The 144,179-nt window shown below is 37.8% G+C and overlaps 7 protein-coding genes across 9 annotated transcripts; 3 read left to right on the top strand and 4 right to left on the bottom strand.

Moving 5' to 3' along the window:
• Positions 1-24,253: 24,253 nt before the first annotated feature.
• On the top strand, positions 24,254-26,927 carry sub1a (SUB1 regulator of transcription a). The gene is made up of 5 exons (XM_059539363.1): positions 24,254-24,400; positions 24,861-24,930; positions 25,141-25,260; positions 25,374-25,482; positions 26,454-26,927. The coding sequence occupies exons 2-5, from the start codon at positions 24,862-24,864 to the stop codon at positions 26,531-26,533; spliced, it is 378 nt and encodes a 125-aa protein (XP_059395346.1). The 5' UTR covers positions 24,254-24,400; position 24,861; the 3' UTR covers positions 26,534-26,927.
• Positions 26,928-28,506: 1,579 nt separating this feature from the next.
• On the top strand, positions 28,507-40,940 carry pstpip2 (proline-serine-threonine phosphatase interacting protein 2). The gene is made up of 15 exons (XM_059539370.1): positions 28,507-28,729; positions 29,459-29,559; positions 30,967-31,041; positions 31,464-31,498; positions 31,579-31,685; positions 32,897-32,959; positions 33,852-33,950; positions 35,690-35,735; positions 37,923-38,002; positions 38,312-38,410; positions 38,485-38,581; positions 39,731-39,803; positions 39,933-39,967; positions 40,062-40,132; positions 40,295-40,940. Exons 1-14 carry the CDS (start codon positions 28,697-28,699, stop codon positions 40,115-40,117), a joined length of 999 nt encoding a protein of 332 aa, XP_059395353.1. The 5' UTR covers positions 28,507-28,696; the 3' UTR covers positions 40,118-40,132; positions 40,295-40,940.
• Positions 40,941-41,082: 142 nt separating this feature from the next.
• Positions 41,083-46,319, bottom strand: mcidas (multiciliate differentiation and DNA synthesis associated cell cycle protein). 2 transcript variants are annotated; one of them, XM_059539371.1, is made up of 5 exons: positions 46,089-46,319; positions 45,937-46,000; positions 45,619-45,683; positions 43,608-43,718; positions 41,083-42,025 (listed from the first exon to the last, which is right to left on the bottom strand). In XM_059539371.1, the coding sequence occupies exons 1-5, from the start codon at positions 46,125-46,127 to the stop codon at positions 41,378-41,380; spliced, it is 927 nt and encodes a 308-aa protein (XP_059395354.1). In that variant the 5' UTR covers positions 46,128-46,319; the 3' UTR covers positions 41,083-41,377. The 2 variants fall into 2 exon arrangements, with proteins under 2 accessions (XP_059395354.1, XP_059395355.1); XM_059539372.1 differs by having other exon boundaries at positions 45,937-45,997.
• A 1,178-nt stretch (positions 46,320-47,497) lies between these two features.
• Positions 47,498-59,795, bottom strand: dhx29 (DEAH (Asp-Glu-Ala-His) box polypeptide 29). Its single transcript, XM_059539828.1, has 27 exons — positions 59,488-59,795; positions 59,205-59,275; positions 58,886-58,999; positions 58,672-58,801; positions 58,441-58,583; positions 57,495-57,635; positions 57,286-57,412; positions 57,028-57,183; positions 56,016-56,187; positions 55,811-55,931; positions 55,138-55,740; positions 54,869-55,012; positions 54,606-54,782; positions 54,337-54,477; positions 54,104-54,248; positions 53,849-53,969; positions 52,686-52,770; positions 51,195-51,283; positions 50,976-51,104; positions 50,554-50,628; positions 49,820-50,045; positions 49,556-49,692; positions 49,394-49,484; positions 48,296-48,613; positions 48,051-48,182; positions 47,779-47,875; positions 47,498-47,670 (listed from the first exon to the last, which is right to left on the bottom strand). Exons 1-27 carry the CDS (start codon positions 59,618-59,620, stop codon positions 47,615-47,617), a joined length of 4,074 nt encoding a protein of 1,357 aa, XP_059395811.1. The 5' UTR covers positions 59,621-59,795; the 3' UTR covers positions 47,498-47,614.
• Positions 59,796-60,293: 498 nt separating this feature from the next.
• mtrex (Mtr4 exosome RNA helicase) lies at positions 60,294-91,464 on the top strand. The gene is made up of 27 exons (XM_059539825.1): positions 60,294-60,461; positions 65,278-65,415; positions 66,675-66,741; positions 66,816-66,878; positions 66,963-67,075; positions 67,149-67,323; positions 67,407-67,497; positions 68,327-68,451; positions 68,679-68,777; positions 69,104-69,221; positions 69,336-69,467; positions 72,355-72,434; positions 75,610-75,720; positions 76,514-76,615; positions 79,060-79,185; positions 80,601-80,751; positions 81,002-81,174; positions 81,264-81,332; positions 81,656-81,784; positions 82,671-82,781; positions 83,002-83,190; positions 87,139-87,302; positions 87,456-87,561; positions 88,022-88,078; positions 88,613-88,775; positions 90,139-90,243; positions 91,367-91,464. The coding sequence occupies exons 1-27, from the start codon at positions 60,364-60,366 to the stop codon at positions 91,417-91,419; spliced, it is 3,108 nt and encodes a 1,035-aa protein (XP_059395808.1). The 5' UTR covers positions 60,294-60,363; the 3' UTR covers positions 91,420-91,464.
• A 35-nt stretch (positions 91,465-91,499) lies between these two features.
• Positions 91,500-104,899, bottom strand: plpp1a (phospholipid phosphatase 1a). Of its 2 annotated transcripts, none has more exons than XM_059539827.1 (6): positions 104,515-104,899; positions 98,382-98,533; positions 97,054-97,334; positions 94,751-94,808; positions 92,893-93,069; positions 91,500-92,013 (listed from the first exon to the last, which is right to left on the bottom strand). In XM_059539827.1, exons 1-6 carry the CDS (start codon positions 104,570-104,572, stop codon positions 91,894-91,896), a joined length of 846 nt encoding a protein of 281 aa, XP_059395810.1. In that variant the 5' UTR covers positions 104,573-104,899; the 3' UTR covers positions 91,500-91,893. The 2 variants fall into 2 exon arrangements, with proteins under 2 accessions (XP_059395810.1, XP_059395809.1); XM_059539826.1 differs by lacking the exon at positions 98,382-98,533 and adding an exon at positions 101,505-101,659 and having other exon boundaries at positions 104,515-104,898.
• Positions 104,900-107,795: 2,896 nt separating this feature from the next.
• Positions 107,796-133,632, bottom strand: csgalnact1a (chondroitin sulfate N-acetylgalactosaminyltransferase 1a). Its single transcript, XM_059539455.1, has 7 exons — positions 132,374-133,632; positions 126,081-126,297; positions 123,871-123,972; positions 111,527-111,705; positions 110,093-110,187; positions 109,459-109,540; positions 107,796-108,210 (listed from the first exon to the last, which is right to left on the bottom strand). Exons 1-7 carry the CDS (start codon positions 133,149-133,151, stop codon positions 107,921-107,923), a joined length of 1,743 nt encoding a protein of 580 aa, XP_059395438.1. The 5' UTR covers positions 133,152-133,632; the 3' UTR covers positions 107,796-107,920.
• Between the last annotated feature and the right edge of the window lie 10,547 nt (positions 133,633-144,179).

Genomic DNA, 144,179 nt, shown 5'->3' with positions numbered 1-144,179 from the left:
TGTGTGTGTGTGTGTGTGTGTGTGTTAATTGACATAGCTTGAGAAATTAAGCTTGACAAAAAAAATAAATAAATATCGACGGAGATAGTCTAAATTTAGACTAGTCATAGATTAAATAATTAACTTAACACATTAAAAACAAATAACGCTTTTTCAACTATGTTTTTTTTTTTTAAGACTAGCCTAAAAGTAAATAAAAATCGTATAGGTCTACAAAAAATTGACCATATGTTTAAACGGATATAAAGTTTTCACTAATTAAGGACTGATGTCTATTTATTAAAAACTACTTAGTTTAATTATTGTAACGTTTAAGTCTATTTAATGCTGCTATCACGCCTCCTGCCCGGCCCTCTCTAGCGCTGGAGGCGTGGTTTTTTCCGGAGCATTCCCGAGCCTCATTCTAACTGTTCATCGGTGCCGGGAGGTTGTTTTACGGACGCTTCACAACTCTGCCGGAGGATCCTTTTTTTTTTCTTTCGTCTAACAGTCTCGCTTTTTAAAATTGTAGTTAGTGGTAAAGTACTGCGTAGATTTGACAAGTATCTTGTCTGATGTAGGCTATTTTCTTTTAGATCCGCGTAAATGCCTAAGTTACCTATTTTTTTCTTTTGTTTTAACTTTTCACCCGACGTGACAAACGCCTACTTTCTTGGTTTATAACATTGCTTTACGTTCGCTTCTTTTTTTTTTTTTTGAGTCGAGCTAACGTTACCGGAGACGTCATAACACTTTGCTGTGAGATCTTTCTTTTGTTTAACTCTTGTCTGTAAAATTTTAGTTAGTGGTAAAGTACAACATAGTTTTGACAAGTATCTTGTGCTGGTGTTTTAAAAACGGGGTCTGGTGTATTTTATTTTAGATCCGCGTAATGTCTACCATCTTTTTTCTTTTGTTTTAACTTTTCACCCGACGTGACAAACGCCTACTTTCTTGGTTTGTATCGCTGCTTTACATTCATTTCTTTTTTTCAGTTTGAGGTAAGGTACAAATGCTAAAACTCTATTACCTAGTTTTCTTTATTTTCTAACTGGTAACAAAACACCAGTTTTAAATTGTAATGCTACAAGCTCTCACATCTTTTTCACGTATTGCTTAACGAAAACATATCTGATAGTTTTGACTCGTTTGGTTGTATCAGATAAATAACCAGTAACCTAGTTTTATTTCATTTGTAACAACTTTAACAACGTTTTTACACTTTTCCAACTACGAAAACGATCATTACATTGTTTCCATTGCTGCTATGTGTTTATAATCTGTTTCTTGAAATACACTGTTTATTTAAAACCTTAATAAAATCTTCCCTTACACCATTTTCATGATTTCGCCCCCTTTTCAAAGTTTAAAAAAAAAAAGCACATAGCTTCCCACAACTTCTCCCCCCCTCCGAAATTCCTCCTTGGTTCATAAGTTCATATTAAGGTCACTGGAGGGTGTACAGGGAGGGGAGGGGGGTGTACAAACAGGTGTCCAGAACAGATGGCTTTTATGACCCTCATCAATCAAATTTTTGGAGACAAGGTGCCCTGGATCCTCTCTCACCTAGCCATGTATGATGATGAGGGGCCTGCTGCTGCAGGGTCTGACTCTGAAACTGAAATATATGGCTTCAAATGGTTGCTAAAATATCCTTTATTGTCACAATACCTTTTTTTTTAAAAGTGTAGGCTAAGTACAAGATAATTGATGATTATTTGTCTGTTTAAAATAAATGCAGACTAGACTATAGAATCAAAGGGTAAACTAACCGCCAAACTAGACATTCAGTCTTTGAATTATGTTTTAAAATAAGTCATTTTTCAATCATTAAGATGTGCATTATTATACTGAGAACAATCCTGTACTTAATGTAAGAGCGTGTGCGAGCTAATTTGCATAACAATGCGGTAAAATAGGCGCTAACGATCTGTGTTTTCTCGGGTGTTAGATTTTGACAATGGAGGGAAATATACAGTGTTTTCATGTAAACTTCTGACTCTGAGAGTGGGGAGAACTGCAGCAGAAGAGGAGACAAGCGTTTAGGCAGCTGCCTGGAGTGGCAGTGTGTTGAGCTCCGTCTGCTTCTCACTCCCTGTTATTTACATAAGGGATAATGTATAACGTTAGATTACATTATCCTCCGCTTCGTGTCGGGGTCCTGTTCAGCCTGTCGGGGTTGTTATTCGCTATAACGACCGCCTCTCTATACATTATCCCGCTTATTACATGGCTACCCACAAAATAAATAAATAATTAGCACGAATTATTGATTTAAAAAGGAGTTTATTGATTTAAAAACGATTGTATTGCTTCCGCCAAAGAAAATAGTCCGTTCCGCGTCCATAGCAACGCGCTGTTTTTCATGGCAACGGTCTGTTATACTTCGCAGCGGTCTGTTATCAAGAAATAACAGACCGCATTCTACATTGGAATTCAGCCAAGCCATGCAATAATCAGAAACATTGTTTGCTCGCTATGAAGGGTGTGATACTATAAAGTATTGGTATATTATTCATAAATGCAAACATAAATGTATGCTATTCTACCTGGAGTAGATATTTATGTTAAAACAATGTCAATGCTTGATGATGCATTTGGAGCTCACCTCTCTTTTCAAAAAAAATTGTGAGCAACTGCTTGCCCTCATTTGCCCTTCTCTCTTTATTCTGCTTCTCTTTTCGTTTTTGAGCCCCTGATTTTCCTTTCTTAAGGAGAGACATGACTCTTCACGGCTCACTCCAGCTCCTGTCTCATCAACTGATTCAATCACCGCGGGTCCGCAGCAGAAGCACCTGACCTGCGGGTCGTACCATTTGCATTGATTCGAGAGGGGTGTGGGGCCCTGCACAGCATGAAAATGACTTTTTTTATACCAAACCAGCGCCTAACTACAAGTTTAGTTTTGCACAGGAACTTTTTTAGTTGTACATAAATGCTATACAAATGTTAGTGCATGTATATGTATGTATAGAAAACTGGCTTCTAAGGGCCCCCCCCCCTGCCTCGGGCCCTGGGTACTCGGTACCCTTTACCCCCCCAGTCCGACGCCCCTGAGTGTGCCAGCGCTCATGTGATCTCCCTTTTATTTATTACTTGGCTTAATAAAGCTTTGTTTTTTGGTACCCACGTCTCTAGCTCAATTATTTTGTTGAACTGAACCTGTATTGCCTTGATCCACACCTGCAAGTGCGTAGTATTTCCCTGTGTGCAAGTTCTGAGGTGGCATAATCCTCGGTCTCGTGTTATAGTTTCTGTTGCCTATTTCCATGCTGCTACATTCTGGCGTCGTCTGCAGGACTCTACAGTTGAGCAGAGACATGGGTCATTTTGTTGCTTTGGATACTACTTTAAATTGATAGAGTTTTTGTTTACGGTTATTCCCAGGAACAAGACAGCAGCACGAACTCCTGGAAGGGTTCACCTAGCTGTCCTCTTTTCTAACCCCCCCCCCCCCCCCCTCACTTTATCTTATTCATTCCCCTGTTTAGTGGTAAGTGTTTCTGACATCTATGCAAGGGGAGTTGCAAGAACTTAGGGATCTTGTCGCCCATTTGAGGCCTGATAATAAAAGGTTCCGACAGGAACAAGCTCCAGTTGTTGTAGATCCTGGTGTGCCCACTATTGCTCCCAATGGACCTCCTGTTTTGCAGCAACCTACTGGTGCTAGTGCTCAATTATCTGAGAGATTCATTTCTGTGCCCCGAGATAGACAATGCCCAATGTTTAGCGGTAGATCAAGCCTTACCTGTCAGGGATCTAGGAAGGAGAACCCAATTGCAGTGAGATATAACAAGCGTTTATTGACAAAAGACTGATACAAGAGGGTGGTGAAGTGCACAAGATACCACAACGGGAACGCAATAAACAGGAACAGCTAGGGAAGGCCACTGGGTTTCTGGGTTGCTTCAGGAAACAACTGGCAGAATATTTTGGCAACAGAGGGGGCAGCAAGACCAGGCTGATAGAGAAGACCACACAAGGCACCACAGAACAGAGCTCAGGAACTTGTTGACCACAGACTCTGAGACAGACCAAATGCCAGGCATGTAGAACCAGGGCAGGACACATGGGGACAGGTCAGGAACTCGAACACAAGACTAGACAGGACAAAGCTGCACAAAAACACAAATTAAACTCAAGACAAGGAAAAATATAAGCAAATGAACTAATAAAAGGTTAAGAAGCAAAATAAGAAATTACCAATTTAACCAACTCAAAATAATCAAACAAAGCCAAGAATCAAGACTAGAAAAACTAAATAAATATTACAAATAAAAGCAAAAGGCAAGAATGAACAAATTACTAAAACAAGGAGCAAGACAAGAACATGGAATTACAAGGACTGAACAAAACAAGGGCACAAGACCAACCAGACAGGGAGACCCGGACACATATTCAGCCACATCCACAAATAGAGACAGAGGGAGTGAGAATGACCACGGACCAGCAAACACAAAAGGGAAAGGTGCCCTGTAAATAGAGAGAAAAATACATGAGGGACAGGTGAGCACCATTAGACCAACTAGGCTAACAAGAGGGTGTGGTAAACAGGAAACGGGTCGGGGGCTAAGGAAGCACATGGACAAGGAAAACAAGGCCATGTGCTGAAACAAGACATAGAAACAATAAAGAAAAACACAGGACAAACAGTGTCAGTGCAAAACCCTGACATTACCATTAATGAATGGGTAGGGGAGGCCCAAGCCTGCATGCGGGCACATCATTTGTCCATAGTTGACCAAGCTTTCTTTTCTTTTTGATCACCTGGAGGACGAGACCCGAGATAAGATATCGTTCTGATATAGAGAGGGGGGGATCCTGAGAAAATGATTCAGGCATTAAAAGAATTGTATGGGTGTTCCCTGTCTTATGTAGCATTACAGCAGGCCTTTTTCTCCAGGAGACAACATTTGGGAGAGACGTTGTTAGAATTCTCCATTGCATTGCTGGGCCTCCTGGAGAAAGTGAAACAGCAGTCTCATCATGCCATACTGAATGCAGAAGCTTTATTGCATGACCAATTTTTTGAGCACGTTATTGATATTGGCCTTCGTCATGAACTCAAGCAATTGGTCCACCATCAACCTTCCTATACACTTTTAGATGTATGTAGTGAGGCCATGTGTTGGGAATGGGAGGGAATGCCAGGGGGCGCAAGGGGACGAAGTCAATCTGGAGTGTGTCGCATTCAGGGGGGCATGATGAAGCTTGTAGCAGCAACCTGTTCATAGCATTATTCTACTGGTACTGTGCTGTTTGAACCACCTGAGGCGAGGTTACATGCTGGACTGCTGGCTTCCCCTGCACTTGTTCAAGTGACTCAGGGTACAGCCTATATGCCTGTGGTGAATGTGGGTGTTACTGAGGTTGTACTCTACCTGAGGACATCTTTAGGTACCTTGAACGGTGTTTTTGTCATTTGTTTACCTGAAGGCATTAGTGAAGTGAGGCCAGTCACAGCTATGGTAAGTCTTCATACAACTCTGGTAGGTCTCACAGTACAGGAGTAGATTGACTCTGTAGATTTGTCAATTTTTGTCAGGGGAGGAACAAGCTCAGGTTCGGTCCCTACTCCAAAAAATACCACTCTGTGTTTTCAGCTCATGAGGGGGATTTGGGTTGCACTAACCTTCTTTCGCATGATATTCACCTTTTAGATGATAGCCCTGTCAGGCAACGGTACAGGAGGGTCCCGCCCTTTAGAGTACGAGGTGGTGAAGGCACATATTAACCAGCTACTGGAGTCACAGGTGATTAGAGAACGCTGTAGTCCATACGCCTCTCCTATTGCCCTGGTTAAGAAGGACGGATGTGTGTAGACTACCGTCAGTTAAATTCTAAAACCAGGAAGGACGCCTTCCCTTTCCCTAATATTGAGGAATCCCTTGATCCCCTGACTGGGGCCCGCTGGTTCTCCACAATGGATCTGGCCAGTGGGTACAACCGGGTCCCTGTCAAGGAGAATGATCGACCTAAAATGGCTTTCTGCTTTCTACTCCATTTGGTTTGTTTGAGTGGAACCGGATGCCGTTTGGTCTCTGCAATGCTCCCAGCACCTTCCAGTGATTGATGGAAAGGTTGTTTGGTGACCAGCAATGCCAATCTTTGTTGTTGTATCTGGATGACATTGTGGTGTTCTCTTCCTCTGTGTTCCAACATTTAGAACAGCTGGAAGTGGTGCTGGTTCGATTGGGGATTTAAAGCTAAGCTACAGAAGTGTGTTTTTATTTTTTTATTTTTCAATGCGAGGTCAAGTATTTAGGACATGTTGTGTTATCTCAAGGTGTCGCTACAGATCCAAGCAAGGTGGAGGTAGTGACCCAGTGGTGAACCCTAACTAGCGTTTTGGAATTGCACTCATTTCTGGGCTTCGCCAGCTATTACCGCAGATTTGTGGAGGGGTTTGCTAAGTTGGCAGCCCCTCTGCATAAATTGGTTAATGAGCTGGCCGCAAGTCTAAGAAATGTAGGGGACAGAATTTTGGTGATGCCTGGAAGGCACATTGTCAGAGTAGTTTCGAGACACTAAAAGGTAAACTCACCTCAGCCCCTGTTCTTGCTTACGCTGACTTCTCTGTACCTTTCATTTAAGAGGTTTATGCTAGCTATAGTGGCTTAGGGGCCATTCTTTTCCAAGAACAAGGGGGAAAGGTGCGGCCTATTGCCTATGCTAGTCATAGTCTTCCACCCACTGAGCGCAATGTCCAACTATAGCTCCATGAAGTTGCAGTTCTTCGCGCTGAAGTGGGCCATGATGGAGAAGTTTTGTGAGTATTTGCTGGGGCACAAATGTGTAGTCTTTACTGATAATAACTCCCTTAGTCATCTTGTTTCAGCAAAGCTGGGGGCGACTGAACAACGTTGGGCAGCACAACTTGCTGCTTTTGATTTTGAGGTAAAGTATAGGTCAGGGAAAAGTAAGCAAAATGCAGATGCTCTGTCGAGGCGGCACCCACCTGATTTCAGCAGGCTGGAGGGTTGGCTTCGAGGCACTGCAGTCCCCCATGTTGTGCAGCAAACAGAAGGTGTAGATGTGATTCCTCAAGCGCTCAACCACTGAGAAGAACAAGAACTACTGCCGGCCAACACCCAAACATTGGATGTTTTGCTCTAAGGTGCCAGTGTCAATGACCAACCAAAATCTCATTGGTGTGTGTGTGTTCATGAGACATCAGGACACAACTTTGTATAATGACATGGGTATGACACAGGTATTACAAGGAGAGGGTGACTTATGAGGACATAACCCATGTCCCCATTTTTCAAAACGCTTATAAACCATACAGAATAAGTTTTTTTTTTTTTTTTTTTTGAGAAAGTAAAAATGCACAAAGTTTCCTGTTAGGGTTAGGTGTAGGGTTGGTGTAAGGTGATAGAATATACAGTTTGTACAGTATGAAAACCATTAATCCTATGGGATGTCCCCACTTTTCACAAAAACAAATGTGTGTATGTGGGCGCGTGTGTGTGCACCAAGAGTGTGTGATAATTGCAATTTGTGCTTCTTTAGGGGTTGATTCCAGCTGACCATAGCCCTGTAAATCTCTACTCTTTTTGTGTGATCAGCAACAAGCAACCAATGATTGTGCCAGCGCTCATGTGATCTCCTTTTAAATTAATTTATTACTTGGATTAATAAAGCTTTGTATTTTGGTACCCACGTCACTTGCTCAATTATTTTGTGGAACTGAACCTGTATTGCCTTGATCCGCACCTGTGAGTGCGTAGTATTTCCCTGGGTGCAAGTCCTGGGGTGGCGTAGTCCTCGGTCTTGTGTTATAGTTTCTGTTGCCTATTTCCATGCTGCTTAATTCATAACTGAACATTGGTCTTAAGGCTTATTCAGGTCAGGACTTCTGACTTATAAGATATAAAGTTTGGGACAGATTTGACATTGCATGCATGAGTTACAACAACTTCCCATTTCATGGTATTACTAGCATGCTTTAGCACTTAAGTCTTGCTATCATGGTTGAGCATGTTTAGCACTCAATGGATAATTTTAATGTGTTGCTTATAGTCCATAACGGTGTTAAACCACATCAACTCTGGGGACCCACCGGTGGGTCCAATATTGCATATGCCTAATTCTCAAAAAATCTAAATAACAGCTCAAGTGGTTAAACATGTCACTTCCTGCTGCCAGCAGGCGGCACAATAACTACAACTATAATTGAATATGGCCATGTAAATGTGTTCAGCCTAACAATGCTGTTCACTCAAAAAAGAGTCATTGACACAGAGATAAAGATGTATGGACAAACTCTTGAGTAAGTCAAAGTTTTTAAGTTTCTGGGTTTGTGGTTTGATGCCAAATTAACATGGAACAAACCTATTCAAAAGATTGACAATTTGACTCTAAATTTTTTTAGTCATCTAGAAACTGCAATTTTTATTTTAAATGTGAGATGTCTAAGAGGTGTAGAGTGAGGAGTGTAGAGTAGAGCTGCAATGAATAGTATTTATATAGCACTGATAAGATCAGTGTTAGATTATGGAAGTATTCTGAATCAGCAGCTAAACCTGAAGCTGGATGTGATTCAAGCTCAGGATTTGAAGTCTTGTTGTGGTGCTTTTAAAACGACTCCTGTATCTGCTCTTCAGGTTGAAGTGCGTGAAATGTCATTACAAAGCAGCCCAAATGATTTTCATTTTTCACCCCAAAATGAAAATGTTGTTATTAATCACTTACCCCCATGTCATTCCAAACCCATAAAAGCTTCGTTCGTCATCGGAAAACACAATTTCAGATATTTTGGATGAAAACCGGGAGGCTTCTTTTTATCCTTAAATAACAAACCATTTCCCATGAGAGGATCAGGCTTACAAGTAATCTTTGGTGTATCTAACAGAATGCATCATTGCATCATCACACTGAAAAAAACAAACAAAAACAACCAAATTGCATACTTGGCATACATTAGAGTCCCCAACATTAAAGCTCACTCTTTTAAATTATTTTGCAGGATAAATGTGATTCATAACTTTAAAATGCACCTCTACATTTAGGGTTGACAGGCTTTCCAAACAACATGTTAATGGGTTAATTCACCCAAAAATTTAAATTATGTCATAAACGACTCACCTTCATGTCGTTCCAAACCCGTAAGACCTCTGTTCATCTATGAGCGCGTTCACTGCAGTGTAGTGATGCTGCTGACATGTTTCTGGTGTGCCCAATAACAAACAAATAACACATCAGCAGCAGGGCCGGCCCTGACCAATTTGCTGCCCTAGGCAAGATTTTACCTGGCGCCCCATGCATCACAGCCACCCAGACACTGAAGAATGGAGTAATGATGCTGAAAATTCAGCTTTGCATCACAGAAATAAATGATAATTTAAAGTATAAAAAATTGAAAACAAATTATTTTAAATTGTAATAATATATCACAATATTACATTTTTTCTGTATTTTTGATCAAATAAATGCAGGCTTGATGAGCAGAAGAAACTTCTTTCAAAAACATTAAAAATAGTAATGTTTCCAAACTTTTGGCCTGTACTGTATCCCCCCAAAACTGCACAACTGTAGAGTAAAACATTAATAAAAAAGTGATAATAAAAAATGCATCTTAAAACTGACATGATTGTACAAAATCACAGTCTGGGGACTCAGAACTCAGAACAACTGCTAACATTAAGTTTAAGGTCAAAATAACTGCCATGAAATTATAGTATCTTACTCCTATGCAAAAAATTGTTCTTTCACTACATCTCTTTACATCTGTCTTTATCCTCTTCTCTTCTTTTTGGCACTGTATCTATCGCAGACTATGCTCATTTATAAAGTTTCATGTAAATTCGGCCTTCCGTCACAATCAGGAAACTTTCACCGTGTCTAGAACTGGCGCGAGCTGCCAGGCCCGTTTCTACGAGCTGTGTGTTAACAAAAGCAGTGCTGTCTACATTGGATGCGGCGTCGGGCACGCTACACAACAAATTACCAACAACTGATCATGCGCGTGCTCTGTTTCTGACGCACTTCAAGCACTCGATGGGCGGGGAAAGATTGAAGAGCCGGACTTTTTTTTTTTTGCTTTATTTGGTAGTATTTCGAATTAATGGTTTTAAATAGTAACCTATTATAAAAAAAAATATGTAAAAAAAAAAAAAAAAAAAAAAAACACTCGTTCACTGATTCTGGCGCCCCTATGGATGAGTGGCGCCCTTAGCATTTGCCTATACTGCCTATGCCGCGGGCCGGCCCTGATCAGCAGCGTCGTACGTCAACAGTCACAGCAGTCGCGCACACAACATTTGTTATTTTTGGACCAAAATTTATTTTCGATTCTTCAACAAATTCTAACTGACCCTCTGATGTCACATGGACTACTTTGATGATGTTTTTATTACACACAGTTTCAATGGAGGGACAGAAAGCTCTCAGACTAAATCTAAAATATCTTAAACTGTGTTCCGAAGATGAACAATTCATTTCAATTCAATTCAAGTTTATTTGTATAGCGCTTTTCACGATACAAATCATTACAAAGCAACTTTACAGAAAATTACATTTCTACAATATTTAGTAGTAGCTTATAAGTGGTGACTGTCAGTTTGTGCATATGATAGGATTTTTCAGAAAAATGTATGCAAGACGTAGTCAACCAGACGATGAACATTATTAACAGCAATTATTATATGATGCAATCACACTGGTAGCAATATTTGTTAGTTCTGTTTGTTGATTTAGGGTTAGCATCATCTGGGGTCCTCTGAGGGGTCAGCATCATCTCTTCTCAGGTGTTCTGGATCCAGACTGGAGCTTGTGTAAATCCAGTGACAAAACAGAGAGACAAATAGAGACATAATTAGCGTAGCTGCTGTTCCAACAAAGTAAAATTTATTAGTTTAATCCAAGCTAAAGAATAAGAATGCGCATTTGATCAGATGCAACTGCAGGCACAATTAAGGAGATGCATTATTCGAATGCTTGACGAAAGAGATGCGTTTTTAATCTAGATTTAAACAGAGAGAGTGTGTCCGAACCCCAAACATTATCAGGAAGGCTATTCCAGAGTTTGGGAGCCAAATGTGAAAAAGCTCTTCCTCCTTTAGTGGACTTTGCTATCCTAGGAACTACCAAAAGTCCAGCGTTTTGTGACCTTAGGGAGCGTGATGGGTTGTAGCGTGGTAGAAGGCTAGTTAGGTACGCAGGAGCTAGACCATTTAGGGCCTTATAGGTAAGTAATGATAATTTGTAACTGATACGGAACTTAATAGGTAGCCAGTGCAGAGACTGTAAAATTGGGGTAATATGATCATATTTTCTTGACCTGGTAAAGACTCTAGCTGCTGCATTTTGGACTACCTGTAGCTTGTTTATTGAAGATGCAGGACAACCACCTAGAAGTGCATTACAATAGTCCAGTCTAGAGGTCATGAATGCATGAACTAGCTTTTCTGCATCAGAAACAGATAACATGTTTCATAGCTTGGCAATGTTTCTAAGATGGAAGAATGCAGTTTTTGTAACATGGGAAATATGGTTTTCAAAAGACAAGTTGCTGTCTAATATAACACCCAGATTTTTGACTGTAGAAGAAGTAACAGTACATCCGTCTAGTTGCAGATTGTAATCTACAAGATTCTGTGTAGTGTTTTTTGGTCCAATAATTATTATCTCTGTCTTACCCGAATTTAATAGGATAAAATTATTGGTCATCCAATCTTTTACATTTTTAACACACTATGTTAGCTTAGATAATTTATAAGTTTCATCTGATCTAAACCATCTTAGAGCCTGCCCTTGAATACCTGTATAGTTTTGTAATCGATCTATGAGTATGTCATGATCTATGGTGTCGAACGCAGCACTAAGATCAAGTAAAACTAGCTATGAGATGCAGCCTTGATCTGATGCGAGAAGCAGGTCATTTGTAATTTAAACCAGTGTAGTTTCTATGCTATGGTGGGGCCTGAAACCTGACTGAAATTCTTCATACAGATATTTTTTTTTTTTTTGCAGGAAGGAGCTCAATTGAGCAGACAACTTTTTCTAAAATTCTTGACATAAATGGAAGATTTTAAATAGGCCTATAATTTACCAGTTGAAATGAACAGAGGTCTTACAGGTTTGGAACGACATGAGGGTGAGTTATTAATGACATAATAAAATTTTTTGGGTGATCTAACCCTTTAAGTTTGTGGCAAATTGGACATTGTATGCCTGGGTTACAGCAACTTCCTGTGTCATGGTGAAACAGCAAACTTTAGGCTTGTTTGAGATGAACTACCGTAGCCTGCAAATGGCTGGCGAGATCTGCCGCTTGCAGTCAGTGCAGAATTGAAAGAGGAGACATCAAGTCGGAAACTTTCTGTTACCCGTAGTGACACTCTTGCTGTGTTTGCATATCACAGATGAAGTGAATAAAATGCTAAATTTGTCAAATACAAAGATGTTTCAGATATGTTTTTATGAGTAACAGAAACACTTTTTATATACTGCTTAAAGGGGTCATATGATGTGATTTAAATTTTATTTTCTCTTTGGAGTGTTACAAGATCTTGGTGCATAAAGAAGATCTGTAAATTTGCAAAAACTAAAGTCTCAAATCCACAGAGATATTCTTTATCAAAGTTGAGACTCGTCCATACCCCCCTAAAACAGCTCATTTAAACACGCCAGCACATCTCTACGTCACTGTGTGGAAAGATTTGCATAACCCAAATATTTACGCAAAGAAAGAACGAGTAACTTTTATTCTCGCTGATGCTGCCACCGCCATGTTGTGGAAAAGCTGTGTGTTTCGTTGTGAAAGCGAAATAACTTTTTTTTGGCCTTCCAAAAGAGGACACAACTAGAAATCAGTGGTTTAGTTGTATTTACAACACTGTTCCAGAACAGTTCAACCCAAATATTCAGATGTGTGCAATACATTTTATGGAGGCAGGGCCGGCCCAGGGCATAGGCGGTATAGGCAAATGCTAAGGGCGCCACTCATCCATAGGGGCGCCAGAATGAGTGAATGAGTGATTTTTTTTTTTTTTTTACTTTTTTTTTTATAATAGGCTACTATTTAAAAACCATTAATTCGAAATACTACCAAATAAAGCAAAAAAAAAAAAAAAAAAGTCCGGCTCTTCAATCTTCCCCCGCCCATCGAGTGCTTGAAGTGCGTCAGAAACAGAGCGCGCGCACGATCAGTTGTTGGTAATTTATGGCAAGCCAAAAGGGTCAGAATTACGCTATAGATGAATCGCGTTTACATTCAAAACGCCGTTTTTTACGCCATATTATGGCAAGCCAAAAGGGTCAGAATAACGCTATAGATGAATCGCGTTTACATTCAAAACGCCGTTTTTTACGCCGTTTAAAACGGTATCAGCAGCGGCAAATACGCCGTCCTGATGGCAAACGCCGTTAAAAACGCGTGTTAACCGTAAAAAACGCCGTATTTAACGCCGTTTTAGTGTTTGTAAAAAGCGCTGCTTTTTGCGCCGTTTGGCCTGCCACAGGATGCCGTAAAAAACGCCGTTCTGATTGCACAAAAGCGCGCGTTATTTACAGCGTTTTGCTAATAGTATAATGAGCCGCGCCCACTGATTTCTGTAACCAATAAGTTTGAACTGTTCTCGTCCAATCAATGATGACATGACTAAGACCAGACTAGTTTATCTCCGAGTTCGAAGCATTCGGTTGATTGACATCAAGGTGACCAGGAGAAATTTTATTTTGCGTTGTTAACAGAAGCTGAACAATTGTACTTGACAGCTGACAGAAGATTCTGGTGTATTACAGTCAACTTTAGTGAGGTAAGATTGCTTTGTTTCAGGTTATGTAAAACATGGGCGCTGTCCTGCGACCTTTTTGCTCTAACCCCAATTAAACACACCTGATTCAGATAATCAAGCCCTCAACAGCATCCGGGAAACTTCCAGTAAGGTTTATTGCAAGTTGAGCTAAACTCTGCTGGATAGTGACTTTCTAGGACTGAGTTTACACACCCTTGTTTCTGAACCTTAGATTTGTGTGCTTTCTTTAGCCCATTAAGTTGAATGTTCTTATTCTATTCTAAATTATTATATTGATGAACCTTTTTGCATCCTGAAAATTCAGTACATAAAAGTGGCTCCTTTTTTTTTTTTAAAGGCTAGAAACAATGCAAAGAAGCATTGCATGGGTGAGAAGGAGGCTGATCACTTCACCAGAAGCAGACAAGTTACTTGATGATCTCAATGAATCTATAGCAGAGGTACAAGACCATAGGCAGCATGGACAACAAGGTAAGTCATTTCTAAACTGTATCTGTAATATCTTGAACTTTAAAATTCTGGCTTTCTAGTGTCTACCTTTTTTGTCTTTTCTAAAATCTCTCTCTGTCTTCTATACTACATTCTAACTATCCATCTATAATTTCTAATGTCAATTTATCTATTTGCTAAACTGTCTGTTTATCTGTTGTTTCTAAATTATTCCTTTTATCACTTCTAAATTATCGTCTATCTTTTCTAAACCATCATCTGTATTTCTTAATTGGCCACTTTTCTAAAATATCCATCTATCACTTCTATCTATTATTAAACTATCCAAATAGTTATTGTAGAAAACTATTTTCTAAACTATCCATCTATCATTTCTAAACTCTTCTGAAATGGGTTAGCTTTTCTGTCTAAACCCTCTAGCTATAGCTTTCAAACTGTCTGTCTAGCAAGTTCTAAGTATTAATGAGCCCATATTAATTTCTTAACGTTTAGAGAAGATTAAAAAAAGATAGTGAGTGCAATTGATTACATTAGCCATTCTGATGAGGTAGTCTCATCACTTTAAACTTCAAACGATGCGAAGTAAGATTTGGTTTTAAAATTAGCTTTTAATTACTTGTAATGCATGAAAAGTGCACTTAGTTAATGGTTTAAAATTTATTTTTGAGAAGCAATAATACTTTTGTTTGCGTGTTTGTTCCTGGAGGTTCAATTTAAATCACTCTCTGATGTATTCTGAAATAACTGATGTTGACCTTGATGTGATTACCGACGTTGTGGATGGAAATGACAAGCTGGGATCGGAGGCTGTCCGGGTGCAGTTACGGGCAGATGGAATTCGTGTACAAAGACAAGAGTACGGAGGAGCTTGGTTTGAATTAACCCAAGGGTAGCGCCACAACGGGCCATGTCACAAAGACCACACAGAAGGCTGTACAGTGTTACTGGCCCTAACTCCCTGTGGCACCTAGATGGCAACCACAAATTGATAAGGTAGATATCCGTTTCCTCTGCATTGCAAACTTTTTTTTTCTTCTTTACTTTATTTCACTTGGTAACAACACTATTGTGTCTAATTGAATTTGATTAAAGACAAATATGGAAAAAAGTCAAGGTACCAGCACAATAACACAATTACATAAAATATTTATGTAATATTGCACACCCATAGTTTTTATCCATTCAAAGAGATTAACTAAACAAGATTTGTGTATGATGAACCTGTCATAGTTTGTCCCTGGCAAAAAGAAACATCAACTTCATAATTCTGCCCTTTCTAAGGCTAAAGAAAAGTATTTTAGTGGCAGTGTTTTGTGAGTATGGTGTAAACTAAAGAGTTTCTGGAAAAACTCATGCTTTGATTTTGGCTGGTTTTGCAGCAAAAGACAATCAGATGTTAAAGGGATGGTTGACTGAAATGAAATTAGTCACATGTACTCATTCTTAACTTATTTAACATCTGTATGAGTTTTTCTTTGAACAAAAGAATGAATTAAAAAATGCAGGTAGCTTTCATGGTATCCAAAAAAATACTGTGAACTTTTTGAAAGTAAGGCAATTCAATAACTTGCCGCTTGTCTTTTAATGTCATATTTATTTATTTTTCTCTTATGTTTTAGATTGAGAATTGTCATTCACGGTGGTATAGATGGCTACAGTCGTCTTACAGTTTTTCTTTGTGCCTCGAACCACAACAACCGCAGCAGCACAGTAATGAATAGCTTTTTGAATGCTGTGGCCAGGTATGGAGTCAGTGGAGACCAGGACAACTAGAGCCTCAGATACAGATCACCTGTAAAGACCTTGTCTCAGAGGAGCACCAGGACAAGACCACAGGAAACAGATGATTCTTCTGCACAATCTGACTTTGACCAGACGAAACCAGTAGTTCAATTCCAGGCTACAGCAGAGGAGGAGAACTGGCCCCCCAACTGAGCCTGGTTTCTCCCAAGGTTTTTTTCTCCATTCTGTCACCGATGGAGTTTCGGTTCCTTGCCGCTGTCGCCTCTGGCTTGCTTAGTTGGGGTCACTTCATCTACAGCGATATCGTTGACTTGATTGCAAATAAATGCTCAGACACTATTTAACTGAACAGAGATGACATCACTGAATTCAATGAAGAACTGCCTTTAGCTATCATTTTGCATTATTGACACACTGCTTTCCTAATTAATGTTGTTCAGTTGCTTTGACACAATCTTTTTTTTGTTTTTTTTTTTGTTTAAAGCACTATATAAATAAAGGTGACTTGACTTTGAGTGCCTTCTAGGGTCCGAACAGATCATGGAGGAGTAAACAGTGCTGTCTGTGTGATGACCTTGTCTATGTGCTGAGGATCAACAGGCGTTTATCAGCCTTTACTCGACAGTGGAATAACCATGGGCTGAGAACGGAACAACACCAGACACCCATGCAGATTTTTGTTCGGGGCTGCCTGGAACAAAAAGGACAGTGGATCACTGCAATGGAAGAGATCTTTGGCAGAACAGCTGGGCCAACAAATGAAACCATTCTTCAGGCACCGGCAGCAGAATCAAGCTCGCAGGAGTCACCTTCAATATCCATGGCTGAAGTGACTGCAAGCTAGGCACTGAACCCCCAGTTGCTTCTCAGGCGCTGGATATATATAGCTGCCCGCTGCTCTGTGTGTGTGTGTGTGTGTGTTCATTCATGGTGTTTTCACTTCTCACTGCTGTGTGTAAAATAAAAGCATCTGCTAAATTAATGAATTTTTTTTTTTTAATGTTCCATAAGAACATCCATTTTATATAAAATACTAAAGGTATACATAAGCGAATAAAGCCAACATTCCTCAACATCTGTAGTTCTTGTGTTCCTTGGTGCAGGGGCTGGGTAGGTGTATTTAAACCCTTCCATTTCATCTGTTAAACACAAAAATATGAACCGTAATATTTTACTTTTATATATAGTTTGTACTAAAATGAAAATTCCTTAGTGTAATTAAAGTAAAAAATATAAAAAAAGCTTTTTTTTTATTATTATTATTGGGCAGATGCTGTGATAACCAACTTCCCAGCAGCAGCGTTGGACTTGAGGAATGCAGTTGGGAAGCATTCGGTGTGGGCTGGGTGTGGGGACGGCAGAGAGTTTGTGCATACAAGTGTGGGCTGGGTGTGGGGACGGTGGGTAGGGCGTAGGTTCAGTGTGGGCTGGGTGTGGGCACAGTGGGGAGATTGTGCATACAAGTGTGGGCTGGGTGTGGGGACGGTGGGGAGGGCGTAGGTTCAGTGTGGGCTGGGTGTGGGCACAGTGGGGAGATTGTGCATACAAGTGTGGGCTGGGTGTGGGGACGGTGGGGACAGCGTGTATACAGTGTGGGCTGGGTGTGTAAATATATAAATATAAATACATATATACATACATACATACAAGGCTTTTTTCTTTTTTTTTCCTTTCTTTCTTTTTGTGGGCAACCCCAATGGGTATTCAGTATTCGGGAAATCCAGCCCAGATCCACTGCGGGACAAATAACCCGATATAACCCAACCCATCTGCTACCAAATTACGATGTAACCAAGAGCTCAATTTACGTTGGACAGCATAAGAGGTTCAAAGTTAAGTTTTAATCGTATTTCCTGATCTTGTCTAAAATAGGCCTATTTAACTTCGGACTTGAATGGAATGTCACAAATATTAAATAATTAGCCCACTTCACATTTGTGAATAGTATTTAGAGTAGGCCTATGCTTTATTTCTTTCACATGCGTGTGCAGCATTAGTCCCATTTTAGTCTGATATATAGCTTAATTTTCGTTTTTCCCTTCTCCAGACAGAACGAAATAATAATAATAATAATAATAATAATAATTATAATACTACAATCAAATTATCATTTATCTTTATTTCTTTTTGTTTGTATTTAGATTCGTCGTTAAATCAAACTTGAGTCACTCAAATAAAGAAACATTTCTAGCCCAGAGTCGGTATTGTGAAAAATATTACAATACATTTAATATAGTGTATTCTTATAATTTCAGCAGAGTGCAGATGCTCTTTTATGTCAGGACCGCGGCGACAGCAGCATTAGCTTGCTCACATTATGGTAAAGTGGGACACGATTCAGGTAAAGATACCAATCTATAGTCAATAATATATCATAATCAGACTAAAATGGACCTGAAGCTGCCCACGCATGTAAAATAATTATTAATGCATAGTCTAAGTTTATTTGTTTTTACCCACGAAAAAAACCTAGCTTAATTTCATTTTTCCGTTTCTCAAACAAAACGAAATAACAACAACAACAGACAAATAATTATAAAATCAAACCGTTTATCATTTCTCTTTACTACTTTTTTGTAGTCACTTAAATAAATAAAATATTAAAAAAAGATTTTTTTTAAACAGCAGAGAGAAGTGCATGTGGGTGACATAATACAATTGCATGGCAGTGCTGGTATTGTTAGCTAAAACTTTTTAAAGGCTAAAATAAAATAAAATGTAATATACATTATTTAAATAACTAAATTAAATAAGTTCTAAACAAAAAAAAAGAAAGAAAAAAGAGAGCATTTGCAGTATTTGCGACGCAAAATACGCTGTTGTGATTACAAACTCAGTAAAAAACATGCGAAAATGTGTCAATGACGCCGTATTTGACGGCGTTTCGGTGTCCATGAAAAACGCCGTTTTTTACGCCGTTCATGTTGCCATATGACGGCGTAAAAAACGCCGTTATGGTTGTACAGAGCGCGTGTCATTCACGGCATTTTGCTAATAATAAAATGAGCCATGCCCACTGATTCCCACAGCTACGGTTTTCACCCAATCGGGCAATTGCAATGCTGCTCATTAAAACTGCTGGGCTGGTGCCGAATTATTTTATATTTAGCTGTTAATGTTTTATTTTTAGAATGGAATGTAAGCACATGGGTCAGATGTGATCTGCGAGGTCCTGCAAACAAATGGGCAAAATCAGGTAAGAAAATCGCTATACCTTTCAAAAATAGTTAATTTGTAAATGGCTAAAGGACATGTAACCTGCAGAAGATAAATATGTCCGTGTGTATATTTATATTGTATCACAGAAGCTAAAGTTAGAAACTCATCTGATGTGTGATGCTGCTAATTTGTTAATGTCTGTCCTTAGAGACTTTGCATATTTTTCTGATGTGAATGCCATGCTTTAGGCCCATTATATTGTTTATCGTTCAATAGTCTCAAAGATAACATACTCTGTGTTTTTCTTAGTAATCGCAAATGTCACTTAAATGTATAAACCCCTTAATCTTCTACGTCACTGTGACGTCACCGCTCTAGCTGGAGGCAAAACAAAAGACAGAGCTCATAGCAGGTGCGCTAAAAGTTTGAGGTTTTGACTTTAAAATGTCGTCTTGTTGAGTTTTTGGCTGCCAGAATAGAAGGAACCGAACTTTTGTTTCAAAACTAAAATTTTACCGGATCCTGGCAGACATTCCTTCACAGAAATCAAGAAGACCGTTGTGGTTGAATGCAATACGACGTACAGACTTGATGGATATGATCATAAATAATGCTTGTGTTTGCAGTGCACACTTCATATCAGGTAAAATAATCTATGCATATGAAATGGTGTGTTGGTTTTATCTAGTAAATCAGCAAGTTTCTGTTTTATAGGTGAAAGTCGCCAACCTTCAGTACACTAACGTCAGCAAGTTTAAATGTTAAACAAACATACAGCGATAGATGTGTGCGCCATCCTTTGAATGGTCTCTTAAAATAATACACATTGCTAATCCTAGTTAGCCCAGCGATAGGTTACATTAGAAAATAAGCCTTGACAAAATTCCCCATACCACCAAGATTGTTTAAAGCAGTGGTTCTCAAAGTGTGGTACGAGTAGCACTAACGTTAGTTAGTTAGTTAGCTCCTTCTAGTGGTACGCAGAGGAATCACTAAACAAATTAATGTTAATACATTTTAATTTGGTCTTTTGAGTAAAGTTGTTTTTTGGTGTTTCCATTTTAAATACAGTACAGTTTTTGTTTCACTTTTGGTACAACACATTTGAATTTATAAATTTTAATTATTTAACAGTATGTAAACAGTACAGTGTTAATGTTAAAACTGAGTATTTACAACGTTGAAGTGGCTGACAACAATAAATATTCTTATGAGGAATAAAACTGGCTCGTATAAAACTGTGCAGAGCTGTAGCTGAATAGTTAGGCCAACTATGCTGCTGAAATTTTAATGTTGGTCGTTATGGTAGTACTTGGAGAGCCAAATATTTTCTAAAGTTGGTATAAAAGGTTTGAGAACCACTGGTTTAAAGAAATGGTATAAAATGAAATCCTACTTTTTAAGAACTTTTTCAGCAAACATTTTTTTCCCCTTGTAGAGTCATCAAAGATCTAGCTTATTCTTGGCAAATTGGTAAGGAGTTGTTCATCTGCTACATTGCACTGTCACTTCTGGTAGAGATGCATTGACCAATTGTTATAGGTTTTGATTTCACTTTTAATAAAAATTTGATTTTACTTGATTTACAAAATACACTATATATTTAGGATTCTGGGGCTCTAAAACACTGCTTGTGAATAATTTAATATTGCAAACTTTCATCTGAACACATTAAGTGTTTAATGAATAGCTTTGTGCACTTTTTACAACCCCACTGTTACTGAACCGTAAAGTGAAAATATTGTATGTGTTTTGCTTTCAGTTAAAGATATTTAACGAGCTGATATTGAGTATTTAGTAAAGGACCATACAGAAAGCGCACACATGGGAGAGAGAGGAGAGGAATGCATCAGAAAGGACCTAGAGCTGGGACTCTTTCAAGGATCACCCAAAGCACAACCACAAAAACGAGGCTGTTGGTTGTAACACTTTATCACAATTTGAAGAAACCGTTCTAATTAAAATATTAAATGCATTTCATTCAAGGTAGGGTTCTTCCGTACAGAATTAAGGTGACTGTCAAATTTAGGGCCACCTCTGGCTGTCGACAAAAATCAAGACTGGTCTTGGACCACGGATTCTGTTGCAGGTTCCATTCTCAAACAGTTCAGTATTTTCACTGCACAAATGTACGCATCTCTTGTAATGAGACCCATTAGTATAACATGTTTTCACATAAACCATATTTTTTCACCAAAATAAAAGACCAACTTGTTTCAGTCAAAAAAAGTACAGGGGTTTCTAAGTACGTGAGATTGTCTTACAAGTGCAAAATGTGCAGGATTTTTTTTTCTTTTGTATTTGGATGGTTGTTCTACAGGTTTTTAACAATACATCCATGCACAAACACTGCAAGCTAAAGTTTGGGATCATATTCATCAGTTTTATACAGAATATTACCGAAATAAAACTTGTTTAAAATAAAACTAGCATGTGGTAGTTTGAGGTTGATTGTAAAGCCATTGCTGCCAGTTATTTCATTTTATATATATATGTATATTTTTTGTGCTGAGTGCTGAACACGAACCAGCGCTCGGTGAGGTGGGAGTCTGGCACTTTAACAAGCAGGTGATCAACAGGCTCCATAATATGATGTGAAACTATTAAACACTATCTCACTTTAATAGGGGCTTTTTCTCATTTGGAAACATTACTCAAAGCTGTGTCCATTTATTTTCTAATGCAGTAGTAAAAGGTATCTCTGTGGTAAGTTGAATACATAAAATGGGGAAGGTAGGATAGTTGTTGAACATAATCTTAGCAATAAGCCTACATTACACTATGATGAAGAGGTGCAATTTTTTATGTTTAATGTTAGTAGAGATTAAATATCCAAAAAGGAAAGGGGTTTTGTACTTAAATATCCTATTAATTCATTTGGCTAGAATGATCTGTGATCAATTAGTCTGGTCTGTTTTAAGTTACCATTGATTGGGTGAAAACCATTCAAACATACTGGCTGCGGGAATCAGTGGGCGTGGCTCATTATACTATTAGCAAAGCGCCGAGAGTGACGCGTGCTCTGTGCAACCAAAACGGCGTTTTTTACGCCGTCCTATGGCAACATTAAAAGCGTAAAAAACTGCGTTTTTCATGGACACCAAAACGCCGTCAAATACGGCGTCATTGACACATTTTCGCACGTTTTTTTACGGCGTTTGTAATCACAACGGCGTATTTCCCGGCGCAAAAACGGTTTAAAACGCCGTATTTTACGGCGTTTGGCTGTAAACGCGATTCATCTATAGCGTAATTCTGACCCTTTTGGCTTGCCATAATTTTCGCACGTTTTTTACGGCGTTTGTAATCACAACGGCGTATTTCGCGGCGCAAAAACGGTTTAAAACGCCGTATTTTACGGCGTTTGGCTGTAAACGCGATTCATCTATAGCGTAATTCTGACCCTTTTGGCTTGCCATAGTAATTTGTTGTGTAGCGTGCCCGACGCAGCATCCAATGTAGACAGCACTGCTTTTGTTAACACACAGCTCGTAGAAACGGGCCTGGCAGCTCGCGCCAGTTCTAGACACGGTGAAAGTTTCCTGATTGTGACGGAAGGCCGAATTTACATGACACATTATAAATGAGCATAGTCTGCGATAGATACAGTGCCAAAAAGAAGAGAAGAGGATAAAGACAGAGGTAAAGAGATAGTGAAAGAGGTAGTGAAAGAACAATTTACTGCATAGGAGTAAGATACTATAATTTCATGGCAGTTATTTTGACCTTAAACTTAATGTTAGCAGTTGTTCTGAGTTATGAGTCCCCAGACTGTGATTTTGTAATCATGTCAATTTTAAGACGCATTTTTTATTATCACTTTTTTTATTAATGTTTTACTCTACAGTTGTGCAGTTTTGGGGGGATACAGTACAGGCCAAAAGTTTGGAAACATTACTATTTTTAATGTTTTTGAAAGAAGTTTCTTCTGCTCATCAAGCCTGCATTTATTTGATCAAAAATACAGAAAAAAATTTAATATTGTGATATATTATTACAATTTAAAATAATTTGTTTTCAATTTATTATACTTTAAATTATCATTTATTTCTGTGATACAAAGCTGAATCCCAATTTTCAGCATCATTACTCCATTCTTCAGTGTCACATGTGACATCCGGTCTATCACATGATCCTTTAGAAATCATTCTAATATGATGATTCTAATCATTCTAATATGATGAACAGAACTGGAAACAGTTCTGCTGTAGTGTGTGTGTGTGTGTGTGTATATATATATATATATATATATATATATATATATATATATATATATATATATATATATGTATATATATGCTAAATCATGAACACAGTGATAGGGTGAAATGGGCTGCAATGCATGGGGCGCCAGGTAAAATCTTGCCTAGGGCAGCAAATTGGTCAGGGCCGGCCCTGTATGGAGGATGAGGACTGTTTCCTGGGAGATTAGCCAACAATGCCGGTGTCTGTTTCTATAAAATGTGGCAGTTCCAACTTTGCAAGGACAGCCTGGTTTTTTTTGACTCACAGTCTGTAAGTACGAAGTATGGTTACATATTTAACGAATTTGCCACTGATGATTCAAATGCAAGTTCTGAGCAGTGTAGAGTAGTGTTTTGTTGTTTGTCATTTCATCGATTACAAATGCAGACATGGATTTTATTTTTACGCGGCACAATATGCAATGCAACACCGGTTTGGTCTCATTGTTTCCATCACACGTTTGCGGAATAATGCAAAAATGGCAAAAATGAAAATGGCAAAAACTGCACAAAAAATAGCTGACTTCCTGTTGGGTATGGTATGTTGTCCCAGGGTACTTTTTTTGTAGGTATTGGTGTTTTACTACCGAATTTTGTACACATATGTGCAACGCACTGTAGCAGAAGGGGCTCTTAGTTAAAATTTTATAGGTGGTGCTATCGAGTCATTTTGCCACACCCACCTTCTAAAACCCATATCAGATGTACATTTTTGCCAGTTCTGATGTATGTGCCAAATTGTGTGAGTTTTCGAGCATTTTACGGCCTTCAAAAATGTGATTCATTTTGCAGAAGAAGAAACGGAGCTATTTTAATAGGATCCATGCACTGCATTGTTCGAGTTCTAAAAATAAATGTCGCTTCATTACAGCTTCCATAATAGCTGTTTAATTTAAGCGTTGATAATACATGCACAAAACTACACTTCCCATAATCCAGGTCTTCAAGGGCGCTTCCGCAAGCGCGCGCTCTAATCTGCACAGGTTTTGCACAAACGGATGTTCGCGCACATCGGATGAGCTTCTGTTTAACTCTATCAACCCTACGTTTACTTTAAGACATCACGTAAGTCATTTGATACGTGCAACTGTTTATAATACTCGAGCACGACTATAATGTCAGCGGACGTGTTGCAATAACAGATTGTTTCATTGAAAGGAAACTGTTGGCAAATGGCCATCTTGCTGCGCGTTCATACGTTCGCGGCCTTCTTGGTTATAAACGAGCGACGCCATAGATTATTTTCTGTGAAATATATGCAAAACTTTAAAAAAGTCCAAGTGAAAGCATTGCTTCTTTGGAAAATAAATGCATTTTTTTATCTTAAAAGCTTGCATGCTAAAGCATCACTTCACAGCACGAGGATACAACCTTACCTGCTCGTAGATAATGTATATTTTTTGTTCCAAAATTAGTTTTAAGCAAAATAGTCTTAAATATTTTAGTGTAAGTTACATATATGCTTTCCACAACTGTGTTTTGCCTTGGTTTGGTTTTTCATTTAAATGGCAGTCATCCTTTTCAGAATGCCAAAGTCAAAGGAAGTGTTGTCTTCTACCTCAGACAGTGACTCTGACAGTGAAGTTGACACGAAGGTATCGAAATCAATATCCTCACTTTACACTTGTATGCAATTTGAAAGAAAAGCACATCACATCCAAGAGTATTACATATGCAAATTTGGACATTTATTGAAAATAACCACCCATTTTGTGTTGCCAGAACATTAGAAGTACCGTTTTAATGCCAAATCCACAGTTTCTATGTTACTGGCTTTGTGTTTGATGTGACGTTCTGTATTTCAGGCAAAAAGAAAGAGGCAAGCGACTCCAGAAAAGCCATCAAAGAAACAAAAAAGTGGAGAAACCTCAAAAATGTCATCTGCCTCTAAAAGCAGTAGCAGTAAAAATGACAATATGTTCCAGGTGAAGATTGCAATGAAAATGTATATGTTTAGTTTAAATGCAGATTAGCCTCGCACAATTATATAATGTATTATATTATATATATTATATGTATTGTTTTCTTTTTTTTTAAGATCGGAAAGATGAGGTATGTGAGTGTTCGTGATTTCAAGGGAAAAGTGCTGATTGATATCCGGGAATACTGGATAGACCAAGAAGGTGAAATGAAACCAGGCCGGAAAGGTAGGTGCTGGTCTTTGTGGGTTCAGATGTGACAGAAGAAATGGAACCTGGTTGAGATTGTGCTATGCATTTTAAATGTATTTCGGAAACACTTTATTTTAAAGTGTCTGTTACACATGTTGCATATAGTTATTATTATAATAGCAATAAATTCTGCTTAATTACATGCAAGTAACCCCAAACCGAACACAAATCCTAACCCTAACCATATAGTAAGTACATGCAGTTGAATAATATTACTCGGTATTCAAATGCATAATAACAGTGTAACAAGGACATCTAGAAAGAGGAACTAAAGCCGGAAAAAATAAGTAAATTGTGAAATGTATTACACAAATATACAAGCACACACACAATTAACTAGGCATTTTTGGAAATATATAACATTAAATTATAATTTTATATTGAACATGTTTGTCTAACAGTTGTTTCTCAAAACATTGTTACATGGATGATGCCTATATAGGTTTTCCTGTGCTCTACAGGGGAATACACACTCAAACACACACACAATACAGTTTTAAATATAGCCTATATATATATAATCAGTATCTTAATATTGTGTATATTTTCTGATGAATGGATTAAAAAAATAGTTTTGCCCAAAAGGCCATTGCACAATTGCAAAACAGTTTAAAAATGCAAGAAGCAAAAGAAACTGACAAATTAGCCATGTTTGCATACTGTTTTTCACCAGCTGAATGCAAAGAGAAATAATTGTGAATCATTTTCACATGCACCAATATAGCAATGCCTTGTAATAAACATATTTTCATACATACATACACCTGTGTACTAAAGCATTCTGTTTATTTAAAATGGAGTGATGATTTGAACAAATAACTAATTTGGATTGAATTGAATTTAGTAACTAATCCCCAAAACTCAAAATAAAATAAAAAAAGTATTTTGCATATAAGCGGACCAAGTTTTTTTATTTCTCAGAGTTCTGTTTGATGTGTTTATTACAGGTATTTCACTGAACCCAGAGCAGTGGAACCAACTAAAAGAGCAGATAAGTGAGATTGACGACGCTGTGAGGAGGATATAAGACCTGTCCGCAGTTCACTGGCAACCTGGATGCTTTTTTAAAACAGATTCTCGCTCTGCAGTTGTGCTTATGTTGCCCTCCAAAGCCCAAACACAGTATCTACACCTTCTCTGAATCAGCCAAGGAACAGATCACAGTCTAAGAGACCTTGTCGTAAATTTGACAAATGTATAATTGCTATGTTTTGCCTTTTGTAGAGCGGCATGCTTCGCAAAGCCAGTGTGGTGACCAGGACACTTTGTATGAATATTTTAGGTTGGGTCTTATTGAGGTAGTTGTTCATTGTCTTTTTAAATTTGAGATTTTCATGGTTAGGGTTTTCAAAGGGGTTGGCTAAAGAGATGGTGTGAGTTTGTGCCCTTAATTTTTAATAAAGATGATAGACAAAAAATAATGTCTGTTTTATTATTTATTATTATTATTTTGCAAACAACTATTAAGGTAAAAAAAACTGATGATAACAGATACTGTACTATTTGTAAAAAAAAAAAAAACATTAAAGCATTAAATCAAATGTTTGTTTGAAAAAAATTCTGAAGGATCATGTGACACTGAAGACAAATAAAAATTACATCTCAGCAATAAATTAGATTTTAAAATATATTCAAATAGAAAATATAGTAAATTGTCATAATGTTTTGCAATATTGTCAGTTATCAAATAAATGCACATTTGGTGAGCATATTGGCTTGCTAGGTCAGTAAAAACAACAGTAAGAGTTTTAAAAGATGTTACAATTTGCTGCTGGGCTCTTATTTTATTTTTTATTTTTTTGACAACTGTCCATTAGAGCAGGTTATATTATTTTTATTAGATTGTTTTAAATGTGATTATTTGAATATAACTTGATTTAAATAATTTGAATCTAGTTTAGAATCACTGGACCATAGTCCAGAATATGTGGATCACTGCAGCCATCTATTGGTTATTTTGGTTTAAACATAACATTTTTAAAAGAAATGCATTTAATGTTAACTACTAATCCTAACCCTAGTTCATGTAGTATTATTATGTTTTAGGTGATTATACTATTATGTAATTAATTATAATTTGTTAATATACACCCCCCCTCCATTGTATTCAAGTATTTTTAATTAATAGCTGATATTGTGTCTAAGGCTAAAGGCTGGAATACACTAAATGAATACTACATGACTTCTCAACTTTGTGAAAATCTGAAGACATTTTAAAATACGTGGCCATCAAGTACTACCAGACTTAAAAGTTTTTCTATCACAACAAACGTTTGCCTTGTTTCTGGAAAATGTGTGACAATAGAAAGCACTGTGTTCTTAAATTGGCTGTCTGGATGGAATCAGAGTCTGAAACTAAAAAATCTGAGCTTGTGACCATCATAGACTGCAATTTCCTATGAAATCTGTCAACTCAAATCTGCAAACTGGCTGTGACTTGTGACAGCTAGCATCAAATTGTTTAAACTGTGAATCTAATGTTCCAGCTGTGAGTCTGATGTTATGTCAACTTGTCTTTCCAAGGAAGTTTTTGAAATTTTGAGCCACTGATTTAAATGCTGCATTCAATACAACTGATCATAGTATTCTGCTAAATTATCTGGAAAAGGTTTTGAATATTCAGGGGGTTACCCTGCAGGGGTTGGCCTCTTATTTTAAAGACAGAACTTTCTCAGTGACCACTGGGGAATTATCTTCTTTTTTTGGTTCCTGTATTATGCGGTGTGCACCAAAGGTCTATTTTAGGCCCTTTTCTTTTTTACTTTATATGCTTCCTTTGGGTGCCATTTTTAAGATAGGATGTCCTATCACTGCTATGCTGACAAGTAGAGAGTAGAGTGTGTTCACTACTCATTGCTGTGTGTGTATGCACTTGGATGGGATAAATACAGAGCACAAATTCCAAGAATGGGACATTATTTTCCAACTTCATAAAAAATGCAACTTAACAGTTCAGTCTCTAGGTGGTGGAATAGTCCACTAAAGTTTGCGGGTGCGTTTTCTGTTACACAGCAACTTTCGCTCTCTGGACAGGCGTGAAAGATGCGTACTTAGGACCGCAGATCCTTGTTATTTTTATGCTCGATGTGCAGCCGACCATCACGGCTGTGTAAAATCAGTAACAGCGTTATTTCTACCTGACACGGAACTTCACCGTCACTTTCTGAGTGAGCAAACAGCAGCCGACACAATGAGAGAACTGCATTTCAAGGATAATTTTTGGGTAAGGTTTTCGTATTTTGGGGAGGCATATAGTCAATACTTATCGAAAAATAAAGTGGACATGATGTTTATTTGTATAATACTACATGACAACCAACTTGCTTTGATTTAGTATAAGTTTAACAAATAGTTAAGCCTTTTATTTTAAGCTCGCCTGTCACATATCGAAACAGGACTGATTTCCCTTAAGGGAAGTGTGGTCAGCACAAAATGTGTAGCCTTGTCGTCCATTAAACAACCCAAATAATGATTTCTAATAAAATAAAATATATAATAAAATATATTGCTAATAAAAAAGCGCATCTCAGTGTGCTGTCTCGTGCTGAATTGTGTCTGCATGTTATTTGACTGTTGGCAAAGGCAGCCTGAGAACTCCCGAGACCTTATTAGGCAAAGCAGGCAATAAGGTGCAATTTAGTTTTGTTTTCTTAGCTTTTATTTTGGGAGATTTTTCATGATGACTGTGGCTCTGGGTATGATGCTATGTCTGCCCCTCAGACTTATAAATTACAGAGACTGAGCTCTCATGGGTAATGATAGTCAACAGTCCAAACCACCATGTTTCTGAAGGCTACATGAGGAATTGGTGATACAAGTGGCACTTTGTGGATTCCTGGCATGTGCTTTCACATTACGAATAATCTGTGTGAAGTTACTTGATAAAATATTAGCCTATGCGTTTTGTTTATATTTTTGTTCTTTGTTTTTTATTTTTCAATTGTGATATCAGAACATTGAAATCATCAGCACAGCTGGATATGACAGCATCGTCCAGCACTTGAATGATGGCAAGAGGACGTGTAAAGAAATCGAGGATTTCATGAAGGCCAGGTGAGAAGTCACAGTCATTACCACCTAGTTTGACACCTCTAACTCTTGATGTTTTTACATTGGGGTAAACCCTCCTTAGTGCGTTCACATATAACTGAAAGAATGTTACAGTATCCAAAGTTTTTTTATTTTTTAAAGAAAGAGGGGGAAAAATACCTCATAAAGAGCATTGTTGCAAGATTTCCTGTTGTTGATGTGAAAATGATTTACAGTAATAATTTTTCCAAAGCGCCACTGTGTTAAATCAAAGAGTTACAGAAACAAATACTGGAAGTTAAAGTCAACATGAAATTAAAACGGCCATCTTATTTTCATAAAGGGATATTTTAACCAAAATGTAAGCTTTTACTCACCCTTAAGTTGTTCCAAACCTGTGTGAGTTTCTTTCCCATCTGTCGAACATAAAGAAAGATATACTGAAGAATGCTGGTAGCCAAACACATGCTGGTCCCTATTTATTTCAATATGAAAGAACAAAAATGGTATAGAAATCAATAGGGACCAGAAACTGTTGAGTTTCCAGTGTTCCTCTAAATATCATCTTTTGTGTTCAACAGAAGAAAGAAACTCATACAGGAATGAAATAACTTCAGGGTGAGTAAATGATGCCAGAATTAAAATTTTTGGGTGAATTATCCCTTTAATGCATGATTAGCAATGTTTTCAATATATTGTATTGACTTTAAAATTCTTTAACAAATGTGAATTCCCTGACTACAGCTGATGTATGATATGTTTATTAAAATCTTATTATCCTAGCGGACTGGCTGGGTGGGATACATTAACAAACAAATAAGTGTCTTGATAGTGTTATAGAGTTATAGAAAAATGTTGGAGAAATGGTGGTGAAAGCACCAAAATGTGTGGATATATTTACTTAATATAGAAAGTGTGAAACTAAATCTCAATATTCATGCCTTATGAAATTAATTTAAAATTAGATTTAAAGGTGCTCTAAGCGATGCCGGGAGTTGTAACTTCTTGTTGACGTTCAAATTGTTGTCAAACAAAACGGAGGCTAGCTAGACCCTCCCTACTCCTCATCCGTCCACTAATCCCCCAAATCCCACCCCCAAATCTTTCTTGTCGGTTATTGGCTGGAACAGTTTGTTATGTTTTGTGGTGCGGGTGAGCCCAGTTTGTTTTTCTTGTTGTTTGTGGAGCCTGTGGTGTCTAGAGAGACCCCGTTTTTTTTACAGTGTGTTCAGGGGACAAGCAGCTAGCGGATAGTGAGGAGATGTTTGCTGGATGTGACAAAAAATGTTTTGGCCTAAAAAATGTGTGACATCACTTAGAGCACCTTTAATAACAAATACATTTCAGGCAACCAAACCAACAGATTAACTCAGTAATATGTCATTATGTACAAAACATTGATTTAAAATATAAAAACACACTTATTTTCAGAGCCGCGATAGAAGAAAAATATGCCAAGGAGCTGCTGGGTTTGTCCAAGAAAGTGTGTGGACACAGCGAAATGAAGTAAGTAACTATAACCAATGTATAATTATAGTTAATGCAGTTAATATAATGGTTATATTTTTACAAAGTGCAATTTCTCAAAAGGATTGTAAAAGTTAAATTCTTTTATTCGTTTAGACAGATGGTTCTTGATTGAATATGACATGTTATTGTGTTGATCTGGTTGAATATTGATCCCCTTCAAAAAGACCATATTTGAACATTACAGTATTGATATACTGTATGTGATCATTTCAAAGTACAAACCTAAACAGTGTCTGGGTTGGTCACACGTTTGAAGTTGGTTTGTGGTTAGTGCTTTTCCTCTTACTATGGGGTGACGTTTAACTGAGTCCTATACCAGTGACTGATGTCAGCAATTTTACAATGGTTTTATTACACACATTGGATACTCATCAAAGTTTTTGTTTTTCTGTTTTTAGCACCCTGAAACGTTCGCTTGACGTCTTCAAATTACGTAAGTAAATACTGTCTGCAAACCTAATGATTGCAGTTTATTGTTACGTTACTCTACTTTTGTTTAAAATGTGTGTTTAGAAACAGAAAATGTGAGTTTGTCCCATCTGCATTTGGCCCAAACCATGAGGGAGGAAGCAAAGAAATTAGAAGACTTCAGAGAGAAACAGAAAGAAGCCCGGAAGAAGGTAAGGTGTACAAACAGTATTAAATACTTCATTATGTACTGATCAAATTCCAAGTGTGTCTTTCTTCATTACCACTGTCCCCAAATGGAAAGATTCTTCAAACTTTTCATACCTGGAGATAGTTAGCATTCCCATTCATCTCATTGGTAGTTGCTCAGAGCATGCAGGATGTCTTGGAAGTATGTGACTTGAAATCACCCATCTTTGTTTGCTAATGGGTGTTCAGTTCTGGACGCAGATGCGCATTTCCCAAAGACTGTATGAAAACATAGACGTAGTGTCCGTGACGTCACCCATAGGTTTTCGAAGAGCGGTTTTGAAGCCAAAAGTAGGCAAAGCCGGAAATAGCCATCTTAACAGCGTGTCACTGCTTGCCACTCCCGGATAATCGAAAATGGGCAAAAAGGCGGGAGCTGGTTGCTGAAGCCACACCCACCTAGCACAATAATGGTGACAACATCAGCAATCCACCTGTCACTCAATAGGCCTCGTCCCTTAATTATGCAGAACTTTAAGGCTTAATATAATTTAAACTGAGAATTCACCCCCTCACAGTTGTCATGAAGGGCAAAATTAGCTATATATACCAAAATTATTTTTTGCACCAGGCTGTAAACATGTTTTTTATGCTTTAAAAAAAGCAGTCTATGGGATTCACGCCTCAAGCGGCCAGTCGATGAATTACAGTTTAAGTCACTTCCGTATGGGCTTCACGAGAGACAGCGAGAGGTTGCTGCTTGTTATTTGGCTGATGGCACCATAAAATCACATACTGTCTCTAACAACGCACTATTTAAAATATCCTAAGCTGTGACAAAAAATAACTCACAGGGAAGAATATATTTTTTTAAAACCTAAGAGGAAATCTGCACTGGTAAATCATCTACTGTAGTAGAATTAAATATTAGCAATATATTCAGTAGTCACCTCGTCTGCTATTGGTCAAAGAAAAAGGTAGCCCCGCCCCAAACTCACACCATTGGTTGAGCCTGTGTTGCTATGCTGGCTGGTCGGAATTCTCAGAACAAATAGCACAATCTTTTAATAGTGTGAGAGAGTGTTTGCACTATTCATGTGAATCAACTTGCAAATGGCTTGTTATAGAAGTATAGAAGAAAGTATTTTATCAAGGGAAAAATTATACTTAATTTATTACAGAACATAATGATGTTTTATTAAAAATATGAATTGAAAAGTTGTGCTTTTTTCAGGTAGAACAGCATATGGATGCTCTTCATAAGCAGAAGGCCGCTCAATATAAGAAAACGACTGATGTAAGTATAAGAGAGAGAGCAAAGTGTTGTCAGTTTGTATATTGTTGTCAGTGCTGTTGCTATAATAAGTGGTTTAGCTGCCCACTTATCTATGGTACCTTATTTCCTTTTTGGGAAGTATATGTTCTGATTCAGTGGCAGGAGGGAAGTGAATGAGTGCACCTGATTTTTAGCTGCACAAAATGAGAAGTGATCTGTGCTGAATGGCTTTGTTCATTAAAAAGACAGCTTTTCATTCAAGCTAAAATGGAGCATTCTTGAAAGTGGGGAATTCAGGTTGGTTTCCCTTAAGTTTATTAACATCAAGGTGTCACATGATGCATAAGTGTTTACAAGTTCTGAACTGAAACTCTGTAGTCTATGGTAATACCACATGTGATGTTGCATACAACGCTTTCCTAGAAATAAAAAAACCATTTATTTGACATGATAATAATAATAATAATATATATATATATGTTTATATATGTTTATAATCATATATTCATATTTAGAATAATAGGAAAGTCATCAAAATGGTGAAATCATACAAATTTGGACCAAAATGTTTTTATGGAGTTCTTTCCTCTTTTCTCACTATTTGCTTATCCATTTAAATAAATGTGATTAAATATCAGAATGAGATTAATACCTATGAATGAATTATAATTCCTACATTTATGTGTCTTATATTTTTCTGCATTAATCTCAAGATTACAGTGTTTTTGGTATCATGAGAAACGTGTGCACTATTAGTTTGTTGTGTAGTTCTGTGGTAGGGTGATTCTTTTTGCAGTATAATAAAGATGGCACATTATAGCTCACAAAGAATGTAGATTATAGTTAAATTTAGACACAAGTTGTATTGGTCACACTTTAAATGCTAACCGATGTTTTTTTTTTTTTTTTTAAGGCAAAGAAGACTTATGAGCAAAAGTGTCGAGATAAAGAGGAAGCAGAACAGAACATGAACAGAAACGCCACCACTAGCAGTTCCAAGCAGCAAGAAAAGGTACGCAAGTAAAACTGTGCCAGTGCATCTGTTTTTTTTTTGTCCTATATGACCACTGTGAGAATCTTGCTTTCACTTGCATTTTAGTGCATATATAGAAGTCTCTTCTCTGTTCTGGTCTTCCTGCATTTTGCTTTTATCTGCACTTTTTACAGTGTTGTTAGCAAGGTATCTCTGTATTGATGTTCCAAAAGCTGAACTGTTAAATATTAAACTTATATGAGAAATTCAGACTAAATAAAAGTTTCATACTTTTAAAGATTATGGTTTAAAAATTTCCCAATCACATAGATTGATAAAATGTCAGTTCACGAATAGCAGTTGCCAATAACCATTGTATGAAAAAAAAGATACAATGGAAGTCAGTGGCTACTGTCAACTATTTGGTTACCAACATTCTTCAAAATATTTTCTTTTGCTTTTAGCAGATGGAAGAAACTCATACAGAGGGTGATTTTTTTTAGTGAACTATCCCTTTAAGTCGTTGATTTGTGTATGTGTGAGAGAGAAACAGATTAAGTTTGAGTTTGTGTTCAGTAGTGTTCTACTAATGGTAAATTTGTGTTTAACTGCTTCAACAAACTAAAAGTGCTAACTTCTTGCTAGTAGGAAATGTTGACCTTTTTAGTAGGGAAATTAATTGCTAGTTGCAGGGCAGTGTTGACCAGATCTGTATGTTTAGTTGTGTGTGGAAGTGTCTGAAAACAGGAAAAAGACACAGTGACTGCTTTTGGTAGACAATAAAAGGTGACCTGACTTTTGATAATTTGTTATGTTGTAGCCAGAACATTAGTTTAGAATGGTGATTAAACCTGAAATGGAACTTGCTGCGCAATACAGCACACATTCCAGCCAATCAGAATCAAGCATTCTGGAATGATATGAAAGAATCGAGATGTAACTGGCAGTGATGACATCATTGTGATATTTGCAAATTAATTCTGATTCGTATTCCTTTCTTGCATTTGTTTTACCATTTTATATAATGAAATCAAACAAAATGACAGATGGGATATTTCACCCAAAAATGAAAATTCTGTCATTACTCGCTCATCTTCAAGTTGTTCCAAACTAAGGAAGCCAACAGTTTGGTTACCAACATTCTTCAAAATATCTTCTTTTGTGTCAAGCAGAAGAAAGAAACTCATACAGGTTTGGAACAACTTGAGGGTGAGTAAATTATGACACAATTTTCATTCTTCAGTGAACAATCCTTTGAAAATATAATGCCTAAAACTGTAACACTATCTTTTCGCTGCTTTGCAAGCACTCATATGTCCTTCAAGTAATTCAGATCTAGTTCTGTTTTGTGTGTTAGACATGATAGAAACTAATGTTTACCTAGAACACTTCCTTTTATAAATGGAGATAGAAGCAGAGATGAATTCAGGCCTAAATTCCATAGAGCTGCATCTCTTGAGAGGAGGCAAATGAGTTAGTACAGCAAAGCAGCATGCAAAACAAACCATGACTGCTGGGGGATGTACAGCGCTGTAAGTCATTATAAAACATCACAGCGTTTTATAATCAATCGCAGTGTTGGACGTATTTGTAATCCCCTGAGGACAAGACTCTGGAGCTGTTGAAAGGCTATAAAACCTTTGTAGCGAGTGTTTTTAGAGAACAGCTAAAAAAGAGAGAAGGGCCATTTAGCTGTTTGTATTATGTGCTTGTAAGATGTGAATGACTATTCAAAGACATCCTGTTGTATAAATGATGTTTCTCTATTATGCTTCAAGCTGTACGCCAAAACACAGCAAGCCAAGCAGACAGCAGAGGAAGCCGGTAAGAATGTCAGCAAATGCATTAATAATATACTCACTTATAATAATACACTTTAACCAGGGTATATATATGTGTGTATGCAGTTTTTTTTTTACAAATCTAGTTATGTTTATTTGCAAACTTGTCATTAGGCCAATTACACAACCTATACATATAAGAGCATTAAGACAAATGATTGACAGATCTATATATTCATCAGGTGAATTAAAGGGATGGTTCACCCAAAAATGAAAATTTGATGTTTATCTGTTTACCCCCAGGGCATCCAAGATGTAGGTGACTTTGTTTCTTCAGGAGAACACAAACGAAGATTTTTAACTCAAACTGTTGCAGTCTGTCAGTCTTATAATGGAAGTGAATGGTAATTATGGCTTTGAGAGTCAAAAAAACATAAACAGACAAAACCAAATTAATCCCTGAGGCTTGTGATGATACAATGGTGGTAAAGACACAAAATGATTGGTCTGTGCAAATAACTGAACAGTATTTATATAGTTTTTATCTCCGAGTCACCGCAATGTCCGAACTGTCCTGAGTGCATTCTCAACAGCCGGCGCATGACGCAACTTCTTCTTCTTCTTGCTTTACAGAAGATCGCACTTATAAGACTTATAAGTGCATTACTTCCACCTATCTGTCAAATAGACCATTGACACTCTATCTACAATCTCAATTTGGAGTACCAATGGTCCACTTGAGAGGTGGCAGAGTTAAAACAAATATCATAATTTGTGTTCTACTGAGGAAACAAAGTCACCTACATCTTGGATGCCCTGAGGGTAAACAGAAATCAAATTTTCATTTTTGGGTGAACTATCCCTTTAATCAACTAATAATTGGCCATTTTGAAAACTGCTATTAAATCTACAGCGCAAAATTAATAGTTAGATTAGTGTAGTGAATGATTCTTATGAGTCTTATGAGTTGGTTATTTTTAGTAAATCAACAACATACTCTTTAATCAGTTTGATCTGCTTCCCAAATTATTGAGTCAGTTATTTTAAGTGAATCAGCAACACACTGCTGAATCACTGTATTCTGATTCCAAACTGAATTGAGTCTTAAGGCTTGTGTAGTTATGGATTGGTTGTTCATATGTCAATATGTGTAGTACCAGACACACTTTATCAGTTTTGTCAGAAGTATTTTATAAAAATAAATGAATTAATTAAATATGGTTGTTTAGTATTATTGGTATTTTTTAATATATTTTAAGGCCAAATATTGGACTGCATTTGTGTCACTTCTAAAAAGAAAAGTCTATCAGAATATCAAAATGATATAATGAAAGTTCTATAATAAAAAAATAAAAAAAGTATTTTAAATTATTTGTTTTCCCCAAAAAATGATATCCTAAGAAGTAAAATAAAATAAAACAATTAAGGAAGTGGATTCGTTAGCGGAAAAAAATGTTTTAAAGAAATGTATGTAGTTTATATGTCTATGTATTGTTATATTAGTGTATTAAAATGCACATTAATAAGTATCTTTTGCTATTTAGTAAAACAATGTTTTGTTACAATTATGGGTAAGCTGAGAAATAAAATTAATGTATGATTTAAATATCATCAGAAGATATAAAAAAAATTACGATGTGACTATTTATCTGTATTAGGGATGGGACGGTATGAAAATTTAATATCACGATTATAGTGACTAAAATTATCACGATTATCAATATTATCACGGTTTTGTTGAAACGAGATGAAAGTGTTCAAAAATAGTTGATGCTCACACTGAAAACATTTCAGCAAGTTTTATATTTAATAATCAACAAACAACTAATAAAACAAGCAACTCTATGCACTTAATTTAAAGAAAGATTAAATTCTGTGGCATTTCCTTCCTTACAATGAAAAGTGTAGAAGCATAGAAAAGCATAGAAAAGTCACTGACTTTCGCCATTCCTTCTCGAAAAAAAACAAAAAAACATTGTGCGCTGCGCTTGCGTCAGACTGTTGCTGGCTGGACATGATTTAATAGCGAGTTATTAAAACCGCGATAATCAAACACGGTTTTAATGATAATTCATTTTTAAATGATATTACTAACCTTCAGCACATTTTATCACGGTTATCGATAAAACCGGTTATCGTCCCATCCCTAATCTGTATAGACCAGCCATAAACACAACACAGTGCTTCTATTTCTAATTTTAATGTCCTTTTTTTTTCAACTCAATAATAGACAGGATATATAGTCAGAATGTGTCCTTGTTGGGGAAGTTGAGAGAGGAGTGGCTGAACGAGCATGTCAAAGCCTGTGAGGTGAGCTTTACGCCCCACCCTGCATCACACACTCCAACACTGATGACTGCACATCAAAACAGATCGATGACAAATCAAACACGCTCATGTCAGGTCATGTGAAGCCTGCATACCTCTTGGAAGTGGATTGTAAATTGCTTTAGTGTTGATGGTAAAAAAAAAAAAAATCTACTGAATTAAACATAAATTGCCTAAATTAAAACATGCTTCAACAAGTTGTATTATATTTGGTGTTTATTGACTGACTGGTGCACTGAATGAGGAAAGACATTTTTTCTACTTCGACATCTCTGTGCATGTTTGCCACAGATTTTTGAAAAACAGGAAATGGAGAGGATCAGCACCCTGAGAAACGTGGTGTGGACCCATCTCAACCATCTCTCCCAGCAGTGTGTCACCAGCGATGAGGTAAACTGACTGTGCGGCATCAGGTAAGACCCACATGTGGAACCCATCTCACTATGTGTATCTGTGTCACGCAGCTCTATGAGGAAGTGAGGAAGTCACTGGAGCAATGTAACATTCAAGAAGACAACGAGCATTTTATCAACCTCAGAAGAACTGGAGACAAACCACCAGGTACTCTCAGCAGCAGGCTTTCACAACAACACGTTCTCGGGCGACATCCAGTCAGGTCAAATGAAATCCATGCAGCTAATTTTGAATGAGGGTGAAAGATTTCCCAGCGCAGATTTCACATCAAGTTGGTGACATGAATCAATAGTGTTGATCAGCAGAAAGTTGGAAAGTGACTTCTATCTTTTAAAGTATTTAATAATACTTTTAATACTAATAATGCTTTTAATCAGTTTTAAAATTTCAATTTAACTTAAATTAAAATTTTCATTTTAATATAGTTTTAATTAATTTTATCCCATTTTTAAGTATTTTACCACATCAAGTTAAACTAAATTAAAATGTGAAATGTAGCTTTGGCATCTAGCCAAAACAAAACGTTTTAGTATTTTATTCTGTTTAAGTTAAAGTTTTATTTTAAGTAACAATTCTTACAAAATTTTAGTTTCCGTTTTACTTTTAGGGTGTACTCACTAGGGTGTACCGTCTTGTTTGGTTCATGGTTCAATTGAAACAAACTCAGGTTCGTTTCCCCCTTTGGTGCGGATCTTTTTGGCAGGTGTGAATACAGCATTCGCACTCTGGTGCGCACCAAACAACCAAACCGAGACCCAGCTGAAGAGGTGGTCTTGGTTCAGTTCCAAACAAACTCTGGTACGGTTGGGGTTGTTTACGGGCAATCGCACAGTTAGCTGACACTTGCGAAAGCCTGCAATCACTTTCCCATGTGCGCTGTTTTTTTTAAGTTTCACTTTCGCTTTTTTTATGCCTTATCCGTCTTCTGCGCAGTGCCATTGTAAATATGCCATTGTAGGCTCCCATAAGATTATGCTCTCTCCACCGAAACCATCTTGCAGCAAAATCCTTGTTACAACATCGTATATTGTCTGATCTGATGTTCATAAGTGTCTTCATATTGTGTTTGTAGCTGATAAAAGAAAATAAGTAAAAAAAAGAAAGAAAATCATTTCCTGGTGTGAATACATGCTTAGTTAACTATAATAACCCTGTCTTTGTCCTTATCAGAGCTTGATGGTCTGTTGTAAAGAAAAGAAATTGAACATGAACTTTATCCTTGAGTTCCACTGTTTGATGACATTTCATGTTTGGTCGAACTGTCCCATAATGTTTATGAACTCGATCTTTTCTCAGCATCTGTTCTATATGAGAACTTCTACAATAATCAGAGATCAGCTCCCACTCGTTCACTTCCCACGGCTGGCAGGTGAGCCCTCACTCCTCACAGATGGCAGATTTCACAAGTTCCCATTTAATGATTAGGTTTTTTGTGTTCATATGTAAATATGACCATCAGCTTTAATATTACCTTACGTCTTGCTGTGCATTATTTCAGGAGAGCAGCAGCACCTCCACCACCAATTGCAGAAAGTATGAAAATATTATATGCATATAGCAATGAGTTTATACTTCTCTTCTATATGTTTATTCAATTCCCATTTCTTGTTGCATCTTTCATCCTCAGATGATCCTTTATACTCAACTGTAGCAGAACCAGGATACAGCCTAATACGATACTAATAAGATTGTGACTCGGTAAGAATTCTCGCAGGAATGTAACCTTGACGTACAATTTACAAACAGTGTAATATTAATGCTGGACCAAGTAATATACAGTTAATAATGTTGTTTATGAATCCCTGGAATGCTCCCTTGAGGAAATGGTGTTTAAGTTATTCATTCTTTTTTCTTTTTCAGTCTTTGCAAGCCCTTTTGCTGCTCAATAGGAATATTGTGAAGGCATTTGTTGCATTTTTCATCAAGGGTTGAAACGCACATTGATTACCTTCTAATGCTGTTGCCAGCTTCTTCATACCATGTGGTGAGAATATATTGTAGCCTGGCATGAAGTGTTTTCCTGTCTCTGTATGAAATAACATGCAAACACAGTGAGCTTTGACACTATTACATAGTCATAAAAAGTCAAATCCTGAAGGTCTCACTACACTGATAACATCAACAAACAATGTTGTGGAAATATTAGTATTTTATTTACTGTATAGAAGATGTACAATTTTGTACCACTAGTGGCATCAAATAAAATTGCAGTGTGTTTGAACAGCCTTATTGGGCTCAACCAATGGGGTGAGTTTGGAGGTGGGGTTACATGTTTGGTCAACCAATGGAAAAAACAGGAAAGGACCAGTTCTTTTATCGTTATTTTTTAAATTCAGTTTGGTGTAGCTAGTGGTCCAGAAATGACATGCTTCGCTTTTAAATCAGCTTTTTATAAAGACCACAAAAATATAATTTATTTCTAGTGTAAAATTCTACACACTGTCAATACAGAGTCCTGCATCACTGGATCTATTGCTTCAATAAATGTACTGTATATATGATTTGATCTCCTTGTCCTGGGATGAACATTGTGGTATGTCAGCTTTATTCCTCTGTTGAGAAGATAAAAAACTATTTCCAAGATAACTGCAGATTCAGTTGACATTTTTTTTCCTCACAAGGTCACAGGAGCATAGGTCACATTTAAGGTCACATTTGAAACCTTGCAGTGGAAAGTTATTTAAATATCCAATTGGAACTTTATAAATCTAAAGAACCTTTTTCCACTATGAAGAACCTTTTGTGCATTGAAATGTTCCATGGATGTTAAAGGTTCTTCAATGGAATCATTGATTCCAACAAAGAACCTTTAGTTTTGAAAGGTTGACCATTGGTGGCAATTCAAAAGCAGCCTTGCTCAAATAAAGAACTTTGTTGGTCTAAACTGAACTAAGTAGTTTTTTTCACAAATGTAGCTTTTTGAATAATTTGAGTCAAAGACCTTCAATGCCCATTAGGAACCCAAAGGAACCTACAAGATCCACTTGGTGTGTGAGAAGTGAAAGCCTTTCCATTTGGGTAAACCTTGGTCTTTACTGTACTGTGGTCCCTGATTGCAGTCTTAAAGCACACTTTTCCATCATCTCCACTCATGTTAAGATCAGATATGACAGATGGGGTTTGTGTAACCACTCGAAGCCCATGGAAGACCCCAAATATGTTCACCTTTTGAGCGATCAAGCCTCCGGAGGACATCTCAAGGATTTGATTCTGGGTCAGGCCTGAATCTTCTCTTAGTTGCTGTGGAGCCTGTTCATCCTGGTCCAGCTGGGCCTTCAGATGCTCCAAGTCTACTTGTACAAGTTCATTTTCAAGCCTGGGCTGCTTGGAACTGGACGGACAGTTCAAGATGTTGTCTTCAACATCTTCGCAGAGAAGGTCATTCCAGCTGGACCACAGCTGCCTCTTGACCCCTGATGTTGGGCTCTGTTTGTCAGTGGTGCTGGAGTTAGTGAAAGCTAAGGATAATGGATCTGATGGCTCTTCTTCTGTCAGCAGAGAGATCCAGGAGTGTTCAGAAGAATGATCCTCTGTTGGCCTCACAGGAGTGCAGTGTGATACTGAGTCTCTCTGGAATGATGATGTCAGGGCCTAGTAGACAGGAAGTGGAATTGACAAATGGTCATTCGAGGGTGTGACACTGAAAATGTGGAGGTCTTGATGCCCTCTGGCTGCTGAAGTTTCACAGATATATGTGTAATGTAATATCACAGTTTATAAAACAGATGACTTTTGAATGGTCAGTTCAGCACTGTTCACAATTATAATATCAAAGACATGCGAAACCTGCAAATAATTCCCATTTCATCCATAAACTGTTCAATATATACAAATATAAAAATTATTTATTTAATCATATATTTTGTAAAATATGTTATGAAATATTGTTTACAGTGCATTTTACTTCAAAATATGGCTTATTTCAGGGTGAAACAGGAAATTCATTTAGGAAATAGTTGGGAATGGATTGAAATGGTGAAAGTGGATGGGACAAAGACAAACCTTTCTTCATTGGAATAACATGCACAGGTGAAAAGTTAAAAGTTAAATAACTTTTGACTTTATGCTGCATTTTTGCTGAATATATGTTGTGATTTCTAGGCCTGGGATTTTTTTTTCATCATCACTGCAATCTATGGAAGCATTTTCCTGTGATTAATTAAAAAGAAAAAGGTAATTGCGACTTTTTATCTCACATTTGACTTTATTTTAACAATCCTGATTTAATATCTCTCAATTCTTTTTTATAAAATATAAGCTCACAATTATAAGAAAACGTCAGAAAGTAAGTTGTGAGATATACATTTATATTTGCAGGATATAAACTAGCAATTATAAGAATTCAGAAATTTGAGATAAAAAGTCAAAATTACCTCAAAATGATTTTTTCCCTCAGAATTGAATTAAAATTAAATTAAAATTGAATTAAAAGTTTATATCTGAGAAAAAAGTCAGAAGTGTAAAATATAAACTCATATGTCAGATTTTTTTATTGCAATTCTGAGATTGTCGCGTTTTTGACTTATTTTCTCAGACTTTTGTATTAATATTTTTTATTAATTTCATTCATATTTTATTCATTAATTGGGAAGTTATATTTTTTTTATTAATATTCACATAATTGCATGCAAGATATAAACACAGAATTTAGACTTTTTCGCGGAATCTTGCAATACTGACTTTTTTCTTATAATTGTGAATAACAAAGTCCAATTCAAAGAATTGTGAGATAATAATGTCACAATGAGCTTTTTCTATATTTTATTCATGGCTAAAATGAACCAAAAAAAAAAGTCATAATTACAAAATGTAAATTTGGAATTGTAAGAAAAACTTTAAATGAACAAGTTTTTGCAAGTTTATATTTTAAAGAAAAAAGTCAGAAGTGTTAGATATAAATCTCACAAACTTCTGACTTTTCTCTCAGATAAAAATGTGCAAAAAAAGGTAAGTATTGCGAGATATTAACTAAGACTTCCTTGTTGAATCTCATCATACTGAATTCTTAATTGCTACTTTTTTATCTGAGAAAAATATAATTACAAGATTAAATTTAGGATTGCAAAACAAAAGTCAGAATTGTGAGATAAAAAAGTGGCACCTGTACACCGTAATTGTAAGGAATTCTAATGTACTGTATTGTCTTGATTATTTTCTGGAAAAAATCCTTTACATCTATTATTGTGGCATAATTTTCACTCTGTTTAGCCAGATTTCTCAGCTGGGCATTTGTCTCCTTCAGGGCAGATATTTCCTCTTGCTTTCTCCTGAGTGTGGCATGAAGCTGCATAGGGAGAGACACATGATTATTACTCACTAACACACTTAGTGAAGTATGCAAGCACTGGCATGGAGACATGAGATAATGTGATTCATGATGATCTAGTCAAACATGTGCCCTCAAAACAGAATGAGCTCATTCAGACATTCAGTTCGCAATCCTGAACAAGTGAAGAATCATTATCATGCTTATGCATTTTCATAAGAAACCATTGATGACATCAGATGACATGCCGCAGAATCTGAATAGATTGATCAGTTATTTAAATTACAAATATAGGGTCGCACTGACAAACTGTGGTCTGAACAACACTTGCTGAGGCAAGATAATAATTTCTGAGTCACTAAGCAATATAACAAACAAAAAAGAGAAGTGGTCGACAATTATGTCACATAGGACATTTTTATGTAGAAATCAGCAGCTGCAGTTTGCCAATGTTTTTCCAGTTCTCTTAAATGTTTTTAACTTGTTTAATCTCACAGGTTACATCTGTGAATGAGACCTGGATTTTATGAGTTTGTAGTGAAGTCTCTTTGAAAAATTGTCTTTGTTACATTAAATGAAAAAATATTTATTTGGGTATTGTTGAGAAAGTGAGCATGTTCTGATTCTGTAGTTTCCCACTGGTGACCAAGAATAAACCACACTTTAACTTCTTAAAAACTATTTTAGAGAAGCCAAGACGTTTCGTTTTCAGTTGTTTCACTGGCCAGTCCAAGGAGTAAAATAAATGCAGTCACTTATCTGAGGATGATTTGGGAATACATGAGTTTATACTGAAGTGGGGTATTTTGGCTGATTCTTGGACTAGGGGCAATTTTGACTTCAAAAATGGACACGAGAAACCAAATTTCCCTTGATCTTTTCACTAGAAGAGGTCTTTGTATTCTTTATACATCCTGCAAGTTTTATAACTTAAAATGCCCTCATCATCAACTAAAAAGCATTTATGTAATAACCGTCAGAAAACTGTTGTTTGCATAAACTGCCTCCAGAGCAACACATCGACAGATCTTCTCAGAATAGGCCCTTGAGCATGCTAAATGCGAGTGTGGTGTCGTGTCAAAAGCAAATAGAAATTACAGTCATTGCTGCTACAGATGCGCGTTCACTTTGACACAGTCCTCACGCTTGAGTCTGTCATCAGTAGGACAAATGAAGTGAAAGAACATTCGCTTTGATGCACTTGGTTAAAACAGCTCGTTCACGTCTTCATACAGATATCAGAAGGATCCCAGCATGAGCGGATCATGTCTGAAGATTGATCGGAGTATTTTGTTTTGTAAACGAGGCACTGTGTCATGAAGCGTTCACAAAGAAACATTTGTGGAAAGCTGAAGCGGTACTAGACCTGACTGCAGCTGCATCACAAACCGTAAGTAAATGATTTCATAATGCTTTTTTTTTGGAAATGACGGTTTTATTTTGATCATGTTGTCAAAACACTCATGCAGTGGTGAAGAGGTGTTGATACTCTTTCCTTTGTGATAAAATTAGCCAATCATAACAGTTGCTGATTACTGAGAAGCCTTAAAGGACCACCCATTAAAAACAGCCTGTTTCTGAGAGGTTCAGAATGAGGGTTGAAAATAATCATTTTACCACTATTTTGTTTTGGTGTGTGTAAAAAACTTAATTAACATCATAAGTAAACCTCAAGTAAAATTTTAAAATGATTTTTTTTTTTAAACTGTGTGTCATGGCCCCTTTAAATCTATGTTCATCTACATTTATCTCCTGTCTTGGATAAGAGTGGATCAAGGCTTGCACAACTTTCAGTCGAAATTTGGTGTGAATTTTTTTTTTTTTTTGTCAAAAACCTGGGAAACTTGGCCCAACAAGTCATCTCAGTCAATGAATTTATAGTTAAAACAGAAATGAACTGCTTCTGGATTAAACCCACCTGTCTATTCAGCTCTGTGTGGTCTTCATTTGTCCTTAAATGTGTATCAGTGGACTGACACTCATCTGTGGATTAGATACAAAATATAAATTACACTGATTTCAGCGCACTGCAATAATATATATATACTAAAAAGAATACGTTTTTTTTTTACAATAATATAAAAAAATAAATAACAATAATTCACAGGCTATAACAATAATAAAACGTATTACAATGCTAACGTCACTCAAACGTAATGATAGTAACAACACAGTTTTCAAATTCTGTATCTTAATCTACATTTTCATTTTCTCAGGTTCAGAAACCACATCTCACCTGTGTCAAAGTCCAGCAGATCTTCAGCAGATGATTGGTTGGCTGATAGCGCTGCACGCTCCTGCTGAGAGAATGTAATTGTTTAATGTTATTAAATGACCCTCATGCAAATTCCTATGAGTTTTTCATTAATTGTACTATAGCAGCACTACCGTGAGATAAGGCAGCTGAGGATAGCAGCAGCTCTGCATGCTGGAGTGATGATGCTCTGTTGATGTGACCGTTGTCGTCAGGTGCGTCACGTGTGTGGCGACGCGTGCCTCGAGTCCGCGCGCTTCAGAGCGCCACTTCACGCACGGAATCCTCGACGTCAGGATAAAGAACCTGTAGTTTTTGTTTGGAGAACAACTACGCGTTCTGACAGCATTCGTACAATGTCAGAAGAGGATAAAGTTTTAGGATGTACACTTCTTTAAATATTCCTACTGTCTGTAAAATTTTACAGAAATGTTTTTAAACAGTTTTTGGCCTTTTAATTCTATTCTATTCTATTCTATTCTATTAAATTATATATCCTACACAGCCAGTCACCACTAGTGTGATCAAAAAATTAAAATAAGATAAAATTATAATTTGAGAACCCCAGTTATTTTATTACTATACTATTAAAGTATTTATTCAAATGTTAAGTTAAACTTTGTTTATTAAGTCAATAAAATTTGTTACAGGTTGGTGCCGATAGCCTTTAGGGGCCAATGCGCCGTTGCACTACGGGCGTCTCGAGTTCGAATCCCGACTCCTTTCCCGAACCATACATCATTTCATTTTAATAATCTGCTTAACTTTTTAGTACTTCAAATGCAATTATTATAAAATATTTATTTAATTTATTTACCAAAAGAAAATTTTTAAGTTCAAGTTTTTCATCTACTTTCATTTAATTTGATAATTTGATAATTTTAATTTTATACGCTTTATTTCAATTTTTGAAGCATTTTTAGTAGATTTAGTTAACAATAACAGCACTGAAAGATGCTTAACTCTATTCTATTTTATTCTAGTGGTGAATCAACAAAGCAGTGACCACTGAGGAATGTGTGAAGATCTTTCCATGCTGGAAAGAACCATGTTGTTGATGGGTTTGTCAGGAAGTACACTAATGTACTTATTGATTATTCAGTTTTATAGGCTTATAGAACAGACAGACATTCTTAGGAGCCATAAAGCATGTTACTCAATTTCATCTTTAAAAGACTATCCGACTACCATTATTACAATAATACTTAATGCTTTTTATGGCTCTTTTTTTGGTCTGAATAATATGCAGAATATTGCATCTTCAAAGTCCACTATGTCAGACACGTTTCCCAAGTTAACTTTTAATGTCTATAATAATTACGTGTCAGTCTTGAGACGTCAATCTTAAACCAGTTACATAGTTTAAAAGTTAGATTTACAAGACCATAATCTGTTATTGCATTCACTTCTATCAATAACAAACCAATTAAATTATAACCACAAGATTGTTTCTCTGCATTCTTATCGGCATACAGTAAAAAAATACCACCACCACCACCCTGTAAGTCTATTATGATAATGGCTTTAAAGAATACCACAAACGTTTTGTTTGTCTTAAAATACTTTTATTCTGGTTTGGCAATATAATTTACATTCTCACCCCTCAGTGAGGTTCGTCATTATTTCAGTAATTCATAATTGAAAACAAACAGGCACTTCCTCAGAGCATGTTTTCTGACTTGATCAGTTCTGTGATGATTTGAATGGTTTTCTCATCTGAAAAATATAAAAATAAAAGCCATCACATGTGCGTTCTCAACAGAAAGCCTGCACCCTTGTTCTATAAATATATCCAATAAAATACAATATTCAATAACAAGTTACCTTCCAAATTCATTTTGGGGTTGGCCAGTTTCCTCTCCAGGAGGGAGTCGATCAGTTTGCGAAGGTGTTTGAAGATCACGCCAATTCTGACCGGAGCCTGATGGGAAATGAAACAGTGTTAACTGTTATTATTAGAGTTATCTAACACTTTGACAACCATTTTATGATGCATCCCTGCTCTCCCCAATGAAGCGATCAATGCAAATCAGGCAACCAGCCATGCATGGACAATCAATGAGAAACAAGACACGCATACAAAAACATTCCCTCACCTGGAAACAGATCCATCCATCCAGAGAGATGAGTCTCTCCCTGTGCTGCACGTCAATATCACCTCCAAACAGCAGCATTGATAAAGGAGAGATCAACGTAGTGTCTCTTAGAAACACCTTAGTGTACTTCACCTGCAGGCAAGACAAGGAAACAGTGCTAGTATGAATGATCAGGGTAATAGGAGACTTCTTTCAAGAAGTGTCACGAAAGGTCACCGTAATGTATTAAAGCGAGTCCAACACACCTTTTCCTGGAAAAGCAGCCAACCGTGGGTCTGTAGGAAGCGGTTGACTGAGGAGGGGTGAACGTGGGCCTTTCCCTGAGCCGTCTCAGCCACACACACCACCCGCTCCTGAACGTCCAGAGAGGGGGTGCAGAGGATCCGGCCCACGCTGTCATACAGACCCGCAGTCAATACGGCTTTGAGGACAGAGAGGTCCTGAGGCGAGAGCGAGCCAAGGGCTTTGGGTTCAGCGCTGGGCTGAGAGCGAGGAGTTCGGCTGGGCTTGGAGGCAACGAAACCGGCCTGCTCCACCATCCTGATGAGCTCCTGCTTCACATCCTGAGAAAGTTAAAGAGTAAAAGGTTAGGGGTCGGTTTAATGTATTGCCCTAAATATTCAAAAATACATAAAAAAATTCCTACATTCACTTGAACACACCTCGATTTGTGAATTAATTTAATACATTTTCATATTGTTTTGTGACAAAGATAAAAAACAAAAATGATGAGGTGTATTTATGTATCAGTCTGGAGATGATAAAAAAGTTCCATTTGGGGTTTAATATTTTAGTATTTGAAAACCATTTTCTGAATCAGTGTGGTGTTTCCAAAATACAGGAAGACATTCAAAGTAATGCAAAAACAAAAGTGCTGCATGGGGTATAAAGTCTCGGTGCTCTTTGGTTGTGGGATAATAAATCTCTGAAGACAAGAACTCCAAGGCACTCGAATATCTCAGTGAAAAAATTAAAAAGCCTTTATTACATTCTTGGCTTGCTTTTTTAAAAATTGGTGAGAGGTACACCTATACGCATTGCGGCTACATGCCTTCATCAGGGTGTCTGATGACATTTTTTGATAGAACAGGAAGACATTTTTTGATAGAAAAAAAAAATAATAAAAATAATAACACATATTTTAGATATTTTATATATGATTAAAAAAATTATATAAATAGAATATATATATATATATATACATATATATATATATATATATATATATATATATAAAAATCTCAAAAAAATATACTTTTTTTTCTAGTTCTAGCAGATCAGCCGTGCATCCGTCAGATCATGATGACTGTGCTAATATGTCAGGAGCTGTACGAGGACGTCACCTCTATGGTCATGAGAGCGGTGCGGCTCAGGAAGTGTCTCCGGCAGAAAGCCATCTCAGCACGCGTTCCCTCGCTCCGAGAGCTCTTCCACCTGTGAGCATTACAATGATTTCACTTCCTTTCTACACATACAGTGCTGTTCTGTTGAACATGTGTGATTACCCGAGGTAAGCGCTGTAGATGGTCATGTGATCTGAGTTGGCGACTGCTAGAGCAGATTTAGCCAGATTGGCCTCCTCCTTCCTGTTCATAGGAGTCACAAAGGGGGACTTCTCAGACATGGCCGCTGCGATGGTGGCCTGAATGGTAACAACAAACAAAAGATGCTGTTCAATACGTCCTTCAACAATATTCCACAGAAGAAAGAAAGTCTAACACGCTTGGAACAACATGAGGGTAAGAAACGATGCAAGAAGAAATGCTCACAATGGGTTCAAGGCAGCTAAAGATGGCACCAAAGATGAGCATTTTGCCGATCTTGACGTTGACAGGAAGGGCGGCCAAGTGATGTCCGAGTGGTGTGAGGGCGTAGCTATCTTGCTGACAGGCGCCGATCTTCCTCAGCAGACTGACAGCGTTACACACGGCCTGCTGCTGAGGCACATCGAGAGCTCGACACAGGAAATCCTCTGGAGAACCATATTCACACTTCTGTTCACACATAGAGAGAGGTGATACAAGTCGGCGTGTTACTAATGGCAAAGATGATTCACGTGCACTACCTTAGAAGTCTGAGGTCAGACTTTTTTTAATTGACCGCAAATGCTTTAGTAATGTTAGAAAATATTTCTATTTCAAGTGGATGCTGTTCTTTTGAACTTTCTATTCATCCAAAAAAAAAAAATAATGATCAGGATTTTTACACAAATATGAAGCAGCACAAGTGTTTTCAACACTGATGATAATCAGAAGTGTTTCTTGAGCAGGAAATCAGCATGTGTGACCGCAATGATACTGAAAACTCACAGGAATAAATGACATTTTAAAACATAGTCAAATTGAAAACTGATATTTTTAATTGTGATAATATCACGTTTTTTTTTTTTACTGTTTTTGATCAAATTAATACAACCCTGGAGAGGCAGCTCTCAAGAACATTTAAATATCTGATCGACCACAAACTTTAACAGTAGTTTCAAAAGACAAAGTTTGTACTTAACATAATATGAAGGCAAAGCTCCTCCAAAGGCACTCGGAGAATCTCAGGAATGGAGTAGTCAATGAAGCTCTCAAATCTATTGTGGAAAACAGACATGTGTGGTATGGCAGTATATACATTATACATATACAAAACATAAATCAGATTTGTTTATATTAGTTTTACTGTTTTGAGTCTTGTTTTGGCATTTGTCTGGGTTAAATAATATTAAAAGATACAACTTTTAATTTAAATAATGTATGAGGAAAAATTCAAATAAACAAACTATTATTAATGAATGCTTTAGAAGCATCACTGTTTGCTCATGGTAACAAATGAATTTTAATAAATGAAATTTACTCATATTAATACTCCCCCTAAAGTTTCTTTGGCTGGATATTGCCTATGGGCCACAATCTGTAAAGCACCTCAGTGGCATTGTACCTGAATTTGGGGTAAAGGCGGAAACAGAAGCCCCCTCGGACACGTCCTGCCCTCCCCTGCCTCTGCAGAGCGCTGGCTTTACTCACAAACGTCTCCACCAGAGAGCTCATCTGACTGCTTTCATGATACCTGAAAGCAGAAACAGAAGATCAGCGCTAACATTCAAAACCATCAGATCATAGACAGATTACATTTCAGACATGATCTGGCCCAGCTCACCGATTCTCTTTAGTTTTTCCTGTGTCGATGACGAAGACCACGTCAGGAATGGTGACACCAGTCTCAGCGATGTTAGTGGACAGAACGATCTTCAAGAGAATATGAGATTAGTATATATTATATACACGAGTATACACGTACCGTTACACCCCTAATATATGCAATGCAAAATTTTGTTTTCGGAACATTGGTACATTTTCGTGTTTCCAAAAGAACATATTAAGTGGTGGAAGTCTAAGCGTTCAGCGCAAATCCCGCCCTGCAGCTGATTCTAAGACCGGTGACACACTGCTGCGTGGCGTGAGCGTGGCGTTTCTGCTGCGTGTCAGTTGCGTGCTGCATTTTCTGTGTCTTTACAGACCAGAATCGTGCCTGACGCGGCGCTGGCGCACTGCTGCTACTGAAGGAGACATAAAGGGAGACCGCCGACAGACCAGGATCTTGTGTTCACGACAACAATATCTATACTTCATGTTGAGCATAAATATAAAGCCTACTGATAAAGGACAGCGTCAACAGTATTGACGGCAAAATAGACTATGTTTGACACAATATCACTCCGCTGCTGCTGTCGACAAGGCTTATGTTTACAGGGAACAAATTATAACTAATGCAATGTGATGAAAGGTAAGTTTGATTTCTAACATTATTCTATCAACGGACATTTGCATCGATAGTCTAGTGTTATAATTGATTTGCGTTTGGTGCACTGTGGAGTGGGTAAAACGGTTTTTAATGGCTGGCTAACATATACCCATTGACTCGCGCTAGCCTAGCATCGGCTATCTATCCAAATATAAAGACTGGATAATTAAAAAAAAAAAAAATGTCTCCACTAATGAATAACAACCAGGCTGACTTAAAAATGAGGTCCGATGTCAAAAATCCCGAACCACCCCTTTAATTCTGATCGGTCCAACGCAATAACGAAATCTGAGCAGGTCTAAAAACTGAAACTGTTCATGCTGCACTTTACACTTTGGAAAAGTTATATATATTTTTAAAATATGAGCAGGCCTACAAGCTGGGATTGGTAATGCTGCACTGTGATCATAGTTATTTATTTATATTTTTCATTATATTTTATTATATGATATTGGTTTGAGACTGAAAGTATTTTATTTAATGAAGAACTTTGCAGCAGTATTTTATTTCTTATTCTTTTTTTATTTTATATATATTTTATTAAAAAGTATTTTAAAATAAGTGTAAACAAATTGTTAAAAAAAAGTTTATTGTAATAAACAACCTGCAGTTTAATGTTTGCATTTCTTTCCCTTACTGTACCGAAAATGAACCGAACCGTGACTTTAAAACCGAGGTACGTACTGAACCGTGATTTTTGCGTACCGTTACACCCCTAATATATGTATATATATATATATATATATATATATATATATATATATATTACATACTGCAGAAATAAGAGTAGTATGAAGTTTGTTATTCTGAATGGAGCCCTGCTAACACGTGAATGTACTGCAGTACCTTTCTGACTCCAGGAGGGGGCACTGTAAATGCAGAAGACTGGTCCTGAGAGGACAGTGTGGAGTGGAGGGCAACCAGCTTGAATCTAGATGCAAACAGTGTTGAATAATAATTTAAAAAACAATTACTGGTGGGAAAAGCTTTATGCCATATTCAATTTGACAAAAATAATAAAATATGAATTTGTAATGTAAAAAAAAAAAAAAAAAAAAAAAGACAACCAGGTTAAATGGCCTGAATTTCTGTCCCTTAGACCTTCTTCTCTTCTCTGACTACTATCTAAAGTGAATATATAAGAAAATGTTCTCGCTCCCAGGCCATGCAAAATATAGATTGTTTCTTCATCAGAACAGATTTGGAAAAATGTAGCGTTACATCACTTGTTCACCAGTGGATCCTCTGCAGTGAATGGGTGCCGTCAGAATGAGAGTCCAAACAGCTGATAAGAACATCACAGTAATCCACACCACTCCAGTCCATCAGTTACTGTCTTGTAAGCAAAAAGCTGTGTGTTTGTATGAAGGTGTTTTAACTTTAAACAATCACTTTTGACCAAAATACCAGACCATAATCCAAAATAATACTTCCTCCAGTGAAAATGTATATATATATATATATATATATATATATATATATATATATATATATATATATATATATATATATATATATATATGTATATATACATAAACACACATATATATATATATATATATATATATATATATATATATATATATATATATATATATATATATACATATACATATACATATACATATATATATATCATGTTCATGCTCATGTTAATTCAACAAAGTCAAAGCCTTTTGGAAAATCTATTTGTGCCAGCAAACCACAAATACATAAATGTAGAAGGAACCCTGTGATGAATTTGTTTCTTACAAACAAGCATGTTTTCAGGTCACAAGATGTTAACTGATGGACTGGAGTGGTGTGGATAACTTGTGGATTACTGTGATGTTTTTATCAGCTGTTTGCACTCTCAATCTGACGGCACCCATTCACTGCAGAGGATCCACTGGTGAACAAAATTAAACGCTAAATTTCTCCAAATATGTTCTGAAGAAGAAACAAACTCATCTACAGTATATTTTAGATGGCATGAGAGTAAGTTGAACTATTTCTTTCTTTTTTTTAACCTGTCCTTGGAGCTGAACCTCTTGTCGGTGGTCAGTAGATCATACAGCTGTTGAATATGAGCCAGGCCTGGGAGGAAGATCAGAACCGCACCGTCCACATCACGAAACTGAGGCGATGTATCTGAGAAGTAGAATCAGAGATACTTCATTTACTCATTAAAACCATTAACAAGTACACTGCTAATAATAAAGTCTGGGTTCTAGTGAGGTACATATAATGCTTATAATGCTCTATATGTATGTGTGTTATATTACCCAGGTATTCCAGTAGGTCTAATATCAGATCCATATTGATCTTATTGGGATTCATATACTGCAGGACATGTCTCGTGCGCTTGCTGAAGTGATCCAGCTCAGGGCTCAGATCCCAGCCTGGGCCAGAGTCCCTCACGATCAGCTCCTGAACACAGAACAACACAAACATTTACAGGAAAACACCACAGAATAACCTTACGCATGCTAAACAGATAAGGTATTGATGTCCTTACCTGGTGCTGAAGAGTCTTTCCTCCTTTCTGTGTGATGTTGATGCTGACTTCCTCTTCCTCCTCCACAAACTTCTGACTGTACTCCGAGTCCTGCTCCAGAACGTAACCGGTCTCCTCCACGATATCCTCCAGATGAAACACCTGCCACCACAGCGTGTCATTATTACTGCTTATTTAACCATTTATAACACAAAATATGATGCATATATGAAAATTCATCAAAATACTAATGTTAGAGTATGTAGGCATATGTTTAGGTGTAATCTTGCCTCCACAGGGAAGGTTCTGCCAGGTATGGTGACCACAGGACAGCGGTTGAAGTAGTTGGCAAACTTTTGACAGTCGACTGTAGCGCTCATCAAGATCAACCGCAGATCTGAGCGCTTATGAACCACTTCTTTTAGTATGGTGAGGAGGAAGTCTGACTGGACGCTCCGCTCATGAACCTACGATATTAAGATGATTTTGGGGTTAAACGGTGCAGCATGAAGTGTGCCCTGTAGCTATAGTGAAAGAGTTATGTGTGCTTCACCTCGTCCACGATGATGTGTGTGAGGGAGCTGAGGAGCCGGTCCTGCTGTAGTTTGCGCAGCAGGACTCCTGTGGTGCAGTACAGCAGTCGTGTGGCGTCCCCTGAGCGGTTCTCCATTCGGATTTGGTATCCACACAGTGAGCTCTGTAATAAAAAACATTCCAGGATATATTACTATGGTGTCTCTGTCTTGAACTACAATTATGACACTTTAACTGCAGAAATTATATTTAAAAAAAAAACTTTCTTTAATCTCCCTGCGATCTAACCTTGGCTCCCGGTCCGTCCTCGCTCCCCAGCTCCTGTGACACCCTGCTGGCCAGACTCATGGCTGAAATCCTCCTGGGCTGCGTCACCACCACATTGCAAGGCTGCGCGGCCTCCCCGTTAGCCAGGAGCTCCTCCAGGATGAACTGAGGAATCTGTGTGCTCTTCCCGCTTCCCGTCTCCCCAGCGATCACCAGCACACGGTGGCGCCGCAGAGCCTCGAGCACCTGCTGACGGTGCTGGAAGACCGGCAGCTGCTCCCTCTCTGACAGCAGCCTGCGAGCCAGAGCCGAGCTCCGCAGTTTGAGGAGCAGCCTCCGGGACGTCTCCTCCGCCTCCAGGCCTCCTCCGCGCTGGGGCTCGTGGTCCTCCTGTGTGTCCAGGTTCTCCCAGGAGTCCTCCGCTTCGGCGTCCTGAAGACGTTCCTGCGGCTCGGCCTCCGGTTGAAGGGTGTGTTGCTGTTTGAGGCGGGCGAGCAGACGTGCGATGAACTGGTCGCGTGGTTTGTTGATGGCGGAGCGGGTTTGCTCTTCTTCTTTTTGTTCGCTGTCTCGCCATTCAAGCCACACGTCACGGTAGGTGGGCGGCAGAAGCTGATGCACCGACTAATGGAGATCAAAGGAGGGATAAAATGAATGAAATACATGAATGTGAATGTTGTGTTTTGAAACTCACCTGTCCTTTGACTAGGTTATAAAGAGCAAGCGTGGCTCCTAAGTGCTGGGCCTGCATGCCATCCTCAGTCAGAACAGTGGGACAAACCTCCAAAACATCATTAGGCCTCTGGATACGAACTCTGACAGCAATGACACATAACAAGACACTCAAATCTGCATTCAATATACAATTAGAAGTCAGATGCAATGTTTATGCATCATACTTGCATTTCCAGTATCTGCCGACTGCAACTTTCTGGAAGGATGGCTGAGGGCTCTTCGGGAGGTTCTTTCTGCACCAATCAATCAGAAACTGTTTTGGTGACTTGCCAGTCCAGCTCCTTGATGTGTAATCAAAGTTACGAATGTCTTTTGGTTCTTTCTTCTTTTTCTCAGCTTGAGTATCAACAATGACAAATCAGATTGACACAGTTAACAATGACTGTCAAGACATAGAGAAAAACCATTAATGCAGTGCACTACCTAGGCACAATAACAGCATATCACAGCATAAAATACATTATAAAATAAAACAGACATACAACGAATACACAACCATGTAAAATATGATATGAAATAATGATTAAATTTTATGATAAAAAATTAAATGTCATAAAAAAAAACATACACAGCATAAAATAACCAAAATAAATGGGGAAAAAAGTAAAATTGTGTTGCAAAAACATTGCATAAAACAAAATCAAATGTAAAATATCACAATATAACAAAATAAACATAGTATAACAAATCACAAAATAAAACAACAACCACAAAAAATACAATGAAATAACAACAATATAAAGTAACAAAATAAAATACAAATAAAACCCAACACATACAATAAAGTAAAATAACAAAATAGATCTAATACAAAATATAATAAAAAAGTTTTGTTAAATACAAATTTAAAAAAAAAACAAAACATAACAGCATAAAATATAAATAACATAAAAATGGTAAACGTTACAATAATAACAACAAACAAAAAATGAAAAATAAATAAAAGAAAATAAACAAATCATGCAAAATAACAATATACCACAAACAACATTCAAATAAAAAAATAAAATAAGAACAATACAATAACAGCATGAAATAACAACATAAAGAAACAAAGCAACACAAATATCATAAAATAATAATCAACATCATTAAAGAATAAACAAAATTAAATTAAATGTAAACAAAAAAAAAAGTTACATTGTAAATCACACAATGATACAAAAATAATTGTACCTTTTTCTGCTGGCGGGGGGTCTGCTTGCTCGAAAAGGTTGAAGTTGAGGTCCTCCTTGCCTTCAGTGAGTGTAACTGGCTTCTTTTCCTCTTTAGGAGTGTCTTTAACTTTGATAGCCGAGTTAAACATCGGATGACTTTCCAAAGGCTTCATTTCTGTAATGTAAACAAACACTGTTGAGAAACAAATTCATGGCAACACTTTCTCAAGTGCTACAATGAACAAATAACCTGAAAGGTAGAAGACCCTGCAGAGACCTTGCTGAATGACTCTGATGCGATCCTGCGCTGTCCTCTGCCCTGCTTTTTCTTTCTTGGCTTTAGATTCAGCAGCCATCTCCTTCGCATCATACAGCTGAGCGCTCAGCCGCAGGTATCTGTCATTCTGCAGGAAGAGTGTGACAACTTACAGGAAGCTCCAGATATAACAGTGAGGTAATGTGGAGACCAGACTGAGTGAAACTCACAGGATCAAACTCCTCCTCCAGCTCTGGGTTAAACACACGTGAGTCCCTGTTTTCATCTTCTTCACTGCTCTGATCTTCAGACTGTTCAGCGTAGCGCAGTATCCACTCCTTCATACTGTCACCGTTGTCTTTTACAGAACTCTGTCATCAAATAAAAGTTTTTCAGCTTTTTTAAATCCCAAAACATTAAATAAATAGTTCACTCTAAAATTTTAATTTGCTGAAAACTTACACAGTCTTCAGATTTGAAGACTTGTTCACCAGTGGATGCTCTGCAGTGAATGGGTGCCGTCAGAATGAGAGTCCTAACAGCTGATAAAACCATCACAATAATCCACATCATTCCAGTCCATCAGTTAATGTCTTGTGAAGCGAAGAGCCGTGTTTTAAGAAATTCAAACCATTTCTTCAACATAAAAAATGAATTGGCTAGCCATAATATTCCTGTCTCTCATCTGAACCATGAGAGAAATATGCACAGAACAAGCACAAGTGAAATTAGTCCAAAGTTCTTAACAAATATGTTGGTGGAATTTGATGCATGAGGACAACAGAGGATGGACTTATTCACTAGAGGAAGTGTTATTATGGATTATAGATTATGGATGCATATTTTAGCCAGAAGTTAAAACATCTTAATTATCATTTTGTTTCTTACACGCATGCATCTTTTTACTTCACAAGACATTAATTGATGGCCTGGAGTGGATTATTGTAATGTTTTTATCAGCTGTTTGGACTCTCATTCTGACGGCACCCATTCACTGCAGAGGATCCATTAATGAGCAGGTGATGTAATGCTACATTTTTCCAAATCTGTTGAAACAAGAAACAAACTCATCTATATCTGGGACGGCCTGAGGATGGGTAAATTGCCAGGAAATGTTTATTTTTGGGTGTTCTATTCCTTTCAGGGAAATGTGATTCTCATGACACTTTAACACACCTTAGCCTTTGGTTCGTCCTCCTCTTCAGACGCTTCTTTCTTAGTCACAGTTTGTTTCTTGTCCTCTGTAGGAGCCTGGAACTTGGGTCGACCCTTTTGTTTCTCCTCCTGCATCTTTTGGCTGAATCCCTCTGGTAGCTCATCTTTAATTACAGAAAAGCAAAACTCAAAACCAGGGTTTATGTTTTAAGAGCAAGACGTAAGTTTGTGACTACAATCTGAACCTTTTACCGTCTCTGAGATTCAGACAGAGCCAGTCGAGCGCTGAGGTCAGGTCTCCTCCGTACAGCACACTGCTCTTCATGGCTTCCTCGATGTGCTCGGCCTTAAACCGGAACATCTGCAGAGCTGTGTACAGATCCTGACAAACAATACAGATATACATATACATATATATATACAGATATATTTTTTTGCAATTCAAGATGAAACAGAAAAGAATTACCAGCAACTTCTTGGAGGTGAGTCTCCCAGATATAGGTCCTTTATCAGCATGTTCTTGTCTGTATTCATTAATCAACTTGATCACCTTCTTCTCCAGTTCTGATTGGATAACAACCTTCAAACATGCACAAAAAAAAAAAAAAAGCAAAAAAGAAACAATTGTAAGACAAGGCACGGATGCATATTGTCAAAAAAAGATGATGTTGCTCACACAAACATTCAAAATTTGGGGTTGGTAAGATTTTTTTTTTTTTTAAGTTTTAAATGTCTCAAATTGAATCAAGTAAAATCATGTTTGACCTCTTTGTTGTGAGACTTACCTTCAGTATTGATTTATCAGACAAACTAGTGTCAGTCTGTGCATTGGTGATAAGACTATATGTTTTGGGAGCTACAAGAAAGAAAAAAAATCTAATATTAAAGGCATTTGCAGACAGACTGTCAAGACATTAAACATATTATGAAACAATGAAAAAATACTGCATAATAACCTACTGATTACATTACACTGTACATCTGAATTCAAATAAGTGGAAATTGAATTACAATTTTGAATTATATTGTCTCGTTCGATCAATCAAGATTTTTTAAATGAATTCTGACCTCTGGGTTTGTTTTCCTTCGGGGCTGATTTGTCATTATTTGGTTTCTGTAGCTGTTTTCTGCCGGTGGATTCAGCTGCTGCACTGGTCGAGCTCACATTCACAGCAGCTGACTTCTTCTTCTTCCCGCCCATTGCGAAGAAAAGTGTGTGTTACTGAACAATGCACAAAATGACTCAAATTTATATGAACAAAACACGTATAGCTAGAAATCGGTAAAGAAGACGCTGCTGTCAGACAACGATGCCAACTCTATCACAGTGTGTGTGAAGCCTGAAACTATTGAAGCGGTTTTTAAAAAAATCAAAATAAACGTTCAACAGAAACTTCAGAAAACCTCGGATTTTTGGAACTTTGTACACGAGCAATGTTTCGTACAGTGTTTATGTAAATAAAAATGTGTTTATTAATATATACAATTTTGTCCGTCCGTTTAATATTTATTTTGGAAATGACATTATTTTGTTAAGGCGATTTCTTTAACCAAAATGTATGCAAAAATATATATATTTTTAATTATTACAAACTAGTGAACCTATCCGTTCGTCTTGCATATAACATCTAATAAATAATAATAAACCAGAAAGTTTATCTCTTTCTATCTTTTCTTTTTACTAAAAAGACATTATTATGCAAAAAACTGTGGGTTTATTTATCAAAACCTGTCACTTGGGAAGAGTTCAAATAAAACGAATTACTTTTCTAAATTTAAATAACGTCAAATTCCTTAAATTTGATTTTGATTATTTAAAAAAAAAAACGTCTTTTGTTGCGTCTCTTTAACCGTTGCCCACTTCACGCGTATGACCGGTCGTATGTCATTTCCGGCACGCGGCCAGCGCAACGCATTGTGGGTGTTGTGTCTGCTGCTGGAGTCATGGCGGACGCTTTTGGAGACGATTTGTTCAGCGTGTTTGATGAAGAACAGGCCGGTTCAAGCAAAAAAGCCACTCCAAAGTCCACAGCTCAGGCAGGGTATGTGACCGAATGGGATGTACGATTGTTTTACACAACTGATCTCTAGATACTGTGACGTTAGTGTTTGACTGCTCGTGTTGAACACATGTGACGCGCGCGCATGGATAAACTTGCATAGTAACTCTTAAAGTATCAGCCGTTTACACTCATAATACAGCTTTCACCATTTCGTGTTTGAACACTCTCTTGCTGTTATGTTTAATGCAGCTGTTTTACGTAATTACGTTTGTTTGTATTGTCTAATAAAGGAGCTTGGCTCACTAAATCTCTTATACGTGACCCCACTCCACAAAACCAGACGTAAGGGTCAGTTTTTTTTAAATTGAGATCAATGTATCATCTGAAAACTGAATAAATTAAATTTCCATTGATGTGTGGTTTGTTAGGACGATATTTGGCTGAGATGCAACTATTTGAAAATTTGTAATCTGAGCGACCAAAAACAAAAAAATCGTAAAATTGAGAAAATCACCTTTAAAGTTGTCACGATGAAGTCCTTAGCAATGCATATAAAGTTTTAATATACTTAAGATAGGAAATTTGTAAAAAAAAATCTTTATGGGATGAGATTTTTTACTTAATATCCTAAAGATTTTTGGCATAAAAGAAAAATCGATAATTTGGCCCATGCTTTGTATTATTGGCTATTGGTACAAATATACCCCAGCGACTTAAGACTGGATTTGTGCTCCAGGGTTACATATGTTCAAATGTCAATGTCAATGTCACCTTTATTTATATAGCGCTTTAAACAAAATACATTGCGTCAAAGCAACTGAACAACATTCATTAGGAAAACAGTGTCAATAATGCAAAAATGATAGTTAAAGGCAGTTCATCATTGGATTCAGTTATGTCATCTCTGTTCAGTTAAATAGTGTCTGTGCATTTATTTGCAATCAAGTCAACGATATCGCTGTAGATGAAGTGTCCCCAACTAAGCAAGGCAGAGGCGACAGCGGCAAGGAACCGAAACTCCATCGGTGACAGAATGGAGAAAAAAACCTTGGGAGAAACCAGGCTCAGTTGGGGGGGCCAGTTCTCCTCTGACCAGACGAAACCAGTAGTTCAATTCCAGGCTGCAGCAAAGTCAGATTGTGCAGAAGAATCATCTGTTTCCTGTGGTCTTGTCCTGGTGCTCCTCTGAGACAAGGTCTTTTACAGGGGATCTGTATCTGGGGCTCTAGTTGTCCTGGTCTCCGCTGTCTTTCAGGGATGTAGAGGTCCTTTCTAGGTGCTGATCCACCATCTGGTCTGGATACGTACTGGATCCGGGTGACTGCAGTGACCCTCTGATCTGGACACAGACTGGATCTGGTGGCCACGGTGACCTCGGAACAAGAGAGAAACAGACAAATATTAGCGTAGATGCCATTCTTCTAATGATGTAGCAAGTACATAGGTTGTTATGGGAAGTGTTTCCGGTTTCGGTTTACCTAATTAATGCAGCCTAAAAATCCTTTAACGGATTTGGATAATAAAAGCATATTAGTATGTTATGTGTATGCCAGGTTAAAGAGATGGGTCTTTAATCTAGATTTAAACTGCAAGAGTGTGTCTGCCTCCCGAACAATGTTAGGTAGGTTATTCCAGAGTTTGGGCGCCAAATAGGAAAAGGATCTGCCGCCTGCAGTTGATTTTGATATTCTAGGTATTATCAAATTGCCTGAGTTTTGAGAACGTAGCGGACGTAGAGGATTATAATGTAAAAGGAGCTCATTCAAATACTGAGGTGCTAAACCATTCAGGGCTTTATAAGTAATAAGCAATATTTTAAAATCTATGCGATGCTTGATAGGGAGCCAGTGCAGTGTTGACAGGACCGGGCTAATATGGTCATAGTTCCTGGTTCTAGTAAGAACTCTTGCTGCTGCATTTTGGACTAGCTGTAGTTTGTTTACTAAGCGTGCAGAACAACCACCCAATAAAGCATTACAATAATATAACCTTGAGGTCATAAATGCATGGATTAACATTTCTGCATTTGACATTGAGAGCATAGGGCGTAATTTAGATATATTTTTGAGATGGAAAAATGCAGTTTTACAAATGCTAGAAATGTGGCTTTCTAAGGAAAGATTGCGATCAAGTAGCACACCTAGGTTCCTAACTGATGATGAAGAATTGACAGAGCAACCATCAAGTCTTAGACAGTGTTCTAGGTTATTACAAGCAGAGTTTTTAGGTCCTATAATTAACACCTCTGTTTTTTCAGAATTTAGCAGTAAGAAATTACTCGTCATCCAGTTTTTTATATCGACTATGCAATCCATTAGTTTTTCAAATTGGTGTGTTTCACCGGGCTGCGAAGAAATATAGAGCTGAGTATCATCAGCATAACAGTGAAAGCTAACACCATGTTTCCTGATGATATCTCCCAAGGGTAACATATAAAGCGTGAAGAGTAGCGGCCCTAGTACTGAGCCTTGAGGTACTCCATACTGCACTTGTGATCGATAGGATACATCTTCATTCACTGCTACGAACTGATGGCGGTCATATAAGTACGATTTAAACCATGCTAATGCACTTCCACTGATGCCAACAAAGTATTCAAGTCTATGCAAAAGAATGTTGTGGTCAATTGTGTCAAACGCAGCACTAAGATCCAATAAAACTAATAGAGAGATACACCCACGATCAGATGATAAGAGCAGATCATTTGTAACTCTAAGAAGAGCAGTCTCAGTACTATGATACGGTCTAAATCCTGACTGGAAATCCTCACATATACCATTTTTCTCTAAGAATGACAAATGACAACTGCTCAACTGTCAAGAAACTTTAACGTAAATGCACACGTCTATCTATCTGCAGGTGCATCTCAGTAAATTAGAATGTTGTGGAAAAGATCATTTATTTCAGTAATTCAACTCAAATTGTGAAACTCGTGTATTAAATAAATTCAATGCACACAGATTGAAGTAGTTTAAGTCTTTGGTTCTTTTAATTGGGATGATTTTGGTTCCTTTATCTCAACAAATTAGAATATGGTGACATGCCAATCAGCTAATCAACTCAAAACACCTGCAAAGGTTTCCTGAACCTTCAAAAGTGTCTCTCAGTTTGGTTCACTAGGCTACACAATCATGGGGAAGACTTCTGATCTGACAGTGGTCCAGAAGACAATCTTTAACTCCCTTCACAAGTAGTGTAAGCCACAAACATCCATTGCCAAAGAAGCTGGCAATGAGAGAACCACAGCCTTATGAGGATTGTCAAGCAAAATTGATTCAAGAATTTGAGTGAACTTCACAAGGAATGGACTGAGGCTGGGGTCAAGGCATCAAGAGCCACCAAACACAGACGTGTCAAGGAATTTGGCTCCAGTTGTCGTGTTCCTCTTGTTAAGCCACTCCAAACCACAGACAACGTCAGAGGCATCTTACCTGGGCTAAGGATAAGAAGAACTGGACTGTTGCCCAGTGCTCCAAAGTCCTATTTTCTGATGAGAGCAAGTTCTGTATTTCATTTGGAAACCAAGGTCCTAGAGTCTGGAGGAAGAGTGGAGAAGCTCATAGCCCAAGTTGCTTGAAATCCAGTGTTAAGTTTCCACAGTCCGTCATAGGGCTGCACGATGTGTCGTTTAAGCATCGATATCGTACGAATCCACGATAGTCACATCGCAGGATGTGCAATGTAGGCTGTCGTAGTTGATCCCTTATTCATTAACTGTATGGGCCAGCTGCTCTCCGGCCCTTGACGAATGTGATTCGCGGATTAATTGCACAGCTTAACCATCATAGAGTGAAAGTTTTGAGAGAGAGAGAGAGCCCCGGCCGCACGGTCACCGTCTTCAAACAACACGAGCGCTGTCTTGATCTCTCTCCCTCGCGCATATTAATCAATTGACACGATGGTGTCGATGTTTAAATCATTTAAAATGAGAATGTAAGTGTGCTCACCCCATTTTTCTTTGTAATAAAAAATTTGATTAGATTTCATATCGCAATATCGCAGAAAAATAAAATATCGCAATGTCATTTTTTCCCTTTTTTTTCACTTCATTCTTCCTTCTGCTGACCAGCTTTTTGAAGATACTTATTTCATTTTCCAGCAGGATTTGGCACCTGCCCACACTGCCAAAAACACCAAAAGTTGGTTAAATGACCATGGTGTTGGTGTGCTTGACTGGCCAGCAAACTCACCAGACCTGATCCCCAGAGAGAATCATCACAATTAAAAGAACCAAAGACTTTAACTACAATCTGTGTGCATTGAATTTATTTAATACATGAGTTTCACAATTTGAGTTGAATTACTGAAATAAATGATCTTTTACACAACATTCTAATTTACTGAGATGCACCTGCAGATAGATAGACCTGTGCATTTACGTTAAAGTTTCTTGACAGTTGAGCAGTTGTCATTTGAACATATGTAACCCTGGAGCACAAATCCAGTCTTAAGTCGCTGGGGTATATTTGTACCAATAGCCAATAATACAAAGCATGGGTCAAATGATCGATTTTTCTTTTATGCCAAAAATCATTACGATATTAAGTAAAAATCTCATCCCATAAAGATTTTTTTATAAATTTCCTATCTTAAGTATATTAAAACTTGATTTTTTATTCATTATATGCATTGCTAAGGACTTCATCGTGACAACTTTAAAGGTATAACTCTAATTTACTGAGATGCACCTGTGTATGTATATATATATATATATATATATATATAAAATAAATAAATAAATTTACACTATAATAATGCTTGGCAATCCTAGGAGACCACCTAGAATGGTTGTGAAATATTCAGATGAGCACTGTGTGGCTTTGGAGTGAATCTTTGTTGTTTTTCCCTCTAATAGAAAGACTCCTGATAAAGGTGGTAAACAGAAACGCGAACCAGCAGCTGTGTGCAAAAGAGATGCTGACGATGACGGACCAGAAGAGATGGTGCTCGGGAAAAGACAGAAGCTGGAAACGGTGTCAGCTGAGGAGATCAAGTAAGATCAGTGTACTTCTGTTTATGTACTGCTTCTGATAAATGTCTGACAGGCTTCTTAGTGTCAGTGTATATAGTGGTTTTAAGTGACGTGACATTCAGCCAAATATGGTGACCCATTCTCTGAATTCGTGCTCTGCCATTTAACCCATCCAAAGTGCACACACACACACACACACACACACACACACACACTGTGAACACACACCCGGAGCAGTGGGCAGCCATTTATGCTGCGGCGCCCAGGGAGCAGTTGGGGGTTCGATGCCTTGCTCAAGGGCACCCAAGTCGTGGTATTGCCGGCACTAGATTCGAACCCACAACCTTAGGGTTAGGAGTCAAACTCTCTAACCACTAGGCCATGACTTCCCCAAAAAGTTTACAGATTGATCAGCACCAATAGTTGCTTTTTGGACCTGCCAGTTATTGGTGTGAATCAGGGTTCCTCAAATCTTGTCCTGGGGTTTTATTATTATTTATTTATTTATTAAAGTTAATCTCAAACTCTAATCTTACTCCCCTAACTGTGATTTTTCTAGTGATCCTGAAGAACTTGATTAGCTTGCTCAGGGTTGGTAAATCAATTGTGATATTTAGATTTAATTAATTTATTTTTAAATGTAATACATTTGGCACTGGAGGGTTTCACAGTTAAAATGAGAAAAGCCTGTTTTCAGTTTTATAGTTTTTTTTTTTTTTTTTTTTAGTTTTAGAAACTAAAAGAAACATAATAGGTCAAATAAAGTTATAAAATAAAAATAACACTTATTTGTTTGTAGGTGATGAAATGGCCATTTATATTTAGTGTGTATTATTAGATGAAAATGATCATTGCACATTTTCTATATTCTAAAAAAGAAAATTTAAAAAGGGTTTTACAATCCATAAGAAAAGCCTGTTTTCAGTCTTTCAGAGAGAAAAAAAAGAGAAATTCTAATTTAAAAAAAGGTCTTTGTCAGTAGTTGAGGCTAAGTCATATTGTTCATTACAAAACATTTTCGTCATTACTGTATCTTTTGCAAATTATTATTGTGTAATGTTTTAAATGAATTTAGTAGGTGCAGGTGGGTTTTACAATTGTAACATGCTTTTTTTTTTTTTACTTTAAAGTCCACATGAAATCTAAATTAAGTGAATCTTGCTAATCTTAATTGCTAATCATCTGCTATTTTGGTTTTCCAATCTTAATTATTGGTATGGACAAAATCCACTTTTAGTTGAGGTGTAGTAATTCTGATTTGTATCCATGTCATCCTTCAGTCTGTCAGAGCTCATGCCTAAAGTGAAGGCGGAGCAGGTGGAGACTGTGGAGGGCTGCACTCATGAGGTACACACAAACACAGTGGAGAAAACCCCATCTCTGTTGAATGTTCATGTTGTGACCCAGTCTTTCTATCTCAGGTGGTTCTTCCTGCAGACGAGGAATACACTCCACTGAAACCACGCGTTGGAAAAGCAGCTAAGGTAATCTAATAAAGCTCACTGAACATCCTCTGACAACATCGATGATTTGCCTTTGTTTAAACAAGTTTTGCTTTCCTAATGCAGGAGTACCCCTTCATACTCGACCCTTTCCAGCGCGAGGCCATCCTCTGCATCGATAACAACCAGTCTGTGCTTGTGTCGGCCCACACATCGGCAGGAAAGACCGTGTGTGCGGAGTGAGTGTGGTCATCACACTAAAATATTGTCTGTGTGCAGTTCTTTAGATTAAGGGTGTCCTTCTGCACGCAGGTATGCCATCGCTCTGGCTCTCCGAGAAAAGCAGCGAGTGATCTTCACCAGCCCCATCAAAGCTCTGAGCAATCAGAAGTACAGAGAGATGTACGAAGAGTTCCAGGATGTGGGTCTGATGACCGGTGACGTCACCATTAACCCCACAGCTTCCTGCCTGGTCATGACCACCGAGGTGAGACGGCGGCCCGTTATCCGCTGGAACACCAACGACTGGTTCTTTAGTAATTTATGGTTTTGTTGGGGGTTTTCTTTCAGATTTTGAGGAGCATGCTGTACAGAGGGTCAGAGGTTATGAGGGAGGTGGCGTGGGTCATCTTTGATGAGATCCATTACATGAGAGACTCAGGTGGGTTGTATTTAATGCTTAATCAGCGTAAGTTTCATGAAATATTGTTCATTTACACACTGCAGCTACATTTGGCTGTCACTTCACCCTTTAATGCTTAATCCTGTTCTTAGACACACACACACACACACACACACACTTCAGTCATTTATGGAATGACAACCACATTCTACAACTGAAAATCAGATAATAACCACATTTGCAGTAATTCTACAGTGTGTACAGAACTGAATGGAACAACTAGTTGTTAATAATGTACTTAAAGGGATAGTTCACCCAAAATTTCTGGTTCTCTTTAAAAACATATCAGAATTGTCTGTTTTCAGTATATGTGGTGCAAGAAATCACATTGAATCAGTTACGATTTGACTCATTAGCATTGCCAAAAAACAACAACAACAGATAAGATCAAGCCCATAATAAACTTAAATCCAAACATGTTATCCTGGAAAGGCTCCTACTTTATTGACTTTATAAACTGGATTGCTTTATGAGCCAAAAGATGCTTAAAAAGTGTTGCTTCTAATAAATGGCAACCCTTTAAGAGCACACTCTGCCAAGCGCCATGACCGCTCTGATTGTTTGCTGTAATATTACTTTGGTCAATAATAGCAGATACCAAACACTGAAGATGGAAAAACCGTGCTGTGGTTTCAGTGGTGTTCTGTTCTGTACATGCACAAACCTGCAGTTCACGAGATACACCCATATATAAATGCGGCTGTCACTCCTGAATCTTCACAGGGTGTACGTGGCCATTATGATGTGCATATAAGTTTGTTGTATGCTAGCTGTCATTGAGTGTCTTTCTGGGTCACATGACCTGCAGAGCGTGGCGTGGTCTGGGAGGAAACCATCATCCTGCTGCCAGACAACGTGCATCATGTCTTCCTGTCCGCCACCATTCCCAACGCTCGACAGTTTGCCGAGTGGATTTGTCACCTTCACAAACAGGTGGATCATCACTCTTATAAACTCTTAGAACACTAACAGCAGCCTTGAATGCCTTATCAAGAATACTAACCTCCACTTTAGCAGTTCTGACATCCACTTTTTTTAAACCTGAAAGAAATGCTTAATCTGATATAAAAAAATATTGCAGCTAAATGAAAATTTGAAAACAGAAAATAATGAAAATTTGTCAGATGCACATAACAGAAGTTGCGTGTGTTTACTTGCAGCCCTGCCATGTGGTGTACACCGACTACCGCCCCACTCCACTGCAGCACTATGTCTTTCCAGCAGGAGGAGACGGACTCCACCTGGTTGTGGATGAGAACGTGAGTAGCCCAATTACTTTGAAAAGCTGCATTAATAGCTTTATTCTGTCATCAGAGATGAAGGTTAAACACACCCCAGTGATCTCGGAATGGAGTTTGTGTTCTGTTATCTGTCAGGGGTGTAGATTTGGAACTGTTACTTTAAGAGTGGCACATCTAGATGTACTTCAACACAGATTCTGAAAGCTGGAACATCTGTGTGTGTGTGTGTGTGTGTCTGTGTCTGTGTCATAACTTCCAATCCACAATAAGCTGATCAAGTTTTAGAAAATATTCCTAGCATCATTGCAGTTATGTAATCATGTTTTTATGGTGTTTCTTGTCAGGGAGAGTTCAGAGAAGACAATTTTAACACCGCAATGCAGGTCCTGAGGGATGCAGGGGACACGGGAGGCAGCGCTGGGGGCAAATGGGACCCCAAAGGCAGAAAGGGGGGAACCAAAGGTTAGTATTCAATGGTCAACATGTAATCAAAATAACACAATCAGTATTTGTATATTGGTTTACACCAATTTTGATGTATGCGTCTGTCTTGTTTTTTGTTTTTTTCTCTCTTAGGTCCATCCAATGTCTTTAAGATTGTGAAGATGATCATGGAAAGGAACTTCCAGCCGGTGATTATCTTTAGCTTCAGTAAGAAGGAATGTGAGGCCTACGCACTGCAGGTGGCTAAACTGGATTTCAACACAGGTATTAATGATTAATAATTAATAATGCTTCTTGCTAAGACATTTACAATTATGGATATCTTTAATTTTTCAGTCACAGCTGCAAGGACTGATTCTGTGGTTAAACTAATCCTTGGAAAGAGGCAGAAAGTCATTTTTCATCTCTAAAGAAATATTGGCTTGTTTTTTGGGGGTTTTAAAACTAGGTTTATCTCACTCTTATTGCTCAAATATGGGAGCAATGATGATTTATCTCTCCTCTTAATTACAAAGAGATTAAATAAAATACAAATCATGGCCAAAAATGTCCAAAAAAATAAATGAGCTCAGCTTTGGGCTGTTTTTGAAGAATTTTCTCAGTTTTTAAACAGGGAGTTCTTTTTTTAAATATTCATTATGAAACCGGATCGGTTCCAGAGCCAAATGCATGAATGTTGCCCTTCAGAATCAAAGTCTATTGACGTGTCAAGCCTTCCGTTCCCTTTTCAGAGAAACGGACAGCATGCACAACTTTAAACTGTCTTCCCATACGGCTTTGATTTGCAAGACCTAATTGGACTTGGTTTTTAAAGTGACTGATGTGCACACAGAAGTGTTGCATTATTGTGGATATTTAAACATGTCTCGGTTGAGAAATAGCGTGCACAATACTCAAAGTCTTTGGCCTTTTGATGGTGTATGTGTGAGCCCTTCGGACCGCACTAGCAGTCATACGCACAGCTGTTACTGTTTTGCGAGTCTTTGCTTGAGCTAGGGAGAGTGTTTTCATTGGCTCTATCTTAGCACATGTCATCATAAGTGTGACTTTATACAGGCTTTCCAGAACATTTTCTGCATTTCTGGTTTTCCAATCTTTTGGGGAGTTCTTTAAGCAGTGACCACTGCAGAGATATTGTGGTCTCAAGTAATGTTGTGGCCATATTGGTATAGTCCAGTGGTCTCCAACGTGGTGCCCGAGGGCACCTGGTAGCCCGCGTGGAGTCTCTGAGTCGCCCGCCGAGCACGTTCTATAAATAGCCTGAATTGTAATCTTTCGTTTTTTTTATGATAATGGCATAAAATGAGAAAATAACTATTGGTGACATTTCATATACCATTAAAACATAATAAAATAATTCAATAATTTAAAAAAAATAGAATCGGCACGTCTCTCTATCTCTCTCTTTCTGCGTCTCGTGCGCGCACCTCTCTCTCTCTCTCGCTCTTCGTCTCGCGCGCGCGCACCACTCTGTCTCTCTCTCTCGCTCTGCGTCTCGTGCGCGCACCTCTCTTTTTCTCTTTGCATATCGCGCGGCAGAGGAGCAGCGTTTTAATTTAGTTAAACACAGATATTATGTTGCTTTTCTAATTTTACATGCAAGTATGTAAAGTATATCATTCAGTCACTATTTCATATTTATGCCGTTGTTCTTTCTCCCTTTCCCCCCGTGATTTTGTCTATATCGCGAATATAAGACGACCCCCCATTTTTTAGGACAAAATGCCCTTTTTTTAGGACAGAAAAACTACGGCAATTATATATTCAATAGTCATATTTAACAATATTAGTAATATTGTTAAATATGACTATTGAATATATAATTACCATAGTTTTTTTGTCCTAAATATATAGGCTTTTTGTTGTTATACAACAACAAACTGTAATATTATATTACAGTTTGTTGTTGTATTTTTCAAAACTTGAAACTGTGTGTGTGCGTGTGTGTGTGCCTATATCAAACAAGTAGCCCTCAAGACTATTTTATCCCTTCAGGGAGCCCTCACTCACAAAAAGGTTGGAGACCCCTGGTATAGTCAGATGATTTTATTAATCTGTATCATTGGTTCTCAACTGGTTGGGCTGTTTTTTTGTTGATGGAAGAGAAAAAAACAGTGCTAAATGCAAACAATAAAATCACCTAAGCATATGTCATGCATAAAATAGCTAAATAAACTTGGGAGGAGGATAAAGTCCAAATGTCAAGGTGGTCCAACTGGCCTTATCTCAAAAGACCAGTTTACACACTGAACCAAATGTAATGATTATATTGTGAAAATGAATACATCAGTGTTTGGTATCATTCCGATGCTATATTCTTTTGTTAATAGTTAGATTTTTTTATTTTTTTTTTGGCTAAGTTATATTGTTAACTTAAACATACAATTAGATAATTTTATTTAGTAGCTATTTTTGCCCAATAAAAAAATCAGTTTTATTTATTAAAAGTTAAATGAATTAAATTGATTAATGTAGCCTAGGCAACTAGCTGGAATAAAACATTTAAACAATAAAACATTATTTATTATTAATAACCCTGGAATATATGCTTTGTTAAACAAAGTTACACTTATTTAATTGCATAAAATTTGGCAGCTCTTATTGCTGTTGTTTTAATAAACTTCAACGATTTATTTGAAACCCTTTTATTGTTCATTGTTGACGATTTTAACATTGTGTTGGGTCACAATTTGATGACCTAAAGTAAAGCCAGTTGAGAACAGCTCCTCTATATTTAGTTTGTATTTTGCTATGCTGTGAATTTGAATGCTCTGAGCCTACTGGGATCCCACTGCGCCACATGCTGTAGGCAGAAATAGAGATCTTCTAATGCTTCATCACACATTGTTTCTAGACTCCGTTTGGAGCTAGAAAATGGGAGCTCTCCTTTTCCCCAGTACACTTTATGAATATCTTATTTTTCTCAATCTCAGCCTTTACGCTGCTCCCACTATATGTATGTATGTCTATTTATATATATCTGGTTTGTAGAGTGTCTCAAGCAATCATGAAAAGTCCTCTGAGCATCTGTATAAAGCGCACACACACACACACCTACCTTTGTTATACTGGCCGTGTTTCAGAGATCACACACTGAAGTATTCCAGTGTGCATCTGATGTTTAATTTCTAATTTCTCTGTCCAACTCCAGACGATGAGAAGAAACTGGTGGAAGAAGTGTTCAACAACGCCACAGACTGCCTGTCTGATGAAGACAAAAAGCTGCCACAGGTAGACTTCTGTGTTTTGTGCAATGTTGTATTAAGCGGAGTATGTTCATAATAAAATAAGTTTACTAATTTAAGTATCCATCATAAACCGATAACTTGTTTGCCTGAATATTGTTAAAGGGTGCTGTCATTGAGGCACTTCAACAACAACTTGCTAATGGATTACTTAAATTGGCGTTAAGGGAATAGTACAGTTTTTTTACTCACTCTGTCCGTCCAAGATGTGGATGAGTTTGTTTTATCAAGGGAACAGTTTTGGAGAAATGTAGCATTACATCACTTGTTCACCGACCAGTGGATGCTCTGCAGTGAATGGGTGCCTTCAGCATGAGACTCTAAACTGCTGATAAAAACATCACAATAATCCACACCACTCCAGTCATTAGGATGTTTTTAACTTCAAACCATTGCTTCTAGCTAATATGAGTACTCTGTCCATAATAATGCTTTCTCTAGTGAAAAAGTCATCTTGTCTGTATCAGGAGAGGAATAGGCACCGATCAAGCACTGTTTACAAGTGAAAACAGTCCAAAAGTCCAGTACTAAACAAATGTTAATGCATGGCTCTAGACTAACTTCTTGCACTGGTTGCATTGGTCTTCTTGATCTTCGGCCTTGACTAAACCAGCTGGCCACAATCGCTCTAGAATCAAAATCTTCCAGACTTGGCCCCTCTACACCGATTCTGATCAGATCTTCCACGGTGTCTGAATGAAGGGATGCTCTGATGTCTGATCTGAACAGCTAAACAGTCCCTAAACAGCTTATGCTACTGTTTCAGCTATTAAAATAATTTTGTATGTAATAGCAAAGTAATTATATTTAATTTCGTTTTTTTTTTTTTGTTAATTTAGAAAAACAGTTGGAGCGTTGTTTTTTTTTTTTTTTTTTTTTTTTTTAAGTAATGACCAAGCTACCAGCGGCAGACAGTGAGCCTATGTTTGATCAATTTAGCCTTCTCAAATCATCACGACTTGCCTAAAATAAAATCTATAGATCTAAAACCGTTCAAGCATATAACAATGTTTAAACATTAGACCCAGATAAATGTGCGCTATATCCAGTAGTTTGTGCGGAGACACTTCAGGACATGGAGACGCCCGTGTGATCACTTTTTTCACGTTTTTTTTTCCAGTGGATACGCCGTCATTTTTGCTCATAAAGGTAAAATACATAATTCGTAACTACATAAGTCTTTTTTTTATTTGTGTGCATTCACAATATCAACAAAACGTTGTGCTTTTATAAAATAAAGAAAACAAACATGATACGCTTTCTGCCGTCTCGTCTTTAACAGGAGTATAACAATGAACCAAAACTCAGTGAAAACATGCCTCACAGACATGATAAATATATCTTTAAATTACTACTTAATGAAATAAAAAAAAAATCTAACAATGTTTCATTATAATCATAATCCGTAAAGATGCCCTTCTTTCTAAAGCTGTGTCAAATGAGATGACGAGTCAGGATCAGCAACTGCATCAGTCGCTGTAGCACGGTCTCCTGTTGTTTCCACCAGCACAGCAATTGTTTTTCATCACTAATTGATGGATGTCGAAATTATGAAAGTAAGGAAGTCTAAAACAGATGTGAGGCCCTGCCCGCATCTAAACTATGACGTGAAAATTGTCCCGAAGACCAGCTTGAGGGGCGTAAAAAGGTCGGGGCCTGTCGGACTCAGGCTGAAATGCAGGGCTCTAGTGTCTGTTGTTGAACCACAGGGAGACTTCGGAGTCGTTGAGACTTTTTTTTTTTTTTTGAACGGATGGTCGCACCATTGTTCATAGTCGTACCATTGAGAAATTAGGGTGCACTCTAGAACCCTGTAATGGAAGACTTAAGGATTGGTGTGGATTTTTGCAATGCTTTTATCAGCTGTTTGGACTCTGACGGCACCCATTCACTGCAGAGGATCCATTGGTGAGCAAGAGACATAATGCTAAATTGTCATGTGCATAAACTCCTCTACATATTAGATGGCCTAATGGTAAATACTTTTCCCACATATTTCTATATTTTGGGGTCAGCTACATATGTTTAACATATGACACACAAGACATTTGTGTTTAGTTTATGAAATAAGCCAACTTTCCTTTAAAACATTAATTATGCAGTAATAACTTCAAGATTTAGAAAATATCGAAAACCTTTTTTTTATTATTATTATTATTCTGAAAAACATGGTAAAAGTCTTTTAACAGCAGCACAGGGACATTGTGAAATGCAAGTCCTTGTCCAGTGGGATGCACTCTAACCAGCCATATCAACAATTTAAAATTAAATGTTGCCACATTTTTGGGTGACATTTTTTTAATTAAATGGTACTAAATCAAACCAAACTCAGAATTGCTAATCTATTTTCATTTTATTGACTACCCTAAAATGTGTCCCACATTGACCATGTTACGCTTTAAAGATGTTAAGTCTCCCATTTTTAACATCCAATACTTTTTTTAAATGCAAGTTTTTCTGTTTTAGCAAAATATTCAGTTAATCTTGTAAGCTGTTGGTAATTGAAGGTCTGCCACACAGACCACAGTAAAGTCAGGCAGTGAGTGTTAAACCTATTTGAGGTGACTGGGTGTTTTAGCAAATCCCAAAATGGTTTCAAGAGGCTCGTAAAACTTTCCACTCTCTCTTCGGGTCCTCCTGTTACTCCTACACCATATTTCCTCCGCTTCTACATCTCAACAGTGTTGTCATCCATTTCCACATTGCAGGACCGCAGTATTTGGCTAGTACTCGTGTAGTAGAGGTGCTGATCTCAGTTCAGATGGTGTTCATGGATGAACCGATTTTCCATCAGAACTCCTGCTGTTGGAGGATGAGTGATTGCAGAACTAGTTCAGAGAACTAGTTCAGATATGCTGTTTGTGTAAAGGTTGCCTTTACGAGGAATGGACCATCCTTCAACTTGGCCCTTGTCTGTTTTTGCTCTCAATGACATATTTCTGCGAGCTTATTCTGAGCTCCTTATATTGCTGACCCAGATTTGCCTTTGTGGATATTTTCACTTCCCTGACACAAAAATGATAGATTTGAATTTATTCTATGTTGTTTTGGAAAAGTATTATACAATATATGAACATTTTTGCTTAAATAACATTACTTTTTGGCATTTGACCTGGAGGAGTCCTGAAGCTGTGCGTTTATTTGGGATTGTTTCTCAACAGGTGGAGCATGTTCTGCCGTTGCTGAAGAGAGGAATTGGTATTCATCATGGCGGCCTGCTCCCGATCCTGAAAGAGACCATTGAGATCCTGTTCTCTGAGGGACTGATAAAGGTGAGATCCTTCAAGCGACTGGAAGCACCTTTTGTGTAATGTTGGATGAACCCTTCTGCCTTGACTGAACATTGAGTCATTCATAACTGACAACCTTTTTCAAGTTTTGCTTTGTTTTGATTGATGTCAGTTTTGTTTTCTTTATTGTTTGGCGTTTTTTGTTTTTGTTTGATATGTTTTTTAACATTCACTTTCGTTTGGTTTTTATTTTTGTTTGGTTTTTGTTTTGTTTATTTGGTTTTGTTCTTTTATTTACTCACCCTCTTGTTTTTCTTGTGTGAAATTCTCTCATGGAACACAAATAAGAATTGTCTATGTTCCAAGTCTTCTGATGGCATACGTTAGCTTTGCATGAAAATAAATTTATTATTTACTCTGCAGAAGCTCCAAGAAAAATGCATTTTTAATGTTGTTTGATGGCAAATATCATTAGGATCTTGCATATTTTGTGTCCAGACATCATTGACATCAAAGTTATACAAGTTAATTAATTTGAATATTCAATATTCCCACACAAAATGATTGCATGACTTCAGATATCCATTGTATCAACTAATATTACTTGTGTATTTAAATACATTTTGGTTGAGTTTGCAGCAAAAATAACATTTAGGTCACTGACCACTCAAGAGCTGCCAGGTTATTCTTCAAACTTTGTTTCGTGTTTCATGGAAGAAAGTCATATAGGTTTGATCTTTAGCACAAAAGTTTTTTTTTGTGAACTGCCACTTTAAGACACCTCACTAATATCTTTGCCAAAGTTTTCATCATCTTTCTCTCTGTTGTTCTTTAGGCCTTGTTTGCAACAGAAACGTTTGCCATGGGAATCAACATGCCTGCAAGAACAGTGCTCTTCACCAGTGCACGCAAATTTGACGGCAAAGACTTCCGCTGGGTAAATCACAAACGTTATCCTCTGTCCTGCTTCTCATAGTAATTGCTAATCAAATTTCCAAATGCGTTTCCTTGCCTCTTCGTCCATCGTTGAACAGAGAGGACATGGGGTCAAACAACAAGCTGCCACGTATTGTTTGCGTGAGTGTGAGGCAATGACTGAAGCTGTTGTGAATAAAAGGGGCCCTTGGCAGAGAGCGAGTGAGCGGTGGAAGCTGCCATCTAAAACGTTTTGTAAGGAACATCTGGTATCCATGAGTCTGCCAGAAAACGCACGCTCAAGGTTTTGGCTAACCGATCGCAGGCACTGAACCCCTCTCTGGGACGTTTAGCAGTCAGTAGAAGAAAAAACTGATCTGGGGTCAGCGGCGGGTTGCTGTAATATAGCGGGAGAACGTTAGGAGGGGTTATCAGGCAAAAACAATATTTGTAAAACGAGTGGGCTGATATGTTACATTGTTTGAGGCTTGTGCCAGGTTGTGATTTATCAGAGCCGTACCAGTTAGGAACTTTCAGATGGAAAACCTTATCGTTTGGGCAACTGCAGATGTTTCCCCAGAACAAAATCTACTAACAACCACATCTTGTGGTGATTTTACCACCATTAGGCACGTCAACTTCTTGATCAATGGAAAACATAAAAATCTATGGAGTCGGAGACCAATTTCGATGCTGAAGTATATACACTGATGTTCAAAAGTTTAGGGTCAGTAAGAATTAAAAAAGAAAGCAGTTAACACTTTAGTATTGGGTCCAATTCTCACTGTTCACTAGTTGCTTATTAGCATGCCAGGTTTTGGCTGTTTATACTTGTAAAGCACATTCTACATCCCTAACCCTACCTGATACATAAACTTAACAACTACCTTACTGACTATTAATAAGCAGGAAATTAGGAGGCAAAAGTCGCAGTTAATGGTTTGCTAATAGCTAGAATTGGACCTTAAAATAAAGTGTGACCAGAAAGAATGTTTTAAATTCATCAGAAGTGACAGTAAAGACGTTTTTAATGATACCAGTAATTTCTAGTTCAAATATATGCCTTTCTTTTGAACTTTATATTCATGAGTCAACAAAAGGGTATCACATGCCGCGTTTCCACCGAAATTACCCGGAACATTTGAACCAGGAACTTTTTTCCCCCCAGACCTGTTGCTTTCTGCGTTTCCACCGTGGTGTAAAGTACCGGGAAGATTGGGCAAATAGACTGGTGACGTAGGTCTGCACGCGTTTCTCAATACAAAGTACATTGATTTTGGATGTGCATCCTCAGTAGTTCAGACTTTGTGCATTCGACTCTGGAGTGTGATGTCCAAGACGAGGCATATCCGGTTAATCTGCAAACAGCACCGTACTTGATAACATCAGTCAGCTCGCCTTGACTACTGCAATTTTCCTCTCTGTATATTTACAATAAAACGAAATAGGATCTCAAATACCATTCCCTCTTTTCGTTTTCATTTAAACATAATAACAGCTGCAGAAATGTACTTATTTCAGGGATATGTGTATATACAGCCATTACAATGAAATATATATTCAAAATATTTTGAAAATGATCCGAATAAATGGTGGTTGAACTCAACTAATGCTGCGTGAACTCAACCAATCAGCATGTTTAGCGCCCAAGTCCCGCCCCCGAAAGTTCCGGAACTTTGAAAAAGTACCACCTCGCCAGCAGGGACTTTCTGAGGGGCATTTTTTTTACCCTGAACTTTTAGTTCCTGGTTCCTGCGGTGGAAACACACGGAGTACCAGGCCAAAGTCCCTAGTTCCTGGGTAAAGTTCCTGCGGTGGAAACGCGGCAACAGTTTCCACAAAAATATTAAGCAGCACTGTAACCTTTCTCAACATTGAAAATAAGAAATGTTTCTTGAGCTCCAAAAACATGAAGGATCATGTGACACTGAAAACTGGACAACTATTTCTCTCTTACTCTTTTACAGTATTTTCATTCAGTCAATTCATCAATTTCGTTCCCTGGTGATTTTACAGTTTCATAGCCATATTTCATTAACTACCAGACATTAATAAAATGGAACAAAACAAAGTAAATAACCAATAACAAAAATAAGGTTATTTAAATAATCTAATGAATGTGATGCAGCACACTTTTGGGATTCTTCTTTTACCGTTGGTTAATTGTAAAACAAAATGTATTATAAACTGCATATATTGCCTTGTTCAGTATAATTTTAAAGATTTTTGTAGTATATATTCAAAAACAGAATTTACTGTAAAATTATGCATACTGTACTATTAAATACAAAAAAATTAAATCTGTATGTCGTAAGTTATCTTTAACCAATAACATGTTTTTGCTGGGGTTTTTTCACATTCTTTGTCTAAGTGTTTTTTTTTTTTTTTTCAAGTGCTCATTTTATTGCTTTTTAAAATTTATTTTATTTTTTTTGCCAAATGTTCTTTTTCAACCCTCCACATTAGATCACCTCTGGAGAGTATATCCAGATGTCAGGACGTGCTGGCAGAAGAGGAATGGACGAGAGGGGAATAGTCATTTTCATGGTGGATGAGAAGATGAGCCCAGCAGTGGGCAAACAGTTACTGAAGGTAACGCTCCAAAATGAACACGATGACTGATTTAGTTTTTGGGTGAACGGTTCCTTTAAGCAGTTCAGACACAGAAACACTGATCCTAAACCCCTTATCCCCACTCTAAGCTTTGGCACCCTCTCTTACACTCTTTAACATGATGTCCACAAGCGATTTCGGTCTCCAGGATTCGTCCCTGCAGACTCCCGATCCCCCTCTGAAGCATCCCATCTCTGCTTGGGGTCTATTAAAGTATTGCTCAATGCCTTCCTGACTTTCATCAAGGTTCTGCTGTAAAGTTTCCAAGAGAATACTAGGAAGGCCATGACATTAATCGACTGGCACGCCTGTAGTACCTTCTCAATTTTCTCTAAGTCTTGCTCTTTGTTGCAAAACCTGTTGATTAATAGACGGAGCTGTGTGCTTTTCTTACTCTTCGTGTGGTCAGTAGATTTTTAGATGCATTTTAAAAAGGCTTCAGTGGTTGATTGTATATTATATTCTACATGTGTTGTGGAATTTTTTTTAGAGATGTTTGCACAAGCTTGAAGCTTTTTATTCGCAATATGTACCGTATTTTCCGGACTATAAAATTAATCAAATTTAATTTGACATGAACCGAGAGAAATGAACCAATAGAAAACATTACTGTCTACAGCCGCAAGAGGGCGCTCTATGCTGCTCAGTGCTCCTGTAGTCTACACTGAAAACATTGAGCGCCCTCTCGCGGCTGGAGACGGTAATGTTTTCTCTTGGTGCTTGGTTCTAAATAAATGCGACTTATAGTCCAGTGCGACTTATAATCCGAAAAATATGGTACATAATATGAAGATAAAATATTGCAATTGTTTTAGTGAGGTTTAAATTTTGCCATTAAGACATTTTAATAGCAGTAAGATGTTTTAATAGCATCTGATACTTTCGTATTAAAACGTAATTAAAATCTGTGAAGCAGTTCAAACTGTTTCAGGGAGTCGATTCAAAATTCTGATTCACCTGTTCATTTGTGTCTTAACGTGAAATGTTCATGAATAGTTTTGAATGTAATTTTTCATGCGTCGATGAAGTGTAAAACTTTCTAAAAGAGCTTTTTATTATATCATTTGTACACTAAATGAATAAAAATTATTAAATTAATCTGATGTTAAATACATACCATGAGTATTATTTTTTTTTTTTGAGTTTTTTTTTTTTTTCAATTAAACATTTTAAATCTATTATAAACATTGGCAGTTCAGATGAAATTGATTTCTTTGAGGGAAAAAAACATCTAAGCAATTTATTAGAACAAATGCATACATTTGAAGAAACTTTTAACCATTTGACGGTATTCGATAGTTGCAGAAAATATTTTACCTCGTCTTCCTCATCTGGATTGTGTTGGATTCATGTCATATTGAAGATTTATTCAGTAGCATCTTTTATTCTTGTAGGGTTCTGCGGATCCTCTGAACAGTGCGTTCCACCTGACCTACAACATGGTGCTGAATCTGCTGCGTGTGGAGGAGATCAACCCAGAGTACATGCTGGAGAAATCCTTCTACCAGTTCCAGCACTACAGAGCGGTGCCTGGTGTTGTGGAGAGTAAGAACTGCTGTGGTTCAAAGCAATGTTTCTCATAGAGCAAATTCTGTAACTGTTGTTCATTTACCATTGTAAAAGAGCAGCAGGAAACATTAATCAAAATATTTTCTTATGTGTTTCATAGAAAAGTTCAAATTCAGTTAAAACTGGCGTTTGCTTGCACACGTGACCAGTAATTGGGTTGTCACAGCTTTCAGAACTACATGGATGTTATTTATATCATTCTTATCTTAATTTGTGATTCCCGCAGAGATGAAAAAGCTGGAGGAGGAGTATAATGCAATACGAATCCCTAATGAAGAGAGCGTGGTGACCTACTACAAGATCCGTCAGCAGCTGGCCAAACTGGGCAAAGAAATTGAGGAGTTCATTCACAAACCTAGATACTGCCTGCCCTTCCTGCAGCCGGGCAGACTGGTCCGGGTACATGTCCAGCAGCGCTTTCTGTGCTAACACATACAGTTACAGTTCGTTTTCTTGGTTTGTTGAGACATTGGTTTCTTGATTTCCAGGTGAAAAAAGAAGATCTGGATTTCGGTTGGGGTATAGTCGTCAATTTCCAAAAGAAGACAAACGTCAAGGTATCACCAGATGCTCTTTGTGCTTAAAGTGCCCAACTCAGTGGTAAAAAATTGAGGAATCAAATTTTACTTCATCTTATGTTTCTATTCCATTGTGACTTGCAGAACTCAAGATTTCCAAGTGGAAATGTTTTTTTTTATGAAACTTAACTGCAAATATGACTCATTCTGGACCTCTGTAGGTTTCTGACATCAGTCATGATGAGATGAATACATCAGCACTTGGTTTTTAACTTGCCGGCAGCAAACAAAAACCTGAACTACTTCATTTGTAAAGTGGACATTTTGTGATTGGATTGTTATATTATAAATGTGTGTTGTAGGCTGCGGTTGGGGATGCTGAGCCATTATTTGTGGTGGAGGTTCTGCTCCACTGCAGCAAAGACAGCTTGAAGAACGCAGCCACGGAGGCAGCCAAACCAGTAGGCCCAGGAGAAAAAGGCGAGATGCAGGTGAGAGAGAGACACTGGGAATTTGATAGCGAACATGACCCAGAAATGCCACACCAGCCTAGATTTGCATGTATGTAGAAACACTTTTTACCTCAACCATGTACAGGAAGCCACCAAAACAAACTGAGAACAGAGGCCAGAGCTAGAAGACATGCAACCCGAATGTTAATGTTTTATTTGTGTCTTAATACAGCGTTCACTATTAACTTGCTGCCACACATACCAGAGATGTATTAAGAAAATCTAAAGTCCATGAAACTGTATTTTGCAGTATTGGATATGTGATTCATTTTCAATTTAACGTCATTAAACAGTAAACAGTCTCATTTTATTATCATGTAGTATTGTAGTAATTAATGTTCTGTGAATTAGTTTTAATTTTCAAATTGTACTTCAAAAAACATTTTTCAAAGGTTTTTCCATTTATTTGAGCTTTTTTTAGTTAACAATCAATATTACAAACAGTCTGTTTTGTGGAATATAAGGGCCTTCCCCCACCAGCGTGTTTTTTTGAATTGGCTGGAGCTCAAAATACTGGTGTTTATTGCATTTTTTACAGCATAATCTACTAGAGAAACTTGTCTGTGTCACAAAGCATAAAAAGTGCAGTGTTTTTGTCATTGTTTTCCTTTTTTGACCTCTTTCGTCGAGCGTTAAGTGATTTAGCTGGAGCTCCAGAGGCTTGAGGCTGGATGACTTTAGCTGATGGCTCTTGTTTTTCTTGTAAACTCTGCTTTATGTCGACGCCGGTCCTGCTAAATGCGTTTAGATTGCCCCTTCAGCTTCTCGCTGTGGTTTTGGTCATATATGGCCATGACGTTAAGTTCTTCATGAAGAGGCAGCCAAAAGAGTTTCGTCCAATCAGAACCATTTGTTTGTCATTCAGGTTGTTCCTGTGATTCTTCATCTCATCACCTCCATTAGCTCTGTGCGCCTCTACATTCCTAAAGACCTGCGGCCGTATGACAACCGACAGAGCATGCTCAAATCCATACAGGTCAGCACACACACACACACACACACACACACAATGGGTAGACCTGAAAAAAAAATGGAAAAAACTGCCTTTTTTAAATTATTTTTATTTAAAGATTTTTTTAGTCAGTTACGTACATTAAAATGTATATTGGTCTAACTACTGGAAGGTGTTGAATGTAATGTTTGAATTAGTAATTTTTAAAGAAAAGCACATGAATGCTGCTGTTTGTGGTTTCCAGGAGGTGCAGAAACGTTTCCCAGATGGCGTTCCTCTGCTAGATCCCATAGACGACATGGGCATCAAGGATCCAGCGCTGAAGAAGGTCATTCAGAAGGTGGAGGCGTTCGAGCACAGGATGTACACGCACCCCCTGCACAGCGACCCCAACCTGGAGGCCGTTTACACTCTGTGTGAGAAGAAAGCACTGGTGAGTCCACTATAATGAGTGAATGTGCAGAAGTCATGGTGTGAGTGATATAAATGTCATTTATTTTCATAGATGCAACCTTTTACTGGTCAGCTGAGCTCAGGAGTCGCAAATGTCAATTAAAGAATGTCTCTATTGTTTAAGGCGCACCAGAAGGGGTGGATGCCATTTCCTTGCGGCTGAAATGTTGAAGGTCCACCAGAACTAAACAAAAGCAGGAAATTGACATTAGTGCAGGGTGAATAGGCGCTCAAATCAGATCACAAACAATCATGTGGCCCTATAATCGCTTACATTGTGCAGGGGCATTAAGGGGATAAGTGTTTTTGTTTTAATAGGTTCCCTGCAGGAGCTGTGCATGTTATGGAATGAAATGGTCAGATGCATTATGGGGACCTGGGATATCCCTCAAACCACATTAGACCTTTGATTAGATCAACCCTGTCTTATAAAGATCTACAGGGAGTAACCCCAGAACTAAACCTTCATAGCAGCCAAGAAATCCTGAAACTTTCCTAACACCAGCTAGATTGGAAAATATAAAATGTTTATATAAATGTATATAATGCATATGCAAACACATTGTATTTAAATATATATTTTATATATACATTTTATTATTTATGTTATTAATGCAATGCTTATCTTTTAATTATTAAATATTCTAAAATTGTGCTATATTTACTGTATAAATGTAAATTAATATATTTAAAAATATATGTACAATATTTTAAAATAAAATATTTAAAACATTTGGATATTTAAAATTTGCTTTAGATTTAAAATATTTAATGCCTGAATCATAATATAACAAAATATTTATAATTAAATGTGCACGATCTTGATTTTTCATGGCCGATACCGATTTCCGATTTTTTTTAAAAAAAATTGTGTGCATAAACAAGATGTTTATTTGGTATTTAATAGGCCAAACTGGTTTTGGCTATTGAAAACAATAACTGTAACCATCTTAAATTAACAGCAGTAACTGCACAGTAAGTAGTCTACATTCAATACAAACATATATGGTACAGACATCAGCCTTTAGATTTTGTTTTTTAATGGGGTTGAAACTACATAGAACTGGCCTTAAATTAAAAGATTAACCGTGACCATGTGAAATTAAAGGCAATAACTGCATAGTTCTACAATCCAAACAACACAATCAACACACATTCAGCATCAGTAATTCAGTATATGTTTTAGTTTTTAAATTTGGTTTTAAATTTAAAACCAGTGAGACTAAATAAAGGTATGCTATATAAATATTATTCCAAAAAGTTAAAATCGAATAATGTTGGTGCAAATAAAAAAAAGATTCAAAGTGTTTCATTCAGACAATAAAAAAAAAAGGTAATGATTCACATCTATATTTTTTTACTTGAGCCGATATAACTATTGTCTCAAGTTAAAAAATATAGATGTGATAATTACCCTAGATATTTTTTAATTGGATGAATGAAACACTTTTTTCAGTGTGCTACAACAGGTGATTTTAAAATCAAATTCAGTCGATATAATTTTAAGGTAAAATAAAAATAATTATCCTATACAGAACCGACGTTTACTTCTGGCTTTTCAAACATGTATGCAAGTTCTACTTTACAAAAAAAAAAAAATCAGTTTTGTCACAGTTTAGTCCGTTTCCTTTTTTCATCCAACACGTGAGAAGTTGAGCTGAACATCCCTTCACTCTCTCCGCCTGTCCAGGGCACGAACAGGTAAAGTACACTCGCACAGCATCAGTAAGCAGGAAAGGGACTCTTATTTTGTGCAGTCGGCAATTTGCTTCCTGCTATCTGTGCTTCAGACTAGTGGTGGGCGATACTGCAAATACTACCAAATACATATAGGGTCAGTATCGCCGATACCAATACGATACTTTTTACTTAAAAAAAAAAAAAAAAAACTTGTGTAGGGGAGTGCAGTAGGTCTATGTCATTATTTCTGAGGTGGATGAATGATCAATTATTTAGCCAATGTTTTTTATTAATGTATTGAAGTCCACACAATTATTAGTTATTAGGCACTGTAGAATGAATTCTTTACAGCCTTTTAAAATAAAAAAAATAAAGAATAAAAAAAATCTCTCCCTTTTTTCTGGTTTTAAAAGCAAATGAAATAGTGCACACAATTATTACTGAAGAACAAACAAAGAACAAATATACCTGTGCAATTACATTCCCTGAGCCCCCCTTCTGGACTTCAATGTGCTATCAGTTTCGCTCTGTCTGTTCGCTGCTCCTCGGCGCGTTGTGTCAGTGAGTCACGTGACGACACAACAACGAATCACAGGAGAGCAGCAGGGGGGGGGGGGGGGGGGAGTAACAAAGTGGGCCAGGATGTGAAAGCAGCGTTTGCTCAGGATTGTAGAGGTAGAAGACACGAGCAAGGTATAATGAACGTAGATGAGAGATATTTAAATTAATATATCGATTCAATTACAATTGTATCGATCCGATACCAATACCAGTGTTGGCATCGATACTATCGATATTTAGATCGATCTGCCCACCCCTACTTCAGACGTGTAGCTCTGCGCTTACAGTGCTGATCAGTAGCCCGTGTCCTGCGCACAGATTTCGAAATACTTCCACACAACTGTCATGATAGCGAATGATTACAATGTAGCCTGTGCACACGGGCGCACTTCCAGAAAAATCGGCTGAAAAAAGACCAAAAACCGGCCGATTGCCGATCGTGTATTTTAAGCAAAATCCGGTCGGTTCCGATTTATGGCCGGTCACCGGTGCATTCCTAAAATGTAACAATTTAAAAAACAATTGTCACCTATTGTAAAACAAAATGTTTTTGATATGAATGCATTTGAGTCTCGTCTAGGATAGGGAAATATTAAGTGGTACAATTGTTCATTGAGCTCATGCCCTAGTTGTAGGCATGAATGTAGGTCATAGCATTTAGACGACACATTAGCAATACACAAAACAGCTTTATTATTGAATGCTGAAGTATGTATTGTTGATTGTTGGATGTGGTGTCTGGAGGAGTGAGAGATTCTTGCCCTTTTTGCTTGAAAACAGTTCAGCTCTTCTCAGTGTCCTGTTTTCAGTCTGTGTCTGAATCACTTTAGAAAGATCTCGGATAAACCTTAAAGTGGATAATGGCATTAGAGCCACTCAGACAGCGAGTCTTTTATTGGTGAACCAGCTGCAGTGTAGTGGGCAAACACCATTAAACCTTACGGTCTCACTGATATTAGCTGAAATACTACAATTTGATGTAAATAATACTAAAATAACTCTAAATACTAATGACAAATGTGTCAAGTGTTTTTGAAATCAAGACCCACTTCCTGCTCGTCGTCATCATCTCCATAAAAACCCAACAGTATTTCTGATGTTGAACAGTAAAGACTTTTTTCTTTTAAAGAAAGAGCAGTGATTGCACATGAATCCACTCCAAATGACGGAAAAGATAATGAATGATCTTGAGTAAAATCCCTATTCTGCAGTCCCCAGAAATGCATTGAATGAAGTCACAGAAATGCATTGAATGAAGTCACACTCTCCGTTATTCCTAAGTTAGACTAATTTTTGCCCATGTTTTGTGCACTTGAGGCAGATGGTGGCGCTGTCTCTACCCTGGCTTGGTTTGGTGTTGTAACAGTGTGAAGTCAGTGCGTTAAAACATTATGCGTCAGCCATGTTTTCTATGTGATGCTTTCATCAAGTTCGTTGTCGAGTTACACGCAAAAGATTTAACCTTACACGTTCAAGTGCATGTTTACAGATGTGGTTTGTTTGTGGAAACCTTTAAGGGTGTAAGTGTGTGACAGGTGTGTTGTGACTGTGAGAAGTGCTGTTTAGTTTCTTCCTGGAACATGCGTTTTTGAAATGTATATTTAGGTAACGTTTCTGATGTGTGAAATCACACATTTAAAACAGGAAGTGTGTCTTTTCTCACTGTCAGTGTGCTTGTCTGTTTTAGATTGCGGGCGACATTAAAGCGGCAAAGCGCGAGCTAAAGAAAGCACGTACCGTGCTGCAGATGGACGAGCTGAAGTGCAGGAAGCGTGTGCTGCGGCGCCTGGGATTCGCCACTTCCTCTGATGTCATCGAGATGAAAGGCCGTGTGGCCTGTGAGATCAGCAGGTTGGGTACCAAGAGAACCAAAATAAGCACTGTTGTCGTTCAGTTTTATGTTGTTCACGAGTCTAGTTAAAAGACACGCATTAAAAGCAGCTGTTATTTTCAACACTCGGGCTCGTTTCTAAACCCTCCTGTGGTGTTCTTGTGTGTTTACAGTGCAGATGAGCTGCTGCTGACAGAGATGGTGTTTAACGGGCTGTTCAACGACCTGACGGCGGAGCAGGCCACCGCGCTCCTCAGCTGCTTTGTCTTCCAGGAAAACGTAAGGCCAAAATGTCCTCATCCACATGCTGAAATGTGGTCGGGATGTAACACGAGAGAAGTCAATGGGTTATGACAGTTATGGGCCCAAATAACCTGCTGTGTTTGGCTTGAAATGGTCATGAATGCAGGGAATGAGGTTATTTAAAGGCCCAGCTTCTATTTGAGACAGCTTGTGAAGATTTTGCCATGTTCACTGAATAATACATGCAAATTAAAAACCGATTGATTTGGACAATCCTGATCTCAATGAAATTAGACCCTTTGTTTTCTTATGTCACTTTCACTTCACATTTTTAACAGTTATTTGACATCATCCATCAGTCCTTGCTCACAACTGCCTCTCACTTGAAGCCTGGCAGATCTTTACGCATGGTTTAGAAAAATAAAGTGAATATCTTGTGTGTTCAATCCAGTGTCCCTTCATTCCCTTGTTTTAATTAGCTTCTCTCCATCCACAGGCTAACGAGATGCCCAAACTGACGGAGCAGCTGGCCGGACCGCTTCGACAGATGCAGGTACTGTGTTTGGGAGATAGGGACTTGGTCAGCCACCCTGAAATTCTTCACATTACAGGATCACTATCACACGCACTATTTACTAAATAACACTTAGACTCCCGACACTGTTTGCGTTCATGGATTAATCTGATCGGTCGGTCTTGTCCTCAAAGAAATGGTTCGTAACAGTTTGACAGTTTTTACTATGTGTGAAGTGTTTGTGTGTGGGCACATGTAGATCAGTTTGATGGCCTCGTTTCACAGCTTCAGCTGCTGTGACTGTAAACTGTTTATGGTTGTTTAAAGCGCTGCTAAAAAAGCATAAAACTAAGCAGATGTAGTCCACTCTAAAAATACAGTTGTCACTTACTGAGCCTGTGAAGTACAAAAGCAGAAGTTCTGCAGAATGTCCCAGGGGCTCTTTTCTTAATCTTGTTCTCCATATGTTTTTTGCAAAATGTCACCTCCATCATAAGCTCTCTAAGCATCTAGAATCTTGCCTTTACGGATGCCATATCATCGTGAATGACTCGCGCACTGCTGTGGTTGTAGGAATGTGCCAAGCGTATTGCTAAGGTGTCCGCAGAGGCCAAGCTGGACGTGAATGAGGACACTTACCTGAACCAGTTCCGCCCGCACCTGATGGATGTGGTCTACACCTGGGCCAACGGCTCCTCCTTCTCTCAGATATGCAAAATGACAGACGTGTTTGAAGGTACTAGTTTATTCGTAACACATCTCGCAACAAATGTATCTATCAAATAGTTACAATATTTTTGTGATTTTAATAGAAGCCAGTTGCGTTTCTTGTACACCGAAAGTAAATTTTATTATTTTCACGAGTAGAATAGATACAAAGTCAATGTAAAGACATGAATAAATGTGAATTGGTGCCAAGCAATACAAATTATGTGAATTGGGTGACGTGATTTCTACGTGTGATATGCCTCAAACATGTCTTCTGCTCACAATTTCTGCTCATTTGTTTGCAAAAACAAATCGGTGAAGAGTTTGACACATCTGGCTGTATCAGAAAATGGAGTGCATTATGCGAGGGTTTCATTCACGCAAGTGACATGAAAAACATCCTGCGAGTAATCTAGAGCACGGATGATGCAAATATTAATTCGCTTTTTGTGTATGCACACCGTTAGACCATTGGTTCTCATGAGCATTCACAATTCTTCACTTTATCTACAATGTTGTTGTAGATGCAGCCTATGCATGTAACTTTTTTGTCTTTATTTAAAATTAAGATTTTGAAATTGTAATTTAATAGATTCTATGTGGTCCATGTTATGGCTCCTCTGATTGTGGAGGGAAAAAAAAAATCACAATTAATGCACTTGTTTATATGACAGATGGATGATTGGATTTTTTTCCTGTATTGCCCAGCCCTAAATCCCAACGATGGCTCATACTTAATTCTACTATAAAAAAAAATACCATTTTCATATCATCTTGTTGATATAGTTTGTGAAACTATCAGGAATCAGTGATGTTGTATTTGGTTCTGACTTGGTACAACACGGGGCATGTTGTGAAATAAAAGGAATTAAAATGTATTTTCAGCACATCTTCTCCCAGAAGCCTCTGCTCTGAGATTTGGCCATGTCTGAGGCATGACGTGAGTTTTGAAACGCAGATCTCATGTCTTGTCAAGAAAATCCCCCCATCTGTCCGTGCTCCAGCTCCTGAGTGAGATTTTGGCTGCGTTCATGTGCATTAGCAAACAGCAGAACACTTGTAGTGATAAACTGCAGTGAGGGAGAGATGTTACATGAATAATTTCACCTCCAACTGAATTGGGCTGCATTTCACAAAAGCATCGTAAGCCTAAGTTGATCGTAGCTCCATTGGTTTCAATGGGTTTACAATGTACGCAGCCCTGCTCTCAATAGATATCTTAGCACATCATGCCAGCACATGCCAAGAAAAGTTTCATAGATATAAACATGGCTAATACAACTGGACATTGCAACTACGGGTTACAAGCACTGAAAATGACCGTATGTGGTTGGTATGTAGTAAGTGCGAGGAGGACTAACTCTCTCTCTCTCTCTCTTTCTCTTTCTCAGGCAGTATTATCCGCTGCATGCGCAGATTGGAGGAGCTCTTGAGGCAGATGTGCCAGGCAGCCAAGGCCATTGGAAACACAGAGCTGGAGAATAAGTTTGCCACGGGTAAGACCTGCTCTAGACTCGTGGTGTGACTCATTGAGCTAAATAGATCCACGTGCACAGAGTATCCAGTTTATTTTGGGCACCGTCTTGGAAAGATTTAATTATTGATCACATTCTGAGAACCTGTGGACGTGAGATACAAGATAACAAACTAATGCAAGATCATCTCAATATTGCTGTTCAGTATTTCCACTTTAATTTACAAGAGAGGTTTTTTATTTTATTTTATTTTAACTTGAGCTGTCATGTTCAGTAAGAAGTTATGAAAGTGTGTATTCTTGAGCATGCTGAATATTGGCTAACAGACCTCCATTCTCAAGGGGGCGCTAGAGTTTCCTCTAAATGTCGGTTTCGTTAAACCAGATGTGGTGTTTAGATGGCTAGCTATGAACATGCAATTCAGCTAAATTGCTCTTTCATTGCCAATTTAAAGCGAAAAACATTTTGCGCTTGGCTCCTTCATACTCTTTGATTTGTCGCCAGACATGAGTTTTTTATAAAGAATCAAGGCATGAAATGAAGCTTGTGGATCTAGAAGAATCAGCATTCATGGGTTCCCTCAGTACAGTACACATCCTGCACGAAAGCTCCTCACGGGAACAACATAGTAGACTCTTTAGCATGTTGCTTAGCTAATAACATTAAAATATGTTGATCAAAATTGATTCCAATAGGTATGGTTGTTGACTTGCAGCTAATCCGCACAGTATTCGATTAGCTAACAAACACATCAAAATCATCTAATATGAATGGGTGTTAGCATTTTGCTTAGCTAATTATACAGTATTTGATTAGCTTACAAATACTTTGGTTAAAATAGGTTTCCAATAAAGTTGGATGTTAGCATGCTGTTAAACTACTTATGAAGTATTTGGGTCAAAATTTAAAGAGATGAATATTAGCATGTTGTTACACAGTATTTGGTCAGCTAACAAATATATGGATCAAATTATTACAATTGAGTTAGATGTTCACGTATTGCTAAGCTAATTACGCAGCTTTGTTTTAAACCACACTTCCTGACACTGCTTTTCCCAATTTTGTTTTTTTCTACTTCTGTCGGTATTTTGAAGGTGATTGGGTTTTATTTTGAAACTCAAACACGTTTTCTTGTTTTTTGCAGGTATAACGAAGATTAAGAGGGATATCGTGTTTGCTGCCAGTCTTTATCTGTGAATCCAGAGGGTTATATTTCTGTTTGCTATTGTTTTTTTTTGTTTTTTTTTCATTTTGCATCAAAACAGTGAAGGACAGAATTTACATGAAACCGTTTTATTAGTGTTTGTCAACGAGCATAATGGGTTTTTGTTTCCATCATAAAAGCGCAACATAATGTACATAATTTTAACAATTTTAATAAAAAAAAAAATGTATAGTGATTCTTTTTCATACAGATTAAAAAAAGGTTTTTCTTTTGTGGCTTAATAGAGGTACACTTATTAGTTTTTGGAGAGATACACAGGAAGCTGTGATAGCAGCAGAAGCAGTCCAGCCAAGGCAACGTGGGACAGTGTCCATAGAGAAATTCCCAGAAGAGAGCGTCTGGAGAATATAAAGCAAGGTTACATTCACAGGTTTCCACCCTAGTGGTCTGCCCTCGTAGTGGGTGCACACTGAAACCCCTTCCCATCAACAGAGGTTCATCGTAGCTTAGTTTGGGTTTTCATAATGATTTCCGTTCGTAGGTGTCTCTTGTAATGTGGTGTGTGGGATCTCTGCCTCCTTCTGTGGTTCGACTTTCTTTTTGAAGAAATCCGACACAAAGAAAACCTGTGGGGCGTGAGAGGAGGGGATATGATTGAGCTTTACAGTCAGAGTGTTTAGTGCTCATACTGTACAACAGAAACTGTCACGCAAACCCCTACTTGCGTTGAAATACCATTGACTGAAACTGATATAAAAAATGGAAAACAAAAACAATAATAAAAACAAATTTAATTGTAAGGTAATGTAAACTATTAATGAATACCATAATCTTACAATTATATAATTAAATTGTCTTTGTCTATATTTATATAGATAGTTCTTGTTACTTTATTTCAATTTTAGTTTTTTGTACTTAGTTAATCTTAAAGAAAATGGGAAAAAATTTACTGAAATAACTTAAAAATATTATTTTAATTATAAAGAGAAACCTGATGAACACTAGTATTTAAGAAAAAAAAACCGAAAATAATATTGGTTCTGTTATTCCATAAAGATCAGTCATATGGGAGTGACACAAGGAAGTAATGACATGTAAAGCATGTTTCCACCGCAGGAACTTTCCCCAGGAACTAGGGACTTTTGGGGTGGTCCACTGCAGGAACCAGGATCTAAATAAAGTTCCAGGTAAAAATGTGCCACTCAAAGTCCAAACTACTGAGGACACAAGTCCCAAATTTGCATATGATTTTTTTTTCTCTGAAATTACCCGGAACAATTGTACCAGGAACAATTACATTCTTGCCTGAAATACTTTTAAAACTTTATTTCATGACACAATATCTGAATGAATGGTCAATCAGCATGTTTAGAGCCTAATGGTTAGACCACGATGGAAACACAGACAGGAACATTGTTCCAGGTAATTTTAATGGAAAAATGACTTTTTGGGTGAACTTCCTTTTAAGTGAGCAGAAATCATCTGTTTTTGATCGTGTCACTCACCACTAGTAAAGCCACGATGGCTCCTTGTATGAGTCCTGCGAGTACATCACTCCAGTGGTGTTTGTAGTCTGAGACACGGGACAGTCCCGTATAGATGGAGGCAGCGATCAGGAAGAACTGGAGCGTGGGGCGAAGAAGCCGTGCCCATTCAGCTTGCATTCTCGCTTGAAGATAAAGCTATGAGAAAGGAAAAGATCGTTTTTTTTTTGTGAACGAGATTTAAGACGCACTGCCTGCTGAACTGGTACAGCGTGGGTCTTCTCTGATCCTCATGTGACGACCTAACTAACATGCGGTCATGTTGTGTTTTTGTGTTACTACAGTTCCCATGCTACCTAATTCTTCCTCTGTTTACCACATGGAAATTTTTTTCATGTTATCTCCTGCCTGAGGCAATGTACCAGACGTGTACAGGCTTCCTTTCACAGAAACCAACCGAAGTTATTTTAGTCAACACTACACTGGGCCTCAGAGAAATGTGAATTATGCTTAAATATTAATCATTATGCTATCACCTTACAGGTCTTGTTGTCAAAATCATTACTCATTCAAAGGTTTGAAGGAGTGATCCGAGTAGAACGATAGTTTCCAACTAGGAATCAATGTGGGCAAAACAAGATCTGTTTAACTTCCACTACATGTAGACGTGTGCTTGTGTAACTGTATGAAACCCTAAAATCAAAGGTTTGGAAACTCTGTAAACACAAACAAAGAATTACTTTGACAAGCTGATGGGAAGAAATCCTATCGCTCAACCCCACACTGGGCAAAGATTCCCAGAAATCACTGTTAATACCTAAAAATACCCCCTCCAAAAAGTGCACACAAGCTCAAGAATCATTTCTAGGTTATTTCTGGTTGCTTGTAATCTTATCTGAATTTAAACAGTCTATTTCAGGATTAAGAGTCAAACACTTTTGATAGGGAAGCAGTTTAAAAAGAATTAATTCAATGTTGTCTTGAGTTTCACTGAACATTGACCCCAGGTCTGATGTGTTTATTTCATGGTTCACATGTGCTGTGAACTTAAGCCACATGTCCTTAAAACACTCATGATAAGATTACGCCGCTGAATCAATACACCCCAGCCTGACAGATAATGGGTATTTTCCAATGGAAAAATCAAAGCAAAGCGTATAGATCTACAAACATTTATCCTATTTCCTAGTCACTCAGTAACAATGATGGTATTTAATGCACCAGTTTGGGCCTGGTTTTCTTGTTGGGTTTTGTAATGCTGATTGAAGTTAAATTATTACCTGATTAACCAAGAACATAATTTATTCATTCAGTGTGAAAATACCTTGTGAATATACATTTAGGAAAAAACTTTAAATCAAGATAAAAATGTTATTTACTCACCCTCATGTCCTTCCAAAACTACTTTTTCATTTTTTCTTCCTCTATATAACAGAAGAATCAGTTCTTCAAAACATCAACCGTTTGTTCATAAAAGTCAACAGGGTCCAAACCAGCATTGGTCTTTTTGGTCGCACTTTATTTTAAGGTCCCGTTATTGCTACTAACAAACTATTAACTATGACTTTTGTCTCGATAAACTCCCAATTTGCTGCTTAATAATAGTAAGGTAGTAGGGATATATAATATGGTCATATAGAACATGTGCTTTATAAGTACTAATAACCAATATTTTAATAATAGGCATGCAAATAAGCAGCTAGTTAATAGTGAGAATTGGTCCCTGTACTAAATTGTTACCGTCTTCTATGTTCCACAGAGGAAAGCAAGTCATACAGGTTTGGAATCACATGAGGGGGAGTAAAATGATGACAATAATATATTTCTGGTGGACTATCCTCTTAACATATGGGTTAAAACATAAATAAAACACACTTACTGCCAGGAACAGCATACAGTACATGGAGAATGAGGAGTGTCCAGAGTAAAACGAGAGTCTGCAACAAAAACAATCGAAGAATCAATGTGGGCAACTCAGAAGGGCTGTTTAATTACCTACTACATGTAGGCATGTGCTTATGCAACACTATGAAGCCTTTAGTTAAAGCTGACATTTGTTTTGCTAATCTGTAAACACAAACTAAGAATTGCTTTGACAAACTGGTGTGATGGAATCCTAACATTGAACCCCTCGCTAGGCGAAGTTTGAAATGTCCCATTTGCTCCCAGTAAACACACTCTTTAAAAAGCACATACACACCCTTTTCCGGGTGATAAAGGCAAGCTCGGGGGAAACACGAGCTGACCGGCGGGGGTCGGGGCAGGGGAAGTGCGGAAAGCGTCAAAGAGGGAGGGTGGTCTGGTTATCCGGTAGGCTTTTGTGTGTTCCTGTTTACTTAAACTTAGGCCACTTGTCGACTAGGAGCATCCGCCTAGTGACTGATGCCAAATAAAACTTGAATCATTCAAGCTGCAAAACTGCCATACAACCACTGCAAACATGCTCATTTCATATCAATCTACTTAAAAACAGAGTTTAACCAGATCTGGCCAGTGTGCAAGTTATAATGAGGCCAGATCTTAATGTTCTTGTTTGCTGATTGAATTACAGACCCAGTCATGAGACGAGAGACAAAGCAGAGCTAAAGCCGATCATCTGCGAGGTGGAGAAACTAAAATAACGCATTGCAGACTGCATATCTGTAAGTAGCTGAGGATAAAACTGAACGAAAGTGCAACACGGACTCAAAGAACTGAAGAGCTGCTTCAGATTTTTTAATCATTTATACCTAGTCCTGGATAACTCTCTCACCCTTTAACATGCAAATACACTTGCTTGCCTATCAAGAAGACTTTGCTGAGGAGAACACTCTTGTGTGAAAGGTGATCTGGGTTATTCTGGGCTCAGACCTTCTACTGCTCTTTATTTGCTCTATAAATGGCCTCGTCTCCTAGGTAAACACTCGACCGACACAAAAGAGGTGCTCTTCCGAGAGAGAGAGATGGGAACCACACCTATGTTGAACGAGAGCATTCTGAGAGGGCCTGGGATACTGCTGGCCTTGAGTCTGGCCCAAGAACCCAAACAGAAAGCTTGCGTGCTCTGAAATGGCTAACCGCAGGATTAGAGACCACTACAGCGTGTGAACTACAGATTTCCACCAAGAGCCTGGGTGGCCAACAATGTGGACAACTGACCTCAAAAGGAGTTCATGGTAAAGACACTGGAAAAGCCCTTCATTTCAATGTAAATGAGGGAGTTTCTTTTCAGTGCAATGCCAGATCTAAAGTACTCGTGGAACATATGAAGTCACAGTAGAACTAGTGCTGCTTATTGGACACCTTCATGTAAATCCTCAGAACTACATCTAATTCCTAGTCCCTTTGCTCATCTTCAGAACACAAATTAATATATTTTTGATGAAATCTGAGAGCTTTCTGACCCTGCATACACAACAATGCAACTGCCGCACTTCAAGGTCTGGAGAGGTAGTAAGGACATCATTAAAATAATCCATGTGACATCAGTCTCTCAACAGTAAATTTATGAAGCTATGAGAATATTTTTTGTGTGCAAAAAAAAAACAGAAATGGCTTTTTTCATCCATTTCTTCTCTCGTAGATTCATAAAGTTATTGTTGAACCACTTTGTCACATGAACGATGTCCTTACAGTGTTCCTGGGCCTTGAACGTGGTACAGCAAAAATCTAAAATATCTTCATTTGTGTTCTGAAGATAAACAAAGGTCTTACAGGTTTGGAACGACAGTGAGTAATTAATGACAAGAATTTAAATCTTTGTGTGAACTACCGCTTTAAGGTAACGAGTAACTACTAGTGACCTATAAGGGAGTGTTACCAAAGTTCCTTTAAGCTAATTCATGTCACTTGGTGGTCATCTTTGAAATATCTCTCGAGCATATGAGTGCAGTTTTGACTAGGGAAACATCAAATTCTCCTAAACTTTTCGCCAAGCTTACGATTAAATTCAGATTTGAAATCACCAATGAAATCTTACAACTTAATCATAAATATTGTTCATTTTGCTCAAATAGGATTAAAAAAAGCTTATTTTTCAGGCTAGAATGCGCAGTCCTAAAGCCTTTGTTAACACGCTGACTTCACTGATTAGCGATTGGCTCTTTCATTTCGTGATAGAGCGGCTACGTGTTGCATGTTTCCCCATTTAAAACTATACAAGTGACACGTCTTGGGTATTCTATATTGTTTGGTGTTACCTACCTTCCCTCGTTGACCTTGGTTAAATCTCCAGTGCAGTTGAAGTCCTCAATGTAAGCCCCTCCTGTGCAGTTGATCTTCGTCCAGTCCGGTTTGCACACATCCAGGAAGTGTGGCCGCAGCCGGCCGATGGAATACTTGGCAATGTCAGTGAGTGATTGGCTCATGGCGGCACCAAACACGAAGGTGCCAAGGGCCTTATAGATACAGGCCACATAACTGTTGCAGAAAGACTTTGATTTGACGTGGTTTAGATGGACTGAAAGGCACTCCCCTATGATCATCTGATGGAAGAGGAAGCAAAAAAACATTTACTTTTCTTTATTCTGATGAGGTGGTCAAAACATTTGTTACAATGTGTTAATTGTTTTGATTATAATAATTTAGGATTGTTTCTGAATCTAATAAGGATGTCCAACACGTACAAGAATAGAAGACAAGATCAAACAGTAGCACTTGACAATGCAGCCATCACAAGAATTTCCTTGAAATGTCCTTAACATCACAGTGACCCATGTTTGGATTAAAAGCTATGTTTTACTTGAGTGTTTTGGTGCTGTTGTTTTGTCCTTCTCAAGACCAGTACAACTTACTGAATGGACTGTCCCTTAAATCTCAATTGTCATAATATGGTGTCTACAAATGACTACAGTCTAGTGACTGCAATACTGCTTGCTCAACGATCAGGTATAGAGCTTGGGTAATGTATATTAAGTTGATACAATTCTGTTTACTTGCTTTACTTTTAGCTCACATGGGTGACTGTGAGGTTATATAGATGTCTGTGTGTGTGTATATAGGAAACGTTTTACATATTGGAAAAGCTCATTTTAAACAAACTGATGTTTCTAATACCCTTGAAAGGACAGTGCTGGATTGAATATGCTATCATAAAATATAAAAAAAGCCTGCTTTAAAGAAACAGTTATGGGATGTAACCACAGAGAGAAACTCCTACTCTAGTCTAAATGTCTCACCACAAGACTGTCTGTGGTATATGGGCTTTCATGAGAAAATATATGTGGGTAGAAGACCAGAAGACATCCTTTCCACTCTATTGGTTGCCTTGTCTCTTCAACCTGTACCATAAAAGTAGCCATTATGACTATGTACTCCAAGTTTTCAATTGGCGCACCATCCCTTTAAGCATCTATCTACTGAATCTCCTTTGAACTGTGGTTAGATCTCAAAGTCCTGTTTCTCAAGCTGGCATGAGAACAGACGTACTGAGCAGAGAAGCACACAACACACATTACAGGCATAGTGAGAGGAGGGGAGAGATACAGGAAGTGGGTGTGAGCTGCCAGTGTAACAAACAGACGGGCACTTACAGTAAGCACAGTGATAGGAATCATTACTCCTCCTAATAACGGATAAGAAATGGTGTCTTCTTTATATGGGTAGTTGATAGAGTCATCGTTACAGAAAAATCCTCGTTTGAATGATGTGTGTTGTATTGTGAGTATTGCAAATGGGAGTCCAACTAGCAAAAAAGCAGTGAGAGAAACAAAAGAAAAACAGAGGTTAACAAAGTGCCTCGCACCCTATTCTCTCCAATTCAAGTAAAGGCTGTTCTCCTCTGGGAGGTGCTCGAACAGAAAGAAAAGCTGTGAGTTAGAGAGACATTCAATTTTCTACTTTAACACAATGAACAAAGGGTTAGCAAGTAGGTGGTGTGGCAGCCAAGGTTGAATTTTGCTAAAAGTTGCACTTTGTTTTTAAAGTAATGTAGGATATTGTTGTTAAAGTGTGTTTTATTGCTTTGTTTTTTTTTATCCAGTTATTTGGAACGTGTCATATAAAGCTCAGATGATTGAACAGCACACTAATGGTGATGAGTAGATCTTGTCTGAACATCTACATTTAGCAGATGGTGTGAAATCCTCATTTTTCTTTGTCTTTCAAGCCCTGTTCACAACTGACAGCAATGTTATGCAGATACGGTTTTCCATAACTTTTTCCGTATGGTTTCGCATCATTTTATTATATGACTGTATCATATAGAACACTGTAAACACTCACAGTAACATTAACTTTTCCAGAAACTCTACTATCTTCCATTGCTAGTCGCCGCATTTGCTGAACACTTTGGTCAGTGTGAACAAGGCTTTAGAGGCTTGAACAAGGCTTTTTTATTTTTCACACCATTATGTTATAAAAGAGCTCTTAAATCCTGCTCCACCACAGTTAAAAACATTAAAGTGGCAACATAAACATCAAAAAGGTGCAAGAAGGGTAACTGTGGTTAGACACCACCAGCAAAAACTTTACAAGCCTGTCGGAGACATGAAGGTTACTCAAGCGTGGAAGCAAAGCATGTGGTAGGGATTAAGACGTTTACCCAACATGCAGTGAATATGGTCTGCTGAGATGTTTGTGTGCGTGTAAAGTCCATGAACCGCTCAATCCGCTAAGAGCTAATATCAGTCATGTGGATCAGTGCAGGTTAACTAGCGCCAACTGAAGTCTCCTAAAATTACACCGTATCTTCTCCGGTGAAAGCTGCACTGTCATGCTCTGTGATGTGCTGGCTGCACGTATGGGATTTCGGAGTCATTAGGAACATCGGTGTAACTTTATAGGCCGTTTAGATCATCGCTTGCATGCTGCCTGGACTGGACAGGCAAGTGGAAGCTAAGGGTTGCTTAGAGGTCCAACCCAAACCTTGCAATATGGGAGGTTTGAGGTTTTCTCAAGCTTGTGGATAATGGGAGAGAAGTCAAACAGGGTTATTCATGGAAAGGATTGCTGAAACTTTTGGAGATGTTTTAGAGGAAAAAGTATGCCATCTGTATTGCTCCAGAAGATATCAACTATCCACTAGGATCACATTCCAGATGGATCGCAATATCCTAGATATTTCTTCCATCAGGTCTAGAATTTAATCTTAAAACGGTTTTGATACAAATATTTATGTAGTTAATTATGAAGTAAGCATGGCACTTGAACATGGGTACTTGAGATATGACCAAACGGTGATCCTTCCTAAACATATTCAGGAAGTTTCTGTGGTTTGGTTGGTAAATCCATGAACCCTCTCTTGATGAAAACCAGTTGCTTTTAAAAAGGGGCGTTTAAATACATTCCCAGCCCAAAATACATCAAATCGGAGCTAATCTAAAACAGCTACTTTAAGGCTATTTCTTGTACTTGGTGGACATCCTTGGCTAAGAAGTTATTGAAAAACAACATGCCCAGAGTACCCCTACACAAAGAAACAATGGATGAAAATGAGCTGCCGAAAAGTTTCTATCCCAACACTGTCTGCACTAAACACAAGTAGTGCATCAGAATACACCACAACTAAATTGTAGTCTACACTGGAAGTGTCTTTTGCCACACCTTCAGTTGAAAGACTGTTTCTAATTTTGACATGCCACATTCTTCTGATACTTCTGCTTGATCTTTGGTTTCTGGCCGGTCATCCTTTGTTTTTAACTGTATGCATATGTATTGTAGCATGACAACAGCTTTAACAAATTCTCAAGAAATGCATTCTGCTAATGTTTTTAATGTTATTTCTGGTAACATTGGGCCTTATTTATTGCACAAATGCAGAACGAATTTCTTAAATATGTAAAAATGTAGTTTTCAATTAAATAGGACAACTTAAGTAAAAAATTTGGCCAGATACGCATGTGATACACATATTACTTTCATGTTATGGCTGATAACCAATATTTACCATATATATATATATATATATTTACCATATATATATATATATATATATATATATATATATATATATATGAACATGAATTTAGGCATCATAATATTCCAAACGTACAGGATAAAAATTTATATTCCTTGGATTCAACCACTTGATTCATATGGATTTGTTTTACGTTGCCTTTATGACCTTTTTAGAAGTTTTGGTCACCTGGACTTTCAATAGAGGAACAGAAACCTTTTAGGTTTCAATAAGAAAAAAAAACATTTCTTAATTTATGTTTCAAAAATTAACCAAAGTCTTATAGGTTTAGAAGGACATGAGGTTGAGGGGGAACTATCCCTTTAAGTGCAATATTATTTTACTACCACAAAATTACCCATACAAGGAATTTAATTTTACTGTTACTGAAGTGTCACATAGATGCTTGCAGCTACAGCACTTCCAGCGTAGACACGTCAAGCAAAAGAGGTCTCTTCCAACGTAGACACAATGTTAAATGTCCAAATGCGATCCCAGATGAAGCTGCTTTCAATCCACCTAATAAAGCCAATGTTGAAATTGCATTTTGCACCTCTTCAGTGGTCAGGAGTCATGTTGAAACAGCTGCTCTATGGTGTCTATTTGTCTGTTTGTTCATTCTAAATGTGACTGCAACAGCCCATTAAAATCTCAAGATGAATTGCCAAATATCCTTTGAAACAAGCTTCAGCGCAGACTACAGATTTGTGAGGGAAGACGCTGGGCATGTCTTGTGTGGTTGTTATCTGGGATTACTTACAATACAAATTGGAAGTGTGAAGCCCATTGTGTAGAGCACAGTAGAGGTGACTGTGCTGGAGTGGAAGGGATAGCTGATGCTCTCATCATTACAGAAAAAGCCCCGCTGATACGGTTTGATTTTAACCAGGTTAAATGCTGCAAGCGGGAGGCCAGCTGTAGGTGAAGAAGGGTTAACAATGGGTAAACAATTTGATAAAGGGTCCACCAACCAATCAAATGCAAGGGCTGGTTTCCAGTGTTGATGAACGGCTGCTGCCACCTAAGAGATAAAGATTACATAACGGCTGTGCATTTATAATGACAAAGACTGTTCAGCGAGCACACCTGACAGGTGCTGCCATAGATTGTGACTTTGAATATCTGTTATTTTAAAGTGCCATATGTAAAGTTGATAGTGTCTGATGACCGTTGAACAAAAGGTCAATGACCTATAACAGTGTCCACAATAATGAATACCTAAAGGATAAAAATAAAAAACAGTTCTTAGAAATGCACACAGTATGTTTATGTTGGTTTCATGCGGTTTTTAAAAATAAGTTTACATTCAATAACTTGTGGCGTACTCATCAGATAAAATGTCATAAAACCATTTAAATGTTATACAAAAACATAAAATCAAGAAAAATCTAACATTTTCTTTAAATATCATGAATTAAACCATAAATATTACTTTTGAGTCGCACCACATGACATTTTGCATCCTGAACTAACCTAAATTATAGGCTAATTTAATAAACGTACAGAACTTGACATTTATGGGGGTCTCTATGATGTCATTTCCTGTCTAGTTTTTCTTTTTCTGCATGTTTCTACATGGTCGCACCACATGACAGTGATTTTGGTGAACAAAGGTTTTTCAAATATTAAAAAGCAGTGAAGCGGTTTTGTTAAAAGCATCCTAAAAAAAGATTAGAGTATTATTAATTATTATGCATTTTGTAAATTACGGTATCAAAACAGTTGCATCACCCTGACCAATTATCAATAATTGATAGGACTTAAGAAATTAGCACCACCTTATCATCAATCTCCCAACATCAAGGGCTAAATGAATCATGCTTCAAACACTTCATTACACTTACTATCTTCCTTTCTTAGTGCACTCATTCCAGACGCACTACTTTTGTCACATACAGTCTCCTAAATTTTAGCTGACACTAATGTGTCTTTGTCTATCCCATACTGCACTAATGTGACCTGACGGTGTAAAGTCTAACATGAGAGCTTGTATGTAAACTCTGAATCCTCTGAAGCCTCAGCCTATTGTTGCAGCTGTTGCAAAGCATTATTGGAAAACAACACAAACCCTCATTCATAGAGCCTGAGGCTCTTCTCCCAGGAAAAGACTGTGGCTCTGTTACTGATGCTAAGTGCATGTGACATACGCACACGTATAGATAAAGCTGGCTGCTCAAGCTGAAAGAAGGAAGAGCTGGGCTGAGGCGACGCTGACTTGCTCTTTGCTCCAATGAAGCTCCATTGTAATTAAAATGCCAAACCAAACATTATTAGGAAAGCCTCTGGGCTGTCAGTATGGCTCTACTCTTCTGTGTATTCCCATAGTCGGTGTTTAAGTGATACCAGTGGTATGTAAATATGCATTTGCGAATGAAAATCAAGGAAGGCACCTGATATATGAGTATCTGCTTGACAGTCATAATTGTGAGCCACTTCTCAATATGATCAGTATGTGTTATAAGTTACCAATACTACCACAATACAAACTCTAGTTCGGATATTATACTTCATTACACTTAAAATACTTCCAAAAATACTGAATCTTTCCTCCATCTTGGCACATTTATCAAAGAACAAGAACAAATAGCCTTCATATGAAAGTGACTCATGGATACTTTGTGGAAAGTCCAATCTGTTTGTTCCCTGTGTAAAAACATGAAATTATTAAAAACGTTCCTCCAGTGCATGGAAAATTCCAAGATAAATACAGATCAAAACTTACATCATAAACGCTGTAGGACTGAGCAGGGATTATTAGAGAATAACTAGATTCGGCTTATAATCGTTAATTAAATCACACGGTTCCCACATAATTTGACCAAAGAGTTTCCAAGACTTGTTCAGTCATTTGTGAATTTTTGGATAAGGATTTGAAATAATAACAACATCTTCACAGGAATAAATCACATTATCATGCATTATAATGGAGAGTGGGGCAAGTTTTCACATTGGGATATTTGCAAGAAAGTTGTCATATGTATATGTCAGAAATTCATACAACGGAGTATAATATCTGTTAGTTAAACGATTACATGATCGTTTTAAATGTTACCTTTTTAGGTTTCAGGTTACATTGTGACAACATACCCCATATAGTGTGACAACATTAGATCTGCTGTTGGGGCATGTTGTCACAGCAGGTGTGTTCAATGAATCTTTATAATAGACAATCATTTTGTAAACTAAGACTTTAATGCATGTTGTTATACAGAAACGGATGTTATAAATATTAAATAAAATATGTACTGGGGTTAAAAATGGTAACAAGTAGCCCCACCTACTACATACGTGTGTGTGTGTGTGTATTAAAGTAAAGTACATGGGGTTTAAAATAAGCTGTAATTTTTTTAAGTGATATTCAGTGATGTTTCACGTGTATTCCTTTATACCCGGAGTCATTATTATGCATAATAAACTCTGCATTAAAGGTAACGCCCTGATATCATGGAAACTCTGATAGATCGTGTAGATGAAGGCAAGCACGCACTATGACGCACACTATGGGTGTATGTGGTTTATATGTCAGTACCATTGTTACAATGTTGAATCCCATGCAATTAAATAACGTGCATTGCTACATGCATCTAAAACAACTGACACGTCTTTAATATATTTATATATCAGTATACTGCATCATTATATCTTATCTGTACAACACATAATAGCGCCAACGTTTTGAATTATTCTCACTTCGCTATAAGACTTGAGACAATGTATCCATATCAATTCAGGAAATACAAGCAAGACTACGTTATTAAAACAGTGCTTACCGAGTATTAGGCACGCGACGTCAAGCAATATAAAGGGGATTCCTCTGGTTTCAAACATGGTGTCAGTGTCCCTCTGTGGGTCGGTTATGGAGATAAAGGCTTAATTTAAGGCTTCCTCAGTGTAAACAGACCTCTAGGGTTAGTGCTCTACTGATCTGCAGCGACGCGCACCAACGCGAGCGCAAACACTCTTAATAACATTGACTGCGCAATGGCGACTAATAATCAGCCGGAGAGGAGGCACAGCGAGCCGTTTGGTTGACGTTCCTTAGATAAGATCACCATTTCAATGCATGAGGTTAAGAATAAACAATGACGAGCCGGCGGTGCGATTAAATAGCCGCGAGAGTCTTTGGACTCCACACTACTGCGCTGTCTGTCACGCTGTTCAACGTCTCTCGGTCTAAGCCACGCCCCCACACGCCTATACCATTACATCTATATCATTCATGACTAGGCAATGACTGCCTGAGAAAAAAAATAATTTCAACACACACACACACACACATATATATTCATTTATTGTAACAGTTTTTAATATTAATTAGAGACAGAAGCTGGTGAGAAATATAAATAGTGAGTAGTAAGATCTAATATTTACAATAAAGTATGTAAAAATTAATAATGTAATAATTTAATAACAGAAATATACAAGAAATAAATATGAGCAGTGTTTTATTGGAAAAGTAGTGCTTTATATTTAGGGAAAAAATGCTAATCATTGATACTCAAATGTCATTCATAACTCAATTTGAGTGTCCTATCAATATTGTGCAGCTTTATCATGACTTTTATCATGATGTAAATCTATCTTTACTTTGTTGAGCCATTTTGTTGTTCCTCACAATGTCATATGAAATCAGTAAAAAAATATATATTAAATTAGTTAAATTAAATTAAATCAGTAAAAAAAAAATTTTTATGTAAAAAAAAAGTGTATTGTTAAAAATGTTCAAAAATCACAGTACATATGACAAGCCAAATAGATGTCAGGACGACTTATATTAATGCTATACTGCCATCTAGTGGTTCAGTCTGGACATATCATTTTCATTCATAGTCGATGGTGTTTTAGTAAATAATGACGTCTGAAAATAATTTTTTTTCCCTTCGTTTTATTTTGCTTTGTCCTAAAAAATTACAAATAAAATCTAAATTACTTTTCATTTACAATAAATCAGAGAGAATTAGTTCCAAAACAAAACATTTAAAGAATACATAACATACAAGCATTGGGGTTTGGGGGTGAGGTTTAAAAAAAATAAAATAAAAAATATTGTCCCCCAATAAATAATTATATTAAACTATTCTGCACAGCACTAGGAGAAAAACAGAGTGCTTTGCACCCCGAAGTCTTATATACCTGACAGGCTTGTATTCTGCCTGAACTTCAGTCAAATTAGGCTAAATTTGAAGATTATAAATTGTGCACAAATAAAAGTATTTGGAAGGGTCACTTAAATAAAGCCTCTTACAAATACTGATAATTTTCAGCACTCTCGATACTCTTTTTCCAAACAAAATTCTTTGTTATATAAAACATCACAATTCTTTGTCTCTTTAGAGTCTAAATTAGAATGTGATTTTCTTAACTTTGATGTGTTGTCATATCGCAGTCCCCCTGTAAAACCATCAAGTCAAACTGACAGACAGCATCACAAGGTGGCGCCACAACATTAATAATTCAAGGGGAATCAAATGAATCGCAGTTCTTTGAACCACTCGTCACATAAATCTAGATTCATGCATTAAGGCCTCAATCATCTTCTCGCTCATCGATCCACAACTAAGAAACGACGTACCCATGACATACATTAATAGCAATAAGGCATTTTCACTCTTGTATTCTAAAAAAACAAACACAGAAAAAAGCTGACACAAAGTCTCGTCTAAATGTGATTTGTAGCAGTAAGTATAGTACAGAACACTTTCTGAAAGACTGCAGGTTATCAATGTGAAGTGCATTACAGACTCATCATGTGCTGCATCTCTATAATACTGTGATCATATTGTATCATGCACAAGAGACTTGAAGGTCTTTCCTGCGCACCCACACATGACTATCTCGTCTTGAGGGAATGTGTGTGTGCTGCTCTGTTCCTGGTTATCTCAGTGTTTGGGTTTGTATTTGTGCGTGAATCAGTTTGAGGCAGTGCTGTATAATGTCTTCACTTCCCCTCTCATGCATAACAGACATGAACTCGGTCATCATTTACTCGCCCGAGTGTCATGCCAAACCAAATTACTTTCTCTCCTCTGTGAAACATAAAAGGAGAACTTCTGAAGAATGCACAGGATGCTTTTTTCCATGCGAAAAGAAATCTCTTATGCTTACTGAGGCTGAATTTGTTAATCAAAAATACAGCAAAAAGGGTAATAATCTGATATATTATTACAATTCAGAATATGTTTTAAAATGTATTTATTCCTGTAACACAAAGCTGTATTCTCAGCATCATTACTCCAGTCTTCAGTGTCACATGGTCCTTCAGAATTCATTCTAATATGCTGATTTGGTTCTCAGTTATTGTCAATTATTATTAGTGCTCAGTTATTAATAAAGATTCTTATTAGTGTCTATGCTAACACCTTTTCTGCTGCTTCATATTTTTGTGGAAGCCCTGATACATTTTCTTCAGGACTTTTTGATGAATAAAAAGTTCAATGGACGGCATTTATTTGAAATATAAATCTTTTGAAACATTTTTGAAACATGTATTTTTTAATCAAACAAATGGGCACTTGGTAAGCACAAGAGACTTCTTTGGAAAACAGTATCAGATTTATTTCAAAAACATTTGGATGGCAGTGTCCTGTCCTTATTTTTATACTATATTCCAGCACTTCTAAACCAATACAACTGAAACGGAGTCGAAATCACACATCAGTCTGATTCACGAACGAATCATTCAGACTGGTTCTGTGATGCGATTCACTAAAAAGATTCAATTCTTCAGAACGTTTCTCATCATCAACGATTAATCACATCCAAAATAGTTTAGGTTTTTGTCTATTTAATGTATAATATGTGTGTGTATTGCATATAATATTATGTCTATATATATACACAAACATGCACGTATATATATTTAAGAGAAATATGTTCAATATTTTCAATATTTATCAATATTTTCAATATATATGAGTGTATTTATTTATACATGCATAATCAATATACACAGCACACACACATATATTATGTAAACAAAAGCTCTTCTTTTGAATGCGATTAATCGCGATTACTCATTTGACAACACTACTTTTGAATTTTTGTAAAAACAGTGAAAAAACCACCAGAGCTCTGCTTCCACAGAACAAACTACGTCAAATGTCACAAAGCTTCATCAGTGTTTTATTTTTGTGCCACCTGTCCCTTTAAGAGCACATAAAGAAGAGGTCACATCCATCAAGGATTTTTAGCTCCGCTCCGCTGCTTCTGTTTGCGGAGGTGTGCCTCGATCTCGTGTCTGAAGAGCAGCATCCCCAGCTGGCCGTGCGAGGCCTCGTTCATGGCTTTGGACTGCATGCACATCTTGTACTGGTCCGGAGGCAGTTCGTCAGCGCAGTGCTTCTCATGCCACAGGTGGAAGAGACCTCGTGACGGGGCACGCACCACCAGCAGGTTACTGTGGAGGTACTTCCTGTACAGGTGGACGTCCTCGCCGCCCCAGCCCTTGATGTCCACATCGAAACCACCTGTAAGAGGAGGAGACCGTCAAAATGTGGGGAATGACCGTCAACATCATGTCATTTCATGGATTAACTCACGCAGCACAGAGGTGGAGCTCAAGCATTTAATGCCATTCTTTCTCAAGATACTGAAATCGTTTTGTTCCCATTGACTTCCATGATAATTTCTAAAGTCACAGGAGTTTGAGTAAATGATGACAGATTTAAATTTTTTTGGGGGGTGAGAATGTTTTGTGTATCTAGCACCAGATCATGCAAAAATAGTTTCAAATTTGACCACTGTGTTGTTAATGTTGCCAGCTGTAATAATATAATAATAATTCATCTGCAGGAAGAAACTGTTCTTTCTTTGTTTACATGCATGTCCTGTTGTTGTTAAAGAGAAGCTTGAACTTTCCTCAGGACAAACAGCTGCTCCTGTGCTCCTGATCCTGTCTGGATATTTGTTCATTTTATATTTCACTGATCAAAAGTGACAGTAAAGAGTCAAATCTATTTAATATGAATGATATTTCCTCAAAAAAGTATCACTATTACCACTAAAATATGAAGCAGCGCAACTGTTTTCAAAATTGATGATAATAATCAGCATATTAGAATGATTTCTGAAAGATCATGTGACTCATGATCATGAGCTTTATATCATAGGAATTAAAACAGAAATCAGTTATTTTAAATTGCAACAACATTCACAATATAAGGATTTTTTTATTATCTTTGAGCAAATAAATGCAGAATTTGTGAGCATAAGAGACTCCTTTGAAAACATAAATCTTACTGATGCTTACATGATGTAGCTTATGTATTTGTTTAGTTGTGCGTATAAATGAAGTATTGCCTTCCTTAATGGAGCATTTGGATTTTTGCCTTCTGTCTGTTGAGACGTCTGTTCATGTGTTTCCTGAAGTGCATATACTCTACTAAACATCATTATCTATATCAGCTAAAACTGTTGTATCACGTGATGTCACACATGTCTAGACAGGAGGACGGTGAAGTCGTGGGAACCGCTTGATTCCCACAGGTGGGACCTGTTCTCTTCTCATTGCATCTCTGCGTAAGTGTTTCAAGTGCTTTTTACATACAAAATGACCTTACATTTGGGTATAGGTCAAATTCTAGACAGTAACAACTTTGTCCTTTATTTCTAAAATACTTGTGCTTGCAACAGCTGCTCTTAATTACATTCATTTGATCAGCCGTATAAATGAATTTATTTCACGTCAGTCAACAGCTGCTTCATAGGACGATTACCTATATTGATGAAATCGGATCTGTATTGGCAGGTCATTCCAAAGCCAAAGTCCCTCCAAAAGCCGGTGTCTTTCTTAATGATCTGTAAAAGAATGAATCGTGAAGTACACAGAAATACTCTTATATAGTCGTCTGCTGCTGTCTGCGGTCTCATTCACAGTCCAAAATGAACACTTGCCAAGCACCAAATGTGTGTGAAATTGCTTTTGGAGAGTAAATAAAACTGCCAGTAACTACATAATAAACTGATGTGATAAAAACCCTTCAAATTAGTGCAACTATCATTAATGAAAACCTAAATAAATCATTATCTGAAAGGATAAAAACTGACACAACTGGAAAAACTGCATTTTTTTCCATATAACTATTGTAGTCATGTAAGAAGTATTACAGTAAGAAAGAAATTTAGCGAGTAAGAAATATTTCAGCTAATAGATTTTCTCAGTTCAATCAGCATGAGCAAGTGTGGCAAATGTCATTTTGGCCCCTGGTCTCATGTCAGCTTTCTGCATTATCAGTACATTTAATCAGGCTCTTTATCATCTACACGCTCAGAATATCAATGCCAAACGAGCGTGATGACTGTGTTCCATCACAACGCATCAATCCATCAGTATTTTAAGAGTTGCATTACCAGCTGCTGTTCCACAGGGGGGATGTGATCGCGACTGCCGTAAATCACAGCTGGGTTGTACTGGCTGAAGAGGACGGGGTAAAACACTTTCTTTCCTAAAACAGAGTCAGATCACACAGCTGCTTATGATACATATCATTAAATGGTCTTTCAAAAGTTTGGAGTGGTCAGATTTTTTTTATGATTTTGATGTTCACCAAAGCTGCATTTATTTGATCGAAAACACAGGAAAAACAGTAATATTGTGAAATATTATTACTATTTAAAATAGCTATTTAAATGTTTGAATAGAGCTGTCAAATTAATCTTGTGAGATTAATTATGGAAAAAATAAACATTAAAACTACGAAAGCATTGCAGTTTTGGTTACATAATTAGAGTATTAATTATTATTTAGTTTTTTATTCATTTCAATATTTTTTTTTTTAATTCAACCCGATAATGTCCATTTAAAACGTATTAAATGCATTCCTGGCACCTCTTTACGTCTATGTAAATATACATTAATGCATTTTTTTTTTTTTTTTACACTGAAGCCTAAAAAGTTTATGTGTAATAAATTCAATGCTGAATCTAAATATTTCTTTCTAATGCTACTTTTTATTATGTCTATTCAATGCTTTTCTCATTTAAAACAACAATGACTTTCTGGAGGGGTCATTTCTAAGCCAAAATTTAAGTCTGACTTATTCTATTAATTAACCAGAAAACTACATTGACTAAAAACTGTAATCACTTGACAGCCCTAGTTTTAAAATGTAATTTATTCCTGTGATGTAAAGCTGAATTTTCAGCATCGTTACTCCAGTTTACAGTGTCACATGATCCTTCAGAAATCATTCTTATTTTAAACGATAAAAAATTATACATGCCATTAATGTCACTTTTGATCAGTTTAATGCACTCTTGCTGAATAAAAGTATTAATTTCCTTAAAAACTATTCTTAATGAACCCCAACTTTTGAATAGTAGCATATACAACACATTTTCATTTAAGCCACGTTTAATCATTTATATGACAGGACTCATTTATTTTAAATAATGCTAGCACAGGTGCACTATTCAAGCAAAATATTTCACAATAAGAATATAGACTAGAGTATTTGATCACTAAACCACATGCTTGTCAGTTGCTGCTGATCATGCTGATAGATGAGTGTGAATCTCTTCACCTGTGGTTAGTCTATTAGGCCACACTTGGAGAAGTGATTCATACATCAGCTAAATACCATGACAACAGCTGAATAAATCCATGCAGAAGTCGTTGGGATAAAGGAAGTTATTTCCGAGAGTAGCTCTAGCTGCATTTGAGTCAGAAGCCAATTGGTTCAATATATTGTTTCTAATGCAAAGCCATTTTTTAGTACCCAAATTGCCAGATTGACTCAGCTCTGTAAGTATTGTATATATATAGATATTCCTCTCTGCTCTCACCAGGCTGGGCATTCAGACGGCATGTGTTCAGGAAGTCGGCTGTGAAGAAGATGTCCACGTCACAGAAGAAGAGCAGCACGTTTCCTCCCTTCCAAGCACGAGCGCCCACATCCAGCCCTCGACCCCGAGAAAACTCCTCGTTCAGCTGAATCAGAGTGAAGTTACGGAAGTTCAGCTCCCTGAGAGCAGACACATGAACATCACACAACGTTCTCATCGATAACCATCAAGAACAGAACAATTATTACTCCTCAACCACGTCTCTGTGATATAGCTGCCACCGGTATCATAATGTAGAAAAAAAACATTAAATAGTAAATGAAATGAAAAAAGGGTTATGCATAATACAATGTGTAATAAATAAAAAAAACTGACAGAACACCTGTAAAAACAATACAGAAAATGCCTTCATATTACCAGAACAATGGGCCGTATTTCTACTGACTTTTCTTAGACTACATTGCCACAAAAACTGAGCAGCAGTAAATATACAAATCCACCGTTTTATGGAAAAACAGAAGCGTAAGATTTGCTGTGATTGATGGCGGGTGCAGATTTTACAGCGTGACCCGCATCATTTCTCACTGATAGAGAAAATAACAGGCATCCTCAGACAGAGCTGCGTGTTTGTGACTATGAATACAATCAGCCACACACACACACACACACACACACACACACACACACAAAGATGATTAAAGTGTAATGTGCTGGGCTGGAGCCAAGCTGACATATAAAAGCATGATGCCACCACACACAGTGCAGATAATACCTGCTATTAAAGCCATACAGCTGTTTTAGCAGGAACAGGAAGAGCTACTTCCTTTATATTATTGAATCATGAACAATGCAGCACCCACACCATCAAACACTCTAGTTTACAATAGAGAGATGTTCCATAAATCAAGGTGGTTGCTGTGTGTTTACATATATATATATATATATATATATATATAGAGAGAGAGAGAGAGAGAGAGAGAGAGAGAGAGAGAGAGAGAGAGAGAGAGAGAGAGAGCAGATAGGATAGACAAAAATGGTAGTAATATGAAATCCTGGAGCAACAAGCATTTAGAAAACACTAGAAAAATGCTTGTAAAGCATCTGTCACGTGACTGCCCCGCTGCTCTTATTGGCCAAATACAAAATATAGGCCAGCATGTCTGAGAGAAATAAAAAAACACCTACTTTCTGTGACCAAGATTCATAACCCATGAAAACATTGCTCCAACCAATGGGAGTTGTTTTACAATGAATAAATACATACAAAAGCAGACATTGTTAACATACCCAGCCAAAAAAATGTTCAAAAGCCACTGGTCGGGGCAGATTTAGGGCAGTTACAAATAGTAGGCAAACAAGATTTGATTTAAGTCACATTAACGGAACAGCTTTGGAATAGAGCCTGAGGCGTTTCAGCATGCATGCATGTGATATACAGTTTGCCATCAGCCAGAACAACATTCCAAATATTTCTTTCTGTGATACTGACTTGTTTTCAAAGACTGGCAACTGTCTAGGATACTTTTCATTCCAACAGTCGAGTTATTGCATTTTTCCATTTCACTTCAGCATGCAAAACCACACAGAGAAATTGCTTATAAATACTTTTACAATAATATTCATGAAAATAAAGAAAACTCTTTGAATGAGAAGGTGTGTCCAAACTTTTGGTCTGTACTGTATGTATATATATATATATATATATATATATACACACACACACACACACAAACACACACACACACACACACACACACATTACATACATACAGACATACACATATATATAATTTTACGAACTTTGCATGTCCCCATATGACCCCAAAGATGGGTTTCGTTATATTATGCTAAATTCTGGAGACAAATTTTTCCCCAAAATATTCGTTACTGGAATGTCTGATCAGTTCAATGTGTTGTTTAATGGTGGATATTTAATAATGAGCACTTAGACTGCTAAATTTATGCATAGTGTCATCATCAATATTCACGTCAACCAGGTTTGTATAATGCAGTGTTACTTACACTCCTCTCTTCCCCTTCTCAAATGAACACAAATTATTAATGTGTATCGATTCACTTTGCCCGGCAGATACGGATATCACATCTAACTACTTTGCTCTGTGAGGACTGATGTTGATCGTCTTGCAGTGAAGGATCTCAGGATTCTTAAAGGAACAGTCCACACAAAACTGAAAATTCTTCATGGGAACAGATAGCATTGCATCACTTGGTCATCAATGGATCCTCTGCTGTGAATGAGAGTCCAAACAGCTGATAAAAACATCACAATAATCTGCGACACTCCAGTCCATCAATTAATGTCTTGTGAAGTGAAAAACAATGTTTGTAAGAAACAAATTCATAAAGATGTTTTTATCTTCTGGCTAAAATTCTCAGTCTATAATCCATCCATTTGTTTGGACTCTCATTCTGATGGCACCCATTCACTGCAGTGGATCCATTTGTGAGCAAGTGATATGATGCTAAATTTATCCAAATATGTTCTGATGAAGAAAAAAACTCATCTACATCTTTGATGACCTGAGGGTGAGAAAATCTTCAGCTAATTTTCTTTTTTGGGTGAACTACTCCTTTATTAGTAATTGTTTGTGTGTAGCTTCAAAAGAACAAACATAACATCGTTAGTTATTCATTTATATAGTTTGTCATTTAATAATTTATTCAAGTCAGTTTTTTTCTATTTTCATATTTAATTTACTTTCCTTGCTATTGCGATGCTTGCTATTGTTGTTTAATCTCACAACTGTGTGGTTTATTTGTCTTCACAAGTTTCAATTCCATTTCAAGGTTTTTAATGTCACAGGACAATGTGAAGCAATAATTTTCCTTCGCTTTCGGTTTGGTATAATAACACTTGAATTTGTGCGGGTCAGACAAAGTAAAGGACATAGATTATTCAATAACCCTGCACATTTTTATCACCACTTCATCTCCTGCTTCCTGCTGTGTCATGGTGTCCTCTGTTAACTTCTGAGAACATGACAACATTAAAAAGTGTTTTAAGATCATATACGCAGAAGTTATTAAGTAGTAATACTTGATAGTTGATTATAATTGATTAACGCCACAGTGCAGAAAGCTGAAAAGGCTAAAGTAGTTTTTATAGCATTCTGAAAGATTTTGATTCAACATCAATAGAGGTGTATACAGTAACATCTAGCAGAGATGTTTGAACACACATAAATCCTAAAACCATTCAAGAGCTGCGATTCTTTTTGGAGATTTCGCAGCTGTAAACAATTAGCTATAATTTGTTAAAAGAGCTGTTAATGACTGGACTCTTGAGGCTGGAATAGTTTTTAAGGAACTGAAACAGCTAGCACTTGCTTTATCAGACTACTGGAAAAATCTTTCACAAGACATCTGTGTTAACTCAAGAACATGGAGATCAAAATACATAACTGCGAAGGGTTTTCATTTATGCTTGCAATACAATTTTATAACTCTTTCTAAAAGTAAAGGTTATTTCAGGATGTTTCAGTTATATTATAATTTTAATTAGCAAAGGATACTGCTCTCTTTAAGGTTAAAATACTTGGCTAAAGACACACTTTACAGGTCAGGAATGTCAGGAAGCCTTAGACTTCAGGAACAGTGATGCCAATTTCATTGCACAGAACTACTACAATCATCAGGCGTACTTGAAAGAGTTAATCATACTTTGAAATCCAATTGGTAAAATATGTAATGACAAGATTAACATGGGTAGTTGCACTTCCATTAGCTCTGTGCATAATTGTCACGGTTCATGAATGCACCGTCTCCTGCTCGTCTCATGTTTCATCATCTGATCAGCGGCAGCTGCAGCTCATTCCACCAGCCTACTTAATGCCCCGTCTTTCGTCTCTTGTTTGTCAGATCGTTGTTAGAGGTCCTGCGTGCTTCTTGTCTGTGTTCAACCAGCTCTGCTTCATTGTGTCTTGTTCCTGTTCGGTCGCTTTTGGATTTACCAGTCATCACGCGGATTCCTCACCAGCACACTCAATCACCTCCTCACCTGTCTGTGCTGCCATTGAGGTCCCCCACCCACCATCATCGAGCCTGATGATACTTCTCTTAATAAACATCAATTACTCGCAACTGCTTCCTGTCCTTACTTCTGCCGTGACATAACGATCTGAACACCCATGGAAGCAGCGAGTAACCCATCAACGGCATTGGAAGAGTTCCTCAGTGCCAGTGCTCGAAGGATGGACTCCCAGGAAGGGAATCTTAACGACACTGGTCGCGCTGTTCAGGTTTTGGTGGCGCAGGTGTCCGAGCTCACCCAGCAACTACAGCTTCTACGAGCTCCCACTGCGCCGCTCACACCACCCGTTCCTCCCACATCACCGGAGACCCCCTCCCAGCCGGAACCACGCCTCGCCATTCCGGAGACCTACTCGGGTGAGCCGAATTTCTGTAGAGCTTTTTTAACACGATGCAATATGCATTTCTCTCTTCAACCCAGGACTTTCTCCAACGAACAAGCCAAGGTGGCATTTGTGTTAACCCTGCTCACTGGGAGGGCGGCATTATGGGGAACGGCGGTGTGGGAGAATCAAGATCCATGCTGTGCCTCGTTCCAGACACTCTCTGCCGAGATGAAATGGGTTTTTGATCGGGCCGTGGCCGGGAGAGAGGCGGCTAAAATGCTAGCTGAATTACGTCAGGGAGAGAGATCCGTTTCAGACTTTTCCATCGAGTTCCGCACCCTGGCGGTGGATCGACGATGGAACGAGGAGGCGCAGTGGGAAATGTTCCTGCATGGGCTGGCTGACCGCGTCCAGAAGGAGATCTACGCCCTGGACCTTCCGACCTCACTCAATGGACTCATTGAGCTGGCACTGAGGGTAGATGCACGACTGACACGAGTGGATCGACGGAATCTACCCAATTCCACACCGAGAGCTCAGACAGACGTTTGAGTCAGCGGCGGGGACGTGGCCAGCCCCTCCTACGATCACGAGCCCATGCAGGTAGGGCGAGCTCGGCTTTCCTGGGAGGAGAAGGAGAGGCGGAGGTCCCTGGGTCTGTGCCTCTACTGCGGGGGGGGGGGGGGGGGGGGGGGGGGGCGGGCGGTCATCACGCCTACATCTGTCCGGTAAAAGGCCAAGCCCGGTAGTAAGTATGAGGCTACTATCGGGTGGGATCTCCGCCGGGAAGACTAAGATGGTCAGCACAGACTCACGACTGTCGAGCACTTCTTGACTCTGAGGCTGAAGATAACTTCATGGACAATGCACTAGCACGCAGACTTCAGATTCCCTCAGACCCCTCACGCACCACATCACGGTTCACGCCCTCAATGGACAGAGACTGCCGGTCATTTCACACATCACATCAGGCAACCACTCAGAAACCATCTCCTTCTACATCCTTGACTCTCCTCTTGCACCCATAGTACTCAGTCACCCCTGGCTCCTCCTGCACAACCCCAAAATAGACTGGCAATTAAATTCCATCCTGGCCTGGAGTAACAAGTGTCATGAGTCTTGTCTAGTGTCTGCTTGTCCGTCTGTTTCTATGTCTGTTTTTCAGGAAGAGGCACTGGATTTGTCTAACGTGCCCGCGGAGTACCTCCACCTGAAGGAAGTGTTCAGTAAGTCTCGTGCTGCTTCTCTTCCTCCGTATCGTCCCTATGACTGTGCCATAGATTTACTTTCAGGTAAGTCTCTGCCTAAATGCAAATTATATTCACTTTCTGTCCCAGAAAGGGAGGCTATGGAGAAATATATTTCTGATTCTCTAGCTTTGAAGTTCATCTGCCCTTCCTCTTCTCCAGCGGGGGCGGGGTTCTTTTTTGTGGGGAAGAAAGACGGATCGCTGTGACCTTGTATTGATTACCGGGGACTGAACAACATCACGGTAAAGAATACTTACCCTTTGCCGTTGATGTCTTCAGACTTCGAGTGGTTACAGGGAGCATCGATTTTCACGAAATTGGACTTACGTAATGCTTATCATTTGATCCGTATCAGGGAGGGGGATGAATGTAAGACCGCTTTTAACACCCCCAAGGGGGCATTTTGAATACTTGGTCATGCCCTTTGGGCTGTCCAACTCCCCAGCGGTCTTCCAGGCATTCGTCAACGACGTGCTGCGAGATATGATCGACCAATTCATATATGTCTACCTGAACGACATATAGATTTTTTCCTCTTCTCTCCAGGAACATGTGCAGCACGTTTGACGAGTGGTTCAGAGGTTGCTAGAGAATGGGCTTTTTGTCAAGGCGGAGAAATGCGCGTTTCATGCACAGTCTCTTCCGTTTCTTGGGTATATCGTGTCGACTGAGGGAATACGCATGGATCCCGAGAAGGTTAAGGCTGTGGTAGAGTGGCCAAGTCCAGATTCCCATAAGGCCCTACAGAGGTTTCTGGGGTTCGCCAACTTCTACCGGCGTTTTATTCGCAACTTCAGCCAACTAGCCGCACCTCTGACCGCCTTGACCTCCTCCAAAACTACGTTCAGGTGGTCAGACACAGCCGAGGCTGTGTTTGCCAAACTGAAGAGCTGCTTCGTTTCAGCCCCTATCCTGATCATCCCTGATCCATCACGTCAGTTTGTGGTGGAGGTCAACGCGTCGGAGGTGGGGGTAGGTGCGGTGTTATCCCAACGTTCTCCCTCAGACGACAAGGTGCACCCATGCGCATTTTTTTCATATCGATTATCCCCTGCTGAACGCAATTATGATATTAGTAACCGAGAATTGTTGGCAGTCAAGATGGCATTGGAGGAATGGCGCCACTGGTTAGAAGGCTCGGGGGTTCCTTTTATAGTATGGACCGACCACAAGAATTTAGAATATATTAGTACTGCCAAAAGGTTGAACTCTAGGCAGGCTCGGTGGGCACTTTTTTTTGGACGTTTTCACTTTACTCTCTTGTACCCGCCCGGGTTCCAAGAACATCAAACTCGATTCTTTGTCGCGTATTTTTGACCGTTCCGAACGCCCGTCTACTCCCGAGTGTATTTTACCCAAGACATTAGTGGTCTCCACACTCACATGGGAGATCGAATCGAAGGTCAAGACGGCCTTAGAAGGGGTAACGCCTCTGCCCGGGTGCCCACCAAATCGATTATTTGTGCCGGAGGGATTACAGTCCAACGTCATCCAGTGGGGGCATCACTCTAATGTAGCTTGTCATCCAGGAGTTAACCGTACTAAATTCTTAGTCAAGCAACGATTCTGGTGGCCACTTATGGCTCGCGACATTCACAGTTTTGTTTTGGCTTGCTCGGTTTGTGCCACTGGTAAGACTTCCAATCGACCCCCTGATGGGTTACTTCAACCGCTGTCGGTCCCTTCGAGACCCTGGTCCCACATCGCACTAGATTTTATTACCGCCCTCCCGCCCTCCCAGGGCAACACGGTAGTCTTGACCGTGGTGGACCGGTTCTCGAAGGTGGCCCACTTTATTCCCTTGCCCAAATTACCCTCAGCCAAGGACACAGCGTTGACCGTCGTAGATCACGTCTTTCGTTTACATGGCCTCCCGACAGACGTGGTCTCCGACAGGGGACCCCAATTTGTGTCCAAATTTTGGCGTGAATTCTGTAGATTACTGGGAGCGACTGTAAATCTGTCCTCAGGGTTTCATCCCCAGAGCAATGGTAAAACCGAGAGAGCCAACCAAGGTTTGGAAAGGGTGTTGCGATGTTTGGTTTCCAAGAATCCTTCCTCCTGGAGCCAACAACTGTCAATTGTGGAGTACGCCCACAATACGTTACCAATATCAGCTACGGGCCTATCTCCGTTTGAGTGTAGTGTAGGTTACCAGCCACCTATTTTTCCCAGTCTGGAATCCGAAGTCGCGGTCCCCTCCGTTCATGCCTTTGTCCAGAGGTGTCACCGCACTTGGACTAGAGCCCGCAAGACTCTACTCCAAGTGGGGGCATGCACCAAGGCTAAAGCCGATCGCTTAAAGCTAGGCTAGGCCTCCCGTATACGTCGTGGGTCAAAAAGTGTGGCTTTCTACCAAGAACATTCCTCTCTGGTCCGTCTCTAATAAATTGGCTCCCAAATTTATTGGCCCGTTCACTGTCACCAAGATCATTAGTCCGGTGGCAGTCCGCCTCAAACTTCCTCCAGCGTACAGGAGAATTCATCCCGCCTTTCATGTATCCAAAATAAAGCCTGTATTTCATTCCCCGATTAATCCGCCTGCCCCGGTCCCCCCCACCGCCGCGACTCGTAGATGGGGAACCCACGTATTCGGTCAATCGTATTCTGGACTCTAGACGGAGGGGACGCAGATTTCAGTACTTGGTGGACTGGGAGGGTTACGGTCCGGAGGAGAGAAGTTGGGTGCCTGCTAGAGACATCCTGGATCACTCTCTTATCGATGATTACAATCGACAGGTAAGAGAGTCTGGGGACGCCAGGAGGCGTCTTTAGGAGGAGGGGTACTGTCACGGTTCATGAATGCACCGTCTCCTGCTCTTACGTCATGTTGATTGTTTCATGTGGGTGTTACCGCTGATCATCTGATCAGCGGCAGCTGCAGCTCATTCCATCAGCCTACTTAATGCCCTGTCTTTCGTCTCTTGTTTGTCAGATCGTTGTTCGAGGTCCTCCGTGCTTCTTGTCTGTGTTCCACCAGCTCTGCTTCATTGTGTCTTGTTCCTGTTCGGTCGCTTTTGGATTTACCAGTCATCACGCGGATTCCTCACCACCACCAGAGCACTCAATCACCTCCTCACCTGTCTGTGCTGCCATTGAGGTCCCTGCGTCACCCACCATCATCAAGCCTGACGATACTACTCTTATTAAACATCAATTACTCGCAACTGCTTCCTGTCCTTACTTCTGCCGTGACAATAATATCAGTTCATGAACTAAAAGCTGGACTGAAGGTTATTCAGTGTCATCATGCAGGATCTGGCTTAGGACGATGTGCATTTAAAGCCCTGGATAAAATGTTCATGTCTAGAATAACATATTGATTTGTGGATATTCTAAAAGTTAATTACAGCTGCATTCAGTATCAAAACACCAATAGCTTTAGTCAATCAAGAGATATAAATACTTAGAAACTTGGAGACAAGAACATTTTGTGGCTATTAAAGGATTGTCTGATACCATTACACTATAAAGCTTTAAGGTAATTAACCTAAAAATTCATGCCATATAATAATGCATATTAAGTCAGAGAATTATTATTATTATTTTTATTTTTTTGTAGCACCCTATATGGGCATAATTAGATAAAAATGTCCTGCTGTTCCAGTGTGTACCAAGAAGAAATAAACTCATCTACATCTTGCATTCCCTGAGAGTGAGTAAACCATGCAAATCAATGAAATTAATTTTCAAGTAGAAATAATGCATGCAGCACAACTGCACCTTTTACAGTTTGCAGTGATTAAGAGACATTCACACTGTTACTGATGCTGGTAATTTGAGGCAACAAAAGCGAAAGGTGACTCTTGATGTGTTATGGTTGAGATCGTTTGGCTACAGTATGTGACAAAGTCAAGCTCAACTTGATGCAAATGAATAGTCAGCCAATGCAGCATAAAGTTTCAGCAACTGTCAGATACAGCAGGCGAGTGTGTGCCAGATGATGTTAATAGCAACTGTGAGCAATTTTCCTCTTAATGATTTTTCTCTGCCCACTTACAGGGACATAAATCAAAAAGATTATGTGTGGAAAATTGTGTCAAAACTTGTGGGCATTCCAAGTGGGTTTGATACATGGATTCATGATCATTCATCTTGTTTATGATATGATGCATAATCTACTGCAGCAATACATTTATAAATGCTTTTCCCTTTAGAATGTTAATTTTTACTTGCAAGAAACTGATTTATTGACAAAACAAAAAGACATTTCATTTTTAACTAGCAAACTGAATATGCTGGTCAGATGTTGGACAGCTATCGCTAGCTGCACGGCTCACCATTAGAAATACTCAGTATGGATGAAAAAAAGTCAAAGTCAAAGAGGTTCCCTTTGCTCATTTTCATGTAGTTCTACATTAGAAATTAGCTATGCTTTGAGTCGCTGGAAGACAAATCGTCGACCCAAACCATCTTTTGTTGCAGACTGCCTGAAGCTGTCTTTCAAAATCTTCTCATTGTCTTCCATATTAATGATTCGTTTGACCCTGAGGAAATTCCCCGTTTCAATTGCACTGAAACATCCCCACAGCATTACACTTCCACCTCCATGTTTCACTCTGGAGATGGAGCTCCTATTCCTTCTTACTCCAAACACAAGCAACATCTCTACAGCCAAAGAGCTCTAGTTCTGTCGCATCTGACCAAAGGACACGTTTCTAGTATACATCGTTTTTCTCCAGGTTGTCCTTCAAACTTCAGTCTAGCCAGTCAAACAGATAATTTCTTAAGAGTGCTAATAATATTGACCTTAGCTATTTTTTTTTAATAATTATTTCATACCAGGCAAATTGAAATAAATAAAGCTTTCTCCAGTTGAAAAATATAACAAGAAATACTGTGTTAAAACTTGCTCTGTTAAGTGTTTAAAATGATTATGCAATAATTTAGAACTTAAGTAGAACTTAACTCGAAACTCGAGTTGTATTTAAGGTAAATTCCTTTAAGAAATGAAGATTTTCAAGCATTCGGGAGTCGGGACCGTTGGGAAATTACAAACAATTAGCTCTAGACATTCAGGAGAGAGCTGGAATGAATAATCAGGAAATTGTGGCGAATCCACTTAGGCTGAAGTACAAAAAGAATTAAGCTCCCTTGATTTCTGCTCCACAGAGAAGCCAATGAATTCCCACAGAAGGAACAAGAGCTGTGCTGATTATTGGCCCTCCCCTATCCTGAGAGCTACAAGGCCAAGATTGCTTTCCCATTTCTCCAGCAAATCCTCTCCAGAAGTGTCCCTCTGTGTGGGAAAAACCTGCTCAGGGAAGATAGATCTGAAAAGCTCTGTGTCCAGTCGCATGCGAATGTTTCTGCATAAAGAGGAAAGCCATTCTCTTCCTGTGAATTGAGAGATATGTTATCCGCTGCAATGCAGCGAGGTTTCCAGCATGATCCTGGCTGGTTTCCAGGCAATCTACTGCTCCGCTGATTTCATCTGCCTCCGAGCCGCATCTGAAGTGACCTGTTATTTTCACACTGGCTGGAGGTCAGAGTCACTGCAGTCTAACAGTGCAGATTCACTGACCTCCAATCAGTAATCATGAGAGCGCAGCTGTGTGCCAGTGGTACTGATAATGACCAAGAGTCACACAATATGTCTGCATAGATTTAAATATGTCTTATATATATATTTCTATATACATTTTTATTTTTATGTTATTTTTAGTCAATTACTAGTTATCATAAGTACTAATTCATATTATTTGAAATCTAAAATTAAATTGGAAATATAATATAATATAATATAATATATTGTGTTATTGTTTTTTAAATATCCATTAATACATATGCACATTTTTATACTTTCTATATATTTATGTTTATTATAATTATATATACATACTCACATTTATGCTTTTTATATTTTTATTTTATTTATTATTATTATTATTATTATTAGTGTATTATTAGTTATTGTAAGTAATATTTCATATTATTTTTATCTAATAGAATAGAATAATTTACTGTTGTATATATATATATATATATATATATATGTATACACACACACACACACATACATACATATATGTATATATTATATATACATTTGTATACCTTCTATTTATTTTTTTCTATTATTAATTAATTATTATAAGTTTATAATTAGTTTAACCAGCAGTTATTAACATCGTGTATAAAATTCATTAAATTACTGGACTGTATAAAAGCAATATTACACTTGCTACTTTACATTTATTTTAATTACTTATTAAATGCAATATGTTTAACATCTCTTTATTTATATATTTATTTCAATATATATTACATATATTTAATATCACTCACAAATGTATGCATGCATCTCATTAGAAATTCAAGTTGCCTCTGTGCATTTGATTATAACCCAGTATATCACCATCATCTTTTATTAATACAGCTTGTTCAGCATTTTAATATCTTCATGAAGATGAGCATTTTAAGTTTGCTTGATCTATAAATTAAAGGAATTATTTATGCTGGTTAAAACTGGTTTCTTTCTGTGTAGACTCTCTGGTAGCAGAGTGTGATCGGTTTGAAGACCCACAGTTCAGACAAAACCCATAATGCACTGGGAAAGAGATTACTGGAAGGAACTTATGACACCCTTCGGGTTCCTTTTTATTTAACTGTCATCACCTCAACCTTATCTCTTCCTATATTTGGGTACACACACTTCCGCACACACACACACACACACACACACACACACACACACACACATATTAATGTGCCATACCTCGATGTGTTCTCCAAGGTTCCCTTGACCTCATTCATTTGGTCCTTTCCAAAGTATACCACGGTAAGGTGCACCCGGCCATCCTGCTTCACACACACCTCTCTGTAGACACACGCACACACACACACTTGGGTCAGCAACCTCCACTGCACCAACTCAAAAGAAACATTTTACTGTCTGATAAAGAGAACAAATAGAATGCAAAATAGATAGATTTTCCCTTAAAATTTCCAAGGCACTCATTAAAATAATTCATTAACCATAACTAAGACATTATTACTCAACATAATCAAAATAGTTTGCATCACTGCAACAAAAAACTGCAAAGAATTGTGGGTTGAGTGGGCATCATAAAACTACAGGGCAGCATAATTATGACCATTATAAATCCATGAAAACATCGCAATAAGAAACAGTGGAACAAAATAAAGCAAAACTGAGTCTGAAGCATGAGATGCCTGTGGCAGATTTGGACAGGATATGTTCACCCTACAGATCACTGCGAGCGTAACACAAAGACTGCAGCTCGAGTGTGAAATTCCTGATCTGAAGCAGCCACATTCTGATAGAAGTGTGGCAAATGTTTGAGCTGATGCTGAACAAGATGTGTGTCTTTTTATGTCCAAGACACAATAAAGACACGGCTGGTCAGACTTCAGAGACGCTGCGACTAACATGGTGAATTTTGCTGCTCAGTGGCAGCCTAGCGGGTCAGATTTGGTTTAATTGGACTTCTTCCTGCCATTTTACTGATAATATAAGTTTAGAAAGAAATTTTAGACGCCTCTCTTGACACCTTTTTGATATGGCATATCAAATATTCACTCTCCAATACAAACTGATTTAAACTGTAATCATTTCTATCATGACTGAGCCACAAAAGTGCATGAAAAAGTGCAAAAACTAAATGCTGTGTTTGTTTTGAGAACACAAACATAATCTATATGCTGCACTATCATGTACACGCCACAACAGATCAGTTTGATGGCTCTGCTGGCACTGAGCTCATTCTGTATGTGAACGTAACCCTCTCCTGCCTCTGAAACGAGAATGAGGTCAAAGTGTTCACTTAACATCTAATATAAAGCTCTTTAAACACTGCTCGGAGGTACTAATTAAAACACTGAAATTAGATGTAAAAAAGGATGTAGAGGTTAAAGAAAAATAACTTAGAATGAATGACTGATGTAGAGGACAAGGACTTTGTGAAAAAAGTTTTAACTAAGAGGGTACAAAAAAGGTCCCAAAAACATTTTAAATAACTACATTTTTGTTTTTGTTTTTTTTTGCAAATTTGCTATTACTAAAAGTTTAAATAGAGTTTAAAATCCTGACTTATGTGATTTTGTTATTGTCTAGCAAAAAACTTTAAATAAACATTCAAATTAAATATACAAAATATACAATAAACTACACACATTGGGGATTAAAAATAAATCTCTGTATTACAAATAAAATAAAATAAAATAAAATAACATTTCTTCCATGTAGACTTTAGAGTGTTTTAAACGTTTTATAATTTTTGTAATGAGGCACATCGTGTGGTAACAGGTATTCATGCAAAATGCAAACTTCTGTATAAAAATGAACTAAATATAAATTTGATAAACAAAGATGACAATTGCAGTATAATTTGAATTGACTCCGATGACTAAAATTATAGCTGCTGAAAATTCAGCTTTATCACCGAAAGAAAAAATACATTTTGAAATATTATTAAAAGAGAACAGTCATTTTAAATTATAATAATATTTCACAATATTATTGTTTTGACTGCATTTTTGATCAAATAAATGCAAGCTTTTGATGGGCAAATACTGTGATATCCAATATATTACAATAACCAATACTGATATTTTCATGAAAATTGTATAAACCATTTCTACTAAAACTGAGCACATGAAAAAATGAAACGCTGTGTTTGTGTCAAGTGTACACAGTTCAAACTCTAAACTTTACGTAAAGTTCAATACCAGTCAATAGCATTAGGCTTCTGAAAGTAACTAATGAAACATATCTATTGGTTCTTCTCACAGTGTGCATTCTGTGCCTTGAATGTTTTAAAACTACTGGATACCAAAGTGTGCCTTATTTATGGAAAGTGCCGGGAAGATAGACTGCTAAAATTGTGAAAAAGAAAGAAAATACGAGTGCAGAGACCGATAAACAACAGATAATAACAGAGAGCGAGAGAATGACAGTGGAGTCACCTGAAGTTGTGCATGAACTGTCTGAATTTGTCGGCTCTCTGGGACAGAGGCAGCACAATGTTAATGGCCATGTTGGCCGTCTCCACCAGCTCACTTTTCACTTTCATGAGGGGGCCGAAGGGGCGGAAGAGGAGCAGCCGGCGAAACTCCTGCTTCTGCTCTCCACGGAAGGTCATCTCGTACAGCGTGCCCTTGTCCTTCTCAGTGCGCGCTATTCCTGCCGTGAAGAGAAGACATTGAGAAAGTGAAGAAAAAAAACCATTTCACCAAACCCCCACATGCAGTCGCACGCAAGCAAAGTCAAATTTCAAAGAAATCTGCAGCTCAAGGACAAATACTACCAAGATAAACACACAAAGACACAAGCGTGAAGGAAGACACCAAGTCTACAAATGCAGACACTCAAAAGCCTGTCAAAAACCCAGAGGAAGGAAAGGTTTTATTGCTCAGTGGTTCATGAGATGTGGGGTTCTCAGTTTGTATCAAGTTTTGTCTTCAGATGCTGTCAAAGATCTTGTATATGGGCCACTCTACAGAATTGGTGCAAAGTCAGGGTTGGAAACATCTTTTACACAAATTTTGTATGTATGCAAATTGTATAATATCCAAGGTAGACATTTCTAGTTACTGTGAAGTTAATTCTCATATTGTATTTACAGAAAGTTTTGGAATATTTTTCATATTTTATTAAAAAGTTTTTAGAGGTAAATCTATAACAATTACAATTTTAACAATATTTCAAGTGTGATGTATAAGATTTGTTGTACAGTATTTTGAATCCAGTTTTCTTTCTAAAAGGCATAAAGCTGTTCATACAGATTTCAAAGTTCGGGATTAATCCATTTAAATTTGCACTGAACCTAACACTATCATAACATCTTAGTTGAAAACATCCCATGTTTCGGTCGTGACTGGACATTTTCGGTAGTGACAGTAATGTTTTGGTAGTGACCAAATCACATTACAGAATTTTAACTGGCATACTAAAACACTACTTTAAATACTAAAATACAACAAAACTGTACAACTGTACAAAAATGTTGCTTATTTCCCCAAAAAAGGATTATGTGTTCCAATTTGTCACTACCGAAATAATGAGTGACAATTTTAGATAATTTTGAACATAGCTCAAAAATGCTAATTAGCATACAGTTAGCTAGCACAGTTCTGAAAAGTGGTACACTTATAAAAACTAAATGTTATGGAATAACTCCCCAAAAACTGTTTAATTGTGCTTTAGTTTAGTTGAAATCAGGCTTAGTCAATGGACTAAAATGTACACGGTTTCGGTAGTGACATGAAAATGCGGGATACATTTTATTTTTTACATAAAGCTTCTTGTTTTACAAAGAATATATATATATATATATTTTTTCAATAGTTCAAGTTTAAGTTCAAAAGTGATCAAGTTAATGTGAACATTACAGCTCACATCATTTGGTTTTGTACATTTTGATGAGAAATGTCTGAGTTTCATTTCAGATCTCTGACTTTTGATTGTAAACCAATTTAAGGACAGTGTTAAACATTGTTGGGTCCTGAAAGAAAACATGGGTCTTATCCACTAATAATTGAGTGGATTTTTTCATATTTGTATGTTTCTCATGAATATTTACAACCTAATTCATAACATGTCTATGAACATGCATTTGCTATTAACCTCATTCTAATGTTAATGAATGAGTGACTGTGTGTTTCCCAAATGAGTGACTGTGTGCTTGAGGTTAGTCATTTGCATAAAACACACCCAAACCATCTCCATGTAAGGGCTTTCTTAGCAATCTTTCAACACTTTCAGCAAACATACAACTCTCTCTAAAATCAGGCTTTTTCCTGAAAGCACTAAATCTGCATTTGTTAAAGGGGTATTTCGCAGCTCAACATTTTATCAACATGATTATAAGGCCACCCAAAGTTTGTGATTTTTGCATTCATAAAAACATTTCACTCACTAATTTGTACATACAAATGCTTATCAGATGAGACCCACTGTGGCTAATTTATTCTTCTCTTCATTGTCTAAGAAAGAGATATTAATGAGATACAATTAGTTATTTTTCTTTCCCATTACAATATATTAAAATTCATCATTTATAAGCATCACATAAAACCAAATGTTGGCATTAAGAGTAGAAGTAGAACTAGTGATACTAGAACTACTGGTGGAATAAAACCTGTCACAGGAGTTCTTTTAAACATCATGGTTAGGGCTTCACAAAACTGATAATTATGATTATTTAAAAAATATATATAACTGTGATTATTGGTCATAACTGTTTTAATGTCTTTTTAACATTTCATCAGAATTATTGAACTTTCACGTAAGCAAAAGCAAGAGAAAATCAACTCATTTCCCTGATTTACTATATTTATCATATACAGTAACATACTCTCTGAGAACATATAAAACCTTAAGAAGCTTCTCTCAAAAGCTAAAGCAGTGAAATTCCTGATATTCGTTGCAATAATAATTCCAAATTATGTTAACCAATGCAAGATTATGAAATTATTAAAGGAAAAAAACAGGATAAATAACCAGAAGGCCAATATCACAAATAATAATGCTTAATTAATCGAGAGAAGCAGAACTTGTGATCACAGTTGAATACAATTAAAAGTGCAGCCCTAATCTTGGTTGCAATGGACTGAATGGAGAGCATATGGAGATGTTCGTTGAAGTATCCTGCTTGTCATTGCAAAGCCTGCAATGAAAAGTCAGATTTGAGTTTGAACTCACGCATTTCTCATCTAATTCTCAAATGATCTGAGCAATGATGAGACATGATAAGGAATTATGATAAGGGATTTTTTAGGAGCACCAGGTCATCTGAGGCTTGGATAACATCCCTGGTTATAACTTACACTAAAAGCATCTGGAAGATGGTCATGCATGAAGATGGTAAAAAACAGGATTTCACTCAGTACTTTCATGCTTCTAAAAGGCCCAAATCTCTTTACTGTACAGCATCAAATGTGCATTGTTCAGGTCCCATATCAGGGTTTTTACTGGTGCTATAAAAGGCACAAAGACTCTTACTATAAAGGGCAATACAGGTTTGTACGAAACATTCCCAATTGCCTAAGGGTCGATCGTGTCAAGAAAAACATACTTCACAGCTTCATACTTCATTAGCTTTGGTAGCACAGTGCGGAAACACTGCATTATGATCTTTACTGGGAAATATGTCTATCTAATTTCTAATACATTTGTGGAAACGTTGCTATGGTGTTCTAAACAGTGTTTACACTGTTTCTGAACGTGTCCAAATCCCTAACACTAAGCAGAAACAGTAGTGATGCTTGCCTTCACAAACTGGCAAACTGAAATAAATCTCACGTCCAGCATTTCCATCCCACACATAAAATGCATTTATGGGAAAAGCAGGGCCATTAGGGAAGCCATCTGAATCAATACAAGCTACTAAAGGCAAAGACATCAAAGTGTAACCCGCAGGCTCGACTCCACCTCACTGAAAAACTAGCTACGGTAATTAAGAAGAAACAGTTCTTCGCACAACAAAATCATATGCTACTGAACACGGTACACGGGTAACATTTTGGCATGAACTGTGATCTTTTTTCCTCTCTAAATTGGATTGTGTCACCACAAAACTAGTCTTGGTAAAGGAACATTATATCCAGTTAGCCAACAGAGATAATGGCCACAGGATAATGAGAGAGATACATCCATCCCTCGAGGGACGGGGTGGGAGAGTTATTTTGTGGGTAGAAAAGATACGCTTTCTGTAAACATTCCTGTTTGCCGAAGCACTGTTGCGGGTGTAATGGTCAAGCTTCCTGTGTTGATTCAGGACTGAATATTTGTAGAATGTCCGACCATATTATTCAGTCTCATTCAGTGTTAGCAAGACGGCTGGGTAAACTGACATTGTGTCTGGACACCGAGTTGTAAATTATTACAGACGTGGCCTTGGCTCTCTTTGAATTTTTCACAAGCTCTCCATTGCTGATGTGTAGTAGAGTGGGTCTATTCAGTATACAGTCGAAGAAGAGCTGAGAAGAGGATCAAATTGAGAAGAAATAGTCTTTTATTTAACTCTTATTCCACCATTGACACGTAATTCGTTAGGAGGCGTATTACTTCAGAAAGAGTACTGAATCTTTGAATCAAAACACTGCGAAGAAGAAGCAGAAACAAGTGATCTCATGTGTAAACAGAAGCATGTAAAATAACACGATCATCAAACATTAAACAGCATATAAATCAACTGCGTGCTGCGTAACATTAGCGAATAAAATGTCGACCCAGGAAGTATAGGATCTATAGCGATCTACTCTATCTATGTTTTGATCATCTTTCTGAATCCGATCCAGATGTAGTCAGTTTTTCATTCAAAATGTTGCTTTTTTATGAAAACTATCCACATTAATGTGCTTACAAAAACTATAAATGAAGCTAGAATAAAATTAGCTGTTTGTTTAAAAGCAGAAGCAAGGTTCTATTATCCTCTCAAGGTATTATGCAGCACTCCTCCTAATATATTCTCGTATAAAAGACCAGGATTATGGTTAATGTTGTGTTTTGGAAGCTTGTTTTGCTAGTAAACACCAGCAACAAACCAGCATAATCTAGCATGAAAATTCAGCAGTTGTTTGTTACGTTCATGTCAATCTCATCTTCTGTTTTCAGCTTAGCTAACTATCACTGCAGTCACTGCACCTAGTCTTGTAGAACAGTTGTTTATGACTAAACAATGTGCATATCAACATGAATAATGTATTTCCTTTAATGCCTATAACCACTGAGATGTGTCACTTTATCTCTGGAGGAAACGGCAGTGATGAGACAACTCTGAAAATGAAAATGAGTCATCACAGGATATCCTGACTTTAGTGTGTTAGCAAACTGCTTCAGGATGCTCTATTGTTTTGCTGATTTGGTTCTGAGGATACAAGAATCACACTGTTCAACTCTTTAAAGGTGTTTCAGAGATTATTTTGAGAGCTTTTCTCTAAATATGTCATAGAAGTTCTGGGCTTTATTGGTGGTCCAGGGATATGCAGAGTTTTCCTATGGAGATGAGGTAAAGTGGTCATCTCTGCACTAGCAGCACTAAATGAAATAGCAAAAATAATGTTTACAAACAGGAACAACTTACACCTCACAAGCTGTCACACTTAATTCACGCTAACATGCATCTTGTGGCTATATAGTTCTACTGAATCAGTATTTTGAAGTTACTGGCTATGTATAGACCTTAGTCAGGTTAAACACAAAACTGAATTTAACGTGGATGAAAATGAGGCGGATGGATAGACTTTAATGGCCGTATAAAGGGTCCTAGAGAACATAATTTTAACAATAAACAATTTTCAAAACAATTTTATTGAGTTTTTGTCTTCACAAAGACAGAAAAAAACACTTTTCATCAGCTGAACAATCCGTATGTTGTTAAACAACAGTACAATCCCTCAGTCCCTCACAGCCTTGTTAATAGCATGCATATGAGTGGCATATTGGCTGCTTATTAGTTATAATACACATTAATGCTTCATTCTGCATGTCTAGATCCCTTAATGGGTTAGTTCACCCAAAAATGAAAATTCTGTCATTAATTACTCACCCTCATGTCATTCCAAACCTGTAAGACCTTTGTTCATCTTCAGAATACAAATTAAGATATTTTGGATGAAATCCGAGAGCTTTCTGGCCCTCCATAGATAGCAATGCTACTACCACATTCAATGCCCAGAAAGGCATTAAGGACATCCTTAAAGTAGCCCATTTGACATCAGTGGTTCAACCATATTTTTTGCAAAGCTAAAAGAATACTTTTTCTGTATATAAAATAAAATTAATGACTTTATTTAATGATTTCTTCTCTTCCGGGTCAGTCTCAGATGCAATTTACGAGAGAACCAGGACAGCACTTTGCTGTCTATGCAGGGTCATAAAGCTATTTGATTTCATCAAAAATATCTTAATTTATGTTCCGAAGATGAACAAAGGTCTAACAGGTTTGGAGCGACATGAGGGTGAGAGATTAATGACAGAATTTTAATTTTTGGGTGAACTATCTCTTTAATTCTAACCCCATCCCTAAACTAGCTTTCTAACTATTAATAAGGAGCTATTAATAGGAGTTTCAGGCAAAAGTTTATTCATTGTCATAGTTTACAATTAGTGTAATTTATAGTTAATAGTGAGAATTGGTCCTTAAAATAACGTGCCACTGTATTTTCTACATGGTCATAAACAAGGTATATTTGAAGCACTGATTTTTAGCATAGTGGAAGCAAATACTAGTTAACTGCATAACTGTTACTCTTACCTTCTATAAAGTCTGAAGGTGTGTAGACTTTGCTGGCTTTCGCTTTGTCTCCACCTTGATTTGGAGCATTGAGGGCATGTAGCGCACTCTCCACCACCTCCCCCAGCTCGTCCCTGCGGTCTTTCCTCATAGGCTTCTCCTCGGGGTGACGGGTTAACCCCATTTCCAGCTGGTAGATGCGTTGTAAGGTGAAGCTCTCAAAGGGCACCACGGCGTACTCACTCGGAAGTCTTACCCCAGAGTGCACCTCTGCCCGGCTCAGCTGGCTGCGTAGGAACTCCTGCAGGTCGCTGTGACTATGGTCGTCAGCCACATCGCCCACTGTCCCCTTCCCAGCCGTGTTCTCCACAGAGACCTGCATGCCTTTAAGTTGTTCGCTTCGTTCCTGGAGAGCCTCTTTGAGTTGAGCGATTTGCTTTTTCAAGCTGGCAATATGCTGCCGGTGCTGCTCTTCACGCTCTTGGAGAAGGGCTTGGTACCCTTCCCGTCCAGCAGGGCCGATAGGGGCACCTCCAACCCCACCTGGCCTGCTTGGACCTCCTGGCATAGCCATCCCTCCAGCCCTGGGCAGGGGTTGGCCAGCCATGGGCTCATCAGCATGGGGGCTGCATGTGATGACATAAAGGAGGGAAAGGCAACAGCACACCACCACTAACAGAACACCCACACGTGAGAGCCAGGCAAGAAGACCCCTGCGCAGCATCACAGCTGACAACCTCAACAACAAGGTGGGTAGGATGACGCAGTTCAATACAGTTGGGGCACCTCTGTGTACCATCAAAAACAAGACAAACAGATCAGCCACCAGCCACCCATGCCAGAACCACTTGTAGAAGTCACTTGATTAAAACGAAGAAGAACTGTTTGTGTTTTGTCTGTCGACTAAAGTCTCATATTTCCCAGGTGTAGACCACAAAGCGAGTTTTGTTCAAAACTTTACTGTCGATTCTCATTACATCCGCTTCAGCCTGGCTCTTCATGCACATACTTTGTCATGGGTGAAGTTACGGCCACTTCCTCTTCTTCAGGGTCCTATTAGTTCTCTGTCCAGAAAAATGAACCTTTGGACCAGTTCAGTAGCAATATGCGCATATCTCCATCTGGTGAAAACTGCTCATTCTTCTTTGAGGTAGTGTGATAGACCCTTGAGAGAATATCTGGAATGGATCCTCCATTCTACAGCGCTCCCAATGACCCAAAAGAGGAAACCATTCATTGAAGGTTTAGCCATTAGACATCCATGGCTATGGTCCATAAAATCTTTTTTGGAAGCTGGTCATTTGCCATCAGTTTCTTTTAACTTCATACAACAGTCCAATGTAGTTGAAAAGTCCAAAGAGGCAGTCTGTATGACTTCCTTAATCTATTCAGAGTCCTCTGCATGTTTCATCGGGTGTTGCTTCTGATCTTCACAGCTCTATCTAGAAAAAGATACAAAAAAGAGATTAAACTGATTATGTTCTGTAGAACCAGACCTGTAGGCAGATGAAGGTATCCTATATGTAAATCGGCTAGACTTCAAAATGCATCAATACTGATAGCTTGGTGTTATCATACCATTAAAAAGACAAAATTGAGCTGTTACATGATGATGATGTGAGTGCATAGGGTTCAAGTCAGTCTATCTAGTTAGCAAACACACTGTGTTTATTTTAAAGTGACCTAAAGGTCTAAATTCAGGAACTACGCAGCCAAGCAAAGCATTTTGGGGTGGCTCTGGTGCAGGAGAACAGTGCTGTCACTGATGTGTGAATATAAGAGATGTGTGTTAAAAGCAGTCTTATGGGAACACGCCAGACAACTCAGACTGGGGATGAACAGCTGCACTGTAAGTTTGAGCAAACACACGAGAGGCCGAGCATTCATAGATGCACATGCACGCAAACATGCACATATGCATGCAGTCACAAAAACTTGTGTATCTGTGACTGGAGGGAAAACACAGAAACACTGTGTTAAGAAGCTAGAAAACTGTGGTGGTAAAAGATATAGTGTGAAAAAACAAGAGCGTAACGAGATGTAGGATTCTCTGAATATGTGTGAGTGCTTATGTATGTGTGTGTGTGTGTGTGCTGACTCACCACACAATTAGCCCTTTATAGGTTAGTGGGAGGCTTGATTTAATGAAAGGATTAGTTATGTTAGTGGTGAATACTGGACTGTATCAAGGAGAGTTGGCCACAGACCAGCACCGAGAAGGGGGAATGTCTATTTATCCGAGACTGGCACTCAAATATGGACTGACTCAATTATTCAAACACTCCATCCATCCATCATTTGGCTAACTCACCTATTCATCCAATCACTTTTAAATCAATTTATTCACCCAATTACTCATTCATTTATTAATTTACTCCTTCAATCACTTATTCACTAACTGATTCATCAGATCACTTATCACTTATTAGAGGTGTTCCATACCACACTAAGTGCCTTACACAGTGGACTTTATAGGTATTCATGGACTTTACATCTTGCATTCATGTTTCATTCTTCAGTTTGAAGAACACTACCATTGTCATAGGGAATAAGGGAACATTGATACTGCGTATCAAGTTATTGCGTGGCTGTTTCCAGCACTGCAAGAAGTGTGACTGCAATAAACCCAATCAAAAGGAGTTGAGACATTTTTATTCAGTTTAATTAGTCACAGGTGTGGGTTGTACATGACTGTTTGTGGGAATAAAATGCAAGAGATGCAACAGTTACAAGACAACCATATAAAACTAATATGAAAAGACACATCTAATAAACCAAAGTACATTTATTTTCATATTACATTTCACACCATTTATAATTTTGTTTAGGGTTTTCAAATGTGACTTTTTATATTAATTGAAAATTTATAATTAATATCCTGCATAAAAACTTTATTCATTCATTTTTTTACTGACTGATTAAATTAAATAACTTCTTTGTTCATTCTTTCACTGACTGACTGATTCATTCAATCCATTGCTGATTCATTCATTCTTTTACTCATTGACTGATTCCTTCAATCAACTACTTATTTGTTCATTCTTTTACTCACTGACTGATTCATTCAATGGATTACTGATTCCTTCATTCTTTTACTCACTGACCGATTCATTCAATGGATTACTGATTCGTTCATTCGTTTACTCACTGACGATTCATTCAATGGATTACTGATTCGTTCATTCTTTTACTCACTGACCGATTCATTCAATGGATTACTGATTCGTTCATTCTTTTACTCACTGACCGATTCATTCAATGGATTACTGATTCGTTCATTCTTTTACTCACTGACCGATTCATTCAATGGATTACTGATTCGTTCATTCTTTTACTCACTGACCGATTCATTCAATGGATTACTGATTCGTTCATTTCTTTTACTCACTGACTGATTCATTCAATGGATTACTGATTCCTTCATTCTTTTACTCACTGACCGATTCATTCAATGGATTACTGATTCCTTCATTCTTTTACTCATTGACTGATTCCTTCAATCAACTACTTATTTGTTCATTCTTTTACTCACTGACTGATTCATTCAATGGATTACTGATTCCTTCATTCTTTTACTCATTGACTGATTCCTTCAATCAACTACTTATTTGTTCATTCTTTTACTCTGATGGATTACACCCCAGCAGAATCGGAGCGGAGCTGCTCTCTGACAACATCTCCAGGACACTTCGCTCCTTGTGACTAGTAAGACAATTCTCAGATAATTATTATGATGAGTTTTGTTCCACCCGCTTAAATGATAAAAGTACTTGCGCTGTAAAAACTATTAAGATTGTGTCTGTTCCCCGAATAGTGAGGTCAAAATATAATGCAGGATCTAGAAAAAATCTTATCGTAATTAAACCAGAAAAAATGTAAAGTAAATGAACAAAAACAATTTTTAAAGTTTGGGCTCATAAATATTAGATCACTCACACCCAAAGCAGTTATTGTAAATGAAATGATCACAGATAATAGTTTTGATGTACTCTGCTTGACTGAAACCTGGCTAAAACCAAATGATTATTTTGGTCTAAATGAGTCTACTCCACCAAACTACTGTTATAAGCATGAGCCCCGTCAGACTGGTCGTGGTGGAGGTGTTGCAACAATATATAGTGATATTCTCAATGTTACCCAGAAAACAGGATACAGGTTTAACTCTTTTGAAATACTTCTGCTAAATGTTACACTGTCAGACATGCAAAAGAAATCTAATGTATCTCTTGCTCTGGCTACTGTGTATAGACCACCAGGGCCGTATACAGAATTCCTAAAAGAATTTGCAGATTTCCTCTCAGACCTTCTAGTTACAGTTGATAAGGCGCTAATCATGGGAGATTTTAATATTCACGTTGATAATGCAAATGATACATTAGGACTTGCGTTTACTGACCTAATAAACTCCTTTGGAGTCAAGCAAAATGTCACCGGGCCCACTCATCGTTTTTAATCATACACTAGATTTAATTATATCCCCACCATAGCACAGAAACTGCACTTGTTAAAATTACAAATGACCTGCTCCTTGCGTCAGATCAAGGCTGCATCTCATTTCTAGTCTTACTTGATCTTAGTGCTGCGTTCGACACCATAGATCATGACATACTCATAGATCGATTACAAAACTATACAGGTATTCAAGGGCAGGCTCTTAGATGGTTTAGATCCTACCTGTCCGATCGCTACCATTTTGTTTACTTAAATGGGGTGTCATCTCATTTATCATCAGTAAAATATGGAGTGCCACAAGGATCCGTCCTAGGTCCCCTTCTATTTTCAATATACATGTTACCCCTTGGTAATATTATTAGAAAACAGGGAATTAGCTTCCACTGTTATGCTGATGATACTCAGCTATATATCTCAACGAGACCAGATGAAACTTCCCAATTATCTAAGCTAACAGAGTGTGTTAAAAATGTAAAAGATTGGATGACAAATAATTTTCTCCAATTAAATTCGGATAAGACAGAGATATTAATTATTGGACCAAAAAACACTACACAGAATCTTGTAGATTACAATCTGAAACTAGACGGATGTACTGTTACTTCTTCTACAGTCAGAAATCTGGCTGTTATATTAGACAGCAATTTGTCTTTTGAAAATCATATTTCCAATGTTACAAAAACTGCATTCGTCCATCTTAGAAACATTGCCAAGCTACGAAACATGTTATCTGTTTCTGATGCAGAAAAGCTAGTTCATGCATTCATGACCTCTAGACTGGACTATTGTAATGCACTTCTAGGTGGTTGTCCTGCTTCGTCAATAAACAAGCTACAGGTAGTCCAAAATGCAGCAGCTAGAGTCCTTACGAGGTCAAGAAAATATGATCATATTACCCCAATTTTACAGTCTCTGCACTGGCTACCTATTAAGTTCCGAATCAGTTACAAATTATCATTACTTACCTATAAGGCCCTAAATGGTCTAGCTCCTGCGTACCTAACTAGCCTTCTACCACGCTACAACCCATCACGCACCCTAAGGTCACAAAACGCTGGACTTTTAGTAGTTCCTAGGATAGCAAAGTCCACTAAAGGAGGTAGAGCTTTCTCACATTTGGCTCCCAAACTCTGGAATAGCCTTCCTGATAATGTTCGGGGTTCAGACACACTCTCTCTGTTTAAATCTAGATTAAAAACACATCTCTTTCGCCAAGCATATGAAAAATGTATCTTTTAAATTGTGAGTGTAGTTGCATCTGATCAAATGTGCATTTTTATTCTTTAGCTTGTTTTAAACTAATTTTACTTTGTTGGAACATCAGCTATGCTAATGATGTCTCTATTTTGTTTCTATGTTTTGCCACGGGATGTAGGATTTACACAAGCTCCAGTCTGGATCCAGAACACCTGAGAAGAGATGATGCTGACCCTCAGAGGACCCCAGATGATCCTAACCTTGAATCAACAACAGAACTAAATAATTATTGCTGCATGTGTGACTGCATCATATGATAACTATTAATTAATAATATTGATAGTTCATCGTCTAGCTGACTACGTCTTGTATTATTATTATTATTTTTTATTTTTTCTAAAATCCTGTCAAACGTGCACAAACTACTAGCTACTACTAAATATTGTAGAAACATAATTTTCTGTAAAGTTGCTTTGTAACGATTTGTATTGTAAAAAGCGCTATACAAATAAACTTGAATTGAATTGAATTGAACTCACAGACTGATTCATTCAATGGATTACTGATTCCTTCATTCTTTTACTCACTGACCGATTCATTCAATGGATTACTGATTCGTTCATTCTTTTACTCACTGACCGATTCATTCAATGGATTACTGATTCGTTCATTCTTTTACTCACTGACCGATTCATTCAATGGATTACTGATTCGTTCATTCTTTTACTCACTGACCGATTCATTCAATGGATTACTGATTTGTTCATTTCTTTTACTCACTGACTGATTCATTCAATGGATTACTGATTCGTTCATTCTTTTACTCAATGACCGATTCATTCAATGGATTACTGATTCGTTCATTCTTTTACTCACTGACTGATTCATTCAATGGATTACTGATTCGTTCATTCTTTTACTCACTGACTGATTCATTCAATCAACTACTTATTTGTTCATTATTTTACTCACTGAATGAGTCATTTAATCGTTTACTGATTCTTTCATTCTTTCACCTACTGATTAATTCAATCAACTACTTACATGTTGATTCTTTCACTCATTAATTCATTCAATCATCTACTTATTCATACATTCTTTTACTCAGTGACTGATTCATTCAATTACTCATTCATTCATTCATTCATTTTTTCACTTAAAGAGTGATTTATTCAGTCACTTATTCATTCTTATACAGTAACTCAATTTATTCTTTCACTCACTGCTTGATTCACACCAGCACTCAGTCATCCATGCAATAACAAATTCATTCATTCATTTACTCACTCACGCAATCATTCATATAATCACACATTTATTCAGTCATTTCCTGACTTATTCATCCATTCACTTGCTCATTCATTCATTCATTCATTCATTCATTCAGTCACATATTCATAATTTTACATTAGGATTAATTTCCTCTTATGCCAACCTATTAGATACCGTATATGACAGCAAAGAGCCGTCTGTTACTGCATAACAAGAGTAGATGACATTCAGTGACTGAATCTCTCTCAAGGTGGTGATACAAAATGACTAATCTTTTCATTTCTATTCATCTCATTTAAGAGCTCACACATGACTGAGAGAAAAGATGCCTCACACCATGTTACGCTATTCCAGCTCACTCGTACAGCCGCCAGTACGAGCACAGCATGAGTCTGCCAGCAATTCATTCTCCCCGCTGTGACCATGCCATCAACACCAGAGCCAAGACCACGAAGCAAAAACACGGCTGAAAAACACTGAGGAAAGTTAGGAGGAGCTTGACAACCTTAAACAAATAAGAAAGAAAGACATCAAATTTCTCTTCTGAAACAGAGTGTTGTTGTTTAGCTGTGATTAGCCTTCTTGTAAAGGGCTGTTTAGATGATGGCCTATTCTGTGTTTATGCCAGTCAAAATTTATCATCACGGATGGAAAAACCAGCTGTGTTTTGGAACATGCTGCCTGGTTTCTAACTGGTCTAAGTGTGTCATTATTTGACTGACCAGCCACAATGGTCCAAAAACCAGCCTGAATTACTTGATATAGTATGATCAAATGGAAGTTGGTTTGGTTGCTATATGACAATCTACCAGCTCTTAGACCAACTACACACCAGATAACTTGTTACAAAACCAAATTTCTCAGCACAAATAAATTAGACTACTAATTTTAATACAATTGCATTTTACAACAATGCTGTTTAAGCCTTAATACAACTTCAATATCAGGTCACTACTTTCTTACAACGTCCTGACAACTTCCTCAAAGATCTTAATCAGAGTAAAAGCATGCGTGTGCATGAGCAATGGCCAGTTTGCGAACCAAGCGCATTTACATCAGTTCAATTACTTTCACAAGCCCTGATCTGCAGACTCAGCTGCAGTTATACTATCTGGCTGTGGTGCACAGTCAGGAAATGGTGTGTTTTTTTCTTCCTTTTGCAATTTTCATTTTCGGAGACTTTTGCTGACCCTTGTGCTGGCTGCAGAAAGAGTCTCACACCTAGTGTTTTTCACATATCTATAGACCAGACTTTAACACACAGACACTTTTAATGCTTATGTCTCACATATTCACATACATATATGATAAACATGTTTCTGAATACATTTTTATATTTATGAGGGGTTGCATAGAGTAAAAAAATGTCAGTCTGATACAACTGTCCAAATATCACAATTTAGGCAGGAAAAAAGCTTCAATTAATGACATTTTTAGATTTTTTTAACAAGCCATCTTATTAAAATTTAATCAATTACTTTATCATTTTTTTTTATAAAAAACACTTGACTGCAAAAACAAAGTCAAAAGATGCATGTTCGTCAAGGCCAATACATTTCATAAACATCAGATTTGACCTTTTTATTACAAGGCAAAGTTAGTTCACGTAATGTGGTTTGACTCCCCAAAAATGCAATTACCTTGACAAATATTTTGAAAAACTTTTTTTTTGAAAATAATGACTAATATGTGTACACATGTATTTAAGCAGTAAAGAAAATGTTTTTTTTTTTACTTGATGGTTACACCACATGACATTTTTAGTTATTAAATAGAAAATCCCTCTATGGCATTTCCTCAAAACATTTCAAAACCACATGAAACAAATTATACATATATAATGCTGGACATATAATTAGAATATTATCAAAAAGTTAATTTATTTCACTAATTCCATTCAAAAAGTGATACTTATATTATATTCATTCATTACACACAGACTGATATTTTTCAAATGTTTATTTCTTTTAATTATGATGATTATAATTGACAACTAAGGAAAATCCCAATTTCAGTATCTCAGAAAATTTGAATATTGTGAAAAGGTTCAATATTGAAGACACCTGGTCTAATCACACACTCTAATCAGCTAATTAACTCAAAACACCTGCAAAGGCCTTTAAATGGTCTCTCAGTCTAGTTCTGTAGGCTACACAATCATGGGGAAGACTGCTGACTTGACAGTTGTCCAAAAGACAACTATTGACACCTTGCACAAGGAGGACAAGACACAAAAGCTCATTGAAAAAGAGGCTGGCTGTTCACAGATCTCTGTGTCCGAGCACATTAATAGAGAGGCGAAGGGAAGGAAAAGATGTTGTAGAAAAAAGTGTACAAGCAATAGGGATAACCGCACCCTGGAGAGGATTGTGAAACAAAATGCATTAAAAAAGGTGGGGGAGATTCACAAAGAGTGGACTGCAGCTGGATCCAGTGCTTCAAGAACCACTACGCACAGACGTATGCAAGACATGGGTTTCTGCTGTCGCATTCCTTGTGTCAAGCCACTCTTGAACAACAGAGAGCATCAGTAGCATCTCGCTTCAAAAAGGACTGGACTGCTGCTGAGTGGTCCAAAGTTATGTTCTCTGATGAAAGTAAATTTTGCATTTCTTTTGGAAATCAGGGTCCCAGAATCGGGAAGAAGAGAGGAGAGGCACACAATCCTCATTGCTTGAGGTCCAGTGTAAAGTTTCCACAGTCAGTGATGGTTTGAGGTGCCATGTCATCTGCTGGGGTTGGTCCATTGTGTTTTCTGAGGTCCAAGGTCAACACAGCCTTATACCAGGAGGTTTACCAAATATTTTACCTTATACCAAAACGCTGGACTTTTGGTAGTTCCTAGGATAGCAAAGTCCACTAAAGGAGGTAGAGCTTTTTCACATTTGGCTCCCAATCTCTGGAATAGCCTTCCTGATAATGTTCGGGGTTCGGACACACTCTCTCTGTTTAAATCTAGATTAAAAACGCATCTCTTTCGCCAAGCATTCGAATAAATGTATCTCTTAAATTGTGAGTGTAGTTGCATCTGATCAAATGCGCATTATTATTCTTTAGCTTGGGTTAAACTAATAAATTTTACTTTGTTGGAACAGCAGCTACGCTAATTATGTCTCTATTTATTTCTCTGTTTTGCGATTTACAAAAACTCCAGTCTGGATCCAGAACACCTGAGAAGAGATGATGCTGACCCTCAGAGGACCCCAGATGATGCTAACCCTAAATCAACAAACAGAACTAACAAATATTGCTACTTACTATGCAATCACATTATAATTGCTGTTAATAGTGTTCATCGTCTGGTTGACTACGTCTTGTATACATTTTTCAGAAAATTCCTGTCATATGCACATAAACTGATCACCACTTATACGCTACTACTAAATATTGTAGAAACTTAATTTTCTGTAAAGTTGCTTTGCAATGATTTGTATTGTAAAAAGCGCTATACAAATAAACTTGAATTGAATTGAACTGAATATACAAGTTTCACTTTTTGAATGGAATTACTGAAATCAACTTTCTGATGATATTCTAATTATATGCACCATAAAAATTTCACACTTTGTAAATTTCTAAGAACTTGGCACTTTTTAAACTAGTTTCTGCCTTTTTTACACTACTTTACTGGCAAGACGGTAGGAAAATACAGAAAGATGAAAGACAGAGAAGGAAATAAAGATAAAAAAAACTTCCTCAAGGTTGTCGTTGACTGCAGCAACTTCTCTTAATCAAACCATTTCCTGTGTCCACAGGGCATGAGTGCCTGACATGGGCTTCCTGTGCAAGTACAGCTCACATCATCAAAGACGAGGCTGATGCAAAAAAACAAGGAGGAACATAAAACAGCTTCATATTTTTTTCTTCATAAATGAATGATCTAAAATCCTGATCCACCACTTTCCTTTAAACTGTCAATGCTTTATATAAATAATGGATGCCTCAGATTGTGTAACAGAGCAATACTGTAGAATCACAACGACTTTTTTTCTATGATTCTTGTATCTGCTGTCCTCTTCTCCTTCATTAAAAGACATCATCAGCATTCCCTGGAGGGTTGCAGAGATGTCTTTGAAGATGAACTGTCTGAACCGGCTAATTTAACAAGGTGGGATATCCAGAGAAAAAGAGAGGCCACAGACGCACAAGCCAAGTCAAGCCCTGCTGTTTCACTGCTGCATTAGACTACAGAGAAAGCAATTCCAGGTGTTGCTCGTGTTAGGTTCACGGAAAACACAGGGGGGACGAGAGGCTGAGGGGATGGAAGGCGAATAACGTGGAGAAACAGGGAATGAGGGAGAGTTAGAGAGAGAAACAGAGCAGAAGAGAGAGAAAGGCCTCTTTGATGTCCTTCTGGGCCTCAAGTGATTCTCATTCCCCTTAATTAAGTTGAATCTCCTCATGTGCAACCCAGACCATACCTACCATATGGCCTGCTTTGAAAATCAACAGGAAACTGGGTTCACAGCCCTTTTTACGACTGTTTGTGACACATTTCTAAGTGAAACAGGATGTTTAATCAGTAAAAACAAGTGTGGGACTTGATTTCATCAGGAATTGATTCATTTGGACAATACTGGTTCAATAGGATAATATAGCTTGCTATTCGTGTAATCTTACCCAACATATGTGCATTTTTATACTTACATAATGTTGTTAGCTTAGCAACATGCCAATTTTAAACTTCACGAGTCAAATCTTTATAAGGTACAGAATTTTGTTTTACAATTAATCTAATTAAAACAGACTGTTTAGTTATTGGAGTACCTCATTATTAGCTTAGCAACATGCTAACTCCAAATTCTGTCTGAACTGAATTATTACATTATCTAACATACCACATTTGGGCTTGCAATTAGTGACTCAAATCATTATTATTTGTGTTTGTTATTTTCTTCTCAGGAAA

The sequence above is a fragment of the Carassius carassius genome, chromosome 45 (assembly GCF_963082965.1).
Source record: "Carassius carassius chromosome 45, fCarCar2.1, whole genome shotgun sequence".
NCBI classification, from domain to species: Eukaryota; Metazoa; Chordata; class Actinopteri; order Cypriniformes; family Cyprinidae; genus Carassius; species Carassius carassius.
Note: the sequence above shows the minus strand (reverse complement) of the source record. Positions and strands in the feature narration are given on the sequence as shown.

Bases quoted from the DNA above. Each gene is read 5' to 3' on its own strand.
- sub1a (XM_059539363.1), top strand. From the start codon at position 24,862: ATGCCAAAGTCAAAGGAAGTGTTGTCTTCTACCTCAGACAGTGACTCT. The intron at 24,931-25,140 runs GTATCGAAATCA...TCTGTATTTCAG, and splicing joins ACAGTGAAGTTGACACGAAG to GCAAAAAGAAAGAGGCAAGC. The intron at 25,261-25,373 runs GTGAAGATTGCA...TTTTTTTTTAAG, and splicing joins AAAATGACAATATGTTCCAG to ATCGGAAAGATGAGGTATGT.
- pstpip2 (XM_059539370.1), top strand. From the start codon at position 28,697: ATGAGAGAACTGCATTTCAAGGATAATTTTTGG. The intron at 33,951-35,689 runs GTACGCAAGTAA...TTATGCTTCAAG, and splicing joins GTTCCAAGCAGCAAGAAAAG to CTGTACGCCAAAACACAGCA. The intron at 39,968-40,061 runs GTATGAAAATAT...TTTCATCCTCAG, and splicing joins TCCACCACCAATTGCAGAAA to ATGATCCTTTATACTCAACT.
- mcidas (XM_059539371.1), bottom strand. From the start codon at position 46,127: ATGCAGAGCTGCTGCTATCCTCAGCTGCCTTATCTCACG. The intron at 46,001-46,088 runs GTAGTGCTGCTA...ACATTCTCTCAG, and splicing joins CTCAGCTGCCTTATCTCACG to CAGGAGCGTGCAGCGCTATC. The intron at 42,026-43,607 runs GTAAAGGATTTT...CCTGTCTACTAG, and splicing joins ATTATGCCACAATAATAGAT to GCCCTGACATCATCATTCCA.
- dhx29 (XM_059539828.1), bottom strand. From the start codon at position 59,620: ATGGGCGGGAAGAAGAAGAAGTCAGCTGCTGTGAATGTGAGCTCGACC. The intron at 59,276-59,487 runs GTCAGAATTCAT...TCTTTCTTGTAG, and splicing joins GAAGGAAAACAAACCCAGAG to CTCCCAAAACATATAGTCTT. The intron at 56,188-57,027 runs GTACAATTATTT...TTGATACTCAAG, and splicing joins CCCCCCGCCAGCAGAAAAAG to CTGAGAAAAAGAAGAAAGAA.
- mtrex (XM_059539825.1), top strand. From the start codon at position 60,364: ATGGCGGACGCTTTTGGAGACGATTTGTTCAGCGTGTTTGATGAAGAA. The intron at 65,416-66,674 runs GTAAGATCAGTG...GTCATCCTTCAG, and splicing joins GTGTCAGCTGAGGAGATCAA to TCTGTCAGAGCTCATGCCTA. The intron at 68,778-69,103 runs GTGAGTAGCCCA...GTTTCTTGTCAG, and splicing joins ACCTGGTTGTGGATGAGAAC to GGAGAGTTCAGAGAAGACAA.
- plpp1a (XM_059539826.1), bottom strand. From the start codon at position 104,572: ATGTTTGAAACCAGAGGAATCCCCTTTATATTGCTTGACGTCGCGTGC. The intron at 101,660-104,514 runs GTAAGCACTGTT...CTTCACCTACAG, and splicing joins CGTCGCGTGCCTAATACTCG to CTGGCCTCCCGCTTGCAGCA. The intron at 93,070-94,750 runs GTAAGTGTGTTT...CCTTTCTCATAG, and splicing joins ACTGTATGCTGTTCCTGGCA to CTTTATCTTCAAGCGAGAAT.
- csgalnact1a (XM_059539455.1), bottom strand. From the start codon at position 133,151: ATGGTACACAGAGGTGCCCCAACTGTATTGAACTGCGTCATCCTACCC. The intron at 123,973-126,080 runs GTGACTCCACTG...GTGTGTCTACAG, and splicing joins CAGTTCATGCACAACTTCAG to AGAGGTGTGTGTGAAGCAGG. The intron at 109,541-110,092 runs GTAATGCAACTC...ATTCTTTTACAG, and splicing joins CCCCTGTGGAACAGCAGCTG to ATCATTAAGAAAGACACCGG.